Source organism: Chelon labrosus (assembly GCF_963514085.1).
Source record: "Chelon labrosus genome assembly, chromosome: 19".
NCBI classification, from domain to species: Eukaryota; Metazoa; Chordata; class Actinopteri; order Mugiliformes; family Mugilidae; genus Chelon; species Chelon labrosus.
In genome coordinates this window covers 11,392,784-11,535,894 of record NC_140352.1, presented here as the reverse complement: position 1 = coordinate 11,535,894, position 143,111 = coordinate 11,392,784, and the positions used below count along the sequence as shown (strand labels likewise).

General features: G+C 44.0%; 7 protein-coding genes across 8 annotated transcripts; 5 read left to right on the top strand and 2 right to left on the bottom strand.

Moving 5' to 3' along the window:
• Positions 1-38,673: 38,673 nt before the first annotated feature.
• tanc2b (tetratricopeptide repeat, ankyrin repeat and coiled-coil containing 2b) lies at positions 38,674-107,771 on the top strand. 2 transcript variants are annotated; one of them, XM_084566872.1, is made up of 26 exons: positions 38,674-38,840; positions 61,720-61,836; positions 67,841-67,989; positions 71,838-72,021; positions 72,546-72,794; positions 78,668-78,799; positions 85,936-86,217; positions 86,437-86,561; positions 89,210-89,441; positions 90,154-90,323; positions 90,738-91,016; positions 91,699-91,866; positions 93,049-93,209; positions 93,765-93,873; positions 93,979-94,101; positions 94,260-94,496; positions 94,589-94,801; positions 95,470-95,563; positions 96,631-96,764; positions 97,062-97,185; positions 97,743-97,918; positions 98,043-98,175; positions 100,850-100,941; positions 101,282-101,428; positions 101,553-101,653; positions 101,751-107,771. In XM_084566872.1, the coding sequence occupies exons 1-26, from the start codon at positions 38,720-38,722 to the stop codon at positions 103,834-103,836; spliced, it is 6,138 nt and encodes a 2,045-aa protein (XP_084422998.1). In that variant the 5' UTR covers positions 38,674-38,719; the 3' UTR covers positions 103,837-107,771. The 2 variants fall into 2 exon arrangements, with proteins under 2 accessions (XP_084422998.1, XP_084422999.1); XM_084566873.1 differs by lacking the exons at positions 38,674-38,840; positions 61,720-61,836 and adding an exon at positions 67,451-67,587.
• Positions 107,772-107,781: 10 nt separating this feature from the next.
• Positions 107,782-110,685, bottom strand: g6pc3 (glucose-6-phosphatase catalytic subunit 3). The gene is made up of 6 exons (XM_084566874.1): positions 110,410-110,685; positions 109,390-109,496; positions 109,196-109,286; positions 108,997-109,115; positions 108,610-108,751; positions 107,782-108,526 (listed from the first exon to the last, which is right to left on the bottom strand). Exons 1-6 carry the CDS (start codon positions 110,637-110,639, stop codon positions 108,184-108,186), a joined length of 1,032 nt encoding a protein of 343 aa, XP_084423000.1. The 5' UTR covers positions 110,640-110,685; the 3' UTR covers positions 107,782-108,183.
• Positions 110,686-110,996: 311 nt separating this feature from the next.
• lsm12b (LSM12 homolog b) lies at positions 110,997-117,180 on the top strand. The gene is made up of 5 exons (XM_084567360.1): positions 110,997-111,155; positions 113,291-113,424; positions 114,077-114,186; positions 114,584-114,710; positions 116,530-117,180. Exons 1-5 carry the CDS (start codon positions 111,029-111,031, stop codon positions 116,620-116,622), a joined length of 591 nt encoding a protein of 196 aa, XP_084423486.1. The 5' UTR covers positions 110,997-111,028; the 3' UTR covers positions 116,623-117,180.
• A 1,159-nt stretch (positions 117,181-118,339) lies between these two features.
• On the top strand, positions 118,340-120,554 carry LOC311504693 (uncharacterized protein; the record flags this gene model as incomplete). Its single annotated transcript, XM_084567928.1, has 2 exons — positions 118,340-118,627; positions 118,901-120,554. 2 exons carry the CDS (start codon positions 118,340-118,342, stop codon positions 119,669-119,671), a joined length of 1,059 nt encoding a protein of 352 aa, XP_084424054.1. The 3' UTR covers positions 119,672-120,554.
• Positions 120,555-120,626: 72 nt separating this feature from the next.
• On the bottom strand, positions 120,627-124,504 carry tmem101 (transmembrane protein 101). The gene is made up of 4 exons (XM_084567929.1): positions 124,358-124,504; positions 123,035-123,215; positions 122,094-122,240; positions 120,627-121,675 (listed from the first exon to the last, which is right to left on the bottom strand). Exons 1-4 carry the CDS (start codon positions 124,486-124,488, stop codon positions 121,367-121,369), a joined length of 768 nt encoding a protein of 255 aa, XP_084424055.1. The 5' UTR covers positions 124,489-124,504; the 3' UTR covers positions 120,627-121,366.
• Positions 124,505-127,718: 3,214 nt separating this feature from the next.
• gngt2b (guanine nucleotide binding protein (G protein), gamma transducing activity polypeptide 2b) lies at positions 127,719-128,217 on the top strand (the record flags this gene model as incomplete). Its single annotated transcript, XM_084567014.1, has 2 exons — positions 127,719-127,802; positions 127,923-128,217. The coding sequence occupies 2 exons, from the start codon at positions 127,719-127,721 to the stop codon at positions 128,049-128,051; spliced, it is 213 nt and encodes a 70-aa protein (XP_084423140.1). The 3' UTR covers positions 128,052-128,217.
• A 2,311-nt stretch (positions 128,218-130,528) lies between these two features.
• LOC311503914 (inactive all-trans-retinol 13,14-reductase) lies at positions 130,529-136,667 on the top strand (the record flags this gene model as incomplete). Its single annotated transcript, XM_084566824.1, has 11 exons — positions 130,529-130,685; positions 131,764-131,946; positions 132,481-132,722; positions 132,803-132,998; positions 133,554-133,751; positions 133,843-133,962; positions 134,042-134,180; positions 134,570-134,679; positions 134,860-135,026; positions 135,321-135,480; positions 135,823-136,667. The coding sequence occupies 11 exons, from the start codon at positions 130,529-130,531 to the stop codon at positions 135,990-135,992; spliced, it is 1,842 nt and encodes a 613-aa protein (XP_084422950.1). The 3' UTR covers positions 135,993-136,667.
• Positions 136,668-143,111: the final 6,444 nt, after the last annotated feature.

The window sequence follows — 143,111 nt, the reverse complement described above, 5'->3', positions numbered from 1 at the left end:
CGTGTCAGAATTATATTTTTCTCTCACGTAGTTTGACTTCATCTAAACATACTGTTTTATAAGCCCGCAGCAGACGACGCTCTGCCAAGTTACAGAAAGAAATCATGAATCTTTCTCCTCGTTCCTTCAGCTAAGTTTTGGGAAAAAGTGTGCAGCTGCAGAAGATAACTGCCTTTAAAATCAATATTTAAAAAAGAAAAAAAAATATTCACACATTTGGTTAGGGTATCTGCGATCACGTTCTTTTCAAATCAAACAACAAACACAGCTGGAGATGTCTCTGGAAAGCATCTGAAGTGATTTGATGTTGGGCATGTTCTCATTTTGGCAGCTACAGTTGCTCCCCTCAATTTCCCCCTTGGTATATTTGTTGTTGTTCAAATCAACTTCTTCTTCTTTTTTTTTTATTTTCCCAGCTCATTCTCTCTTTTTTTTCTCCTTTCTCACTTGAGCTAAACTCAAAATTGGCAACTGACAGAGCCGCACTCAGTTTTCAATCTTCTTGAGACGTACTCTGAACGACTTCAGTCTGCAATAAGCAAGATGGAGTTGAGATGAAATCAAACTTTTCAGAGACATTTTCCTGATATGGGGTTCTTCAGGTTGCTCAGAATCATCCGCAATATACGGTGACTTACATGTGTTCGTAGCTGACAAAAACCAGAGGTTCATTTGAGCTGAAATGGTTAATTAAATCAGTCATATTTAGGATACACATAGTGTGAGACAGTGCATTAATTTTTACAAAAAGTTTGATTAAGCCAGTCAATGCTAGGTAAATCTTTGTGTATTCTGCAATGTAGTTTTAAGCTGGTGTCTGTGGAGACATTCCCACTTTGGTGCACCGGTAATGGAATACTGGAACACCCATAATGATCCCACAGAAACTTGGAGTATTAGAAAAGGAGTTTATACCTCTGCAGGACGTAGACGCCCTAACCCATGCCGGTGTGAGTCATTTATATTTGTGCACTCGTAAATCTGGCTCGCTCTGTAACAACACCTCCCAAACTATAGTTGGCGCTGTGTCTTTTCGTTTTTGTTTCTACTTCCTGCTTCACTTTCAACAATGGCGACTGAAACTTTTGCTGAAATTTCGCAAAAGACGAGTCATACGAACGTTTGTGTCACTGAACCTCCTCAGTTAATCTTTCCTCGATGTGTTCCATCTTTATTGATCCAAAACAATCAATTCCAAAATTGCGGAGATGGAGAAGCAGCCGGAAATACTAAAGCGTAAATATGCTACTACCAGGAGGACCAATCACGTCATGTAGTTACATTTCTGGGGAGGTGTACGTCAGCTATGCCTCTAGGGTCTGTGTAAGATCTGCTCTGTCGCCGTAGCCTCTGCGCCTACGTAACGCAGAAGTCTAGACTGCTTATAAGGGACTGATTCGGAAGTCATTTTCCCAACTGTCAGACTGGGGAGACAAATGTTGTAGTTTTAATTATTAAAGTCAAAGAAGTGTGGTTGAATTTCATCCCACTTGACTATATCATCTGTTGCCTCTCTGTCATTGCCATTTCCCTGATGTCCCTCAGTAGCATGATGATCTTTTGACTTCCTTCTTAAGATCACTGGGGGATTGTGGAGAAAAAAAAAAATGGCTTAAGCCTGGTTGGCAGAGGCTTTCTGAAAGCTTTTTCATTTGTCTTCTTTTGTTTTGGTCCACAGCCGGCTCCTCAGCTGGAGCTTGTCTGTTGGGCTTTGCTGAGTCACTCTCATCTAATGGAGAACATCTGCTGCCATGCTTTTTAGTCAGAGGTATCTGCTCTGATGTCTGTTTGGGGGGGAGGGGTTGGGTTGGTTGGGGTGGGGAGACAGAGGGGGGAATTAGGGGGATAGAGCAGGCCAGGTGTGCTTACAGCCCATTGAGTAATACAGCACATATATTTCCCCTGTTGTTGGATTAGTTTTAAGGAAAGATCAGGGTTTGGGTTAAAACAGAAGAGTGGTTACAATATTAAGTGAAGCTTGTGGAGCGGCCTTTGCTGAAACGAATCAACGCAATTGAACGTAACTATAGGTGGCTACTTGCAGTCTACATGCAAGAAGATAAAGATGGACGAATCCTCTGCAACATCTCCCATTGGCTTCTTGGCGAGCAGGTTTTGAAGCTCAGTGCGGTGGCTCCGGTCGTCACCATCTCGGCAGTGCCTGACTCCAGCTAACTTCCAGCTAATTCAAAAATGAGAAAGGAGGTGGCGTGTGAGCGGAAAGGCTTTTAGATGATGCCTAGACGAGACAAGTCGAGACTTGCGAGGACACCCACCCTGACATTCAAAGTGGCCACACACCTTACTTATATACCTCTTTAAGCCTCAATACAATTTAAATGAATGCGTTTTATAAAGATTTCGCCCCTTGTACAGACCTTAATGTATTCATACTGGCAGTAAACATGTTTATTTCTGCTGCAAGTGTTTCACTTTTGGAGCCTGCTTTAAGTGTTCATTGGAGGAACTGCTGTTTTTGGCTTAATTTTTTCAGATCGCTTGAAATCTGCTTTTTGTTCAGTTTGTTTTTTAATGGCAGGACAATTTCTGTAATGGATGTTTTTGTCCTGACACCCAGGTCTGCTGTTACGTAACTGCCTGACTGCTATTATTTGAGCTGACTTCGATCATTTTGCATAATCATTACATCGTTTCCATTCACATGTATAAATAATGATGAAACGCACAGAAATGTCATGTTTCCGTCAATATATCCACATTGTTTAGCAGCTTGAGAACCTCTCGTTCTGCCATCCTCTTCCTCTGCTTTAATATAATTGCGCCATAGAAGGAATTTAGGCCCACCGTTTGTTTGTCTCAAGGTCCCTTATCTTTTAATATTGTGATGATATATAGCCAAAAGAATGTAGCTAAAGAAAGTTGTCTAGTACTGTTGGAAAAACAAGCATTTTACGGAAATCTGCAAAAGTTTCAGGCAGTTAATTAACTAATATTTCCACCTGTAGTCCTAAAATGACAGTAGATGCAAATACATTTTCAAATCTGATCAAATTTGACTTAATTTCGCCACCTCAACCACAATGTCTGAATGAAAACATATTCGGGAAGTGTAGTAAAACCATTGGCACTTCCTTCTATTCTTCCCTAATTACAAGGAAGTATTTGATCCCCCACTTTGAAGACGTAGATAAGATTGAGCTTACATGAATGGGATTTCCTCCCCTGCAGTTTTCTGACACATAATACCCATTAACTTCTTTTGAAGCTCCTTTTTTTTTCTTCTCCTGTCTTGAGGATTTTGTGTTATTGCTCGGATATCCCAGATAAGGTTTTTAAGCTAATGAATTCCGTCGCTAACTGGGTCGGCTGGATCTCACGGCGGACAGCTGGTCATGCTGCAAGTGCCCTCGAAAATATTAATACGCCTTGTCTTTTCTTTCTCCAACAGATCTTTCTGTAGTCGAGTCCACGGCATCTGCTGCAGTCATGTTTAGGAACAGCTTGAAGATGCTGCTGACGGGGGGGAAGGCCAACCGCAAGAGCCGCAGCAGTGGTGAGTCTGTCTCTTCATGCCGGCCACAAACAATGACGCGTCTGCCTGTCAACACACAGAAGGTGTTGGCTGGTTTTCAGAGTGTATTTCAATAAGCAGGACACAGTTTTCTGTATGTATTTCTTATACTACAGGAAGAACACTCTTTCCCTAAAAATGGACTAATTCTCTTCAACTTGTGCAAAGTTTGTCAAGGAACTGAGGTTGTTCCTAACATCTAGGAGAACTTGCTACAGTTCTTTGTTTTGTGTTTAATCTGTATCTTCTGAGTCTTCATGTAATCCAAGACTGACTCCACGATTTTAGAAACCGGGTCCTGTGATCTGTTGCGGGATGTTCTCTTCGTTCTTCTTGTCCCCGAAGACGATCTTTCAAGACTCTGGCTGCATTGTATGTCCAGAGTCTGAGCTAGTTCTGCATAGATCAGACCCGCTCCTTAATAGTATTCCATAATGATTAATAAATCAACCATCTAATGATGTGTTCAGAGTACAGAGAAGGTTACAGGTCAAATTTGACCAGCTACATTGGTGGCGTGTCACTATCATTGATGTTAGACTTATAGGCGGTTTAGACTTCTGCGTTAAGTTGACGCAGAAGCTACGGTGACAACGCAGACACCTGCGCAGACCCTAGCACTGTAACTGACCTCCCCAGATACGTAACGACGCAGACCGCAAGAGCTGTGATTGGTCCGCTTGGATGACGCTTGTTTCCTCTTTAGTATTTCCAGCTGCTTCTCCATCTCCGGAATTTTCGAATTGATTGTTTTGGATCAATAAAGATGGAACACAACGAGGATATGTTAACCGGGGAGGTTCGGAGATACAAACATTTGCATGACTCATGTTCGGTGAAGGTTTCAGTCGCCATTGTTGAAAGTGAAGCAGGAAGTAGAAACAAAAATGAACCCAATTGGCAAAAAAGACACAGCGCAGACTAGAGTTGGGGTGGCGTTGTTATGGAGAAAGCCAGACTGACGAGCACACAAGTATAAATTGGATTGGTTGACAATTTATAGCATCATTTAAGCCAACTGAACGCCGGTTTCCATTGAAAATGACTCGTACCCAGTTGCATTTAGGCGTTTTCCTTAGTCTGAACACATAATAATTGTATTATTTACCTCCAGCTTGGTGTAGTTTTCACCATTATGTTGTCACTGCAGGTTTGTTTCACTACGCCGCCGCTCCTTCCCCCGTCAAACAGATAGAAACCCTGCTGTTTAATGATCGCTCCCTGCACTGCACCATCAGAGCCGTAGCAAAGGCGCCGCGTTAATTTACCCGCGCTGCAAACTCAACACATCCTGCAGCTGTTTTGCCGCGAGAGTTTCCGCTGGGACACTTTGAGCAGCCAGCGTGAACCTCGAACGTCTCCAGCACATCACGTTTCCACACACGAGCATGTCATGTTTATGGTTTTATCGTTCATGGTAGGGTGCTGGCATCATGCGCAGGGAATCTGCAGGGCTTAAAGAGTCTTACTTTAAAGAGCCTTAAAAGGTATTAAATTTCAGTCATGATTTAATTAATGATTTTCTTCTTCTTTTCTGCTGTAACATTAGTTATCTTTTTTTTTTTCTGCAACTCTTCGAGGCACCGTTGCTTTGGCGGATAATCGCAGCCAAAAGCAACACTTTGGATAACCTGGACCGCTCATTTTGTAAGAGAACAGTCTTATTTGAATCTAATGAGTTTCAGGTTATTGCCGGGGCAGTGTAACAACTCCGCTTTCTTAAGAGTCTCCCCAGGATAGGGTCTTTATTGCGATGTGAGAATTTGCCTTCTAAGGGCCTTTTGTCCAGTCGCCCACTTCACTTGAACACATGAATTAATTTTGTAAAGCGTGTAATATCCCGCAGTATTTTATTTTAGCACCTTTTCCCTCAACTTTAATGCAGGACTTCTGATTTACTATTACTGTACGCTGGAATTTTTCTCCAAAAACTGCCCAAATTCTTTTCACTTGGCGCTTGTCTGATAATTCACACACAGTACGTGCACTTTGCATGCGTCAGTTCTCTCATTCACACTGTTGCGTTCTTCCCTGCAAGGCTTCAGTCCTCAAGTACACCTGCTCCCGACAAACACGCCTCCTCTCTGCGCTCGGTGTGTTTGTGTATTTACGTGCGAAAGTGGTGCGCAGGCCGAGCAGTTGGGCATGACTGGAGTACCCTCCAGTGTTTTGATATCTGCCGCTGTCGCTTTGCGGGGAACCCACTCATCCCGGCAGAGGAGTGCTGCTCTTACAATCTGTCACCTCCACTGCAACATCTGTATCCTGCAGCTTCCTGCGGCATGTGACACACACCGTATGTACGTACCAATAGACACATGGCCGCACTGACGCCGCTGCCACTTAAAATGTATTTAAGCGTCATTTGAATCAAAATAATGTTTTAAATAAGTCATTACTTTCAAGGACGTAAAGAGGACGGATTCAAGCAACCCTGACTTATCAGCACACAACAGACAGGGAGCGCTGCAAACCCACATCCCACTCCTGCTGCTGCTGCTGCTGCGGGAGGAGCACTCAAAGGAAAGACTTGTCACTCTATGAGCCCGTATGTGGATGCGCTGGCTGCTGAAAATGGTCTTGGTTCAAAGGGGAGATGGCCGAGATAAAACGATCGTCCTCTGTGTTTGATGCAGTTACAACGCAGCTTCTGGCTTCAGGAGTGCCTGAGCTCAGAGGGGGGAATAGACCCGCTAATCTGAAGACAACAGATGAGCCGGCTGTCCCTTGATCTGCGCTGGAGAAATTGTTTGAGCCCCAAGTTTCTAAGCTGTTGAATGGCATTTTTTAAATTGAATAACACAGATAAGCTTCTCTGATTGCGATGGGGCTGAATTTTACAAATCTGCGCCGAGACTCACACGGGGGGGATAGGATATTATCTCTCAGGGAAACGGCATTGTGCCGCCTGTTTTGTCTTCAGACGCTATCGTTAAGGGTTGAGCCTGCCTCACTCTTCCCAGTCCAGGCATATTGTGAGTGATGCAATTCCAAGATCTGAAGGGAATGCTCACTTGAGAACACACGCACACAATCTCACGCCCTGAGATCGGGGCTGTTTAAACAAAAAAAACGACAAATGTCTTGCAGTTACCGCAGCAGCAGTGTTTAGATATCGGGAGTCTTTTCGTTAAGACGCACAGCAGACTTGTGTGTTCGCAAGGCTTTCTTTATGAGCGGCGCGCTGCTACTGTTGCCGGCGGCGGTTTCACATACGCCCCCCGTCTGGAAACCCAAAAATTTAATCAGAGAAAAAAAATAAAAAAAGTCCCCTCATGGTCTTGCATTTTATATGATTCTTTTAAACTTTGTAGCTGCCACATAAATAAAAAATGGAGGAGCGGGTTTCATTTTTGGGCCATTATGAGTAACATTTTGACTGCCCTTCAGGAGGGACGGAGTCGTGGGTCTAGACTTGAAACAAAGTCAACAGCCTGACAGCGCAAATTCAGTTCATGGCACTGGATAATTAGAAAATGAGAAATGGGGTTGAAAGGTTGGGGTTGTCCGGCCAGTGAGCTCTTGCATGACTAATAAGCACAGAGAGAGATGGACGTAATGTAACCTTAATGTTTATAGTTTTGCCAGTATGAGACACACTTTCCCAGATGGGTCTTCGGTTCGTGCGATCCGAAAGAAGAATAAACTAGATACATTTGTTAGCTGTGGTCCACTTCATGTTCACACTGGCTTTATGAAGACATGCGGACTGACAGCTCACTGAACAGACAGTTTTAGTGATTGTCATCCTGCATCATCATCATCATCATCATCATCGTCGCCGTCGTCGCTGGGCTCATGTGTTGAAATTAAATTGCAGACACTGACATCAACCTATGCTGCACATTTTGTGCTCCCAGAGAAATAACTGACTAAGTGCATTAATGTGCAATATGTGCTTTTATTTGTAATGCTCTGATGCTCTTAAGTATTTATTTATGCATTGATGTATGGGTGTGTGCGTGTATGTGATGTGGGCGTTAATGTGTGAATGTGGGTATTGTTTTAATGGCTGCACAAGAACATTCTGTTATACTGTTTCGACTGTGCATTGACAATAGAGGTAATTCCAGTTCTGGTTTTAGTTCCAGTTCTAGTTCTAGTTCTAATTCAAATTCTAGTTGTCAAGACACCACTTACTCCTTATATGTCATAAATATTGACAAACATGACTTTTTGTCCCAGTATGTGGTAATCAATGTGTTGTTCCTACTTTGAGAAGGGAAGGAACAGGACACGTGCTCACATAGCACAGCATTGTATTGACCTAGCGGCACCTTCCAGTGCCGTGAATGAAGCCAACTGCAAAAACTGCAGTTCCTTGAATGGCCACTTGACGCAGACGCCAAAAGTGAGTGAATCCTCATTGACGTCTCTCTTAAAAATGTCAAAAATGTGCTCAGAAATAAACATTTACAGCCCGAGACAAGCTTATTTTTGTATAAGTCTTCTGTTTTAATTATCTAAAGGCTTTAAGTTGACAAGTCTGTGCCCTCGTAGGTTGCTAGCCCCACTCGGAGGTCTTTGCCCGCTTTTGTATAAACCACCGAACTGCCAAAACAGCGACGGCTGCTGACACCACACTAAGCTTAAGCACTGCTCATCCGTAATCCTGTAGCTGACCATCCATGGTGTTGATCAAAAGTAGCAAATACACAGCCTGTCCAAAAACAAAAGTTGCCACCTGGATTTAACTCAGCAAATAGGTACGAGCCTCCTATTGGATAATTACTGCAATTATCTTTCAGCTGGCAACAGTTTATTTAACCCCAACTGATGCAATGAGTAGCTTCTCATTTCTTAAACAACCATGTCTAAAGACACATCCCGTGGTCTTGGAAAAGATGTTAGTCTGTTTGTGAAGGGTCAAATCATTGGCATGCATCAAACAGAGAAAACATCTAAGGAGATTGAAGAAACTACTAAAACTGGGTTAAGAACTGTCCAATGCATTATTAAAAACTGGAAGGATAGTGGGGAACCTGCACATCAGTGTAAGAAGAGAGGCAGATGAAGTGATGCACCCATCATGCCTAGTGTCTACTGTACAAGCCTGTGGGGGCAGTGCTATGATCTGGGGTTGCTGCAGTTGGTCAGGTCTAGGTTCAGCAACATTATGTGCTCAAAGAATGAGGTCAGCTGACTACCTGAATATACTGAATGACCAGGTCATTCCATCAATGGATTTCTTCTTCTCTGATGTTCACGGGCATATTCCAAGATGACAATGCCAGGATTCATGGGGCTCAAATTGTGAAAGAGTAGTTCAGGGAGAATGAGGCATCATTTTCAGACATGGATTGGCCACCACAGAGTCCAGACCTTAACCCCATTGAGAATCTTTGGGATGTGCTGGAGAAGGCTTTGCGCAGTGGTCAGACTCTCCCATCATCAATACAAGATCTTGGTGAAAAATTAATGCAACACTGGATGGAAATAAATCTGGTGACACTGCAGAAGCTTATCAAAACAATGCCACAGCGAATGTGTGCTGTAATCAAAGATAAAGGCGGTCCAACGAAATATTAGAGTGTGTGACCTTTTTTTTTTTTGGTGGCAACTTTTTTTTTTTTGTGTCCAGGCAGTGTATATAGAAGAAAGAGTCTTTCATAGCAGTTTGCAGATAGATTTAATAGTTCATCATCATCATCTCCTTACATCATCCTGCAGCTTGCATGCTGTGCTTTCAAAACACAAATAAAGCAAACTAATGAGGCGAATGAATGTGATTGAACCCAAGATAAAGTGGTTCTACATCTCACTTTTCAATCTGGTCTCTGTAAACAGGAGCCTACACTCTTAGCAACCTTAGCTGTTAGTAAAGGATATATAAAGATGAATAGACTCACCAGATAAGAAGAAATTCTAATAAAATCTGCTATTCTATGTAAAACTTCCCTTTCATTTCGTCTCACTGCCGAGACGCAGCCGTGCCCCTCTCCAGTTCCAGTAGCTCGACAAGTCTGAAGGCAGCAGGTGCTTGACAGGAATCAAATCGGTCCCCCTAATTACGGCACTCTAATTGATGGCTCATTTTCCACAGTGAGTTGAGAAATCTAATTAGAGATCATCAGATCAGCAAACATGCTTTGAGCTCTCAGGCACAAGAAAGGAGTGACACAACAGCCCGGCCTAATGCAGTGTAAATGCAGTTATTGTCAGGCTTAAACTGCAGATAAAGCCCGCCTGCGCTTGGTAATTCCAGCAAAGTCAAGCGGTAAGCTTCATCTCGTCGCCGACTTGTTTTCGTATCCCGTGTAAGTTCATTTAAAGCGTCATGCCTGTGGGATATGTACTTTTTAGACTGTTGAGCTTGTTTGAAGAAGCTTCCGTGTTGATTTTATTTATTTACTTTGTGTTTCATTATGATTTCTGGGCCATTTAAACTACCCTACATGTAAAAATGCTCTGATTTTGTTCTTTAAGTATTCCTCTGCCCGCTATAGCCAGCTCTTAATTACTGCACTCGAGCTGTGGGATGTTGAAAAGATAAATGTCCTGTATTTTGATAATCATCTGATTTGTTTTTGTGAATAAAATGAAAGGTAAGAGTTTCGAGGACTTGAGCAATTCCTCAGTCGACTGATCGGAAAATCAATTACGTTCTGATCTGGTTAGCGGGTCATTAGCATATGACTTCATTTATTATTTAGCAGATTTTTGTATTTGCTTACGCATTTATGATCTTATCTGCTGAATAGTCTGTGCTTTGGGTGGGAATGCATATGCACATGTTGCACATTTACATATATATTGCTACTTACATGGAAAGCAAGCTATGGGATATCCATTAAACATTAGTGACTGCACACGAATAAATCATTCCACCCGGTAGAATATTATCTGATAGGCGTAAGAGGCTGCAGGAAGAGGAGGAGGAGGAGGAGGAGGAGGAGGAGGAGAAGCAGCTTAACATGAGCTGATTCTGGCTGATCTCCACGGAGCGACAGATTGGCACCTACTGCTCCACAGAACGTCCGCTTCCTTCCTGTATTAATGAACCCAGGGAAAAAAAAAAATGAATGGACGGATTTCAGTGAACCAGGTCCCGTGAACATGCGGGAGCGCCGTGCTCCCGTGGAGAGATATCACATGTAGCACATTATTTGCCCCATTCAGGTAGCTTGTAGGCTGTAGACTCGGATAATACACATATTTTTGTCTTGAAAAACGTTTTTCTTTTCTATACAGATACTTAATTTTAACTATGCCAGATCTATCAGTGAGGGCAGTTGTTGCTGTGATAGCTGTAGTGACCCATTCAATGAGTGTAATAAGAGGGCTAAGCAGACACTGTCACATTACATTGAACAATTGTTTTTTTGCTGTTGAGCTCACTGCGATTCCACCAGCAACCACAACTCATTTAGTATTAATAAAAAATAAACTCACTCACCTGATTCGGTTCATCCAGTACATTTAATTTTAAAGAGAAGTGGTTGTGGGGTTGATGATGTGCAGCGAATTCAGACATTTACCATTTAACCATTGCACTCATAATACAATAAGGGCTGTCATGTAGCTCACTACGTTGCTCACCTATTCTGAAGATGTGCTACCTTTTCCAAAGCTGTGAAATGATCAGTTATAAAGCACACAGTGTTTGAAACAGAAGTTTAGAGCAAGCCCTCCTGGAAGTCTTTCAGATTGTATTGCAGCCATATTGAAATTGCCCCAAAGGGACCGGTCAGCAGTCCTCCATGAAACATGGCTTGATGCTGAATGGACTATATTCAGTGGCAGTCACTGACTGATAGCCAAGCACTGTGGCTTAATGTGGCAGAAAAAAAAATCCCTTTCCTTCACCCAGTGGAGGAAACCGCCCATGCGTACTTCGTGTCCTGCAGCTCTCTGTAGTCTCACACTGTCTCATACTCGCCTCTGTATGTTTAAATGTGAACATTAGGACGCAGCTTAAGCGCAGGCTGCGAGCGACCAAAGCAGACAATGAATCTGTGCGTCAATATGGCGCGCAGCTGCTGAGGGGAGCTTTGACCTTTGCTTACTAAGAACAACAGTCTGGTGTCTGCGGCCTCCTTGAGCTTCGCTGCAACGCGTCATTTAGCTTTCTTCCTTCAGCTGTTAACATTCGGAGGTGCCTATGTGCAGTGTTGACTGAGCAACTGTGCACCACTACAGACTGTCTGCCAGAGTGAATATGCTGTGTGAGGAGTCTGATCCAGCGTCGATATGCCTCTGTGGATACAAGCATCGGCGTAATCTGTTTTTCCTCATCGGGGGCCGCCGGAAAGTGCTCCTCTTCTCTCAAGAAAACTCATTATCATTTATAAAGTCTGTTAGAAAACTCCGGTCTCCGAAGGTTTAATGAGTGTCAACATGAATAGCCCTCACTTCAGCCTTCAGCCTTCTCCAGAAAAAACAGCAAGGAACAGGCGACGTTGCTCCTCGCGCGGGGTCAGAGGCAATATAACCAGCCCAGATCAGGTGGGCGACGCGGGCCCCCGGAGCGGCCGACCCCATCAGCGGGCACCTGTGGCCTCATCACTGGGTAACCATGGCGACAAAGCTGAGGCAAAACGGAAAGTGTGCTGAAGGTCAGAGGCAATTCAGACTGCAGACAGTCCGTGGAGAGGGTGGTGGGCTGAGAGACGGCGGTGCCCGAAGTGTCACGCTGTGGCACTCAACTATCTTGTGGAGTGTGGGAGGCACTTACGGGCCCCCGTCATTATGGTTCAGTGGAGCCACTTGATGCACACACCGCCCTTGTCACGGCCACCCGTGCGCCTTTACTGAATGACCTCCTTTAAGCGCGTCAAGCTCAAGAATGTGACCGCATGAAACCTCTTCTGCAGTCCTTTCGTCGGAGTCATGGTCAGGGCAGGAAGTCATATTAAATCCTGCTTCAGCTTAACTCTAAATCCACTTTTAGAGTAGGTAAATTATATGTACATAGGATTTTCCCAGAGAAAACGAAACGGCTCCGACCTCTGCACATCCACTCCATCGTAGCACAAAGCGTATCCACCCTCAACAAGACGCACAGTGACGGAAATAGACTCACAAGTTCATATGCATTGTTGATTTAATCAGGTATAGTAAGAAGAAACCTTTTAATAAAAAGGTTTTCCTTTTAGTCATTCTATATGAACACCACAGATGGTGGAGAAAAACAAAACAGATGTTAGATGCCACATCTGCTATAATTAAGAATTCAACCGCGCACGCTATACATCTTGACTGGAGTAATTAGAAGTTAAATTAAGAGAATGCAACAAGTGCTACATGTGAGTGAAATGTAAGCTTTAGGTGCATCTCCATCTGGTTTTATAACTTAAAATAGCAAAGTAGTTTCGTGTATTGATGGCGTAATTCAGTGGAAACAGACATGACGTGCATACATTAGATAAGTGCGGGGATTTCATATCATCATAACCTTCCAAACAAACATAAATGACATATTTTCATCATATATATTTATTTATTTATTTTACATTCATTTAGTTGCACCATCTTCTTTTAATGGCGTCTGACTGGAGAGTTAGCCGCTGCAAGCTGCTTCTCTTAAAGACTCCATCATTCTCAATATGGATGCATTATCAAGCACATTTCTTTTTCTTATTTTCCCCCAAATATGGTTAAAACTTACATTTAAGTTTGGATGCCTGTCAGGTTTCGATCACGGCTTTTTCTGGGATGCTTAATAAAATCCATCATAAATGCCTCTTTATTCAGTTTTCCCTCTACTTGCCTTGCCTGCTTTGAAGGATGCTATAGAGACAGTTATCTCTACCTGCCGAATAAAATAACAATACTGCCAAGTGCATTCTTTGCTGCAATAAGCGGTACTCACTGCTGCTGATGGTACTCAGCTGCACATTGTTCCCTTTGTATAACCATCGTCGCAATAATCACAGTGAAGCACATCCTCTTATGGCTTTTTGCTTTAGTGCACTCTGGTGTGTAGAATCATCCGTCTGTTTGTCGAGCCACCAGCCTGCCTTCCGTGCGCAGCGGCTCCTGCTTGATTGCCGTCATAAGTCTTTATAAAAGGGCCCGATGCATGTCTGAAATGGGTCTCGTGTGAGACTTGTTCCATCAGCTCTGAGACTGCCCTCAGCGGGGCCTTGAATGTCCCACTGACGGTGACATTGCTGGGAGTTTGACGGCTGTTCGCACAGTGTTCTTTGAGTAATTTCGCTCGCTGCGCTGAAGTACGGTGACATTTAAATGGAGGCCGGTACAAGAGAGTCCGCGACTGAGTCTGCCTCATGCAGCTCTTTTGTAAAAGGGAGCGCTGCGTTCCAGTTCTAGCCACAGGGAGTGGGCAGAATGATGCGTGGGTAAAGGAGCCTGGCCTAACCTCTCCTCCTTCTCTGATCACAACGTCAATATAGTGGTAACTCGATGTGTCCTTTTCTCTTCCTTTACCTCATGCTCCTTTCACTTTCCAGCTATCCCTCTGTGGCCTTTTCTTATTTTTCACTTTCAGCTCGGCACGAGAAGTTGACTTTAATGTAATACAAGAGTGATTGTTGCGTCTTTCAGTCTCGTACTTCCATGTCAGTTCCCTTCACCTGCGTTCAGGTTGATAGCGTCATTAAGGGGACGTGTTAATGGCTGATTCGTGACTGATATTTGGCAGTTGGTTACTGTGACCTACATATCCCTTCTTCGGAAGTGGCGTCCAAATAGGAATCATGTTGGCAGTGTTCTATGGTAGTGGTAACTGATAGGACATGTAAACTCTGGTGTGATCGTTCATGCATGGGTTTGCTGTTTGTATCTGAAAAATGCTTTGTCGTATAGGAGCAGGAAACACAACTTTTCTTGTGTGTATCTTTTTTATTCTGACAGATCAGTTGAGGACTGCAACTTCTAACCATCCAACCTGTGGTTAAAAGCCCAAATTGAATATAGTTGAATATAGTATAGAATATAATTGTACAGAGAAAAAGGGACAATCATGCTGCAGTCACATAAGGCAGGTTTGAAGGCGCCACCATAGAGTAGTAAAATGCCATTACCATTACCCAGAATCCCCTTCTCTGTGCCCAGTGCCCGAGAACATTTTATAAATGTCCACAGAAGCTTGTTTCATCCATCACTCCCTTATTGACACTGAGCACCCTGGTGTATTGTGTCTCTGTGATATCGGAGCTTTTAAGACGCCCCTGTATCGATGCCGTTTGTTTTTTTTCTACTTGTAAACTCAAAGTAGTGTCTTCTGGGCGACTAAAGTATAAGAAAGAGAAGACGCAATTTGAGACTTGTAATACGTTTGTAATACCTTGCTGTTATTGTGTGATACAGATACAGATACAGATACAGACAAAGCCTACTGCAGCATTCAAGGCACTGCTAAAGCATGAATTATGGCTGCATTTCAAAAAACAAGTTTTTTCTGGCTAATATTGGAATTTTATTGTGATCATTTCATGTAAAATAAGCATTTTCTACCTGAATAATTTGGCAACACCTGCATTTAATGGTGTTAACAGAATTCCGGTAAGGAGCACGGCATGATCTCAGTAGAGAAGCCAGGCGATAATTTTGCTTTTTCAGTCATTCTGTAAGTAAATGTAATCTGATTATAAGCTGCATATGCCGTGAGTCAGCAAACAACAGGACACTGCGAAAGGGGTTGGTTACCACCTGCAGCTCTTCGTCTAACAGCTCACTATGGCTGCCCCCCGTTGTTTGTAGACCCAAAATCAACGATAGCTGTAGGTTTGAAGTTCACTGACAAAGCAGCTGTAGGATAATATACAAATATATAATTATTACCATACTTTCATCCATGGGGCATCGGCTCAGTCACTACTGTGTTACAGAATTGCGATGCCACTCTAAACCAAAATACACTTTTACGTACAGTATATCAAACACAGTAGCCAATTTATTGTAAACAATATAGTCAAAAACACTAACTTTTAAACCCGTGAGCCGAGTCATTGCCAGGCAACTTTAGCATTGTGGTTGACTCTCACGGCTCTCATAGCACGGCCAAGAAGCCCTGATAAACACTATTCATTCATTCATTAATTTTTCTGTAACCACTTGTCCTCTGGAGGGTCGTTGGAGGGCTGGAGCCTATCCCAGCTGTGATTGGGCGAAGGGCGGGGTACGTCCTGGACAGGTCGCCAGTCTATCGCAGGGCTAGCACAGAGAGACACTAACTCTTGTAAAAAGAAAATAAACTGCAGACAGAAAGCGTTAGTGATGGATTTGCTAAAATGTTGTCGAATTTAGCAGCTAGAGTCAGATATTTCCCTCAGGAGCTCGTGGAAACGTGACGCATTAATAGGCAGCTGTTTGCCAACGTTTTTGCCACATCAACTTTGTCTTTACAGACTGTTTACTGCCCCCTAGTGGCCAAACAAGTGTTTACGCATGTTTCGAATTGCAATACAGTCGAGACGTACTGCTGCTAATGGCATTAATTAATCATTTAGCGAAAGGCAGTTGGTTTTGGAGATGACTGGCTTCGAAGGAGTTAAGGAATTCTACAGTGGAGGATGAGAGAGAGAGTTATTGCTGCCAGAGAGCGAGAGGAGGAGGAGGAGGAGGAGGATGAGGAGAAGGAGGAGGAGGGGAGAGAAGGAGAGCGAGAGAGAGTTGCCTGTCTGCTTGGGTTTGTGTGTGTGTGTGAGTGTGTGTGTGCATGCGCGGCTCAGTGAGTGTATGCGTACTGACACCTGGCGCTCGCTCTCCCTCGCTGTTCACATCGTGGAGAGCTCTCTGCCTGTCTGGGCTGTTCTTTACCTCTCTCTCTATCTGTCTCTCTCTCTACCTCTTTTCCTTTTTATTCCCTCCCTCTAGCTTTTGTCCTCACCTCTCTGCCTCTTTCCCCCGCGTTGTTGTTTTTTATTTTATTTTTTCTTCTCCTCTCCGTGCCCCTACGATCACCTCTTTTGGTTCAGGATCTCTCTTACTATGGTGCAGGATTTTTATTGCCTAGGCAGACGGGCGCTCGACTGACAAAGGTGAGCCGGACGAATCGGGGCGGGAGGATGGGTGGATTGCAAAGATGTGGGGATTTCTCAGTTCAGTTTTGAATGTGGGGAGTGGTGGAAAGGAGCCTTAGGAAAGAGGTATTTCTCACGAGCTGTCAATTGTTTCTCCGGATTCTCGTTGTTTGGCTGTGCAAGTCTGAGCAGCTCGTGATCTCTCAGAGACACCGTGTGGGCGTCTCGGTGTATACTTTGAGAGGTGAAGGGTTCAAGTGTGTGATTTAAGAGCAGTGTGGAGTGTCTGTTTTTTCTTTCTTTCTTTCTTTTTTTTTTTTTTTTTGACTGGTGTCAGCAGCAAGTGTCAGACCCACACTGCAACTGATTTGTTTGCTCTTGCTGTGCGGCTACTGTGCTTCGTGTCACCTTGACCCTTGGCTTTCACAGCAATCAGTATCTTGGGCCAGCGCCGCACCACACCTTAAGTGTGTTGCCGTAGTCGGATGAAAAATAAATGTGGAGCGGGAGAAGTGAAGAGGCCGTGGAGTCTGATGGATGGCCATTAGGAGAGTGAATTGCGGGAGAGGCAGAAACGGATGATCAAGTGGGTCTTAATGTGTTTTTCAGTTCCTATTTGTCACCCTTTATGTCTTTGAGTTTATTAATAACACCAAACATCTCTGCCTGCTGTTTAGTTGTGGAGTGGTGACCTCAAATTCACGTTACCTCCCTCTGTTTTCACCCACACATCTTTCCTCTTTAGGAACTGGGAGTTATTCGACACAGACCTAATTCTTCTTTGTGGAATTAATCATTCATTTGATGGATATTTGTGCTTAGACTGCATTTGAAACTGAGGGTCTTTGACTCCATGTATTAAGAAATTCTGTTTAAAAAAACATGGTATTTTATAAAAAAGCATAGCGTGTATTAATACAGTTTCAGTGCTGACGGTGAAGTGGGGATACACAGATGAACTAGTGGAAACGAATGCATTCTAATATAACATCACTAAATCCACTAAATCCCCTCTTAATGATGTTAGGTTTATGTTGAAACTGGCGTGAGAAAGGTGGTAATCTGGCTGCATGATCATTTTGGAGGATGTATTTTGTGGTGCCGTTAAACCGGATTGAGTTAAAGTATTTTTGCAATTCATCCGAGACCGCTGACTAAAAACTACAGCCTCCAAAATGAAAACGCGGTTGAATGAACAGCTCTCTCAGTTATTTTAAGGCGAATGCTGAACACCGCAACCTACATGGGGCTAAGATTTAGTGCAGGACTCTTAGAATGTTTTCACTAGTGTACCTAATGAACTGGCAAGTGGGTTCCTCTCCCATGTTTTTGGCCTCACTGTAAGCGCATCGCGACATTTGTCTTCACGGATCCCGCTTTAATCATTTTGCACCAGATGTCTTCAGTTGATTACAGCCTCCGTGCTTTTTTTTTGTTTTTTTTTGTAGGTTTGACCACGAATTCAATCAGTTATGTTGACATTGCAATCATCAAGTTAGTCATGCTCATTAGGGGTAACAGTGAGACCATCAGTCAGGTCGCAAACAAGCCAAAAGTTTAATCATGTGATCCTGTTTGCTTCGCGTCGAGGTAAAACTGAATGTGAGCCCGCTGCTCTTGTTAATGGGAACATCTGATTGAAGTTGGACCTTGAAGATGCAAGTATAGATTGGTTGCACATTAAGCTGATTCATTCATTTGATCTGTCTTTAAAATGTCAGAAAATATGTTTTTCAGGAGAAATGCTTTTATGTTTTTTGTCTGGCCAGAAGTGGTAAAAAAAAACAAAAAAAAAAAACTAATATCTCATAAGACGCCGGAAAAAACAAAAGATCAGATCTTCACAAATAAGATGCCGGGCTTGGGCGCGTTTGAGAAATGTCTCGGCAATTAAATTCCTCTAAATCAATAAGTCGGCTTGTCAATTAATCTCTACCATGATGGATGTTTACGCTGGACACTTTGGGTAATAATTGCCCAGTTCCTGGCGACTGTACCTTTAAAAACCGGCGACGGTTAAACTGTCCTCTCTCTCATTAAATACGTGACCTTTGCCGTGCGATTTAGCGCCACGGCTCGTTTTCCTCTGAATCTTAATTGGCCGAACGTTTCGGCGAAACTGTTTTGATTCCTTCTGTCGTCGGGCGGAAGATTTCTCCTGTAGAATGCCACGCGGGGAAAAGAGGACCGGTTGATTGTGATTGTTCTATTTAGAAATATCTGTTTTCCTTTAAGCACTGTGGGCATCGTATTGAACATTTGAAATGATACTAGCCCCGCACGCTAGTCGCCGACTTCCTCTGTCACTCTCGTTCCTTTTCTCTCCCCCTCACTCTGTCATCACTTCACTTACTGGAACTCTCTCCTCCTTTCTCACACACTCTGTTACTCTCTCTCTCTCTCTCTTGCTTGCTCTCTCCCACCCACTCAGATATTTCTGGAGAACAAAAGGAGAGAGAAGAGAGGGAGATAAAAGAGTAGAGCAAGGCAAGAAGACTTGATGTAGCAGCCCTGCGTAGGCTAATGAGTCTCCGCCACTCCATCCCTCTCTTCCACCCACCGCCCTCCTTTTTCCTTCTGTCTCCATTTATCCACATCATCTCATAACCAAACGCGTCCACCTCGCGCCTTAAAGGTGCTCACGCCTCAAAGTAATTTCCCTCTCCATCATTGTCCTCTCCGTTCGTCGCCACAACTCTTGTTCCTTCCTTCTTCATCCCTTTTCATCAAACCAACATTTTCATCAGAGCTCCTTTTTACATCCTACCGTCCTTTTCATTCCTTCAGGAGTGGTTATTTTCTTGCTCCCCCTCACCTTCCCTTTTTATCAAGTCCCACTCATTCTACCTATTCATCGACCGTTTAATATGCATATTACTACAGGTGCTAACATTTGCCATCTTTGATCCTTCTTCCGTCTTTTTTCCTTACCACACGACACATTATAATCCTCCATGAACAGAACAGCCTGCTGGATTGTGCATAATTTGGTCGTGTGAAATATAGAATAACACTGTGGTGGCCCATTTAAATTTTTGATGCAACACAGGACTTATCATGTCCCCCCCCTTTCTGCCGCGGCATCCTGTTGTTTTTGCTAGTTGGGAAACTGGGCTTTCATTGTGCCCCTTGATGTGGATGGGCTCATTATTGCCGCTCAACGGCATGTGCCTTTGAATAGCAGGAAGTACCCTCGCTAGCTGGGCATACTGAGGGATATTGTGTTGCTTTGCAGCACAACGATAAGGAACAGCAAGAACACAATATTGCATAAGCAAACGGCAGCATCGCTTCTCTTCACAAGAGCTGAGTTTCGCGGGGAACACCACAACGGGGCGCGGAGTGGACCGACGCCAGCTGCGTGTCCATATGCGCGTCGCCGGCCGTCTCTGGCGCTTATCGGGGCCGAATTCAAATCTACAGTCTGTCTGTGTCTGTGCTTGTATGTCTCACTGGCTGGTCCATCTCTCCCCATCTTTCCTCTCTGGTCTGTGGCAGCCATGTTTGCCACTCTCAATAGCTGTAACTCCTCTTGACACTTGCTGGAAGGGCAGAATTTATCAGGCCTGCAGATGAATTCATCAGGTTTGACAGTATGATTGTGCCACGCATATGCAGCCGCACACGTTGCACTTTCATCCCCACTAGGGGTGATAACCGAATTATTTTGTTAGTGCCGACAGTTTTGTTTATGAAGCTATTTATTAAACAGAAATTCCAATAGTTTCTGCTTCCAGCTACTCAGATGTTGCTAAATCAAGCGTAGCATCTTGGAGTTTTTGCCACTTGGTCAGACAGATCAAAGTACTCGAAGATGCAATAATTAATTGATTATCCAAAAAGAATACAGAGATTAAATGATACCAACATGTCTCCTGCTTTATAGCTTCCTTCGCATCCATGTGAATTTATCAATAATCAGATAGTTAAGCTTGTTACATTTGTTCGTTTTCTCGAGGTGGCAAGAACAAGAACAAAGTTCGTTCTGGCCTTCTTTATGGCCTACTTTACGAGAAACGCAAGTGCAGAACTCCTGGGATGCAATCATAGCGCAAATTATTAGCCATTTGTATGTCTTTGTATTCCTTACAACATGGGTGCCCACTTTTTTGCGGGTTATTGTTACAATGGCCAAGTCAGAATGATCTGCCTTCATGTAATAAATAAATATATATCCTATCCTAAGTCATATTAATTGTTGCTGCAGTGTTAAAAGCTCTATCCATCTTTGTTTTTATTATTCTAAGTATAAAAATTGTTGCACAGCACCTTTAGAAAAATAGCGCTGTCCCTTTAAGAAGGACGGCAGTCTCGAGTTGTTGTTGATGTTGTGCACGGCTGTGGAAGATGAAAGTTTGTCTTGCTGTTCGTTCTGGAGGTGCAACAGATAAATGATAGACTAACATCTAAAACATTTTTTTCAATAGCACACAACCTTCACGATCTACCAGTCAATCGCGAAGGCAGTGCAGACGTATTGACGTATTGAGCAGCCCTGCCTTACAAGATGTGTGATACAGGTTCTCGTATTTTCTTCACCACCTTGGCCAGCTGATCTTTAAAACTATCCACTGCACAACCAGAAAAGTAAAGGCGGGAATGATAACACGTTCACTTTTCTTCATTAGCCACGCCCACTTCACCATTTCTGGCCAATCGCAGAATAGTTGTCAGACACCACACGAGAAGAAAGTTCTCCGGAACATGTGGCAAGAACTCCCAAACGAAAGAGAACAAATTTCTCTGTTCTTGCAGAGTGTGTAGCATGTCGAGAAGATCGAATTAAACCCTCGCATACTTTTGACTCTCAGATCATTTTTACCAGCAACGACAAGCCATGATAATCCATTATTTGTTCACTTATTTTTCAAACTATACCACAAAATGTCAACTTCCAGCTCCTTAACTGTTAAGATTTGCAGCATTTGTCTGTTTTTATATCACCGTTTGATAATTTGCATTTGAATCTAGGAAACTGTGATCAAATTGTAAAGACAAACTGGGTTAGGAGCGAATGATAATGACATTCTGCTGGAGCAAAATAATCCAAACCTCCTATTCAAATCCACCTCAAAAACACCCAGCCTTTATAGTGCCAGATTAGTGCCGAGCAATGAGACCCGCACCCAAACAGTATCAGGTGCCCCGGCTAAAAGCAGCGCATAAAAAATTGATGTCTTACCAGCACTCTGATTCTGTCAAAAACAATACTTGTCTCTCCCTCACGCGCAGACGCACCCTGACCCAAATCCTGGAGTTTGTGGCATTATTTTGTTTTCTTTTGTTTCTATTCATTTTGCAGCAAAAAACACTCACATGCGAATCTCTATATGAAACAGTATAACTTTAAACTCTTAAAATATAACATTTTAGTTGTTTAGTTTCGTTTAATATCACTTAATGGGACGAGCAAAGCCGGGCAGGATGTGAGCATATGTTTTAGCACTTCTAAATATAGCACACATGCTGTATTATAGGTTGTAGCTGTCATGGTAATGATAAAAGACCCCCAGCCACATACAGTAGCCTACTTTCTCCTCAGCCACGTGTAAGTGTTGGTGTCAGCTACAGCTACGGCAGACTCTACAATCCCCCGGTCTGTTTTATATTTAATGCGTATTTCATTATTCAGGCCTGCTTGTTTCCAGTTGTACACCCGTCTCCGTTGCAGTCGAGGGCGGTGTTTGGGTTTAATCTGCGTGTGTAGTTTTTTTTTTTTTTTGCTTCCCCCCCCCCCTCCTCCGTCGCGACAATGACACGGAGAGCACAGTGAATTATTGCATCGCTGTGGGCAAGCGTGAGAGTAACGATGAAAGAGGGCACAGGCAGCGGCAAGGACGGGCTCTGTCTTCTTTCTTCTTCACCTCTCTCCATCCATCCGTCCGTCCTCCATGCTTCAGCCGCTGCTTCCGTTTCTCCCTCTCTTTCACTTCCTCTACCTAATTGTTGGACCCCCTTGCAGGTCTGAAAGCTTTTCGCTCCACTAGGACGGAGGAGAGATGATAATTAACTCGTCCTTTTTTTTTTCTGTCCATCATCAAACAACCTCTTAACCATCGTATGTTTTTTTTTTTTTTAATTGTTGTTTGTTTGGCATGTAGCTGGTGTACAGAGAGGTGCACTGCACATAGGGTACCAAGCATTAAATCATTATATAAATAGAAACATGTGGCATTCTGTTGTTTGGAGTGGTTTCCATTCCATAAGAGGGATTTTGATGTTTATTCTTCTTATATTTTCAGAAGCGCTTTTTGTGTCGGCAGCATACAGTGTCCTTGAATTAGATGGAATTCTATTAGAGCGTGACTCATTTCAGGGTTACGGCTCTTCAAAATGAATATCGCCAAATGTCCACTCAACAAAGTGATGAGTCACGCAGCCTGTGGACAGTCCATGCAAAGTGACTTCTTGCATGACTCCGCGAGAAAGGATTTGTTTGTCTGAATTTCATTAAGCTTGTTAATCCTTGTTGTGTGTTTAACCGAAGTCATGTCACATTCGCATTTTGAAGCGGTGTGGGATTTTTGAGGTACCCCATTTGTATTTGTGACGCGACGGCCTGTTTCTTGTTAAAATCTAATTTTTTTTTCTTTATGAAAGGCAGAGGGAAATAATTGAAGCTCGGGGCAAACTAATGCTTCACTATGTATGGATACAGTTCCTCCATTGCATTTTTTCAAGGCAGAGTCACTGAAGCAAACATTCCTTGAATCCCTTGAGTATCACTCCTGTACCATTCTCGATTGTACCTGATCGTCTAAGAAGTACTTTATCCTCCGTGGAGCTGGCGAAGTTGAGATTACGGTGCGTTACAAACTTCTCTCTGCACATCTCTGGTTTCGCTGTGAAGCTTACAAATCCCCTCACTACTACACAGAGGCTCCCTAAGCAACAAGAATGTGCATCAAATTTAGCAGTATCCCTCTTTAAGCTGCTGCATGGTAATGTCTCCAACTGTCATTCACCGAGGAAGTAATTTGAAAGGCAGTAAATATCTTCCACCGTAATGAACAAGCACTGACTGCGGCAGGAGCTCCTCTCCTCAGCCGCTCTGTGTGAACTCATCAGGATCCCGAGATTTTCTCATTAAACACTCTTCGTCGCTGCAGAGTGGCATCTGCAGCCTTAGCAGGAGTCGCGCACACTCCTCGTGTCACTGCAGACAAAGGTCAAAAGGAACATGAGGTGATGCTGCTTAACACAACACTGCAGTGAAACAATTCAACAAGTCAGGTTTCTAAAACAGGTGCAGTTTGATGGTCCGCGCATATTTATTTAACTTGTAAGTAAAGTTATTGATCCATCAGCTCTCCGCTTGCTAAACAGTGTTTTTGCAGAGCAGTCAACAATAGCAGCTCCCGTTTAATACTGGTTAAGGTGTCACTGTTTTCCCCGAAACAGTAAATAGCTAAAGAGTGGCTAAAATTAGCATAAATGCTAATGGCATCCCAGACAACTGCTGTAAGCTAGTTAGCTGGACACGCTAATGTTTACAGCTTATCTTACAGTAGATTCTCTTGTGTTTTAGATTTTTAAAATTAGCTTGAAAGAACAAAACCATTCTCACAAACACTTCTACTTCACAACGATGGTGCGTCACAAGCTGCGCTAATGGCTGGCAAAGGACTGTGAATATGTTCTTTTGCTCCCCTATTCACAGCCGTATTTTGCATTAAGAAAACTAAAACTTGAGTCCTGTCTTTAGTTTGGTGGCAAAGAGGCGAAAGAATCCATCCCAGTGGCGGTGCAGTGGAGAAACCAGTTGGCGCTATGCTACGGTCATGCTACGTTCGCACTACTAGCAACGTTGACATTGTTAACTCTTGAAACAAGACGCAACACCAGCTCAGCTTTGATTTGTGGCGTGTCATGTCCGTCAGGCAACGCCAAGTTTCACCTCGTAGCTTCATATTGTTGCCTTCCGTTGAACTTGTTTTATTTTCACCAGTGGTGTGAGCCTGCTTGTTTCTGAACTGTTTCTCAGTTCGAAGACATTGCTTTGGGCATTGCATTGCTAATGACGATTTAGTTTTTTGTTTTTTTGTTGCAAACTGAGTGGTTGCCCTGAAAAATAAATGTCCTCAACCTGTTATTGTTCAAATACAGTTAAAATTTAAAAAGGAAACAAGAGATTGATCAAGTTTTCTTAATGTAGTATTAGTAGTGGTAGAGAGACCACACAGGAAACGGCAGATGGTTCAGGTGGGATACCTGCTTTTCACATTTCTGTGCTCCCTCCGTGTGTGATTGTCAGGGATTAAAAATGAATCGAAACCAAAGCATCATTTTTGACTGTAACGCCTCAAGGCAGACCAGGAGCCATTCCTTGCTTTTCATTTCTCTGCTCATCCCCCTTCTCTCCCTCTGAGCCTCAAAACAGCCAAAGCAAAAAAAAATCCTCATAACACTTCCATTTCCGTTTGGTTATTTTTGCTGCTTGCTTTTCTCTTCTGCACTCTGTGATGTAACCCCTGTGGTGTGTCAGACTGAAGGTAGGAGATGCTTGATGCGGCCTCTCTCTCTCTTTTTTTCCCAGACTCTTATTCACTAGCTTTTATTTTTATTTTATTTTTTTCTAAATGAAGCCCACCCACTCAGTGCTGCGACACAGCTTTTCTCAGCATCGAATGGCAGTGTGGGAGTCGGGCCATATCACTCTTTTCTTTTCTTTTTTTTTTTTAAATACCCTCTCAGTTACACTCATGCACATTCTCTATCTCTCCCTGCTTCCTCCATCATAACACCTCCATCCATCCAGGACACTGCTGAGTCGTGGTTGCTGTCAGCCTGAGCCTGACGCACTCAGCCACTCACATATGCGTCACCTCTCTGGCCGAGCGCCACCACCGTGCTGTTTGCTGTCCTCCAGATATACCTCAGTGGCCAGGGTCACAGGCTCTGGGCTTTTCTGCGGGGTGGGAGGAGGTTGAGCATTGTTTTAAGCCAAGGAAACACTTTCTTCTTTGTTGGAGTGGATTACAGGTCACACTCGGGCCAAGCATAGCACCATAGGGGTTTATTTTCAAGATGCGCTGGCGAAACGCACTAGCTTGTACATCCCCACAGTCTGATGACGATTTCTTTAACATTTTGATATAAAATAAACCTTAAGATTAACATTTTTTCCTAATAATAATTTTCCTAATGATAGGAATATTGATTTGCAAGGCATTTTACAGTTAAAAAAATAAACCTAAACTAATTAAAAGAGACATTATTAAATATATTGTAATATTGTTTTCTTATCTGTAATTACCCTTTTATGGCAGCTATGCGCTAAATGACAATCTGCAGCCGCCTTCAGCTTCATGGCATGTTCCAGCTGATTGATTAGCTGTCTGGCCCTCAACCTTTCTGTTTCTGTTCCTTATCGTAGCATTGCTTTCGGCCTCAGGCGCTGTACAATCTTTGCTTGCCACTAAATGACTGATTCACAACCCAATGTTGCCCTAAGCAGTTGGTGGAGACCAAAAACAGAGCTAAAAGTGAGTGAATAATGGACTTAAATCACCATGTGGTCAACAACACCACTCTAAAAGAAGAATATTCATTCTGCTGGATGTGTGAATTAGCAACTGTTTGCTGAGAAATACATGAACTCAAAACTTATCATATGTTGTGTTCTTAGCCAGTCTCCACTAGCATCGCGCTACCCTGATGGGGAACTACTGTTTTTTTACAGCCTGGACCTTCTTTCTGGCATAAAATACAATCGTTTACTTTAGATCTGCGTATATCCATATAGTGGGAGTGACTGGGGCACCGAAACGCAGCCTCTAAATAACGAATAACACATTATCTGCCAAAAAACTCGTTCATTTCACCAATATTTTGTTATGATGCTAGTTTTTTGCAACATGGCTGAACGTTTTTCCGATTCTGAGATTGTGGACGACGACTTTGTTTATGATGAGCCAGAGTATACGGATGAGGAGCTTGTTGAAAGGAGGATGCGGAGGCAGACAGAGGAACAGTAGGCCAAAGAACAACAAACCGCTGCACGTCCGCAAATAGATAACAGGTAACTCTGGACTCAACGGGGAATAGCACTAGCGTATCATAAGAAAATATTGGTGAAATGAACGAGTTTCGCGGCAGATAATGCGTTATTTAGAGGCTGCGTTGCGGTGCCCCAGTCACTCCCACTATATGGATATACACGGATCTAAATATCGTCCGAATGACATCAAATGACACCAAAGTTATATGGGTGAGGAAACGATCATATTTTATGCCAGAAATAAGGTCCAGGTTGTAAAAAACGGCAATCGGAATATCGATGTTCTTCAGTGTTTTTACACCCAATGAAAATATTTTAGCCTTTAACTGGCTCAGATTAAATGCTAAATAAATTTCCCAAAAGTGTTATTAAATGTATGTGGGTTTTTTTGTATTTATTGTAATTTATACTGATTGATTTTTGTGTAAGGATCTCAGAAACAACTGCCTTACCACCACTGATGAAGTCGAAATAGCTAAAAATGTTAGTGCACTAGAGTTGTGTAGATTGATATTGATGAACATTTTGGACATTTGAGTACAGTATTAGCTTATTTTATTTGTCGTATAAATGTTGTGTAATCCATATAACACTGTAGCTTGGTGTCGTTTTAGAAAAAGCACAGCACCTGCAGTAGTAAAGCTAAAAAAAGACGTGTAGGATTTGTCGTAGCCCCCGGGTAATCAACAGTTCTGTAACATCAGGACAAAGCGAGATACCCCTGTAGTGCTTTGGGCATGACTGGAATGTAAGGACATTTCTTGGTAAACTGGAAGACGCCTCTGATTTACAGTTGGCTCTGGGCAAGTAAACCAATACACGGGAACAACGAATGGGTCAGGTATACAACAACAAAAATCTACATTATCTACAGTGCTGTTATCTGAGAGATTAAATACTCTGTGTTTCGGCTTTGCCGCTTTAGACAGGTATGTTGTCCTTTTATCAGTAAAACAAATACTTTCCCAGCTTATGTAAGACTCATGAAAATATGATAAAATATACATTTGTTTATTTAGTGTGTCCCTTCTTCTTAGTGCTGCCTCCCCAGCACACCACAGCGTAAAAGAGGACACTGGCAACGATAGTCTGGTGAACATGTCCAGCAGCTTCTGGCAGATGTTAAACAACCTTAGCCTCCTGAAGAAATGGAGACGGCTCTGACCTTTTTTGTATACTGAGTCTATGTTAGCCGACCAGTCCAGTTTGTGGTCCAGCTGTAGACCCAGGTACTTATAAGTCTGAACCACCTCTACACAGTACCCGTTGATGGTTACGGTCTGCATGTTTGGCCTAGACCTCCAGAAGTCCACCACCATCCCCTTGGCTTTTGCTGTATTGATCAGATGGTGGTTCGCTCCGCACCATAAGACAAAGTTCACCAGATTCTTGTACTCTTGCGCCCATCCGTCCCTGATACACCCCACATTATAGCTGCAGATTATTTCACATAGTCACATCTAGCAAAACTGTCACTCCTATGCTGTATTGTACACTATATTCTCCTTTCCATGTAACCCGTACGGTCAAAATGAGTCCTTCAATATAAATGAAAACAGAAAGAAAGAAAATGTGTGTGGAGCCCAGTATGAAAAATGTGTCTCTCCTGAAATACATTTTGTGCTCCTAGGATCGAGACTGTGTCACTGGTGCGTTTTAAAATTCAGTTTTTGCTGCAATATTCTCTTCGGCAGGCAGTCGGCATTAGCAACATTCAGAAGTGTCTGCTACCCACACAGTACACCAGTTTCTGTGCTCACATGCTGGCTGACTTGTTTTATTTTTTTTTTTCTTGCTGCTTGAAAAAGAAAAAAAAAAAAGAGTAGGATGCACACACATTAAATCAGAGCTGATATGGGCATCGTCCTGAACAGTTATAATGGCTTGTGAAACTGCTCCTCTCCCTTTCTCCTCCTTCCTGCTCCACTCACCACACCTGCATTATACAGTCCCTGCAGACTCACAACAGCAAAGGTCCGTAATGGTATCTTCTCTCTACTGGGAGTCTTCATAACTGGTGCAGTTTGTTCTCTCGCAATATAAGACTGCTTAAGGGTTGACAGGATTGTCTTTTGCCCTGTCACTGCAGGTAATACGGCCGGTGACAAAGAGCTCCGTGCAGCTCCCTCTCAGCCCTCCATTTGTATGGCTGGTTGAGATGTTGAGCAGCAGTCGCGTTTACGTCCATCACAGCCTTCTGCTGTTTAAACTAGAGATTTGTGCTAACGTTCATGAAGATATGGGGATGTGTACCTGCTTACAGTTAAACATGTTGACCTTTATGAGCCATATGGCCGTAATAATCTCAAATTTAAGATTCATTTCTTGATTCAATGACTCGTTGCTTTGTGTACCGTGTCACAAATTGAAAAAAACAAATGTACTTTTAAGAATTTACAATGAAATCTTCATAGATAATAGAGAAAGTCTGCGATTTTTTCTTTGTTATTTTTCCCAAACAGCTTGTACTGCCTGCAGTCTTGACCAAATTTGATCTAACTGCACCTATGCAGACCTGGTAGAGCTGATTATTTGAGTTTCTGACTTTCCTAAACTCCTTCTTTTTGTACAGAGGTATATTTTAAAGCCGTATTGGCAAAACTTCTTTCCAACAAGCTGTGAAACTAATTGAAAAAGAGACATTGTTAAATGTAAAATCTAAAAACATGTATTTCTCTCGTCTATAATCTGTCATTTTATGGCAGCTACGCACTGCCCTCGGCTTTACACGGCTTTATAGCGCGTTTCAGCTGATTTGTTGTACATTTATTAATGAGTATTACTCACATAGAAATAGACAGAAGTCCAAAAGTGCCACAGTATCTGCTGCTCTTGTATTATTTGTGGATTTTTGTTTTTCTCTTTCTCTGGCTTTGTGGTCCTGCTGTGTTTCCATCACCGCCACCCTGTTTTCATCTATGATTCGCCAAGACAAATGTCTGAATAGCTGATTCCAGACCAGCAGTGGGCTTTCACCCTTGTTCATGTTACAGACCAAACGCGGCTCATGTTACACCACAGACCTCTCATGGGCTTTTTCAGGTATGGAATTTGTGGTTAGATATGCAATTCATACATTATTTTTGCAGAGGGTTTAAACACACAACACATGAGTTGCTCATTGTTGAATCCAATGCAAGGAATATTTTAGTTTTAATCTCAGTATAACACCCTGGCTATATGGATGTACAGTAAGTGTGTGTGTGTGTGTGTGTATGCTGTGGTTTGGATGAAGGTGGTTCCCTATTGTTTTACACTGGCAGGATTTCAGGACTCTCCACTTCCTGTGGTAGACCAGGATTGGCTCGATGCATCGGTGGAGAGGAGGCACTTGACAGGCTCTCTTACAGAAGATGTGTGTGTGTGTTTATCCATTGCATCCTGTGCATGATTTTTTTTTTGCATTAGCTTGCATTGAGGTTGATGCTAATGAAGATGTCTGCCAACTTTGCTACTGAGCAGATGTCTGTGCACTCACACGGCTCGGTGCAGCACACGGTGGTATTGTGATTCATTAGGATGCTCGACTTTGTTGTGTATCTGATTAAATCCCGTTTAAATGAAAGTCAAACCTGAGGAGAGTTCGTCTCAGATCCGCACACCTTTCTTTGTATTTGGCTTGAAATAATTTGATACTTAATTGATTAGTTTAATTAAATAACCGACAACATGAACAGTATGGAAATGACGGCGCTGTCCAAAATGAATGCCTGCCAACGAAATGTTTCCTACTTCTGCTGCTTGAGACTAAAAAAAAAACAAAAACATTAATTATGTTTTGTTGATCGGCGCGAACCTAATATGCAGCAATTTTAATAACCACTCAAGTAATTTATCCAGCAAAAATCCCAAAGTGTTGGCGCAGTCTGTTGGCGTCTGTGGCTCGGTAGGTGGAGCGGTTTGTCCACAAAACAGAGCGTTAGTGTCCTTGAGCAAGACCCTGCGTCCCAGCGCTAAGCGCCAGTGTGTGCGTATGAGTGAGCAGATGTGTTATAGTGGCTGTGGAGCACTTTGAATACCAATAGGCAGATGGGTGCTACAGTTTAAATACAAAGCAAATATAAGACCATTTATTTTGTTTAAAGTGGCAATCTCATGCATTTCAGTCCTGATTGGTTTGACTGCGTCTGTAGTTACCGGCGTCGAGGTGCTGAGATGTACAATACGAGGGCAATAAAATGAACAATTCTTGGACAAGTCGGACAACAAATGGCTTTTTTTTTTTCCATCATTCTGTGGCAAACCGTGCTCTGATTTATGTGAGTCTGCGCATCGAAATGAGTTGGTTACTTCTATGAGAAGCCAAAGTCGCTCTGCAGCTGTTCACCTAACAGCTCATCATGGATGCTCCCTCTTGTTCCTTTACTTCCTGCGATATTTCGCTAATCTGCTTGTCTTGTTTTGCGTGCAAATTGTTGATTTACATTAGCTGATTAATAAGTGCAAAGCTCACTTGTGACTACTTCGTAATAAAAGATGCTTTTAAGGTGAAACTTCAGCAGCAGGAAGTGTTCGGTCACACAGACACAGTTCTTTATCATGCAAGTATGTTAATATTGCAATACTTTCATCAGTAGGCCTTTGGCTCAGTCACTATTGTGTTAACTCGTTTTAACGATAGAAAGCGGCTTAACTGGCATTTACTGTAAAGGAAAAATCTTTGAGATTGCCACTCTAAGTGCTCTGCTGCTCCAAGGCACATCCCGGCATCTTCTCTGGTGACATCAACAGTTTTAGTTTGGCAGAAAGGATTATTGCTCTCTACAGGAAACATCGCACGGCGCTGAATCACCGCTTGGCATTTACCGAGTTTTCTGAACTTTTCTTTTTAACACTCTTTAAGTCTATTTTGGAAAATTACCCGTAGTACGTCTTCTCACACGGAGATAGCTCCATGTGATATATGGCAAACACAATGGGTTTTATTTGTGTGTGGGCTGCTGTGTGCTAAATAGATGTCAGGATGTTTTATTATCCTAGCTCGCACACGATCCCTCTGTTTCTGCATCAGATTTATAGGGGTTTTGTACGGTTTAACATTTCACTCCCGAGAAAGAAGTGATTCCGGGATGTTAGAAGGCGTGCATTTAATTTAATTGCTTCAAACTCGCACAATTATTTTTAATGCCGAATGCTGGATGGATGCTTCGTGCATTAAAAGTAGCAGTTACGGGTAAACAGGTTGGAGTACCTGCTGAACAAGATTTTACGACCCTTGTGTTTTTTATTTTCTTGAAAAAAAAGTGCTGTGACACGATGAGTAACTGTGGTTTAATTAGTGCGCCGCTCGCTTCCTGGTGAGAAACTTGGGATTGACAACGAGTTGGCCGCGCGGTAACATTAGGGCCCCACAGAGCCAATAAGCAAAGACAAGACGTAAGGCGGAAAGGAACTGAACCACACACAATTACTGCGCTGTCCCTGATTGAAGTCATTGAGCCGAAGGATGCAATTCTTGGGGCTCCTAATATCCGGGCGTGTTTCTTCAGTTACACGGCTCACTTGCAATTTCGCCCTCTCTTCCCTTGTCGTTGCCTATTGTTATTTTTATGATCCCTCAAGTGAAAGACAGGCATTGATTTTGCTTTCGGGGCAGGTCTGTTGGTTGCTTTTGTGTGTGTGTGTGTGATGTGATTGATCAGCCACAGACAAATAACCAAATCCATTTCAAATTTGTTCCAGCTGCTCTCGTGTGGAGTTTGTGGACATCCAAGGTGCCCAAAATGCATCTCTCTGTCACTTAATACTCTCTTTTAAACACTTGCCAAAGGTGAACTCAAAAGACCACAGTTTATAGTCATCACCCACTAGCAGTACCTAGCGAAAGAAGCCTCATTTTTGGAGCAGAGGTCACGCTGAACCACAAACACCGGCGGGTTCATCAAAGCCAGCCTGAACAGTAATGATAGCCGAGTTGTCCGCCATGCCCCGTGGGATCGCTATCAGATGTCACGCCGACTTCTCATATAATGACTCTTTGTCCAAGTGCAAATTGGCTCGCTTCTTTGACACCCGAACACAGAACCGTGGCGTTACAGCAGCAAAGAATCGCCAACAAAGTGAGTGTGCCATTATTTCCATTCTTTAGGAGGTGATCTTTTACCTTCAGAGAGAGCAAAGCTTTGATTTTGAGTGGAACGGAGCAGAGATTCTCGGGTCTTGCTCCGCCAGGTTGAAATCTCGTGAGCCGCTGACAGATATCCTGTAAGGAACCAGAATGATGTCCACTGTCCACTGTCTCTGCGGTCGGCTGGGATGAAAACATGTCTCCTTCTTCTGTCAGCGATGGGTCCTCCCATTCCATGTTCCCTGCTTAATAGGCCATTGATCTGTGTGGCAGGACATTGTGCTGTGATCACTGGTAACAAGAGAGCAATCTGCAAAGAGGAATAAAAGCTTTTTGTGTTTGCCATGGCTAAAAAGAAGTGGTAGCGGAGAGAAAGGAGGCTGCAGGAAAGAGGCAAAGCAGCATTTGTTTGCGTTACACCAAGTTCTTCCGCAACCGCAGGAACAAAGTATTTTTAAATTGAAGGTTTGACATAGATTTGTCGTACAACGGGTGAACTTAATTGAACCGGAATAAAAGTGGTTTAATTTCCACTGGAGCCGTCAGCCCGGGGAAGGATAACATTAGAAAGACAACATAAGAACAGCATCACTTCCAGTCCTCGCCGGTGAAATCAGGTTCATGTCAGGCCAGGTCCAGAAGTCTGTTGCTGTTGAGTAAAACACAACCTCTCCGCCCGCACCGCAGTCTTTACTTGTGTTTCACTGTACAAACATGTAATAGTACCTCTGCAAAATATTTGCAGCATGACGGTTCAGACTTGCGAACTCTTGTTTTTCCGACCTCTTCGCAAACCCAGGCATTTTGATCCTGTAAATGAGTTCCATGACTTTACTGATATAAAATACCAGCACTTGTTAAGTTTCCTTCTCTGTGTTGTCATACGGGGTGACATTGAAAAATGAGGCGTCTAATGTCTGCTACTTTTCCCTTGCTGGCTTTGCAACTGGATCATGAGCAGCGTATTGCTTCTATTCCACCGCATGCTTTTGTGTCAGGTGCTGCTACAAGGCTGTCGTGCTGATGCATTTATGTTTCGCTCTCACTACGAGCAACAAAAGGTACGATACGGTACAGTACGACCAAGTGTGGCCAGCTCTGCCGCGGTAAAAGTTAACTTGGCAGCTCGAGTGTCAGGTGTCGAATTGCAGCTGTTAATATATGAATTGTGGCCGACCACACTTTCGCCACTAGCGTGAACACAGCTCTAGTTTTAATAAACTTTTTACAGACTCAAACAGCACATCGGTCTGTTTGTTGTTGGACAGATGAACACTTAACAGTCAGACTGAGACAATTCCCTTCAAACAGCAAATCACCTACACGCTATTAAACTCATATTTATATTACGGTTTAATTGCACTGGTCCAGGCTTTTTAAACTATAGAAAATACCTCATTACACATTAGCTCTTAATGTAAATACTCCTATATGGACTAGTTTATTTTGCTTTATTATCTATAAAACTTTATCTTGTATATAAGAGTCTTGTTCACACCATCTCTATATATCCTCCTTATTGTTTTTTTAAAAAAAACTAAGTACACTGAGAGCAAAAAATTCTTGTATATGCATGTGTGTGCATACACCGATCAGGCATAACATTATGACCACCTTCCTAATATTGTCTAGGTCTCCCTTGTGCCTCCAAAACAGTTGTGACTCATCAAAGAATGGACATGGGCCTTCTGAGGGTGTCCTGTGGCGTCTGGCAACAGGATGTTGTTAGTGGGGGCCTTTGGGTTCTGTGGGTTGAGGGGAGGGACCTCTGTGGATCTGGCTTGTTCCAGTGCATCCCACAGATACTTGATCGGTTTGAGATCTAGAGAATTTGGAGGCCAGGTCAACACCTTGTTGTTCCTTAACCGTTTTTGTGTGTGTGTCTGTGTCAGGCTGCATCCTGCTAGGGATGGCTGCTGCCATCAAGGAGTGTCATTGCTATGGGGTGGGGGGTGCCTGGTCTGGTCTAGGTGGGTGGTACATGTCTAAGTAACATTCACACGAATGCCAGGTCCAAAAGTTTCCCAGCAGAACATTGAATTGTCACAAGATGGTCAATGTTACTTGCTTCTGATTCTGATTCTCCTGTCAGTGGTCATAATGTTGTGGCTGATCGATGTACATGGCCATGTAAAGCTGATTCAGATTAGCTGATTCTGACATTGCTAGACCAAACCGTGTGACTTATTTGACGTGATTATCTTTATTCTGTATTATTTTGTCGTCTTCAACGGCTGCAGCTGCCATCGCAGAAGCTAAATACACAATAAACCCCACATCTAATGTAGTCATTAGATATTTTAATGTTGTTGTTTACTAACCCATCAGTTAAAACTTTGTCCGATGACGGATAGGTTGTTAAAAGAAAATCTCTTACCGTACCTCATCGAGCCTTCCGCACACATCGTACCGCATTTTAAACACGCTTGCATGTGCATGCCTGTTTTCACGCCTCACTGTGCAAGCAGTGCTCATTGCCTCGTGCACGTCATCTTCAAGGCCTGCATTGATTTTCACAGCATTGATTTCACTAGGCGATACGGCTCATCGGGTATACAAGGTGAGAAGCTATTTTCGCTGGCTTTGTCGAACATGGAGGTGTGAGCGGCATGATGTATGTTCTTGCCTGCGCACGCCAAATGGAGAAATGATGTAATCTTTTTTAAATTTGATTTCATGTCACTTCCAAAACGACGTGCTTTGATTGGACGACATTTCACAGTTTGGCGGTGCAGCTATTGGTTTGACACATCCTGTTGTCGGTGGCTCAGGTCAGGAAGCGAACTCTGCAAAATCCTCTGCAGAGGACTCCTACCCACAATCAGTGTCAATCTCAGGCTGGCCCAGTTCTCACACAATCATGCCCCACGGCTTATTCTATCCGTGCATCGACAAGCTTGATCTTTCCACCAGCGAGCCGATCCCGCCTGCTGTGTGGCTACTGGCGTGCAGTGTGTGAATCTGCGATGGGAGAGATAATGCTTGAGTATTTGTTTGGGTTTTCCGGGCTGATGGGGAGCTCTGTGATTGAAACGCAGTGTGGGGCTTGCCAAAATATACAATCCTTTTGTGATAAAGGGCCCTCGTGCCTTTCTGCCTAATGCAGTAATCTTAGATCTATCTGCACGCTGATAATCCATTGGCTTTGGCTAGTTTTTATACAAGTTGCTCAGACTTTATTAATAGCGCAGTTAATTCTTCTGGGCTTGAGTATAAATCATTTGTTCTGCTCCTCCTCTGTTGGCCCGTCGTCGTGCCTTACAGTAGATCCATTTGCACTTGAACAGGATTATGAAACAATCCCCTGGTGACACTGACTGTGCTGTCCACTGACGCTGCCACCCCCCCCCCCCCTTTATTCGCTGTGGCTAATTCTGCTTGCCTTCTCCCTTGGGCGTAATTGAACCTCGTATCATTAGCCGTATGTGGATCTATCCTGGGAAACGCCCACTGCTTTACTGCTAGTCCTGCTAGCTCGCTGAACCAAAGAGCTCTTTGATCGTGGCTCCATCACAGGACTGCATGCAGCAATGGCTTTAATGTAAAGGCTCGCTGACTGAGTCCAAAAAAATATGGGGGGGCGGAAGAAGTGGAGCTTGGTAGCGCGGTCGCCCTTCGCCACTATAAGGGGCCGCTTAGGCCACAGGAGCAAGGGTGTTGAGGGTTTGTGCGTGAGCAGCCTGCTGGGGGTCCTCCGATCTCACACCTGGATGATTGGAGAGGAAGAGGTGGCCGTGCTGCTGGCTCACACCTCCTTCCAGCACCGCCGAGCTCACTCCCTGTCTTTCTCTTTCTGCTCCTCGTCCGCAGATGGCGGGAGCGAGGACTTGGCAGACCCGCGCTCGCCCAGTCTAGACCCTCACCTGAGCCACATCGGCCAAGGTAAGCACCTACAACTACTTCTTTGAGTAAATGACGTTACCTTTCGAAGCATCGCGAGATATAGTTTAACACCAGTCTGACCACTCCGGCTCCAGCTGCTCATATGGAGCTGCTCGGGGTGTGAACGCGTATTGTGTGAGGGCTGAAAACAAGCTTGTGAGTTCTTCTCACACCTTCACCTTCTCATTTCCTGTAATACCTCTCTCTTGGCTCTTTCCAGACTCCATTTCTGCTTCCTTAATGTTTTGCAGAAAGAACCCTTGGAGGCGTCGTTTGCCGAGCTGTATTTTATTCGAATTTACAGCAGAAAAGTTTATGACTCGCTGGAAATGAAGTTGTATTTACAGCCGGAGAATTTTACACTCTTGTAATTTTGTCTGTAAATCTGAGTTGCTTCTAGTGGGAAATAGGCTGTATACGACAATAGATATTTATGAACAATGGGTATGGCAGCGCTTGGGAGGGAATGCCTTTGCCGGTGATTATTTTATGTCACTTTCCTCGTGCGTGTTTCGAAACGAACACCTTGACGAGTAGGTGTTTGTGTTTATTTCGAGGCGTGGAGCGGCCCTTGCCCGCGGCTTTTATCACAGCCTAAAGTAAAACGCAGTGATTTCCCAGTCAAGGCTTTTGTTCTCTGGATTTCACCACTGAAGTGGGGCTGGCGCTCCCTCTCCTCTCGTCTAATCTTTGCCCAGAATCACGCCTTTCTTCCGCGTGTAATATTTTTATGTGCACATAAATTGAAATTTTACTAATGGGTTGTGTATAAAAATCCAGCTGCATCATATTTCTTGACTTTTATAGAGAGTCATTGCTTGATAATAGTATAATTGTGTGTTTTGGTCAAAACTGGAACGCATCAAAATTGAGTTGGATCTTGAATGCACATAATTGCAGCCAGAATAACACGTTCCCCTTCGGTATTCACACCAAAGTCTGCATACATGTGGATAATTTCCATGCTGGCTGTTGTTGTTGTTTTTGCTTTTGCAGTGACATTCCCCAGTGAATGGATGGACCGACTCCAGCATGGAGCCGCTGAAATATGTGTGTGTTTTTCCACGTGTGCTCCATACTCATGATTTTCCTAACCATCATACACGCTTCCTCTGGGAATTGTCACAGACCGGTATCTGATAATGGCTCTGTGTCTCACCGTCGCGGCTGCTGTCTGATGCGAGACTCTTGCTCGACCAGTTGAGCTCTTGCAGCTCAGTCTGCTGGGAAACGGGACGTCTGAGCCAGAACCAATTTCGCAAAATGGATGTTGTGTTTACAGACAGCTGGCTGTTATTCCTTTTTTTTTTTTGTTCACCAGTGTGTGTGAAAAAAAAAAAATCCCTAAGTTGTCATAATTTGTGGTTTTTGAAGCAAGAGAGGAAAAGAGGCTAGATGAGTGATTGTGAGTGGCTGTTTACTCCCCGTCTGTAATTACTCCTCATTGTGAAAGACTTTTCTTTTTTTTTTTTGTAAATAAAATACCCTCTCTTGGTCATGACTGTGAACTTTTTTAGGGGAGGTTTGTTTAAACACATTACAGATGCTTCAGAAACTCTTAAATGATATATAAAAACTGTGGCGTATTGAGTTACTGTTGGTTTAGAGAGGTCAGACAGGCTGTAGTTTGTAGTCTGTGAATGTAAATGGCATGTGTTGCCTTCAGGGTGTCCTCTCTTCTGGGTCACACCAGTGTTGTTGCACTCAATACTTGCCGTTGCGCTGGTATCAGAGATCCAGGCTGTTGGTGAGGTAATATCCCCTCTGTGAATGCGGTGCAGCTTCCAAAGCAGGTGAACAAACAGAAATGTAACACTATATCCAGCTAAGAAACCCTGCAAGTGCTAAAATGATCCGTCATTCAACAAAAAAATAGCCTCAGTAAATTATTTGTTCTGCTTTTCTGCTTTTTTAAACATTAAAAAAATGTTTAAAAAAGCAGCTGGATGCAACAGATGTTAAACTTTCATTGTAAGAAAGATATCTGCACACACCTCTGGGATCTTGTGAAATGACTGAACAGTTTGTAAAAGAATATAAAATCAATAGATTAACTGATATTAAATATATCAAATTGATGTTAGCTGAAGCCCAAAGCAGCCGCATCCACAGTCAGAATATCATTCTCATGTAACTGGAGTTCATTGATTAATATATCAGCGACTCAAATGTTATTTTTATCGGTTAAGCGTCGTCTGCAGAGAAAAGCGTGCGTCTCACACAACGTTGTTTTTTTCCCCTCCCATCCTGCAGGTGGCAGTATAGACAGCGACTGTGCCTTTGAAGGAGACTACGCCGTGCCCCCGCTCTCCATGACCGAGGGCATGCAGCACATTCGCATAATGGAGGGCGTGTCGCGCTCGCTGCCCTCCTCCCCGCTGCTCACCCACCAGACCATCAGTGTCAGGCTGCAGCCGGTGAAGAAGCTCACAGGTAAACGACACTGACCGTGACAGGGGGATCCACTCTGCAGTGCAAGATTTGAATTACTGCTGTCACTTTGTTAAAACCTGGCTTTTGGGAAGAAAAACCCGAGCCAACGGAGATGTGGGCTAAATCTGGTTCAGATTTGTCTTGTATGCACATCCTTGCCTGCGGCTGTCCTCCCCCATAGACCCATTGTACTAATACAGCCTCCCTTAACCCTTCACTGTATCACTGTAGGCAGGGTGCTTAATCAGAGATTTAAAACACGTTTTATGACACACAGTGAAAAGCGTTGGAATGATGTTTCCCCCTGATTCAAACTGATACACAATAGTTGTTTACTTATCCACTAATTCTGAATGGGAAACATGGAGCATGGTCAAGCTCTGGCCCTGAGCAAAGACTGCAATTTCCACTTCTTGTAATCACTAAAGTCCTACCTAATTGACAGTGTCAAGGACAGCTGATGGACTGTGAGCTGTGGTCGGCTCTGCCCTCCTTTATTGGCTTTTTATCTCCCACCGCTAATCATTTCCTTCCACACTCATCCCTGACATTCAGAGAATGTGGAAAATTGCCTCCCTCTCCCCGTCTCCCCATTTACCGGATTATGAGCCTGTGTCATGTTGCCTCCGCTCTTATTATGGGGAAGCTGTGGTTTTGGTACACAAGGCAGTGTGGACATCCAACGCTTTCTGCTGCATTGGATTTCAAAAATGAGGACTGAAATACTGGCACTGCAGCTCCATCCAGCATCAGTGCAGCCTCCACACGGCACAGTGGAGTGGGTGTGAAGGACTTTAAAGCCTGTTTTTGGAGCCACCACTAGGGTGCACCAGCCTCTCAGCTACCTCAGATCATTAACCGTTTCTGGTATGCCGAGAGGGATCATGATTTTTACATCATACAGAATGATTTATGGTCTCTTTCAGGTCATCCAAACTGTGGGTTTTGAATGGGGAACACACCACATCATTTTCTCTCATTTTAAATGGGCGTGCCACATTGCTGCAGAGGGCTCTGTGGGGATGACTGAGGCTGGGTTTTTTTGGCTTGAGAATTAGATTTCAGAGCAAGGCAATCATATCAGACCAAATCACAGTTTTTCTCTTTGCTTCTCTCTCTCTCACCGCTTGGGGAGCCTTCACTGCACGTGTAACGCCTCTTTTGTTTTTTCTTTTTCGTGGTGGATTCAGTCTGATTTGATGGCCACACTTTCATCCATGTGAATCAAAGGGAATCTGTTTGAATACAGCTCTGTAAATACATATATATATATGTGTGTGTGTGTGTGTGTGTGTCGTCTTGACAGCCAAGAATAGATTGATTAATGATGTACAATGCTGTCTCATTTGTACTATTCTTATTCCGTGGCTGACGTAGGGAGAGGTCTCTGTGCGGTATTGTCGCACATGCCATCATTTGGCTTGATATATTGTACCAGTCTAGTACTGCTTGTTCTGAATCACTGCTTTTGTATTTTTAGATTTTAAATGAAGATTTAGGTTGCTCTCCTTTTTTCTTTTTTTAATGTGCATTGTGTCTCAGCTGTCTAGATACTGTATTCCAGCTTAGTGGGATTTCTTGTACCTTTGTATGATTATAGCTTTGTTTGCACGATGGTGAAAGATGTAACTTTTGGCAGGATTAGCCCGTCACTGTGTTAATCCTGGCAGATTTACGTCTCTGTCACAACATTGTAGTGCATTGTCTTTTGAAGAATGTGACTAAGTGTGACTCTTTCGGAAGCCTTTCCATTAAGGGCCTTGTTTGTTGGTACTGAGCAAGTCGGTGAGCTTCTGTGCGTCTATTTCTGGAGGTGCGTCCTACACCAGTGACTAGCTGACTCTGTGGTGGGCCGACGCTGTAAAAGTGACATGAAAAGACATCATGTAGACCAGTTGATCAACACAATTCAAGAGAGCCCAGCTCTGTATGACAGGTTGTAGCTGTTCCTAGCTTCTTAGCCTCCCAGCTAATAGTAGCTTTCCCTTAGCCAGGAAGCCAGACCACCTACCCCACCCGCAAAGTTTTAGTGGCTTAAAGTTGATCTGGAGTCTCTAAGTTGGGGACTGATTATGCTTCTGCAGACATTTGCACAATGCATCTTTATGTGTTGATGGAGAGATTAGCTACGTAATCATACATGTCATCTGAGCGCCGTGGAACAAAATGGTTCTGATTGGTTGTAGGACTATCCAACTGGGTGTAGAGTTTTTTTTTTTCTGTATTGATTGAAACATTTGAAACCCAAACGCCGTGTTACAAGATTCATATTCCGATAAGAATTGAGTGTGGTTATGTCAGGCTAGCTCTTCCTAGCTTCTGAGTTAGACTTCCCCTTTCGAACAACAAATATTCACTACTGCCACCTGCTGGTAGGAATAATTATTTCCTCTCACACGTGTGCTGAACTTATGTTCTACTGGAATCTTTGCGTGTGTTCAAGTGAAACTTTTTGGGTCAAACACAGAACTGCCTTTTGTTGCCGGTGGTTCTTTGATGTCAGTTTGCCGTGTCCGGGCCTTGAGGATAATTCTTCGACCGTGTGACTTTACAGCCATTATAGGAGCTAAAGCACTCTTGCCAGCCAGCACATCGGACCAAATGACAATATGCACAGAAGCCTTCAAGTGCTCAAAAAAAAAAAAAACTGTGTCTGCTCTCAAGTGGCATCAAGCACCAGATTGTACTTGGGCTCATCCGCCCAGGCTTTCTCACCCTTTAATTAATTCCTCTCCGTCCTGCACAGCTTGACGGTACCGAGCTTGCGTGTGTGTGGCGTTGCAGTCACAGGCCAGAACCCCTCCGATGCCGGAGAAGGCAGAGGTGAGGGAAAAAGTGGCGGCAGAGGAGTGCATTAGAGAGCAAACAGCAGCAGGTCTGGAGGCTGCAGCACTTTGATCCCCCCCGGTGGCCACCACCGACTGCAGCCTCTCTCTTCGCCCTCCTGTGTAGCTCCTGATTGGCCGTAGGGAGGCAGAGTGGTGATGTTGGTAGGGACTTGAGTTATTCAAGCTCAAGGCTCTGATAGAATGAAAACGCAGGGAAAGCGTTGACCTTTTTAGAGAATCATTGAGTTTCTGATTTAATCCCCTCTGCTTGCATGAAGACTCTCAAGGGGGCCTTTGGATGCTCGGAGGGTCAACTTTTGAAACTGATTCGTAAGGCAGGCAGGAGACATACTTCATAACCACAGTGTTTAATGCCGCTGGTTATGAACCGTAAAACATGTGTTTAGCTATAATTTGTTCCGTCCGATGAAATAGTCTAGAAGTATTTCAGCATTGTTTCATTTAGGGCTTGGCGATATATCGAATTAATTGGATTCATTTGAGCTTGTGTTTTTGAAGGATGTGAACAATGCCAAAACTGCAAAACTGAGGTTAGCGCTCCCAAATACTGGTCAGTTCTCCCTAGTCTTGAAGTCTCCTTTAAGTCTCGGCAACCACAACCATCCAGCTGAGAATATTTTGCAGAGATCCCACGGAAGAAAAAAAAGATTGTGGTGCAGTTGGCACAGATCTCCGGATCAGCTGAAACCTTGATTCATCCAGACTGTTCATTTTGCTGATGAGGGCTGCTGTAAGACATTGTGGTGAATTTTTTGTAATATTTCTGTTTTGATCGTTTTTCCATTCATTGACTTAAACTCTTTTTTTTTAAAAATGTCATTTAAGGCTATACACCAGCAGTGCACATTAGAATTAATTTTTATTAGCTACTGACAGATTGGGAAAGAAAGAAGCAATAAAAATTGAATTAAAAATTATAAATAATCCACATTGACACCCTCGTAAGTGCTACCTTTTTCTTATTGCTCCTGTTTGTTGATATTAAATACAATAAATTCAATAGTTTTTATGAAGAAATAATTGTTGAACCACTTCAAATCTAGAATATACCAAAAAATAATCAAGATTTTATGATTTAAACATATTACCCAGTCTTTATTACATTATACGTTTTGCACGGAAAAATCTTGGTAAAGTTAGTAGTAACTGCTAGGGATGCACCGGAAAGATTTCGACCAAAAATGCACTTTTGGGCCATTTTCGGCCAAAAATTGCTGCGGTTGTTGCTTGCATCATCACAACATCCTGTTTTGGCCGTGTTGTTTTGGCCGTGTTGTTTCGGCACTAAATTTTTGGCCGAAAATGGCCCAAAAGTGCATTTTCGTTTTTTCGGAAGAAAATTTTCGGACTTTTGGCGCCGAAAAACAACACGTGCAAGCAACAACCGCAGCAAAATTTTTGGCCGAAAATGCCCCAAAAGTGCATTTTCGGTTTTCGTCCGGAAATTTTCGGTGCATCCCTAGTAACTGCAGCTGTCAAATTAGTTTCACTTATGAAAGATATGAAAGTAAATTCACCTAGTAACATCTGTTGGGACCTGTTTCAAATATCCAACATTCCTTCATCCTTATGCATCTTTCACAGATTCAACAATTGTCCTTACGTTGTCTATTCTTAGCCCGCTCTTGTCTAAGAATACGAGTGGCGATGATTGCTCGTTCTCGCCGTGATATCGCAGTGGCTGGCTGTTATGAGCGGCGCTCGCTGATTGCTTATTTGTTCTTTAACAACCACCTCGCTCAAGTGTCGGGCTCACCAGAGACGTCACCCCAGCTGATTGATCGGCCGCCGCTCCACTCTGAAACATTTAAAGGGAATTATTTCAACATCTCTCTCCAGATTACGCTGCTTTCCCCTAATTAATGGCTGCAATCAATACAATTACAGACTCCCCATGGATTGCCACATAAAGGTAGAAAATTGCATTTGGCCCCAAAACCTGAGAAAAAAAAAAGTCTTGATGTAATTACACCGCCTAATTTTTCTCCCACTCTTGCCGCAATTATCACAGTAATATGAGTATATCTAAAATCTATTGTCTCTCTGGTGCTTACAGTAATAGAGTAATGTTTGAACAAGTGGCAATGCAGTGCATTAAGCTTGCCACTAAATGATGTAGACATGAGAAATGTTCACCAGTGGCGTGGACGGTCGGGATTAACAAGGTACAGTTTGCAGAACTGCTTAGTCAGGTTTTACAGCTCTCGATGTGGGCGGCTTTAAAGAATCCATATACGTCCGGCTAAATTAGCCGTGTATGTGATGCGTTTTCTGAGTCCGTTTCATTGTTTGTTATGCGACATACAAAAGGAGGTGACAGGTTCACTTGTTGCTCTTTTTTTTCTGGCACAGATTCCATTTTGCCTCGTCGGTTTTATTGAAGCAAATTATTTCACAATAAGGGCGCCAGTGATCTAGATTATCGCTGACGTATGACACTGGAATATAGGAATGGAAATGCCTCGAACATGTAGAGGCATTGTTGCAGCTTAAAGCTTCTAGTTTGCTTTAAGCATAAGTTGATTAACGAATAAGTTAATTGAGAAAAGTACCTTTCCAATTTTAAATTTTAAAGTTTTGCTGCCTTTCTTTTACTTTTTGACTATTTCGATTATTAAGTGGAGTTTCCTCATGCCAATATGTATCCAGCTGTCATCGGGCGAGAGGTGGAGTACACCCTGGACAGGTTGCCGGTCTATCACAGGGCTAACGCAGAGAGACAGACAACCATGCACACCTACGGCCAATTTAGAATCACCAATGAACCTAACCAGCATGTCTTTGGACGGTGGGAGGAAGCCGGAGTACCCGGAGAGAACCCATGCAGACACAGGGAGAACATACAAACTCAACACAGAAAGGCCCAGTCGGCCCATGGATTCGCACCCGGGGCCTTCTTGCTGTGAGGCATCAGTGCCCCACTAAGAATTGACATCCTAGTCCCAGGTGAAGGTAGTGGACTGGGACAGGACCCACCTGAGATGCCCCAGACAGCCAAGATGAGACGAAAGCACGTCAGACGACCTGAAAGGCAGAGTGGCTTCGGACTGATCGGCTCAGAGAATGCGGGGGAAAAAAAGATCATTGGACTTGTGTGGGGATGTTGAAATCAAGAAAGAGGTGACTTTGACAGCGTGGGAAAGAGGGAGTGATGAAGAGAAAGGAGCAGCCCCAAAAATATAGCCAAAACCTTTCGCCTGGGCTTTATTAGTTTAAATAAAGTTCTCTGAAATGTAAAAGCAAAAGGTGCCAATCGAGCAAATTTGACTTCACCTTGGGCTTCAAGACATTGTGATGAAGATTAATAATTCAAGTACTTGTCAGATTAATTGACAAGGAAATAATTGATATTTTGACCTAAAATGATCATCAAACAGCAGCAAATGAATAACAAATTAATTAAACATCAACTCCATCTCAATATCATATAGACAAATTGTTTGAAAATGCTCCTTTTTGGAGTAATTTTACGGTATTTAGCGGGAGAATTACTTATTCAGCGGATCTCCATGTTTCTATACGGAGCAAATTTTGCTGTCACCTGCAGTACACCACGCTTTTATCCGTTTTATGATATCCTGTCTCTTCCAGTGTATTTTTGAAACAAAGAGTGACACATCAGACAGCCTCATATTTCATGCGGCGTCTGATATCTTGTGAATTATTTAATTTTTTTTTTTAAAAACGAACACTGACATTTGAGACGTCTCAGCCTCCACGCCTCCTTACTCGGTGTCGCACCTCCAGTAAATCGTTCCTCGGTTATTGTCATTATTTCTTCCCCCGGCTGTCCCAGCCGCCGCCGCCGCCGACCCGCCACGTCATTCATTCCGCTGCAAGGAAATGTGACATTTTCGGTTCCGTTGTCACAGGTGAAAAATAAAGAGTGAAGGTTAAGAGCAGAAAGGAGTAACTGAAATGTAAGTGCGATGGCCCTTGGGACGCGCGCCGAAGAAGCAGATGGATTAAGTGCTGTGACTTTACTCGTGATATTTCAGTCATCAGCCCAAATAGTCTGGATGTTTTATCGTTAAGTGCAAGCATCGGTTCTTTTACAGAGTGTGTTACAGGATGCCACTTAAAAGTTATTTGAGGGGATTAATGTATTTCTGTATCTGCCATTTGTTACACATTGAGTTCTGCTTATTGGTGGATTTCTCTGCTCTATTCTGAATCCAGAATAGTAAAATGAGGATGGGAAAAAAATGGTTGAGAGATCAAATAACAAATGCATTAGCTGTTCACAACAAATATAGGGAAACGTGTCAGTCTCACTGAGATCCCCAGACACAAACAATAGAGTTTGCGGTTCCTCTAAAAGACAAACACTGGGGTGTTTAAAGGGGAACTACAGTTTTTTACAACCTGGACCTTATTCCTGGCATAAAATACGATCGTTTACTCACCCATATAATTTTGGTCTAATTTGGAGTCGTTCGGATGATATTTAGATCCGCATATATCCGTATAGTGGGAGTGACTGGGGCACCAAAACGCAGCCTCTAAATAACGCATTATCTGCAGCGAAACTCGTTCATTTCACCAATATGTTGTTATGATACGCTAGTAACTCTGGACTCAACAGGGAATAGCACTAGCGTATCATAACAAAATATTGGTGAAGCGAACGGGTTCCGCAGTAGATAATGCGTTATTTAGAGGCTGCGTTTCGGTGCCCCAGTCACTCCCACTATATGGATATACGCGGATCTATATATCGTTCGAACGACTCCAAATTACACCAAAGTCATATGGGTGAGTAAATGATCGTATTTTATGCCAGAAATGAGGTCCAGGTTGTAAGAAACGGTAGGCATTTAGCTTAGTCCAGCTGAGAATAAACCCTGGAAAATGGAGGGGGGCCTAGCACTGTCACGAAAGCTCGCTTCTTAACTGCGATTAGCCACCGCTTTGTGCCAGGGAAACCAATTCAGTGTGCAGCACAAACATGAAATGAACCACTGAACTGTCATCGTCTCTCAGCTCTTTGTCAAAATAATTAAGAACGGGAACAAATTTGGTCAATCGCGTTTACGAAACAATCTTTAATGTCACATGACAAAGGTTCAGCAGTTTCTTTTGCTTTTTTACATTTATTTTTGTGAAGCATACTTAAATGTAACTCTAAAAGCAATAAAATGTATATATACGAACGTACACTGATCAGGCATAACATTATGACCACCTGCCTAATATTGTGTAGGTCTCCCTTGTGCCCCCAAAACAGCTGTGACTCATCAGAGAATGGACATGGGGCCTTCTGAGGGTGTCCTGAATGTTGATAGTGGGGGGCCTTTGGGTCCTATGGGTGGAGGGGAGGGGCCTCATCCCACCAGATACTTGATCAGTTTGGAATCTAGTGAGTTTGGAGGCCAGGTCAACACCTTGTGCTGTTTTTCATGTTTTTTTGAGTTGGTCCTAAACCGTTTTCGTCAGGCTGCATCCTGCTGAGGATGGCGTATCTAGAGTTGACCCGGTGAGATGCACATAAGGAATACAACAAAACTGATCACAGCAGATAAACATCTGCCATCGCCAGTGTTGGAAGTCAAAGAGAATATTGGCCGATACCAATGAAGTAGAGGATTTTGTTTGCAGAGGAGTCAGAAGAGGAGCCATTTCCCTGCATCTGTGTTAAGCTGACGTTGCTGAAACTTGATAAACCTGGACACCTGGAGACTACTTTACATTTTTCAGTATTACTTAAATATCAAAGCTTAGACGTTAGATTTCAAGATCAATTATTTTGATTTATGGATGGTGTTTCAGTTTAGGGATGTAAAAGACTTATTAAAAGTATAAATAATGATTAGGAATGCAAAGAACAGCACAGTGTTATTAAAAGAAGGAATAACGTCAATAGGCATTAGCAAGGAGTCGAATTAAATAGGTAACAAAAACAGATTTTGACAGTTAACGTTTCCAAAATTACTGTAAAATAATTTACCACAACAATGCTTTGGAAAGAACTTCCAAATTAGCTTATAAATTGGTATAATAATTGATGAATTCTGCCTATTAAAAGGAATTTCTTGAGCATGAAGCAGCCAGGAGCTTTGCAAAGGATAATATTAAGATGACATGCATTTGCGCAAGATGTTCAAACGCTCCAAACACACAACTGATTACAAGCCTTTAGAAAACAACAAAGTCTAGGGTATACATGTTTCCTGATGCTTCCGTTTCTCACACTTATCCTCTTGCTGGATTATGTCGCGTAAAAAGTTTGACATTAGCCGTCGTAGTCGCTGACTGTCCAGGAGCCCTGGGTTGTGATGACTGAGACGACCGGCGGTGGGGTTGTAAAAGTTTGACCTGTAACCGTGGCACATTTTTTTTTTAGGCTTGTTGGAAGGAGGTCGGAGGCGTCGCTCTGGGGAAATAAGCGCAACTGGAAGAGATTAATAAAAATCATTTAGTACAGCAGGCGAACGGATGTGAACCCACGATAAACTCTTGTTCGTTTTAACCTCTAAATAGCCGTAAAACATGGCTGCAGCTGTGCAAATAGAGTTTCAAGGGTAAAACAAGGACAGACGGGGATGCCTGAGCGTGATTGTAATGTGCCATGTATATATTTTCTCTATCAAATAATACCTCTCTCTTTCCCCACTTGCGCTCTTGCGTGTCCCCAAAGCTCCGTCCACGAACAGCAAAACTGTGTCCCTTTAATAATACCCTCCCTATCTCCCTCCCTCCTGTTTTTTTTTTTTTTATGCCATTTTCTTTCCTGCCTCAATACCCACCCTTTTCCTCCCCCTCCTTTTGCTCTGCGGTTGCTATGACAACAGCAGCACTGCACCATTCATCTGCTGGAGACCTGGGCTCCTGTTCCTGTAGAGAGAGCGTGTGCGCCTCTCACATCTATACATAACACGCTAAGCGCTAATGCAGTCACGGAGGCGACTGAGGAGCTCGCCTCCATCTGATCTGTGCGCGCGGGAGAAGCTCCCTGCGCTGTTTGCTTCGTTTCGCCGTTTCTCTGGGAGGTCTCGGTCACCTGTCAGCCTCGGGTGCGTGCTGCCGCCGCCACCGCCACCGCCGCCGCGCAGGTGTCACCTCTGTGTCCCCCTCTTTCCCCAGTGACACAGTGACTCCTGCGTTCTTCCTTCCTCCTTCCCTTATCCTCCCTCTCTTTCCTCCTCCTCCTCCTCTTCTCGCTCCTCCCGTCCCTGCCATATCTGCCTGGCTCTGTATCATTTACTGCGACTGAATCGAGCGGGGCAGCAGCAGCAGCAGCAGCAGCATCGCCGCCGCCACTGAAACCTGTGGAGATTTCTTCAGAGAGGAAACAAGGGGGAAGACAAGAGGGAGAGCTTCCTCTGCAGTTATCCTCCCCTGCTTTGCCGCAGGTGTTTTTCTTTTTTTTTTCCTTTCTTTCTACTTTCTTGTTTTCTTTCTTCATTTCTCTGCCCTTATTTTTGATGAACTGGTCATCGCTCAGGGAGGAAGGACTGCTTGTGTCGCTGGAAGGGGAAGGAGGGGAGCTGGTGCCTTACTCCAGCCTTCAGGAATGCGCGATCTGGTTTGAGAATGGTGAGCCCAACCACACCCTCTTTTGCTTGTTTCATTCCCCCCCCCCGTCTGCGCCTCGCAAAACCGCCTTCGCCCCCCTTTCACCTGCTGCTCCACCTCTGCTCGACCGGCGCTCGCCGCCCCGGTCTGGTCTCGCGGGCGGCTGCGTCGGCCGCTGGTTCGAGTGACGTTTGCTCAGACATGGTGCTTGATGGGAGGAGCGCAGGAAAGTAATGTCTCTCCATGAAATGATGCATTTTTCAAAGGGTTGAACTCTAATGACAGTGTAGGCTCGAGGACCTGTGAATCAACCAGAGTGTGATAATGTAAGTGTTTTTTGTGGCGAGCTGGTCTGTTTCATGCGTCAGCGTGGGTGAGCCTTCAATTGTCTTTGAGTGCGCGTGTGTCTGTTGGAGTGTGCGTGTGTCTAAGCACAAGCTGTGGGCGGCTAATGGTGCTTGTTCTTGTTGTTGTGTGTCTCACTTTTCCTTCCAGAGCACAGCATCATATGTAGCATATGCTTGCGTAAACGAGCTGAAGTTGGTGAGGGGTTTTTTTTCACCCCTCCTCACCGTGCAGTCCGCAGCAGCAGCAGCAGCAGCTTGTTGTTGTTGTCTACCAGAATCACCTTGTCATGTGCTGGGACGCGGTTCCTCCTTTCAGTTCCAGTGCTGCAGGCTGACTGCCTCCCTGGCTTTTCCCGGGGGACTGCTAAAGCTGGTGTGCGAACGGAACAAAATGTCTCAATAACACTGTCTGCCAGCGAAACACAAGCCCCTCATCAGCAGCTGCTATTGCTCGTCTCAGGTGAATGGTTTTTGATGAGGCGCCCACAGCCGGTTTTCACACCACTTAGTATCACCACCTGGAGAGCGCTTTGATGAGCTTACCTTGTCAGCTGTCAGTCAGGATGCGTCGGGCAGTGGCATAGAGAACTTCTATTTTAGGGTCGCTAAATAGCCGTGTTTATTGTCTCCTCGGTGGAGATATGTTTCCTGGGTTTTAGGATCCCTCATGGGGTTATTTGAAGTTGATAGAGCAGAGGGAATCTGGTCTCATCCACAATAATGGAGCACATACTTCCATGGCGATGACATTGTATTATTTCTCTCTCTCGCTGGACATTTTAGCAGATTTCCTGATTCCTTTCAAGTTTCTTGTAGGTTGGTGGCCGTACTTTTACGGTCTGAATTGTGGGCTTATCAATAGATGTGGCCCACGTACTTGTGCACAAACCTCATACACCCTCTTCTGCAGTGGTTCAGAGTGATATTGATTTATATAATTGCTCAATTTCCCTCCAGTGCAATCCCTTGAGCGTGTGTCAGACAAATGGCTTGTAAGCCTAATATGAGTTTTGAAATAAATATGTCAGACCGCCTAAAATCCAACCTCCTTGGATCAGTTTACTGGCATCATTTAGCCTGATATACATCCTATATGAAATGTAGCCGGGCAGAACTAATATTAACTCCCCCTGAAAATGGTTGTGATGTTAACTTGCTTATTTGATTAGCGGCTTCATTCGGTATTTAGTGTCAGAATGGCATTTGGATTTCCGGTAGCAGCTCTAGGCCTGTTTCACCACTCAGTCTTGATTACAAAAGCAGCCCGCTGAGTGACTCTATAGAGCAGGTGGGCACAGTATGCGCTGTGCATGACACCCCGGTCATAAATCAAACATTGACGACACTGCTGGCCTTTAAAATCCCTCTCTTTATTTCTCAGCCCAAAAGTTTAGAAGAGGGAATTCAATCACGAGCTGCATACTAAGCGTGCGCTGTTGTCCCCTCCTCTCACACTTTTGCCTTCCAGTTTCTACCTCAAATAAAAGTGCTCTCCCGTTCGTGTCATACAGCAGTTATCGAATCTGAATTAGTCATCCTGTGAGCCGGCGTTGCCTCTTCTGTAACAACTCCCTGGAATCTAGAATTACAATCTTTTATTATGATGAGAGAAGATGCAGCCATTAGCGAGATGAAGTCATCCTCCTGATCCCCCCTCCTTAAAGTCAGCTTCCAGTGTCTATACCAGGTAACAACCTACAATTAGAAATATCCCCTAAAAGCTTTCTAAACAGTTGAAGAAACAGTCTATTGAAGAAATGCAACCTAGACAGCGCCGACTTTAGCAATTACAGGCCTGTCTGTAATCTTACTTTCCTCTGTAAACTTCTAATTGTCCGAAGTTGAGGCGTAGTGGTAGTGGGACCAAAGATTCCCAACACCTAACCCCCAAATGGCTCCCCGGGCACTACACAAGTAGCAACCTACAGTTTCAAGTGTCACACACGTCATATGTCTGGAGGTTCTCAGTCATCCAGGTCATGGTACATCCAAAAAAGGTTCAAAAAAGGCACTGGACTTGTAGAGTTTTTTTGAGAAGACGTTTCACCACTCATCCGAGTAGCTTCTTCAGTTCTAGGGGACTGGTAGGAAGTTTGAAGTTTGAATAGGAACTCCCTACTGAAACTTGCTCGTTGTGTTAACGACCAGAAACCGGTGCAGCAAATTTCCATTAACGGTTGGGTACTTACCTGTCGTTGGGGGGTGGGGGACCCGACTGTACAGGTCATATGCAGAAAAATAATTTCTCCATGTGGTATCAATACAGTGTAAATTAATAGCGGATCTACATAAGCAGCTAAATGACAGTGGTTATTAAAAATAGCACTTATGGGCACCAAGGTGTTCCACAAAGAGCTGCTCTCGGCACCTTTCAGTTCTCCACGTCATTCCATTTGATAATGTCATTGCTATGCTGTTGACCCCCGTTACGTTGATAATATACCGTTATACGCCTCTGTTTTACAGGATGAAAAGGTAATACAGGAAGTAAAGATGTGATAGTTGGTGCTCACAGAGTGGCTGTCCTTGGTCTGGTGCTATTATTAAGTGTGTCTATTTGGTTTGCTTCATGCTCAACACAACCTTTTTTTGTGACTCCGACCGTGGCGTTCCACAAAGAACTATTTTTGGCACCTTTTCATTTTCTTTCCGCACTCCTCTTGGTAATGTTATTGCTATATAGTTGACCCCTGTTATGCTGATGATATATTAGTTTCCCAAGCAGAAAATTCAATACAAGAATTGTCCTTTGTTGGTTTGGCTGTCTTTGATAGTGTGCTTTTGTGGTTTTCATAAATGTCAACCCGCCTATCTTTTGTAACCTTGTCTGTAGTGTTCCACAAATGACTATTCTCTGCACCATTCAAATTTTTGTCCATGCCATCCCACTTTGCACTGGAATATCATCGCTGTATAGTTGACCCTTGTTATGCGGATGATATACAGTTTTATATATCAGTTTTCCAACATCTATTCAGTCAAAGAAAACTTTCTTAAATGAAATGATAAAAGAAAAAAAGTAGATGGATAGAAATTTGTGTTTGCAAATTTAGAATAATGACTTTTACCGCATCTGGAAATTTAACAAATTGATTAAACTGTGCGTGGTAAACACATTTTAGAGTTTTTACTTGTTTTTGTAAAGCTAAGAATGCTGTAACCCCTTCTTTTATCAAACATTACCAGACCGCTTTCTTGTATTTTCTTTTCTTTTTTTTTTTTTTTACCAAGGCCTTGATGTTTCTTTTGGTTTTACTCTTTAATCCCTCAATGTTTCATTAATTTCTGTTAACATATTTGACTTGTTTTATTGGCACCAAACATGGAATTGGTATTCACCGTTTATCGTTCTTAATTTTAATCCTCTCGTGTGCAGCAAAGCAAAAAGCTGCATCTTTGCGTGAGGAACAAATGAAGTTACTACTACCAGCTCACATTCATCTGGCTATTTAGTCGTACCTTCTGGAAAAAAAAAAAGGCTGTAGAGTGGAAAAGAGAAACCCGCAGTGTGCTATTAATAGCGATGATAATGATTTGCTTACAAAACAGAGCAGTGGGTTACATCTACCACCTCACTGCTTTCTGCGAATGGCGCTGGTGGAGAGCTGAGCAAACATTTCTCAGCGAGATACTCGCACTAACGCACAGAGGCCTAAAGAAGTGTGTTATTGTACGTGTACACGTGCCGATGCACATCCAAAGCCGTGCGCACTATTGCACAGCGCTGCACAATGACACCAGCCTCGGTATTAAGATTCGCCACTTGTCTGTCTGCTGTTAACTTATTTGCTCAGTCATTTCAGGCTGCTGAACCGCTATGAGCCATTTGTCTGGATCACAGCGCCGACTTTGTGCAGCTACAGTCGGTTTGCTAACTATGTCTACGGGATTACATAAAACCGACAATTGATTGCAGCTTTTTTTTTTATCCGTCTTGAAAGAAATTTGGAGGGCTTTGATGTTCATTTTTTTTTAGATTATCAGAAACATCTTAATCAGAACAGCTTTAAAACCAGCAGTGTTTTGCCCCCATTTATTGTCTTGTGTTTGAGTGTACTCAGTTGCTTAATTAAATAAGAGCAGAGGAACATCCAGCTCAATGACAAGGGCGTGGTTCTGAAGCATATCTTGGAGGTTATAAATATCCCCACTAGGCCCCGAACTCCTGCTGGGACAAAGGTCAAGGCGGCCAGGCTATTATTAGCCCGACCTTGGCGATTATGCGACTCACTTTCTCAAAGTGGTATCATATTTACCTTTACATCTTTTATCCTCAGGAGACCAGGCCTCCCTTGTCTCCCGTAGATGAAGGGTATGTGAAAAGTTCACAGTCGCTCCTCTGTGTCACCTCGACACCGAAGCCGCAAAGCCACAAGAAAAGTAAGTTAAGTGTCAGAATAGCTCAGTGTTAACAGTAGCCGCTGTGCTTCTACAGCTGAGTCATGAAGGGTTTGTATTCTAGAGCAGACCGCTGCCCAGAAAGCCTGCAGTATGGACATAATGGAAGATGTACACAAGGAGGGTTTTAGACCACAGATGGTATGAGAGCAAATAAATGGTCCAGTGTGCTAAACGTCAATAAAGCAGTATCCTACTGACGTCTTTAAAGTAACATCAAGACGGAAGACAGTTGGTTAGATGAGAAAGTGACATATGAACCATGACATGATGCAGCATAAGGATCAGAGCAGTAGCTATGCCAACACCTCCCCAGAAGCGTAACTACGCACTGCTGGCCACGCAGGCCGCAAGAGCTGGTCTGCTTGGTAGTACCGTGTCTCCGCTTTAATATTTTTCGGCTGATTGTCCATTTCCGCAATTTTCGAATTGATTGTTTTGGATCAATAAAGATGGAACACATCGAGGAAAGGTTAACTGAGGAAGTTCAGAGATACAAACATTTGTACGACTCGATTTCGGCAAAATTTCGGCAAACGTTTCAGTCGCCATTGTGGAAAGTGAAGCAGGAAGTAGAAACGGAAATTAACCCTGCTGCCAAAAAAGACACAGTGCCTACTAGCGATTGGGTGGGTTTTTACAGAGCGAGCCAGACTGACGAGTGGACAAGTTACATATAGCCAAGGCCGGTAAATGAGCCTTGAGTGTTCAGACATAATGTTACTCAGCACTGTGGGCTCAGATGGGAAAAAGCCACGTCATGTCTGGTCACTCGGTCTCAGTCTTACCCCCTTTGGGTCAGGATTAACAGCTATGTCCCTCCGTCAGGTTGTTTTCCAACACTTTCAAAGGCCAGCCCAATTTCAGATCATTACTCTTCTTTCAAGGCCGGGCTGCTGCTGCAAAAAAAGAATAAGTATGTAAGTAATATTTTGAACACTTCGATGGATACACGACTCAGAAAACCTTCAGCAGACACTTTGATTTAGGTTAACCCTTTGCTTTTTGTGCTATCCGTCTAATCCAGTTCCCAATAAGGTTACGTGAAACGTTGAATGAGCAGATTTCTGGACGAGTGAGAGCTCGGCTGATGAGGGATCTTTAGAAAATCAGTCCCTCCTTTTCCCCTCTTAAAATTCTGCCCGCGCCTCACCTTACTCGGCTTATCCTCCCAAGGCTGTAATGATAGATACACATGTGCTTGTGCGCAGACACTCTCTCACGCATACATAAAAGAGGGAGAGGCAGTCTGGCTAATGGACTTGCACTTGCTGCTGGCTGTCGGCGGCCTCTGTGTTGCACGGCAACATCTGGTCCGCATTGTTTTGTTTGACAAGTCAACAAGAGAAGCACACAAAATCATCAGCGGTCTCCCTGCCGAACGGCTGCGTGCACGCTGGGAACAGCTCTCCGGGTCTTCCGTAAAGACAGGTGAAATTAATGTAAGACAACATGTCTGCTCAATTCCCACACTGATTTTGAGGCACATCTGTGTTTTATTGCATGTATTAAATTAGTTGCAAAATACGAAAAGATTTCATTTAGAATTTAGTTCTCGTAAGATCTTGTGTTGATGATGGAAGAGTCTGACCACTGCACAAAGCCTTCTCCAGCACATGCTCCCTGAACCACAATTTCCCAATTTGATGAATCCTGGCATTGTCACCTTGGAATATGCCCGTGCCATCACGGAAGAAAAAAATCCACTGATGGAATAACCTGGTCATTCAGTATATTCAGGTAGTCAGCTGACACATAATGTTGCTGAACCCAGACCTGAGCAACTGCAGCAACCCCAGATCATAGCACCGCCTCCACAGGCTTGTACAGTAGACACTAGGCATGATGGGTGCATCACTTCATCTGCCTCTCTTCTTACCCTGATGCCCCCATCACTCTGGAACAGGGTAAATCTGGACTCATCAGACCACATGACCCTCTTCCATTGCTCCAGAGTCTAATCTTTATGCTACCTAGCAAATTGAAGCCTTTTTATTTATTTATTTTTGCGGTTAGCCTCACTGATTAGTGGTTTTCTTAAGGCTACACAGCTGTTCAGTCCCAATCCCTTGAGTTCACATGTGGAAATGCTCCCGAGTTCTACTGTTGTTTTTCTTCAATTTGATTTCACCAAACCTTTAAGTGATCGCCGATCAAGATCAATCAGGATTTTTTTCCAACCACATTTCTTCCTGGAAGACGATGGTTCCCCACTATCCTTCCAGTTTTTAATAATGCTTTGGTCAGTTCTTAACCCTGCAATCTCCTTAGATGTCTTCTCTGCTTGATGCATGTAAATGATTTGACCCTTCTCAAACAGACTAACATCTTTTCCACGACCACGGGATGTATCTGTAGACATGGTTGTTTAAGAAATGAAAAGCTACTCATTGCATCAGTTGCATCAGTCCTCTTCATCATCTCTTTTTGGGTCACAGCAGACAAGCAGCTTGGGTTATTCGATAGTTAAATTCGTTAAACTGAGGTGACGGAGGAAGGGTTTGATTCCGTGAAGGAGCTGAGATTTGTTAATGCGAAGAGGCCGTTTGATTACATTTCAACAACAGTGTTTAGCGTCTGTGAAGTCGGCCTCTCTCGGTGTTAACCAGAAAGGTGGACAACTCTTTGTTTCCCCGTGCCCCGCTGTTGCCATAGTGACCAGGGCCGCGTGCTCAGCTTCTGTGAAGCTCAGCTTAGGTTGCAGACAGCTGGGCAATGTATGTCCTCTCCCACGTTGCCGGTCTAGTGTATGTGTTAACGCGTGCATGTGTGGGCGCCTACTGCGTGTCTTTGTCTGAGTGGGTGCCTGAGGTTGTATGTAACCGAGACGGCGGTAGAGACAATGCTTCATCGCTATAGAAATGTCTCCTTTCACTTGCTTATCGTTCACTTATCTGCAGCAAATGGGGAGATGTGCGCCGCATATTTGAGCTTCCAATTCATATTCAGATCTTGTCATTTATTTGATGAAAGCCCAGGTTGTGTCTGAGGGGACTGCCATGTTGAAAAGAAGCTTTCCTCTTTCATATGCACAGCACAGTGTGAATTTGAATCACAATACTGACTTTTTTTTTTTTTTGGTTGATAACTTCACCAAAGGCTGCGTGTCTGGGCGAACAGTCTTGGGAATAGATTTGAAATTTTTACGTTGTCCTTTAGCTCATTTGCGGTGGCGAAGTCTTCCTGCTCCCCCTCCCCGTTCTCACTCTAATCGCACATGTACACTTGCATACATGTCGCATGCATATTCATGTTCACACCCTCACATCCAGAGCATGTAACGGATATCTATTTCACGGCCACGTGCATTTGCACATGCAGACAAGATATATTTATTCATAAGCTCATTAGAGGAGTGGATTTGCCCGCTGCCATCCATCACACTGTCACCCATCCTCAGCCTGGCACACGCTGACAACAGAACTGCAGGAGAGAAGTCCATGGGATTTAGTCTCCTGGAACCGGTGCTATAGAGGGGATTTACTCCAATACACAGTTAGAGTTTCCCTTCGCCATTTTGCAGAGGTGAGATCAGGGTGACCAGGAACAAAAGAAACGGTAATCTCCTAATTACTGGCGTTTATGCAAAAATGCTTTTAGTGTCTCAGTACAGTCGTCCCCTGCAGCATGATACCTTTGCACAGGTGTGCTCTAAAATATTTACAAAAGTCTTGACATGAGCAACTTTTTGTTCTTGCTCTGTCGCACGAAAACCGCAGACCGTCACACTCTCCTTGTAGCTTGTTACATGTCAGCGCAAGCAGTTGCAAGCTTGTCAGCGCAGGTGTAAGAGCAGCAAAATGAGACAGGACTGCGGGTTGAAAGAGACATGTGTCCGCCATGTGTCGCTTCTCTTTTAAGCACGTGACTACTCTTAAACAAACAAAAAAAAAAGCTTTTAAATAGGTTTGTAAAACTCTTCTTCTCAGCATAAACTGTGGAGGACACTTTTCTAACGCTTTCTGCTGAAGGTCAAGAGTTCTTAACTAATCCCAGTTTACATCCACTGGCTGGTATGAGCCTGCTTTCCCCACTTGTTTAATTCCCCGCGATGCACAACAGACTGCTCAAGTGTGCAGACGAGCACCCTTTAGATGAATGAGCAAAGCCACCGCACCAGATGTGACCAGCGCCTTGTAACAAAAGATGCCGTGGAAGTCAAACTGTGCCATAGTCGCCTAATAAATAATAATCAACTGATTGAGACGGGAGGATAGGAAACATATTCATGGTACGTGTTGATATCTGTTAATGCAGCTAAAACCAAATACTGCCAAATGAATGTTTGTTTCAGAGTTGCAGTTGAGCCAGTCGTTGATGACTCTGGGCCCTTCTTATTCTGGCTGTTAGTTGTAGTTTCTCACTGTGGCATCTGTGCTGGCTCTCTTCCTAGTTTGGTCAATTAGCAGAGAGTCCTCTCCAGTTCCATGCTAACACAGCGTTAACACTGCGACGAGTGAATGCTCCTGCTTTATACACGTGCACGTAGCGCTGAAGCAGATCTTTATTTCCTCTTCCAAGGGGAACTTGTTTTTTGTTTCGTTGACTTTGTCGTCGAGCGGAATAACTAAAATCTCGACAGCAGATCGCAGCGAACTGGTGCAAAGTTAGACACGGAACAAGTAATTATTTTTCAGGTGCAGATCCGGATCAAGGATCAAGGCGCAGAATGTTCTTGTATTTTTAAAATGAGGCCGTTTTTATACAGAACTTCATGGCTTTTTTATGAATTGTTGCACATGTAAGAAAAACACCTGACATTTAAATGTATTATTTGTCAGGATATTGCCACCGTCTCTTGTTTGGTGATCTTTCCAGGGTTGGAAATATATTTTGTTTGATCTTTTTGCTTTGTCACTTTGATCCTGACTGAAATGTCTCGGCAACTTTTGAATGGATCATCGTGACATTTGCTTGTGACATTTGTGCTGAAATAACTTTTCATCCGAAACTTCGGTTTGTCTAGTGTTGTTGATTTAAGACCAAAACCAGGCCAAACCTTCTTGTGTTGTTACTGTGATAAACTAAGACTAAGTGTCACTGGTCAACATTTTACCAGGTAAACATCACAGCACTGGGATTGTGAGCATGTTTGCATGTTTGCTTGCCGTTGTTGTCACAGCATACAGTTCTGTGTGTGAGATTTAAAGTACTGTGGGACATAGACGCCGTAGCCGTAACCTACGCATGTAGCCTATGCCGGTGCGAGCCATTTATACTTGTCAGTCTGGCTCGCTCTGTAAAGTTGCCACCCCAACGCTAGTCGGTGCTGTGTCCTGTGCCAGTCAGGTAACCTTTCCTCGATGTGTTCCATCTTTAATGATCCAAAACAATCAATTCAAAAACTGCGGAAATGGAGAAGCAGCCGGAAATACTAAAGTGGAAATACGCTACTACCAAGCAGACCAATCACAGCTCTTGAGGTCTCCGTCGTCGTGACGTGTAATTACATTTCTGGGGAGGCGCACGTCAGGCTATGGCGTTAGGGTCTTCCCAGAGTCTGGGCTGTCAAATTGACTCAGAAGCCTAAACCGCCTATCAGTCTTGTTCCTGATTAAATGAAGGATTAAAGAATTGGACTACAGGCGTTATGGCACGATTTATTCACCCCTTCCAACGATCCACACTGGCCCTTACCCATAGTGAGGTTGAGCCCAGATTATCTGGTAATGTGAGATGTTTACAGATCCACTCTGTGGATACTAAACTGCTTGCAGACTCATCAGGGCTGCCCTGATCGATATCAAGCAAGTTTCGAGTTTAGGATTTAAAATCTGTATAAATACGGCGTTACTTTTAAGCAACCGTAAACATTCGAGCCCTCTTTGCTAACATTTGCTAGCATACCACTATAAATAGTTAACATAAACCCCCGTGTTGACCTAATCTCCCCGACCATTATCCCATCCACGCTTGTCAAGCCTCCTGCTAGCCTTCTAAACTTCCTCTTTGCGATCTTTTGGTTTGATTAGCGGTTGGCAAAACAGCTTGCAGGCGTAACCCAAATGGAGTCTGGATCAGTAGATTTACAAGTTGTTTTCGTATTATTTGCATCCATTACCCTGTAAGATCACGTAATCTTGTGTTGTGCATGTTGTGCTATCGTGTTCAAATGTTTTACTTTGTCCAAGTTTAAGATTACAAGGAGAATATCTGGTTTGTTCTTAAGTTTGTTCTTAAGCATGCAATGCAACCTGATTTCAAAATAAGGCAGGAAGTCATGATTTTCTGCCAACCTTTAGATGGTTTCTATTATACATGTTATGTGTTTTACATCGACCAAAACTCTGCCCTGCTGCGGCATATGCTGTAGCCGGAGAGAAAACTCTTCTCTCCGCCCATTACACACGCACACACTGCCATTAGTTGTAACACGAACCATGAACAAAAGTGCTAAGGAGCCTATTCTTCTTCTGCAGTTATTGTTGCTCGAACACATGTTTCATCCGCCGCTCGTGACTTCCCGTTCACCGTTGCTGCGCCGGATAGCTTTGGACATGTGCACTCGCCCATAGTAAGAATGCCTAACAGTCGCGGCATACAGAACATAATCTATTTTAAACTCTTATTCAACCAGATTAGTCAATTAAGCGTAAACGGTGCCCATCCCAAAGCCCCACAAGTACAAAAAAGCAAATGGATTAAACAAATGAGCCCTGCACGCGGTTTAGTTGATATCAGCTGAATTTTCTTTTCACCGCTGGGCCTGTGTCCAACCGTATAGGGGGGGGCTTTTGTTCCCGTCAGAGCAAAACAAATCTTAGTTATATGTTGTTGTTTCTTTCTGTATGATTTAGAAGGTCACTCCTGTATAGAAAGATGTATTTTCTTTGTCTCCATTCCTTTTTCTGCATTTGCCAGACATTTATTGTAGACAAGCTTATTTTTTTTTGCCGCTGAGAAAATATTAAAAAGCCTGCAAGAAGCGTAATGATCTCGTTGTTATTCCTGTAGAGCTGCACCTCTGCGTAACATCCATATGAATGGACGGTGAAGGTTTCGCATCTCCTCCCGTGTGTTTGACATATGTTCGCCACTGCAAAGGCTCCTCTTCGCGGTGAATGGGCGTCCCTTTGTGCGCCTTGCAGACATGCTGTTGTTGTTGCATGCGCTCTTGAAGCCGTAAGCTGGCCTGGCGTGCAGTACAGTGCCTGCAATCCGTGTGCTGTAACCAAGAACCCAGAACCCGCTCTTTCTTGCGGAAGGGACTCAGGCGCGAGGATCTTCCCTAAGATGGATCTCCTTGGTGTGATTATGACACCGGATCAGCAAACTTATGTTTTGCACTCCTCCTTCTGTTTCAGTTAATATGTGCATATTGCTCGCTTCCTTGTGAGTGTTGCAAGTAAAAAAAAAAAAAAAGAAAAAGAAAGTAGGCAAAGGAAGGAAGGGTGGGAATATTTTCACATACTAGTGGTAGACTGCCGGTGTATTGGTCCGCACTGGCCCAGTACCTGATTGCCCACGCTGCTTGTTTACTCGTGCTTCAGCTTTTTCTGACCCAAGGCGAACCGCGAACCCTGCCTAAGAAAGCCTTCAGGATGTTTTCATTTTATCAGTGTGCTGCTCCAAGTTCATAAGCTCTCTGTCTTCCTCCCTCCCTGTCCTCTCCCTGTCCACTCCTCTTTTCCTTGTCTTCTTCCATCTCCCTGATCTCTGTGTGTGTTTCTGTGTGTGTGTGCACGTGTTGTCTCCTTCTCTATATGTTTGTGTGTGTGTGTGTGTGTGTGTGTGTGTGTCTGTGTGTGTGTGTGTGCTTTCTGCTCCCAGCCCCTCTGCGGAAAGCAAAGTTTGTGGAGAGCCCTCGCATTCCACAATCAGAGCTTGGCTCCCCTACACACACCTCCACCACTGCCAAGAATCCAGACCTGGACACATACTGCCCTGGTAAGTTTTTTTGGCCAGCTCATCCCTCACTTCGTTGTGTAATTCTTTTTTTTTTTTTTTTTTATGCATGTTGGTTCCCGTTGCTGAACGCAGTAAAGAGAGAGTGAGAGAGAGAGAGAGAGAGAGATGGGTGGAATTGATCAGTTTTCCAGTATTTCTGCAGGCTGTTGTTAGACAGAAAAACATTGCTAAGGTCGTTAATGGAGTAGCTCTGCTGGTGGCCACTGTGTCCATCCTCATTGCCTCCTCCCGCTCCGTCTCCCTAATCCTCCCTTGCTGCTTTCTCACTCCGCGCTTACTCGCGGACGCTGGGCTTGTTTCGGCGTCGCCGCAGTTTTCTCTTAACTTCCCAGCCGGCTTTTACTCTGTAATCCTGCGGACCCTCTCCCCTCCCATCTCTCCCCCTGTCAAACCCGCCCCCTCCTCCCTCGCCTCTCCCCGCTTCTCCCAGCTCGGAGAGGACTTTAAAGCGGGTCACGCGAGGATAACTGCCGTGATTTGCTTCTGCTGTATCTGCTTTCTCATCTCGCCTCTCCTTTTCCTGTCGCCGCTGAGAAACGCAGTGTTCGTTTCCTGCTCTGTCTTGATGGCTCGGCTCGATTGGCGGTTATGGGGACTCCTCAGCAGGGCAAGACAGTGCTGCAGCATGACTTGGGTGGATGAAGACATGGGGGAAATAGGGATCGGGGGCCTCAAGGCTTAACTGGTGTCACTTAGAAGGAAAATGGTTGAGAGAGTGCTCCCAGCCTTCACCGTCTGTCGGCCTCTTCTGCTGAGTTTCTGCTCTGTGGAGGTTCTAAGTAGGTGATATACACTTGAATATTTTTTCATTTCTGTATAAGCCTGAGTAGTGTGTGGTGCTTTAGAACAGACTGTAGTTCCCCAGTGCACCCAGTTTGCTCTTGAATGTCGTGGATGAGAAACAGTTGACCCTTCATTTTGCATCAATCCCGTGGAATAGACCGCAGTATATCAGTTATTATGAGCTGCCGAAAGCTCTCGCACATATGACATTTCGGGGATGAAATGGTAATCTCTGCTGCCACTGAGGCAGGAAAACAGTTGATTACAAACAGTGATCCTCTGCCTGTGCAATAACAACTTGCGCTGGAGGGGAAGCTGCGGGGCTGAGATGAATTTTCCGGCGTGACGACTCGCAACCTCCCAGGTGGACGGATGGACATCTCAGCTCTTAACAAGGGCTCCCTGGCACGTGTAGCAGCTGGACGCCGACTTAAACATCCGATCGCATGCCAGTCCACACTCGGCTGCTGACGCTCGCCTGGAGGACGTCAGGTATCAGCTGATGTTTATGGCCACACAAAGAAGTTTGTGGTCTCATAAATATGGTTTGTGAATATTTTGCGGGATGGCTAGTAAAGTTCACCACCAGCCAGCCTTCATATATCATGGAGTGAAAGCTTTTCTAATGGCGTTAGAGCTCTGCCTTCTTAAGCAGTTCCCCAGGCGTTACAGATAAAATCCTCTAATGTAGTAAATGTAGTTCTACATCATATCTATGATAGAGCTACTCTGAGTTGAGTTGAAGCCCAACTGAAATCATATTTAGTCATCCCTCACACAAATAACAGTTTTTATTAATAAGGTAAAAGAAATGTATATTTACATGCAGAATTACACTGATCAGCCACAACATTATGACCACTGACAGGTGACGTAAATAACATTATGACCATCTTGTGACAATGCAATGTTCTGCTGGGAAACGTTACGACCTGGCATTCGTGTCGATGTTACTTAGACATGTAGCACCCACCTAGACCAGACCAGGCACCCCCACCCCATAGCAATGACACTCCTTGATGGCAGCAGCCATTCCCAGCAGGATGCAGCCTGACACAGACACACACACACAAAAAAAACATGAAGAACAGCACAAGGTGTTGACTTGGCCTCCAAATTCACTAGATCTCAAACTGATCAAGTGTCTGTGGGATGATCAGCAGAGGACCCTTCCCTCAACCCATAGGACCCGAAGGCCCCCACTAACAACATTCAGTCTCCAGACACCACAGGACACCCTCAGAAGGCCCATGTCCATTCTCTGATGAGTCACAACTGTTTTGGAGGCACAAGGGAGACCTACACAATATTAGGAAGATGGTCATAATGTTATGCTTAATCAGTGTATGTTCATATCTGTAAATTATTCACATTTTATTTCACCACTTTTACAGTTCCATTTAAGCATGCTTCACAAAAATAAATGCAAGTACTGAAAAAAGAAAAAGAAACTGCTGTCATAAAGTGGTCTTAATGTTATGCCTGATCGCTGTATCTTCCTTAAAGCAGCCAGTGTTCCCATTTCAAAAACTAAATAATTTAAACACAGATAATTACAATGAAAACAAAGCTAAACAGGCCTCAAGGTGGCAAAGTATTACCAGTGAGTAAGGCGTTTTTTGTTTGTTTTTATTAACAAATGAAAGACCACCAACCATAAAACAGAACATGATACCAGGACGTATAAATGGTATAGTCAGATCACTGACATTGGTCTTACGCTTTACGCATAACCAGGTGTCCTGAGTCGTGTACATAAATATATATATGTGGTCCCACTTTGAGGTACACAACCTCGAAGTGTTGCGTAGATAAGATCACTGCTGCACATCAGGAATGTGAAATTCACTTTATCTTATGATCAGGCTGCCGTTACCTGGTTCCTAGATGCCTGTACGTATCTGCGCTCGCATCTGCAGCGTGCTTTATTTTTACCCTAAAATATGTGCAACACCTTTAGACCCTTTAGTTAAGAGCTGGTTTAACTTCTGATCCATATGCACAGCATGCCGCCTCCTTTTCTTCTTCACTTGGGGTGTTGCATATTTTAAACATGTGGGGTTCACTTTTGGGGCTTCTGATCATTAAGGTATCTGTGCCCGGGTACACACATGAAATAAGAGCCACCGAATCATACAGTATGTGTTACCTTACCTGCTGGCCGGGCCTATTAATACCATCTCCTGTCCTGTCCAGTCCCCTGCTTGCAGCACACATGCTTCTCTCTCTCTCTCCCTCTCTCCCTCTCCCCCTCTCCCCCTCTCTCCCTCTCTCTCTCTCTCTCTCTCCCTCTCTCCCTACTATCCATCTCTCGCCCCACTCTCTTGGTGCGCGAGGGCAGATCTGTGGACGGCCAGGGAGAAACAGATGCGCTTGCACAGAAACACATTCCTAGCTGCGCGCAAAGATAGTTGCTATGGCAACCATCTGTCTCCTTCTCAGCTCAGGAATCCAATGGAGAGGAGCTCGTGTGTGTGTGTGTGTGTTGTATGTGTTTAGATGTTGTGTGAGTGTGTGTGTGTGTGTGTGTGTGTGTGTGTGTGGGGACCGGGAGGAGGGCGGGGGGGTCTGTGTTTTAGTCCTGATATATTTTTTCCCTATTCAGATTTTTATCGTTAAGGATCTCGTGCTGTCGCCGTGATGAGACACGACTGGTGTTCCTTAAGGCGCGTGTTCTGTCCTCAGTGCTGTCATCTTGCTTTGAACTGATCTAGAAGCTTGTGTTTTGCTTTTTTTTCTTCCCCCCGTTGGCTTCAGCATGTATGACTGTCATAATCTGTATTTAAAGAACAAAAAGGACGGGCTCTAAATAGAGACAAGAATCAAGAAATACCCACACAACCCCGACGTAGTTTGCGTTAATGAATGCTGAGACCAATAAAATGTTTAGACTTTGATGGTGGATTCTCACAAATTTGGGGTCATGTGACCATGTGTTTGAGTTTTTTTGTTTTTTTTTAAGAGCATGACAGTTGTGCAGCTGTACAAAGGGATTGCCTATGTTTAGCTAAAGGGAGTTACTGCGGGCTCGGGCGCCCGGGATTAGAGATTCTGCTCCCACATCAAAAGAAACCTAGACAAACTGTTGGCTAACAGCTGGCTGCGACCGAGATGTCGGAGTAAGATGGAGAGGAAAAAGGGGAGCTGTGACAGAGAGAGAGAGAGACAAATGAAATGAGTGATAGAACACAGAGGCGGACGTAGCCCCTGTTTGATCTCGGTCATGTCCGCTGCAAACCCCCGCCTCCACCGGAGCAGTTGACTAATCCCTGCTAATGTATTCGCTGCTTACTACTACCAGTCTGTCAACCAGGAAGCCTCCACTGCCTCCATGTCCAGACGCTGCAGCTAACGATTCAGAATGACCCGGCGGACGCGTTTTGTGCAATTTTCACATCCATTGATGACTGTGCATCTCTGCCGTCCCCTGTGACGTTAGCTGTAAGGAGGCAGAACTGTCCCCTCCAGGGACACCCAGGGTTTCACTGACCTTGGAGGCCCTTGTGAATGTATCCTGCTCCATGTAAAGTGTATCCAGACACACCACCAAGCAGCAATATCCATCTCATCAAGGCTCGCACGTAATTAGCTTGTTTTGGACCTAATGTGCGCTGTGATTACCTTATTATAAGTTGCTGCTGTGTGTTTTCAGTGAAGCTCTGCAGCATGTCAATTCCGTTTGATTTCAAGTTTTCTTTTTTCCCCCTTCCCCTCAGAAAGTGCTCAGAGGGACTTGGAGTCAACCTAATGAGGATATCTTGACGGTGCTCTACGTTTCCGTACGCGAGGTGAAAAGAGAGGGGAGCCCGGGCTTTTCGTTGCCTGTCTTTGTGTACGTCTTTTTGAAGCGACGAGTGAGAGGCCACAGGCTTTTAGACAAGCTGTCTGTCTTCAGAGGAGGCGCTGTGGCGGCTGGGACTGTCTAATGGTTGTCAGTCAGGACTTAGCGCAGCTACCTGCCAGTCCGGTTCGACCTGCCCTGCAGAATAACTGTGAGAAAACCGGTCCTGCCACTGGCTGTCTCCGTCTCTCACCGCTGTTGATTTAAGCCGCAGCCTTCTCGTGGTGTTGGCTTCAGTGCCATCAATGTCTCGGCCAGTTCGCAGCCTTACACACCCAGTTACAGCTGTTTGCGTCCAAACGGCTGTTTTTTTTGCAACCGGGAGGGCGAGTAAGTAGCAAAAACCTTTAGCTCTGAGGGCGGCACTCTAGTGGGTAATACAAAATTGAAATTAAGTTGATATAGCGGACACCTCTTGGGCACCGTGGCCAGGTGTTATTGAAAAAAAACATGATATCACCGATGAGGGTTTGTCACGGGGCGGAGTGTATCCCGGGCAACCGAGCAACGGGATGAGGTCATTAAGGGATTTTTCTTCTGGATCCTGTTGCAGAGTTGGCAACGGAAACCCTTCGGCTTTGTTTGTGTGTGTGTGTGGTTGTGGATCATCTGATCATCATGCAGGCTCACCCTGGTGTTTTCTTTGCCGGGAGTAATCAGGATAGAGGCGCACACACACACACACACATTTTGCCTTGAAAGCTCACACACCTCCCTCTCTCTCTCTCTCTCTCTCTCTCTCTCTCTCTCTCTCTCTCTCTCTCTCTCTCTCTCTCTCTCTCTCTCTCTCTCTCTCTCTCTCTCTCTCTCTCTCTCTCTCTCTCTCTCTCTCTCTCTCTCACACACACTCAAACTCACACACAGGCAGGTGAAGGGCGTATCTCATTACGTCACACGAGCTGCAGCGGTGATGAGTGTTGTGCGGAAGGAGCTGTCGTCAGTGTGGAAGGCTTAAGCTATTCACTGTGGAAACAGTTGAGCAGCTCTTGTTGTGGCTGAGGGGATTTCGGAGTTTATGTAAGAGGATACCTCAACCAAAATACGACCAGCTGTTGAGGAATGTGTGTGTGTAATGCGCAGCTCTGAAAACTCACAGGAAAACTCAGGTAGGGTGTTTTATCATTTAGCTCCTCCTGAGCTCAGGTGCCGTTGTTCGTTGCGTTGCCTCTGCCGCGGTTTAAGCAAACCAAGTGTGTGTTTTTGCCGTTTTCAGGGAAAGAAAGCTGCTGTTCGGTTTCTCTGCCCACCACTGACACACATTCTTCCTTTCCTCTCTCCTTTCTGCCTCCCCCTCTCTTTCTCTCTCTCTTCTCTCTTCTCTCACCCCTCCTTCCTCCTTCCGTCTCACTGCCTCTGCAGGGGAGTCAAGCCAGGAGCTGGGCCCCCCTCCGTCGGTGGATGAGGCAGCCAACACATTGATGACGCGCCTGGGTTTCCTTCTGGGCGACAAAGTGAGCGAGGGGCCACCCGGTACCCAGTACAGCATGGAGGAACCCGAGGCGAGACAGGTAACGGCCTCGCTGATGACATTTGGATGATTTCAGACTCTTACATAGGAAAAATCGATCCATTTCTATATTTTTACACCACTGTATGGCATGAAAAGGAAATATCTGGTATTTGGACTTTGGGTTTGACAGAAAGAGACATTTGAACACCTTTTCAACAGATTTTGTTGATGCTTTATGGACCAAATCATCAATCAGTCGCGATTATACACTTGAATATACAGCATTCAGACTTTGGATTAGACCAAAGCAAAACATATCTCTCTTTAAACATTATCAAGAAGACAAGAATCTACAGATAACGTTGCTTTGACTCTGAATTTGCAGGCTCTGGCATTGCGTTCAAATATCCGATGATTCCGTTTTGAGGAGAAGCTGGGTTTGTTTTAGACCAGCTCTCATTTGTTTTCCTGCCGCCGATACGTTCCATCCTAATTTAATTGTCTTCACATTGACACATTTCTATTACGAGGCATTGGGAACTTAAACAAACACGCAGATGGATCCGTTTTGACATTTATCTTGATAATACTCTTGTTTACATTCAGTTTTGACAGGTCTTTGAAGCCGGGATTTCCCCGATCAAAAGACTTCTCAGTAAATAGCCCTGAGTTGCCACAGTGCTTCAGATTAATCAGATAACTCTCCATTCAATCAGCTTTTCACATGACAAATAATCCTAATCATTTTAATTCCTAGTGTACTTTTAAACTTTGCTTATTGAAAGCAGGCGTCTTGCATGACATGCAGCGGCTTAGGCTTAACGTTTCTTTCCCGCGCCGTAACCTTTCTATTCCTGAATTTGGCAGTTGTGCAACAAACAGCTCTTGGCACAACAGGCCTGCTCTAAGCTCTGCAGCAGATTGCCCCGGTTTCTCTACCTAAACCTGATTTGACAGGTATGAATTTTCCAAAGCGTGGAAGCAAAGGAAAAACAGTAGCAGCAGCGGAGAGAGACAGAGGAACGGGGAAGGGGGAGAAAAGTGGGGGAGGCGAAGAAGGGGGCTAACCTGTTGCCGGAGCATTCAAAGCGGGGTTTGCACTAAAGCAGTGTGGATAAGCGATTAGACTGATGGACTGCCTGCTCTTGATGCGAGCGCTGCTGTGGCTGGTGGGGTTGTGTAAATTGAGAGAGGTTTATTCAAGCGGCTCTTTTTTAGAGACGTGACTCATGCTAGCGCCCCGCTGCATCGTGCGCACAGTACAGACTTATTATTTTAAGATATCTGCCCCGAATACTGTTCTCTGGAATGCGGTTTTGTTTGATTCATTAGGCACCAAAAAATGACACGGATTGCCTCGAGACACCATCTATTAGCAGATAAAGGAGTGGGCTTTTGTTGTAATTGTGCTAATTTGCATTTCAGTTGACGCAGTGACACAAGTCTGAAACTGTGCCCCCCCCCCCCCCAAGACAAAAACGCTGAATTAGTTGTTCTTGTTTGCAATGTAACCATGAATTTCTACCATAATACTGTGACACTACGAGTTGGAGAAGTTATATAGGCTTTTTTTCTATTATTTCAAAGTAAATATATTGATTTTTGTTCATTAATTTCTTTTGAATTCACCTTTTATTCGTATCTCGTTTATATACTATACTGTACTTAAACCCGGCACATATCCACCTGCTTAAAAGAAGAATCCATGACTGTGAGACAAGAATCAGTTCCATTAAATGTGTATTTGGATTATAAAACATCTATCCGCCATCCTCCATCCGGCGCGCTTAAATTCCTACAATATCTGGTGTCTCTGCTGCAAGACCTCACCAGCTGACGGAACAAGGTGACCTCAACTCGCAAGGAGCGCAGTTAATTGCCTCTCATGCTCTCGTTGCTCCTGCTCCCTGAATAGATGCAACGCTCCCAAGTTCAAACCGATCCTCGTGCGTCTGACGTTTAAGGTCAGACCCACACTAGCCCGGCGGATGGATGGAGCCGCCGCGTTTGAAGGGATTCACCCGTCCGCGCGTGCGTCCCCTTACAACCGGGGTCAGGCTCACGTAAAAAACGCGACGCTTGAGCGGCCCGGTCCGTGAAGGCGGCAGAGGGTGGCAGTGACTTAGATTGTGTCTGACAAAGATAACCGCTGAGGGCTGGAGGCCATGCATGCTGTAATGGAAGTGTGTAGACCTGTTTACAGATGTCACACTTGTCCCACTAAGCAGTTAAAACTGTGTGACATACTGTAAGATACCGTACTATAAGATTATCTAGTTGTTGGTTCCAGGTTTCTCAAGTATGAGGATTTGCTGCATGTCTCAGCCGTGCATAGAGCTGCAATCAATGAATTTTGGCACTTATTCTTCAAATTCACTTGTAATTTCTTTTAAGTGATATAGTCCAGCCTCTCAAATAGGAAGACATGCTTTTTTTATATAGTTTATGTCATTGTAAACTCAATATAGTTTCAGTTTAGACTTTTGATTTTAAAGTCAAATAAATAAATGACGCTTTGCTTATGATTATTTATATATATTTAGATTTTTGATTAGATGTCTCCTTTGCAATTCTGGGAAATTGCATTGTCTGATTTCAGTTATTAATTAATTGATCTCAAAAACCAACAGAACACCTCCTCATTCACCCGATAAAACACGGGGGGTGATGGCTCGGCAATCGGGTGCGATCAAGGATCGGTGTCTCACCCAAGGACGCTTCAAACAACCAACCCCCAGATTAATCAACAACACTTTCTAATCGGCGCAGCTGCAGTCTCAGGAGACGTTTATAATTGACTGATTAATAAATGATTAAAATAATAGTAGCTTAGTAGGTTCGCCTTGAGCACCACTCCACCTCTCCTGTTATCTCCGCGTTCATTCCAGTGTTGACCTGAACTCATCGACAGCTGTTAAGAAGAGACCTCCGTTACGAATGCTTAATTACTCCCCCCACCCCCCCCAACACCGTATGTGTGGACATGCTGCATGCATCTGGCTTTCATGTCCTGTATGTGCATCTGTGGATGTTCGCAGCAGCGGATTAGAAGCAGTAAGAGTTTTTATTTCATCCCTTCTGGTCGCCTTGTCTCCTAACTTGAGCTGACGTAGAATAAAGTCACTGCAGGGCACCCAGAACGGGACTAAAAGTAAAATTCTGTTTCATTTTTTGTTAAAGCTGAATTTTAGTCACAGCATGGAAGAGGAAATTATGCATAAAAATAAGTCTGTCAGTGAGATCGAGGCTGCTACGTTCTGTTCGTGGCACAGTTGTTTTCATAAAAATGTAGGTCTTTAGTTGAGTTTAAAAGGCGTTTCAAGTTGTATTAGTCACTTAACTTGAAGTGAGGAAATTCTCACGCAGCTCCTATGATTCTTATACTTGTTCAGAAAGATTTATACAACTTCAGATGCACCGTCTGAATGTCTGTGTCAAACATTCATTCATGCGTTCTCACTTAGCCCCAGTAAATTGTGTTGTAATATACATTCATAAAGTGATAGCAGGGGTCGCGGGTGGTTTAATTAGCATTATTGGAAAGAAAATAACTTGTTTGTGTATATAATCATACCAGACATTTATATTTTCCGTGTTCTTGTTGAATTGGCGAAGCTTCTTCTATCATATATTTTAGATAAATGCTACAAATAATTACTTATCGTGATATGTGTTTGTGTACGTGTGGGAGAGAAAGTCCAAATATGGATTGATTTCACGTCGCGAAGACAGCAGGAGGGTTGAGCTTTTTAAAAACTGCGACATTGAAGTGACATTTTCTTTTGTATGAGTCAGTTATTAAAGGTTCAAACATTGGGCTTTGCCGTGTTTATCTACGTGCGCTAATGGAGCCGAACAAAGCTTTAAAAACATTGTGTGTCTCTGTGTGTGTCTGTCTGTTTCCAGGGCCAGAACCAGAGGATCAGCCCGTGCTCCACCCTGACCAGCAGCACCGCCTCCCCACCTGCAGGCAGCCCCTGCTCCACCCTCCCCCCAGCCATGCCCGGCCAGGCTGGCAACAAGGACTGCGCCTACGGCTCTGTCACCAGTCCCACCTCGACACTGGAGAGCAGGGACAGCGGGATCATTGGTGAGATCCGCAAGTTTAAAAAAAAACATGAACGTGTTTGTAATGCGATGCTCCAACCTGCTACTAGTGCTAATGTAGGCTAAAAACCGGTCCAATGACTGCACCTGCCACCACCTGGTCTGTGATCGGTTTCCAGTAAAGCGGTGGTACCTTTCTCTGCACAGCAGGAAGCGGCCTGTATTCCCATTAGAGCACAATTCGGGTACCTTATCATGTTGACATCAACTGTGGCAAATGTGCATTAGGAAGAAAAAAACAGGAGAGCTCAAATGTTGCCTGACATGAAGTGTTTTGCGGATGTCAAAACAGGTGCCGTCATTGTTTCCTGGCAACAATGGTGGTAAACACCTGCAGCTCGATGGGGGAAAATTTTACATCAACATATCGCCGTCGACTGAGAACAACAGCAAATACATGTGAAAGCAGATGGGCTGGGTGGGTCAAATGGAGGCCAGTGAAAACAACCGAGCAGTGGGAGAAAAAAAATTTAAAAAATGGCCTAAAGGATGGTGTTTGTGTTGCAGCCACTCTGACCAGCTATTCCGAGAACATGGAGCGAGGGGGAAAGTACGGCGAGGGATCGCGGGGAAACCTGAAGCTGTGGCAGTCCCAGAAATCAGGCATGGACTCGTTCCTGTACAGGGTGGACGAAAACATGACCGCCTCCACCTACAGCCTCAACAAAATCCCCGAGCGCAACCTGGAGAGCATGTCCTCCCACTCTGCCCACTCCATCCCTCTGTACCTCATGCCCCGCCCCAACTCTGTGGCCGGTGAGTCCCTTCCCTTTCCTCTCCTGTGAGAAACGGTGAAACGACGAGTCAAAAGTAAGGTTGTTTAAAGGTGAATGCAAATTTAGCCAGGGTGAAGTTGTTTTCTGGCTAGCACCTTATTTCTGACTCTTCACTCCTTTCAACCTTTCTCGTCTTGCTTGTTTGATGAACCGTGGTCCTCTCCTTTGAATTCATTCATGTCCGTTGGTGCTGGTGTCCACCTGTGATCACAACTATGACAATGAAACGCAAATATTCATATTATTTTTGAATATTTTGTGGCTTTTTATCATGCCACGTGTTTCAGTCTCGTCTCATTGGCTGTTAATAGCAATGCAAACGTCCAGATTGTCACCTACGAATGTGAATCCTTGGCATCTCAACCCACAGCACACTTGTGAACGTTTTAATCTGATATTTTATCAACTAATCCTGAGTCTCCAGACCACATTTCCTGTGCAAATCTGTGATAAATTTCCTAAAATCCCTGCTTGTTTTAAGAGGAGCTCAGTCATGGTTTGACTTGATTCAATTTATAGTGTTTTTATAATAACCTAGGAAGGAAAGAGATCTTGTTTTCATGCTTTCACGGAGTTGTGTTGAAATTTCGGGGCGCTGCAAATCCGCAGTGGTATTTTGTTAAACTCTCTCAGCCCTCTGGTGTAGATTGAAACCACAGAGCAGAATAATACAACAACATATTCTGCAGAGTAACACACTGCGGCTGGAAGAGCCCCACATAGGAAAACTGACATTTGTTTTGCTAGCTGAGGTCTCATTGATGTGTGTTTCTTATTGTAGGCCGTGGACGCCTCAAAAGGCTCCCAAAAGTAACAGTAAAATAAATCAGGGAAAATGTCGGGTTTCATAACGCCGAGGCGGTCCTAATGAGTCCGATCGTGTTATTGTTCTCATCATCGGAGAGGATGAGCGCTAATGTTCACTCCTACTGGGAAACAACTGAGCACGCACGCAGGCCCCCGCTTATGTATTTCGCTAAACACTGTAATATGCCTGACAAGGGCCCGTCACTGCAGCTATGACCCTCTCTTTATGCCGGTCATGTTCTGCTGTTTGACACCGCTGTCTGGCAGCGCAGCCACTCTGCCGGGTTTTAGAGGTTCATCCTCGATCTCATCTCCGCCCCTCAACGCCCGGATCTTCAAAAGAGACTTGTGAGTGAGGTTGGAGGCAGCTTAAAAGACATGCAGCAGATGATGAAAAAAAAAAAAAACATAAAGAGAGAACGAAAGGGAGTGAGACTCGGAGAGGGAAAAAAAATTAAAAAAAGAGAGAGACATGATTTTTTTCTGAAGGCATTTGTATTTGTCAGGAACAGCAATTCCATATAGAGGAGAGGGATGCATGCAGAAGAGGAGTGAAAGAGTTTCATAATCTCTGTTTCTCACTGTGTCTCTCCTCCACAAAGAATTATTAGATGGTGTAGGGATGGGAGGCGAACGCAGGCTGAGGATTGGCTGGGCTCGCGCAGCAGTGGAACATCAAAGCCCCAGGCATTAACCGTTTCTATCCCCCAGAGTGACAGAGAGACTCGCTTTGAAGTGTGGGGAGAGGGAGAAAGAGAGAGGGGAAGGGAGAGAGAGAGAGATGTGGAGCGAGAGCAGAAGGCAAGAGGGGAGGAAAAACGAGGAGGGAGGGGGACACTATCACCTAATGAAGGCAGTGCGTTGGTAGAACTTGATATGGAGGAAAGAGGAGACAGAACTATTCTGTGGTGCTGATGCAGCTCATCTGGGAGGAGTAGATTTGACCAGAATTGAAAGATTAGCCTTTTATTGATTTCTTTCTCGCAGTGAAACAATTTTAAACACAGATTTCAAAAGAGTGGTGGTCAAAATGGATGCAGGAGAGGTTGAAAAATCCTGACGAGCTCCAAAAATAGTGGATCCTACATTTCCCATACTACAACAAGGTGATGATTCACCAAAACATCCTGAAGTGTTTGTAGATGTAGGCTCAAATACCATGCAGTAACTGATTACAGCACTACATTCCTTTACCTTAAAGGGGAACTACTGTTTTTTTACAACCTGGACCTTATTTCTGGCATAAAATACGATCGTTTACTCACCCATATAACTTCTGTGTAATCTGTACTCGTTCGGGAGATATTTACATCCGCGAATATCCATATAGTGGGAGTGACTGGGGCACCGAAACGCAGCCTCTAAATAACACATTATCTGCCGCAAACTCATTAATTTCACCAATATTTTGTTATGCTATGCTGTGCTTCGCCCACAACCTCAGAATTGGAAAAATATTCAGCCATGTTGTAAAAAACTAGCAGTAGCAAATTACAGGTAAACAAGCAGACCGGCGCTCAGAGATGACATCATCCAGGTCAGAAGACATCATCCAGGGTCTGTAGGTCAATCTACAGACTCCGGATGATGATAACAGGTAATTCCGGACTCAACAGGGAATAGCACTAGGGTACGATAACAACATATTGGTGAAATGAATGAGTTTCGCGGCAGATAATGCGTTATTTAGAGGCTGCGTTTCGGTGCCCCAGTCACTCCCACTATATGGATATACGCAGATGTAAATATCTCCCGAACGACTACAAATTACACAAAAGTTATATGGGTGAGTAAACGATTGTACTAATAAGGTCCAGGTTGAAAAAAAACAGTAGTTCCCCTTTAAACAACACACTATGGCTGACATGACGCATTCATGCTCCAGGGACTGTTAAGCGTAAACATGTTACAGCTGAGTTTTCCCAGTCGTAATTATGACGAGATTGCCATCTACGAGTTGGAGACGTACGATAACATCAAGATGGGAAGAGCATGGCGTAATATCTGCTGCGACGCCATCTCCGTGTCATAAATTCTTGGCAGTGCGTCGAGAAGTCTCTGCTTGTTTTCTCGGGCGTTTATTACCATAAAGGTCCTTCAGAGCGACAGCAGACATTATGCGGCTGTTTCCACGGGCTGAGTATATAACGGTGAAGGACCCTCTTTTTGTGAGAGGGTTTCTTTTTTCCGAGCTCCAGTGGTTTGAGGAGCCAAAGGCCGCGACTAAAGTGTAAAAATAAAACCAATTCGAGACAATGGAGAAGTACAAAAAGAGGCATGTGAAAAATTTAATTAAAACTTGAACTGTACGGACTTGTAAACTGAGAAAAACACTCATGGGTTTATTTGTCCGGTTTAAAGACTTTTGTCTTGCACTTTGTCAACAACAGAAGTGCAATCCAGTCGGTTTATTGCACCCGTGCTGACGGAAAAAAAACATCAAGAACGTGTCTTTCCAGAAAGGATCCATCTGTTAGATGCTTTCGCATTATAAATATCTATCACGTGGGCTCTTTATCCTGCTGAGACTAGACGAGACGTTCACCTGCACTGAATTGTGACGGGAGCACAAATCTCCGAAAATTACATCTCCTGCAAATCAAACCAAAATGGGTGTAATTACCCTTTAAGATATATACACCACCTTACGTAACTGCTCTGGGATGGTGAAATCCCTTCTCACACAAAGACTAAAGGGGTTTTAAAGGCACTCACAGATTCACCTAACTCACTGTTCAGTCTCTAAATTAAGGTAGAGGCTCACTTGAGATAACATTTTTTCAATTGATTTCCTTTCCCTTCATTTTTCCTGATTACCTTCTTCTTCTCCCCGGTCCCACCTCCGCTCAAATGCGCTCTTCCATTAGCCAGAAGTATTGTATAAATACCTCTGCCTCCATTTATTTATCATCTCAAGTCATCTCTCTGGGAGCTGAGAGGAGAACAGGGAGGCATATAGAGCAGAAGCAGCAGCTACCTCATATCTGAGATAACTACCTGGCCTCCTGGCTGAGTCTGTGACTGTCTCTGGACGGCAGCCCAGCTGGTCTCTGAGTGTGTGTGAATATGTGTGTGTGTGTGTGTGTGTGTGTGTGTGTGTGTGTGTGTGTGTGTGTGTGTGTGTGTGTGTGTGTGTGTGTGTGTGTGTGTGTGTGTGTGTGTGTGTGTGTGTGTGTGTGTGTGTGTGCATGCGTCCGTTCTATCAGTCCCTCTTCAAAGCAGGAAGTGTCTGACGATGCGTGCATGACATTGTCCTGCACCTTCTTGCAGTCTCCACCGGTTCGATACTGTTATTTTATTTTTTTTCTTTCCTCTTGATTTATTTCCACTATGTGTGTAGTTTTAGCGCATTGGCACAGGAACTGTGAATGCGATCCCCAGCAGCCTGCTGCATTGCAGATAGAGATGATGAGCACACAGATTTGAGTCCTCACATTCAAACACAGTTGAAAGAGATAGAGTTTTCTCAGCCCCGTAGCCCTGAGTCATTCCTCCTTGGTTTAGAAGCAGATTAATGCGTCGTCTGTCTTCTGCTTTTAGCCCAGTTAGATGACCAGCACCCCCATTCCCATCAGGGCCAAGCCTCCAGCATTCTCAGCTGCCATTTTCCCTCCATTTTGGGAAACCCATGTGGCTCATTTTTTGGGTCCATGGCTGTGGTGGCTCAACGCACACATACAGACGTACACATGCTCAGAACGTAGCTCTCTTTGAGCAAGGACAGGACGAGGATCAGTGTTGGGGTGGCGAGCTCTGAGGTCTGCTCCTTGGGGGATTACTGTGCTGTATTTTTTAAGAGTAACTGCAGAGAGAGAGAGAGAGACAGGATATCACAGAGGAGAGGCATGAACTTCCAGTCACACCTACCTCCAACTGGTTAAATTTCACTTTGGATCTTAGAACCTCCCAACTCCTACAGGTACAGTGTGAGAGAAAAATGACTTCCAGCTCTGATTCGATTCGTCTCACTGCGAGAAATACATGTCGGACTTTTCTTAGCCTTTTATGAATCTGTCTTGTTACAACTTTAATTTTATTTTTGTAGCTTTGTCCGTCCGTTCTGTCGCAACGTAATTGTTGGGATTTGGGGACACAGATGGAGCAAAAAAATGCAAGCTGTCAGAAGATTTGCAACAACCCCCCTCCAAGCAAACCGAACTTATTTGGGAGAGAAAACTCTAAAATCATTACCCAGACTGTTTTATTCACGGTTTAGAGACTAACTTCTTGGTTTTCTGCACCGTGGGGGATTATGATTGACATTTTGGTACACTTGCTTTAGGTTGTACTTCCACAAGCATGTTTGATTTTATGTTTCTCAGCCCTTCAGGCTATACTGCTGTAGTGGTGTTTCCAGGTATTCGTTTATGGATACAGCGATGAAAATCAAACCTAAAACTGAAGAAATTTGCAGATTACAAAATAAAAATAGGTGATTTTCTTGTCTGGATGTGGTGACTTATAATCTTGGCCCTCACTTCTTTAGGAACCGCCAACCTTTGCATGGTTTAGTTCCTTAATCCCACCTGGATTTGTTGTTAGAGTGTGTTGTCTCTGTCTTCTCTCTAACTGAACCGCAGGGCTCAGGTGTGACGGAGAATCGGGGCCCGTCGCTCGCTCACGCTGCCGGCGTCTAATCTCATTTAACATTCAGCGGTTCCGAGTGTTGGCCCCGAAGACACAGTGTGGTGTGAACAATCATCAGCCAGCGTCAGACAGGCGCTCACTCCATGAATAAGACATTTGTCTGCTGAGCTAATTAATCCTGAGAGGGGCCGGATGGCATCTGCCTCCGTGCCGCGTGACAGACACGGAGAGGAGGGAAACTTAGATCGGAGCCACGCGGGGCCGGCTTTCTCTTTCCTGTAGGAGTTAGCAAGTTTGAGAGCAGGAGGCTGACAACTGCCTCAGGACACTGGCATGAACCTTTGCCACCTTTTTTTTTTTTTTTTTTAAGTGTGTGTGTGTGTTTGTTTACTGTATGAGATTCTCGGTGTACACAAGCGCTGACAATGGCATCTATTTCTGTCTAACGCACAAATGCAGCCACCAGTTCGGCCCACCTGGAGGACCTGGCGTACCTGGATGAGCAGAGGCACACTCCGTTACGCACCTCGCTGCGCATGCCCAGGCAGAGCACCACCTGCGGGCCGGGTCGCTCCGGGCAGGACCTGAGAGGTGAGCACGAACTCAGTCCCTCTTAACCCTTCGTGTGTAAACAAAGCTGTTCAAGTCTGTGAGGTTTTATTCAGTGTCTTAACGCTGGCTGTGTGAGCTACACACGTTATGGATGTATTATAGTAATATAACGCAATAATAATAGCAAGAGTTGGTGGTTAAGACGCCAAATAAGTTCACTAAAACTGGTGGATGGACTTATGGGTGGTTGCACGACCTGAAACAAAGCAAGCTGTACGTCGGTATCTTGACACCTTAAGCCACCAGGATACCCCAACTAAGGAAATCAGTACTGAGGAAGTATTAAACAACAAACGTAAAGGAAAGGCAGAAGTGCTGAATGTAAATACAGGAACTGCAATGTGACCCAAAGTGCAGATATTTGCTGTTGAAAGCATTCAACATTCAAAGCATTTATCCATCGCTGTGCTGTGCTGTGCTGTGCTGTCTCGTCTTGTCTCAGGTCTGGCTGTGATTAAACCGGTTGCTTCACATCAGATGCAGCAAACAATAGGACACTGTTCTGTTCTGTCTCTGGTCCGCGTGCAACTCAAAGCAGCTGAGAATTGCATGAATAGGCGAAGCTGCGCGACGAGAGCCGCCGTTAAAATTAACAAACAAAATCTGTGACTGTTAGTTCGCAGTTTTCACTCAGTGCGTCGATGTGCTCCCACATATCTGATCTGTGACTTAGTCGCTGGTGGCGGACGTTGGATGTCGCCAGCTGTTGTGTGCTTTCAGAGGAGTGTGTGTGTGTGCGCGAGAGAGAGAGAGAGAGAGGCTGAGGGAGTACACAAAGAGCATTTTGTCAGCCTGTGTCACCGCTAAGCTAAAATTTGTCTCCGTGCTTAACATTCACATTCAGCCTGCGCTTCGCTGCACACTGCTCAACACACAGCGAGCGCCCCTGCCATCGTGCAAATCTCCTCAGCCCTCTTACCAAACAGCCAAATGGCCTTATGTCACAATATTGCGCGTCCCCCCTCGCCCTTCTTCATCCGTCACTTAGCCGGTAATGAGCGCTGTAATGGCGCTCCTGCCATCCGAGCGGACACAAATATGCGTCCCCGCGTGTCTTAAACACCTGTTAAGACCTTGAGAGCGCGCTCGGGCTGAGGTGCGGCGTGACCGCCCTGCCCGAGGGCAAGCTGGCTGCAGACAAATTCAGAGTGAAGGAGTGTTAGATGGAGAGGCAGGGGGAGATGGAGATGGACACGGAGGGAGAGAAAAGAGGACAGAAGACGGTAGGCAAGGGCTAGCTCCTCACAAAGCGTCAGTCTCGCTGCCACAGTCACTTGTTTCAACCTTCCCCCTCTAAGGGCAGCCAAGTGTGTTTACAAGCCAAACGACTGCGTCCTAGCATGCCCCCTGCCTCCTTGGATCAATGTCAGAGCCTCTCCCAGTGCACTCCTTCTGCGCTTTCGCCGGGAGAGACAGAGACAGGGACGCGGGGAGACAGGACGCGGGAGGCATTGCGATAAAATGAGGACAAATTCCAGGTCCGTTACCTCAAGTCGGTCTTGAAATTTGACTTTACATGCAGTATAAACAGTCGGGGAAACATGCATAAAGGATTAGTTGGTGCTCGATTTGTTGCACGTCAACATTGCAAGCTGATTTTTTTTTTTCTTGTGGCCTAAAAGGATGGCAGTGTCCTTGATCTGTGTCCAGATTGCCCATGAAATAAGTCATAAATATTCAGGGTCCCAGCAGGATGAATCACGTCTCTGTGACCTCCTCTGATCTTTTGTCTACTTAAAACTCTCTAACAAAACTTGGAGCTCTTAACGGCAAACTCGGTCAAATATGTTGGCAGACTGCAGCTCACTGACAAAATGTCCTAATTTGCATGAGGGACTGCCGGATTGGGACTTAGAGATGAGTGAGATGAGACGAGGGCTGCCGGTTATGTGTCGGTCAGGTGGCAACCAGCTCGCAGATGCAGCCCTCTCTGCACTTGATTTTTGATTTTTTTTTTTTTGCTGAAGCTTCTTTTGATGCCAGCCGTCAGGGGCCCGAGCTGTGCTGCTGTTTTGAGGAGAGTGAGTCAGACTGCAAATGGACCTTCTTGTGCTCCTGCCTGCCTGCCTACCTCTAAGATTCACCACCCACCTTATCTATTCACCGCAAACTCTCTCGCATTAACCGTACACACATTTTCTCCCTCATTTGTCTTTTACTTTCCCTCTATTTGTCTTCTGCTCCCTCCTCTGCTGTCTTTCAACCTTTGCCCACATGCACCAAACAGCCTTTGTGTTGTGACTGATGGTTGCAGCTTTCGGCTAGAATATATATATATATATATATATTCAGCTCTGGAGGGTTTTATGGCTCTGAGAAACAAGTGGAAAATAAATAATAACTCCTCGAAATTCAGGTGAGCAGTAATTGATTGGCCGTGTAAAGAATAGGGCTTATGATATGCAGTATTTTTCTTACTGTCAACCATTAGAATACCAAAAAGAAATTGATCCTGCTACTAGAAAGTAAGTATGCGATTAATTCATCTGTGCCAGAGTGCTCCATTTTTTGTTGATTAATCAAGGGACTGTGATTTATTTCAATGGTCCCAAATGCGGCGTACTGCTGCTGTAAACACGTATACCTTCATTCTGGCTTTTAAAAAGTAAATAAAAAAATATATTGTTCACATCTTAAGGGCCGGGACTAACCAAGGCGCTTCTCAGCCATTTTGCCGGTCTCAGTCCGTCGCTGAGAGTCAATGGCCCTTGTGTGTCCCGCTCCGTTGGCACTAGTTGAACCTGTGTCGGCAGCTTTTCAGCTGATCTAATGCCTTGATATGACTCTGATCGGCTGAGAAGCAGCTAATCTTTTCTCTAACATCTAACGTTAGTGAGAAGGACAGACAGAGGCTGAGCTCATTTTACATCTTCATCCAGTCAGAACATTCAAATGCATGAATATTAACCCAGCAGCATGATCATGTAGAATAAATAAACTGTATTCTAACTCATCAGACTCAGGAAAGGTGAACTCTGTACAACGGTTTGTAGTGTAGCTCTGCGCCAATTTGACGCCATAGCTATGGCAACAGCCCAAACCTGACGCAGACCCTAACGCCGTAGCCTAACATGCACCTCCCCAGAAATCTAATTACACGTCTCGGCTCCATCAAATTGATTGTTTTGGACCAATAAAGATGGAACTGAGAATTTTCAAAGGTACAAACATTTGTACAACTTGTATGCCTTCAACGATATTTCAGTGAAAGTTTCAGTCGCCATTGTTGAAAGTGAAGCAGGAAGTAGAAATAAAAATTAACCCAACTGGCAAAAAAGACACAGTGCCGACTAGTGCAGACTGACAAGCGCACAAGTATAAATGGCTCACACCGGCGTAGGCTACGTGCCTAGCTTACGGCGTCCCACAGTACCTTAAATGAGCCTTTAGCTTCTTGGGCTCCTAGCTAATAGCAGCTCTTCTAGTAGTCTACACCCTGCTGACTACATAATACAGACCTCCGGTCGAAGTGTGTCTCAATGGCCCTGGAGATACTCAAAACCAAGCAGTAAACTCAGAAAGTATTGAACGACTGTACGACTTTTTAATTAGACTTCTTTGCAGTGAGAGAAAATACAGTATAAACCCATCATTTAAGTCTGAGGCTGAGAGTAGCTCCAGGTTGGCACTGCTTATAGTAAACCTTTATTTACAGAAAACACAGATCAAGAAGGCTTCTGTTTCTGGGTTAGTGGAGGGGGTTAGATAACAGCCTAGATTTGATGACAGTGCACCACCAGCATGTTTGAACCCAAACAACTGACAAGGTTCAGATGATTATCTGCTCTCCAGCTACTGTTAAGCCAAGTGCCTTAATCTTGTTTCTCCCGTAATCTTCATCTGATAAATACTTTTTGTCACTGAAACTATCTTGCCTTGGTGTATTTATTGTAGCTTGGCCAAAGACTTAGTATATGTTAAATGACATGGTTAGAGTATATTTTCTGAAGACGAACATTTGCCGTTCAAGCCTGATACGTTGCTCTGAGCCTACTCTGCAAATTACATAAGATAAGAAAAAAAAAAAACAGGTGTTATATAAGATCTTGTTGTTGTGGTCGTGCATTTGCGAGCTGCATCCACCTGCTACAAGACTGGAATTGCAACTTTATGTCTGGAAAAGCATACGGCAGGAAATCAATCCCTGGATAAACTCTTTCGTGCGCAAACTCCCACATCGACCGTCGGTCTTTCACCTGTCCTAAGATAACCCACCCCCACTCTCCCTCGACCCTCCTAGATCCTCCTCACTGCTTTTCCTCCTCCTTTCCGTTCCCCTCTTCCTGTATCTCGGTGCCAATTCCACTTTCCTCCTCCTCTTCTTCCCTCTCGTCTCTTCCCTTTCCACCACTTCCCATCCTCTGCTTCTCATCCTACCCCCTCCTCCTCCTCCTCCTCCTCCTCTTCTCCCTCCTTCTCAAGGCTGTTCAGCCACCGTGAGTCATCCTCACCTGGTGAATAATTAAAAAGTCTGAGTCTCTCACTCCGTCTGGCCACGGAGGGTTGGCGGAGGAGGAGGTGGAAGAGGAGGAGGAGGAGGGGGAGGTGGAGTGATACCTTGCTCAACGCCGCCTGAGGGGGAGTGTTATGGGCAGGATTATGAGCCATCCATCCGTCCCTCGCGCGCGCACATTTGCTTCCGCCGTCCTGGAAACAACTCCCTCAGCCCCCGTTCGCAACATGGCCGCCATGTTTTCCTAGAGTACTCAGTGGAGCAGCAGTGGCGGCACGACTTTAACCCGCCTGAATCCACCGTAGTGCCGTTTGGAGGACGGTGCTTGATAGTGCGTGGTTGTGTTTAGTAATTCCTTGAGGAAGGAACGAAGGAGCTTTGCAGGCACGTTTGGCATTCAGTCACCCTCAAGATAATTGGCTTAGCACGACTTAAAACAGAGTAGCTGTGCATATTTAGCTCCCTGCCTACTTCAGTGACCTGTAGTATCGAGCAGCTTTTGCATTTCCCGTCGCCGGTGTTGCATCAGGTCACCCCTTTCACGCCGTGACACCCCCCCGGAAGAACATTACATCAGCGCACAGCCTCTCTCGGCCTGTTTGCGCGTCTGTTTGTCGAGTTAGCACCAAAATAATCTGACCGGGGGAATATGGATGAAGTGTCTTTTATTACACCGAGCTGCAGCTGGCGCGCGGCTCGGAGCGGTGAAACGCAGCGCTGGCCGTGCACACGGAGCAGCTTTTCACCCGCTTCCAGATATATCTGTCGGTGCCTTTTTTTGCTGATTGTATAAGAAGTCCGAAAACTCTCTGCAGGATCATCGCATTTCTGTTCACCCCGCGATGTATAATTACCATTCCTGGACAGGAGTCACGCTTGCAACAGCACTTTGGAAGCGTCGCGTGATCCGCCGACGACATTAACAGCGATATCAGCTCATTATGTTATGAAGCCATTCTCTCAATCAGCACGTTGGAGTCACTTTCGAAAGACATACAGCTCTAACACAACGCTCACGTCCTCCCTGCCTCCCCCCTGATATATTCTGCAGTGTCTGCACACAGTATAGAGACGTCTGCACAAACACTCTGCACACTCTCACCATCTGATCCTGCCAGTCTAATGTATGGTACATATTTTCCTCTGCTCTGACTCACAGTGTGCCTATTGCTTGTATGCTGCAGAGTGTGAAATGAACCACTGCGCTAGCTATCATCTGACCAGCAGCCATTTCTCACTGCACACTGAACGAATCTGATTAAGCCTCAGCTCAGAACCAAAAGAAAAGAAAGGCCGTGGTAGAAATCTGATTTCAGTTTCTTTACGGCTTTCTGTAACGATTCCAAATTTGGGATTTGTCTCATGCTGAGGTTGATTACTTGTATATGTTAAAATGTGGCTAACTTTAGCAGCCTTCAGTATGCACACAGTTGAGGTTTGGAGTCTGCCATGCCGGGGTCGAATTACTACTAGAACTGGATTCAATTACTTTTATGGGGATTGATTGATCTCGCCCAGCGCAATGGAACCAATTAGATTCTCCCAAAAGTGCAAACCTTCCCCAACCCTCCCTCCAGACATGCTGAGAAATGCGCTCGATGTAATTCAGAGGATTTCAATTAGTAATCGACCCTGGTCTGGTGGTTCCCCATATTTCTGGCATCATGATGTGCTGATGCTATTTGCCGCTTCCTGTTTGTTTTGTCCCCCCACTGAGGTGCACCTTGCCCTGTGCTCTAACTCACTGCGCCCTGCCGCCTGTCCTCACTGCCTGTTCTTTCTTTGTCATTGCTCTCTCTGCCTTTCTCTCGCCGCTCGTCTCAGCTTCCGCAAATAATGCCCATGCCTGGCAATCCCAGTCACGTAAGTTACTTTTCAACTTTCATTTGTTGCATCAGGCAGCCGTGTTCTCCCTGCAGTCGCCCTGCTCGCTTTTGTAACGCTTCACGTGCCGTAGCGCTCCCGTCGAGCGGCGGAAGCGCTCTTGCTGGTGTTTGGGTTATTCCCTCGCAACTCACATCCCAAATCAGACGTAGTTATTTAAAGAAATGACACATCCAATAGAAGAGAGGGTGTTTTTTATTTATTTTTTATTCTCAAAGCTCAAATCGTTTTAAAAGACGAGGCCCAGGAGATGACACCCCGACTAAATTTTGCACTGATTTTATCACACAGCCTCAGAAGTTCTTACCAGATTCATTTTACCCTCATTAGTCTTTAATGGTCCATATGTTGTGGTGGAAAGATGCCCAACCTCTGGAGGACTTTAGTTTAATGACTCCCTCTAGTGAGTGAAGCCGACAAGTCGGCAGTGGCTGGTAAAAGCAGTCGCTCCCTTGACTTTTATGAAAAACTTCCTTTGCAGCAGAAGGCGAAGGCAAAGATATCATTTGCGATTTATTAGATTTATGTAGATTTAGATTTTTAGCCCTAAGAATCTGCATAAACACAAAGGTAGCTGCACACGAGGTTAAATCAGTGGCACAATTGCAGCCATATAGAGAAGCAGGCAGTCAAATAATGTTGATTGTAGGTGTGTTTGCATCCAAATTGAATACATAACATGTTCAAGTACAGGTGGGACTGTAATTGCGAACCACGAGCGTGAGTACATAAATGTGTAATACCTCTAACCAGTTCTCTGTTTTCCTGACCCCGGCAGTGCGCTTTGCACCCTATCGGCCTCAAGACATCGCCCTCAAACCTCTGCTGTTCGAGGTGCCCAGCATCACCATGGACTCCGTGTTCACGGGCCGCGAGTGGCTCTTCCAGGAGATCGACGCGCACCTCAACAGCCCCAATTCCGGCACCAACCAGGGCGTCGTGGTGGTGGGCAACATCGGCTTCGGCAAGACGGCGATCATCTCTCGCCTCGTGGCGCTCAGTTGCCACGGCACCCGCATGAGGCAGATTGCCTCCGACAGCCCCCAGGCCTCACCCAAACGTAGGCCATCCATTAATTTTAAACACCAAGCCTGGTTTTACTTGTGCAGTCTGTTTGATCACCAGAGAGGCTGCCGGGCTCGTGAGGATTTTTATTCCTGTTTAGAAGTATTTTAGAGCTGCTTGAATCTCGCTTGCTTCGAGAATATCCGTGTAAAAAAAAGGTTTTGTGAATGTGACACAAGCTTTCTCTGAGCGTGTCTTGCTGTCTTGTGTCCAGATGGAGAGGGGCTTCCTCTCACACAGCCACAGCCCACGCACGGCACCCTAGGAGGAGGCAGCTGTCCCGGGACCCCTGAGATGAGGCGACGTCAAGAGGAAGCCATGAGGAGGCTGGCGTCTCAGGTACTAGATGCACCTGTGATGCACACACACACATTTACATTTTACATTCCTCTAATTTTCAGACAGAAGAATCCAAGTTGAACACCTGTTCCTAAATACCTAAGCGCTATGGTTGATTTTTCACTTCTTCTCCTTCTAATACCCACTTTTACAAATGCAAATTATCTATTTTTCAACCATTTACTTCATAAATAAGTGTACTTGTAGCAATCATTATATGAGATTTTCAGCTCTTGTTTGATTGCCCTGTATTAAGGGAGGATAAGTGCACGAGCCTAAAACCACTTCTACCTCGCCGCACCTCCATTACCCCCTTTCTTTTTCACAGCTGTGTGAAAAAGACAAATCAATTGCCAAATACTGAGTCAAGGGAATTTGCATACTACTGTTTTGCTGTTCCTTTCTCTCATTCATTTTTTTAAATTTTTTGGGGGGAAAGGAATCCATCTGTGTCTTTTAATGTCTTAATTTTACAATTGGTGGCGACATAGGTGGTAGGTTAGCCAGCGATATGCTCTTTTGAAAAGCCCTTTCAGACAGTCATGCTCAGATATGTTTTGAGTTCTGTCAGAAATGTTTTTTGAAAGACACTTTCATGCCACCTGTAAGCACTCCACATGGGTCCTGAGTTCAATACAATTTTATTTATGCGCTGTCGTGTCGAGAATAATCCAAATTCTCTGCATGCTTTAGTTTAGAGAACCCAGAGTCGGAAACCATCAGAGCAAGCTATGCATCGATCAGACATAACATTATGACCACCTTCCTAATATTGTGCAGGTCTCCTTTGTGTCCTCAAAACAGTTGTGACTCATCAGAAAATGGACATTGGCCTTCTGAGGGGGGTCCTGTGGTGTCTGGCAGCAGAATATTGTTAGTGGGGGGCCTTTGGGTCCTGTGGGTTGAGGGAAGGGGCCTCTGTGAGCCTCATTTTGGGATCTAGTGCATTTGGAGGCCAGGTCAACACCTTGTGCTGTTTTTTAATGTTCTTTTTTAGTTGTTCCTAAACTGTTTTTGTGTGTGTGCCTGTGTCAGGCTGCATCCTGCTGGGGGTGGCTGTTGCCATCAATGAGTGTCATTGCTATGGGGGTGGGGGCACCTGTTCTGGTTTAGGTGGGTGGTACATGACTAAGTAACATCCACATGAATGCCAGATACCAAATGTTATTTACTTCTCCTGTCGGTGGTTTTAATGTTGTGGCTGATCGATGTATATTATGCCTTTCAGAACCCAGCTCATATGGGGGGGAGGGTCAAAGTGGTATAAAACTTACTGGGTATTCAGTGTACTCATAAAGTTACTGTTATAACCAGGTATTATCTGCATAGGAATTTAAGTTTATCAGTGTTTTCTGAATATCTTCCAGAACAGTGTATAACATAAAGAAAAATGAAAAAATATTGGGCCTAGCACAGAACCCTGTGGAACTCCACGATTAACTTTTGCATATGTAGAAGAATCAGCGTTGATAAACTGGAATTTATCTGATAAATGTGGTTAATTTTATCCCAGTGACACATTCCAGTCTCTGCAGGACAAGCACTGAGACAAGATAAAATTCGACACAAGCAGAGATCCAGTTGCTTTGCGAAACATTCAAAATTATCTGCAGGCTCTTTGTTGCATTCAATATGTGGAATAATCAGCTCCTTCTCACCTGCCTGCAATGTAAACCTATATGTGACGTGTGAAGCCGGCTCCTCTACCCGCTCCTCTTCCTGTCTGCTGTTGCGCCCCTGCTGCTTAGCCATCTGCATCCCCAGTCCCAGCCTGATGCATTATGCAGATGTGTTTAAAAAAGAAAAAACAACTTTGCCAGGGAGCCTTATGAAATATTTATACCTGCAGAAAGCCATTTCCCAGCCAAGCTATTAGATCTTGTTAACTCTGTGCATTAATAATTGAGCTCACTCCCTTTTTCACCCCTTTTGTTTTAAACCCCTTTATTCCGCTGTGACCAAAAATTAGCATTCTATTTTGATTAGCCTTTTTTTTTTTTCTTTCATCCCCCTTTTTTTTTCCCCGCTGCCCTCTGATCGAAGCCTCTGAAAATTCAAACTCTTTGTGATCTCTTAGTCCCCTGTAGCGCCTGGTCACACCTGCTGCTATTGTTCAGTTGGCTAAGCTGTAAAAACCTCTACCGTTTTCTGTTCATGTCCATGCAACTTTTTCCTTCTTTCATTCATTCGTTTGCTCGTTTAATCATTCATTTGAACATGCTGCAAGTGCGTAGCTGTGAAATGTGACAGTTTAACACTTGACTCCTTCGTGCCACAGTCATCTCACACATGAGCATGCATGAGCTCCCCCCGAATCAGTCGCTCTCTCCTGGCAGCCGGAAGTGATGAATTATTAATAGCTAAAACCGTGCAGCGAAACAAGAAGTATTATGTTTCATTATACTGCGATCATCCACCATGAAGTTGGCTCAATCCCAAATGAGTTGTAGCTGGAGTCGGCACTTGGAAAACTGGCTGTGCCCTGACGTATCCCTGGGAAATATAAAAAAAAAAAATGTTATATATCCCCCGGCGCCCCTTGACACACAAGATTAGGAGCGCCAGTGGGGAGTGGAAGAGTTCACCTTTATCTTTCTCAAAGTGACCCGCCTGCAATGTTCTATCTACCACTTCTCTGTCGCCCCCAGGTGGTGGCGTACCACTACTGCCAGGCAGATAACGCCTACACCTGCCTGGTGCCGGAGTTTGTGCACAACGTGGCGGCTCTGTTGTGCCGCTCGCCGCACCTCGTCGCCTACAGGGAGCAGCTGCTGAGGGAGCCGCACCTGCAGAGCGTCTTGAGCCTGCGATCCTGCGTGCAGGACCCCCTGGCCTCCTTCAGGAGGGGGGTCCTGGAGCCCCTGGACGCACTTTACAAAGGTGTGGAGGAATGTAACTAAAGACATTTACCCATGCACTCTACTAATAGATACTTCTATTTGAATATGTCAGTTTGACGCCCTGTTGCAGTTTGGAGCTTTTTACTTTTTGCTATGCTACATTTATTTGACAGCAATGCATCATCAAAGATTAAATCGGTAATTCCTAGCCGACTTCTCACAAGACTTGCATATGAGCTCTCCCCTCTAAACTCCTCCTTTAAGCGATTTCCTTTAAGCGACAGTTTGAGGACCAAAAAAAGGCAAAGATTAGAGAAATGTCCTCAGTTTGTTGTTGTTTTTTTCCGCCTTCCGCCCGATTAATCATCTCAAGGTTATCCTGCCTCTTGTTTTGTCGGATAACCTTGATTTATTTGCTCTAATGCTCCGACTGCCCTCACAATTTTAATGATAAAGTGGAAGTTTCTAACGATTCAGAAGTGCTCTTTTTAATCGATTCCTCTTCAGACATCGGTGTCTAATTTATTTTTTGACCTCGGCTCACGATTTGTATAATGTATAGTGTATTCATTACGAGTGTTTCTCATCTTGAATTGCATTATTAAACCAAAACACCGCGTGTAGTTAGTTATCCACAGTTTTTATTCTGAATAGAGATGAAAACCAAAACACTGTGATCATTAATGTATGCGGCTCAGACAGATATTTCTTGTTCATTGTTAATTTCATTTACGACGCGTCTGTTTTTTCAGAGAGGAAGATCAACTCCGAGGAGGACCTCATCATCCTCATAGACGGCCTCAACGAGGCGGAGTTCCACAAGCCGGACTACGGAGACACCATCGTGTCCTTCCTCACCAAAACCATCAACAAGTTCCCTCCCTGGCTCAAACTGGTGGTCACAGTCAGAACCACGTTGCAGGTTAGAGGACGGGCACTGATTTCTCTTCCCCGCAGTTTCAGATTTGATTCAGCTAAAGGTTTTAGTTTAAAAATTCCGCATGAAAGATCTTTAACACCATCTAATTGTGTTGGCACTGCCGGGGAGAGCGTTTCACTTTATTTTTTGCTCGCTATATTTACTTCAACCGGAGACCACTGAGTGAAATATTGAATTCGTCTTGAGTACAGTTCTACCCTCTTTGCCTCTGACCTTTTCATTTTTCCTCTGTGTATATTACACAGAATAGAAATAGAGCTAGCACTTTTGATTCATAAAATAGATTCAGACTAAATCACATTTATTTTATTTAATTTTGGACTCTGTATTAGTTCTTCTTGTTGCTAGCACAAATATCACCAAAGACAAGTTCCTGACTGAAATCACTCTCCTCAGGAGATCACCAACGCGCTGCCGTTCCACCGCATCTCCCTGGACGGCCTGGAGGAGAACGACGCCATAGACCAGGACCTGCAGGGCTACATCCTGCACCGCATCCACAGCAGCCCGGAGATCCAGAACAACATCTCGCTCAACGGCAAGATGGACAACACCACCTTCGGCAAGCTCAGCGCCCACCTCAAGGCCCTGAGCCAGGGATCCTATCTGTACCTCAAACTCACCTTTGACCTCATTGAGAAGGGCTACCTTGTCCTCAAAAGCTCCAGCTATAAGGTGCGGATTTAGACTGCTTAGTTTGCAATGTGTGCTGCTGCGGGGTGAGGCAGGAGGTTTAAGTTTAGCCACTAATTTGTCCTATTTTCCGACACCGTCAGCAGTCGTGCCTCGGAGCCGTCACTCACATTTTTAGATAACTCCAGAGTTCGCCTCGGAAACAAGTGTTTAAGTCTCCTGCAAACTGCAAAGCTTCTAAAAGTAAAAGTAATTGTGTTTTAATTTAAGTTTGCATACGTTTTTTTTTTACCTCATATAAAATATATAACTCGGTGCTTATAATTTGAAATGGCAGTGCTGGAGAGGTGTTTTTATTTACCTGCACTCTGGCAGGTTTTCTGTACAAGTAGTTCAATAAAACTCCCTCTCTTTGACAGTCAGAACCCTCCTCCATAAATTATGCATTTGAAATGTTTTAGTGTGCATTTCATCCTGAAATATTTTATCTCACACCCCCGGATTCATTTAATTTCATGTATTCAGACGTGCGCCCAGACTCCGTAAAAATAAAAAATGACAACTGATGAATTCACGTTCTCCTCTCTAAGGAAGACCACGTGCAATAGCCGAGGCCGCGCCGTACAAACACGATGCATTATTCATATTGTCTGCAGCTGATACAAAGGAAATCAGCCTTACGAGTCTTTCCCTGCCTTCCTTCCTTCCTTCCTTCCTTCCTCAGGTGGTTCCAGTCAACCTGGCGGAGGTATACCTGCTGCAGTGCAACATGCGCTTCCCCACGCAGTCGTCGTTCGAGCGGGCGCTTCCCCTGCTCAACGTGGCCGTGGCCTCGCTCCATCCGCTGAACGACGAGCAGATTTACCAGGCCATCAACGCTGGGTCGCTGCAGGTAGCATTCCCAACATACGCAACAACTAAGAGTTAATGATACCTTGATCCCTACGTACCGTGAGACAACCTCTGTGATTCAGTCGGTATCTCTTGCGGATCTGTGGCTTTACTCTAAAACTCATAGTCAAATGTTTATTTTAAAATCAAATCTCTTGAGGCTTTTTGTTTTTAAGCTTCTACATAAGCATGGTTTTGAATTAGGAGTGGAACTTGTTGATTGTTGCTCATTTAGTCATGAATATTTAAAGCCCCCCCTCTGCTCCGAAATCTGTTTTACATACTGCGATTTCACTCGGATTGTTCACCTTTTTCTGTGAGTCTCCTCGAGTTTGCTCCGTGCTAGATCTGAAAATGAACTGGAGACATACACTGAAGTACACCGATCAGGCATAACATTATGACCACCTTCCTAATATTGTGTAGGTCTCCCTTGTGCTTTGAAAACAGTTATGACTCGTCAGAGAATGGACATAGGCCTTCTGACAGGATGTTGTTAGAGGGGGACTTTGGGTCCTATGGGTTGAGGGGCCTCTGTGGATCATCCCACAGATACTTGGTCAGTTTAAGATCTAGTGAATTTGGAGACCAGGTCAACACCTTGTGCTGTTTTTGATGTTTTTTTGAGTTTTTCCTGCGCCTGTGTCAGGCTGCATCCTGCTGAGGATGGCTGCTGCCATCAAGGAGTGTCATTGCTATGGGGTGGGGGTGCCTGGTCTGGTCTAGGTGGGTGGTACATGTCTAAGGAACTTCCACACGAATGCCAGGTCCAAAAGTTTCCCGGCAGAACATTGTATTGTCACAAGATGGTCCATGTTATGTACCTGTCAGTGGTCATAATGTTATGCCTGATCAGTGTAAATGTGTCTGCAAGGTTTTGTGGTGTCAAAGCCACAGGAAGCTAGCCATTGTCAAGTATGCAGGACTTATCAGTAGAGAAGGAGACGCTGAATTCTTGCAGATATATTCTGAATTATTCAATATTATTCACTGTTTTTTCTTTTATATTGAAAACCATTGACTAAATTATTAATTAAAGCTCATTTTTAATTGCCTTAAAACTCGTCTGCGGGGGATCTCTTATGTTTGAGAAACAGAAGTTTAAAGTTTTCAGAGGCTTTAAAAGAGAATAAGCGCGTATTATTAACTGGTGCTGACGTCGAGTCCTTGTCTGTGGTTGCAGGGCACACTGGACTGGGAGGACTTCCAGCAACGCGTAGATAATCTGTCGGTCTTCCTCGTGAAGAGGAGGGACGGAACGAGGATGTTTGTTCACCCATCCTTCAGGGAGTGGCTGATCTGGAGGGAAGAAGGAGAGAAGACAAAGTTCCTCTGCGACCCCAGGTGAGAACGGGCAGGAAAAAGGCATAAAATGAGAAAAGGGGCTCTGTCTGTGTGATGTTTACATGTTTATAGATACTAATTTAGGAGGGGTTAATTAAAAACCTGCTTCAAAATGTTTAGCTTGGCCATCTGAAAAGGGGCGCAGGACTTTACTCGCCGTTAAAGAAGGACGTTAAAACCAACATTCGAGCCCATTTGGAAGTTGTGAAGTTGCAGGTTTTATAAGGTTGTTTAAAATGTTTATGTACATCCACTGCGGCACCAACTCGCAGCCGCTCTCCGTGCTGCAGAATTAACGAGATTCTTATTAAAAAGAAGACAAGATATGAGAAAGGAAGTCAGCGGTTATTGTATAACGAGCTGGAATGTGCCACAGCCACATGGTGTGAATAGACGTCTCTCTGTTTATCGCAGGTACATTATGATTATCTGGCCGAGAGGGAACATTTTATTTCCTGTAATATAATTAAAACCACTTCCACCAACTGTGCATGTAACACAGTCTGATGACCTGATGACTCAGGCACTAAAACACTCTGTTGATCCTCTCCCCAGGAGTGGACACACCCTACTGGCCTTCTGGTTCTCTCGGCAGGAGAACAAGCTGAACAGACAGCAGACTATCGAGCTGGGCCATCACATCCTCAAAGCACATATCTTCAAGGTATGCCGTTATTTGTCGCCGCGCTCGTCTGTACACGCCCCCGCACAGCTGTGGTCTCGATCCGCTGATGAATATTTACGCTCTGTCTCTCTCTCTCCCTTCAAGGGTCTCAGCAAGAAAGTCGGAGTTTCCTCATCCATCTTGCAAGGCCTGTGGGTATCCTACAGCACAGAGGGTCTTTCAGCTGCACTTTCTTCACTCCGAAACCTCTACACTCCCAACATCAAGGTACACAGCTAAGAGGAACTTGCTTGAAGAACGTCCTAATTTGCTCTGGATGCCAAATCAGGAATATGCTAATAGAAATCTGCCTCTCTCTGGAACGGGATGTTCGAATGTTACAAGCAATCTGTAGATTTTTAATTTCTTTGTGCGTGTTTGTTCAGGTGAGCCGGCTGCTGATGCTGGGCGGCGCCAATGTCAACTACCGCACAGAGGTGCTAAACAACGCCCCCGTCCTGTGCGTGCACTCCCACCTGGGCTACATGGACATGGTGGCTCTGCTGCTCGAGTTCGGCGCCTCCGTCGACGCCCAGTCCGAAAGTGGCCTCTCGCCGCTCGGCTACGCCGCCGCCGGAGGACACATGGCCATCGTGACTGCGCTGTGCCGCAGAAGAGCCAAGGTTTGTGATAAGGGGGAAAAAAAAAAACGTCTTTAAAGGGCAATCATCTTCAACGTTTGTGTTCCTGATCGAATCCGTGTTCCCCTCGCCAGGTGGACCACCTCGACAAGAACGGCCAGTGCGCCCTGGTTCATGCGGCCCTCAGGGGCCACATGGAGGTGGTGAAGTTCCTCATCCAGTGCGACTGGAGTATGGGGCTGCAGCAGCAACAGCAGTCACCCCAGACCCAACAACAGGCGGCGTTCACCAAGAGCCACGCGGTCCAGCAGGCTCTCATTGCTGCAGCCAGTATGGGATACACAGAGGTATGACAGGGGTACATGGATGGGGTTGAAATAGGTGCAATGAGTCTGATTATTATAATTCATTCTTCATCCCAAATTTGCTACTGTTGCATAGTTTAAAAGAAAAATGATCTTTAAAAGACATTTTGCACCTTCGATTGCGTTTAAAAAGCTGCAATAAAAAGTAGTAATAATTTCTTGTAAAGACAGATTTACACATTCAGCGTTACCCTCCAAAATGCATTAGATGCTTCGGCTCTTGCAAATGTACCAAATGCGTTTCCTTTCTCCTAAAACATTCGTAAAGTCGATTTTTAATGTGCATTAAATCCAGCACATCCTGCCCCTTTACCACCGCCTGCAGGTCAGATGATGGCAAATGAGAAAATAGTGTAGATGGTTAAAAGGTTAAAAGCATTTTGGAAACGCAGAAGATCTCTTTGCAAGCCAGTGAACGGATCTGATGATAGAAGAGACAAGGAGTTACAGGAACAGAGAGCCGTGTATGCATCCTAACAATCATAAAAAATGCTCAGCGGCCTGATTGATCGGTCTGGGGGGGGCGGTCGACGTAGCGGCTAATGACAACTGTCGGCCGTCTACAGGTCGGCCTTTTAGATCAGATTGCGAGAGGTTTGAAGTAAACCCGGACATTTATCTGTGTCGTCTTGAATCTTTCTCCCCGTCAGATTGTGTCCTACCTGCTGGACCTGCCAGAGAAAGATGAAGAGGAGGTGGAGCGGGCTCAAATCAATAACTTTGACACCCTGTGGGGAGAAACAGGTGGGAGTTCCTGCTGAAACCAGACATTACGTATGTGAAATACTGCCTGTGAATGTTTCATCTGCTCCCTGGACAAAACAAAATATATATGTACACCGTAGTTGGTGTCTATGTATTTCAGATAAGGAGGGTTTTTTTTTTTTTTTGCGAGAGAGTTTTTTTTTTATATTTTCCTGCGTAACGTTGCGAGGCGGAGCGCTGCAGTGCGGATGTGTGTCTGCTGCTTGCTGCTGCTGCTGCTGCTGCTGCTGCGTCAGATGCTGATGACAGTGCAGTGGTGTCACTGGAGCATAGACGGGGCTGGGCTCGCACGGGGGAGGGGGAAGGGAGGGGAGGGTGGGCGTCCTCTGGGGTGCTAAGAAACGACTTGTCTGGCAGAGGGTGCTGAGAAATGTTATGCGTCGTTATAACCTGAAGCCGTAAAAAACCTCACTGGGATCCTTGTTCCTGCTGCTTCAGTGTCCAGACTGAAGAGAGGGGACTCAGTCTTGCCCTTGCTGTCATTGTTTATAAGCCGTTCTGGAAGGTGCTTCCTAATCCCGGTGTTAGAAGATAGGTCAATGTGTCATTCGGCCGCCAGAGGGAGAGTATGTATACTGGTAATTACACATGCTGAATAAATAGCAGAACATATAGATTGAAGGTTAGCACTTAGGATAAATGTGTTCACTCTACAAAAATTAGTCTTTTCAAAAGGCCTTTGCTCCCAAAAAGTCTCCTGTGTGTCTTGTCTTTTCCTTCTTCTTCTTCTTCTCTTCTTTTCTCTGAGAGCCAGACTTTAATATTAACATAAATCCCAGGCGTGCTGTTTATTTATTCTTTTACAATTAACTTTAAAGCAGCTATTTTTTTTATTTGGTTCACTCTTTAACCACAGCTGTTAAATTTAAATCTGCACCTAAAAGGTAATGATATCCCACTCTCCTTGCCGGGCTTAGTCAACAGGTGCCTCCTCGCTCCTCCAAAGAATAATCATTTCCCTTTTAAAACCATTGCGCTCTTCTTCTTCTTATTTTTCTGTCTAATAAATGCATGCCACTTACCCTCCTTGCATTGTGTGCCTCCAGCTCTGACTGCGGCCTCCGGTCGGGGGAAGCTGGAGGTTTGCCGCCTGCTGCTGGAGCAGGGCGCGGCCGTGGCCCAGCCCAACAGACGGGGCATCGTGCCGCTGTTCAGCGCCGTCCGACAGGGACACTGGCAGGTCAGCGAGAACGAAACTGTGTTAGATCATCGAGAGAAGCTGTAATTTTGCAAAAATGCAGTGAATGCATGTTGTGTATGTTTTTGATCAGTATTCTTTTATGCCAACGTTTAACTTCGCCTTTATAATTTTAAATCTTTTGGACTAATAGTCAGACAAATCAACACATTATCCTTATTGTGATCGGGTATTTTAATTGTCCCGATGTTTTATAGATAGATTCATTGTGAAAATAAGTGTTAGCTGTAGTTTTGTTCTTATTTTGCTGTTATATATATATATATCCTGTATTTGCAGATCGTGGACCTCCTGCTCACACACGGAGCAGATGTCAACCTGGCTGACAAGCAGGGTCGTACTCCTCTAATGATGGCCGCCTCAGAGGGACATTTAGGGACTGTTGAGTTTTTATTAGCTCAAGGTAAGTTGTCTAAAAACAAAAAAAAAAAAATGTTAGAGCTTCAAGTATTTGCCTGAAGAGTATTTGTGTCACAACAGAAACCAATAGAAAACAAATAGAGCCTTGTAAACACATAAATCTAGGTACGTGTCAGAGTCAGACCTGGCAGATGTAAGTAGAACCTGATCTGATCTGACAAGTCAGTGGAGCCACTGAGGAAAAGTCTTCTTGTGGAAACTGAAAGATAGACAGATTGAAATAAACAAGTTTATTTGACTGAAGAATGCTTAGGTGTAGCAGGATGTTTCCTCTTTCTCTCTCCTTTCCGAACCTGAGGGTCTTTATACGAAACTCCACACAGCGGCTGCACAAATAAAGACGAGCGTAACTGAAGCTTTAAAATTAGGTTTTGCAATAATTGCAGCCAAACGATGTCAGCAGCAAATTCAAAAAGAAATTCAAACAAAATGAACTAAGCAATTATTAGTCATGCAGCAGCGAGAATTACAAGGTGCAGCGTGTTCACATTCACCGTATGAAAGCTGCGTCTGAGTGCTGCCGTTTCTTTTCCCTCCCAGGAGCCTCTCTGTCTCTAATGGATAAGGAAGGTCTGACTGCTCTGAGCTGGGCGTGTCTGAAAGGACATTTACCCGTCGTCCGGTGCCTGGTGGAGAGCGGAGCCGCCACCGACCACGCCGACAAGAACGGGCGCACTCCCCTCGACCTGGCCGCCTTCTACGGAGACTCTGAAGTGGTCAGTGAGCTACCATGAGAGGAACAGGCTGCCTTTTGAGCCTCCATGCTGGCATCAAATGTCTCATCGTAATTATAGTCTCAGACTGAAAGACGTTATTCAAGACGTTTCTTTGTCCGTCTAGGTCCAGTTCTTGGTCGACCACGGGGCCATGATAGAGCATGTAGACTACAGCGGGATGCGTCCTCTCGACAGGGCGGTGGGCTGCAGGAACACGTCGGTGGTGGTCGCCCTGCTCAAGAAAGGCGCCAAGATAGGTAAGAGCAGGCTGACGGGCTGAAGAGCCAACCACTTAGCGCACAAAGGAACTCCAAACGCGGCATCTAGCGACGCAGCGAAAGGTCATTTGCCTGCTGTGCAAGGAGATACAATTTGCGATTGTGTTTTGGCGGAGAAGGTCACGCGCTGGAGTTCAAGCATGAGCTGCATGAAAGACAACGGAGATCCAAAGAGTGCACATTTTAAGTACACACTTCCTGCCGGCCATTGTAGAGCGCTGTGGCATTTTATTGCAATAAGCCATGGATTCAGGTTTGTGTCTCCATGTAGCATAAGCCACTTCCTGCTACTGTATGTCATCCGCCCCCTTACTGCTGCACCGTGCCGCTTCTCCTCAGCTATTTATGGCTCTGATGTGTGTTTCTTTTTATTGTACTACTGTTGCCGCTGTGTTGCTTTGCTCTCTCTCCTTCTCTCTCTCTCTCTCTCTCTCTCCGTCATGTTCTCTCAGTGCCTCTGTTTGTCTCTATCGCTCACGCTATCTCCTGGTTTCTCCTCTCAATCACGTCTCCTATCTCTATTCCTCTGCGGTTGCTCAGAGACAGGTTGTTATTAGCGCTTGCGGTGTTTCTTTTCAGTATTTTTTCGTGTTGGTTTTCCTTTTTTTTTTTTTTGCCGAGGCACTTATCTGCGCTTCTCACTGCTGCTTGTGTTCCTTTTCTCACTTCTCCTCCTCCTCCACCATCACCACCTCTCTTTCTCTTTCACCCTCCTGCTGTTTCCGTCTCTTTCTTTCCTCTCGCTCCTACGCACTCCCACACCCCTGTTTTCTCCGGCAACTCTGCCCCCTCCGCTTCGCTCTGCCCTCCTACTTACACTCCTTCCCTTGCTCATGACCTCCTCCTTTTGCCTACCTTCACCCTATCCCCCCCCCCCTCCCCCCCCTTGCCCCCTGTCCCCCGCCTCTCTCTCCGGCCCCAGGATGTCAGACGCTGCCCAGTCGGCCCCGAGGTAAAGCCAAGGCTGTCGACTTCTCACCCTACCAGGCATTTTGACAGCTCTATCTCCTCTCTCTGTGTTGTCTGTGTCGCCCTAAGTGTCGGCAGGCGAGCTTAGCTTCCAAAAACCTTCTCAAACTGACAAATAATAACATGCAAAGGTATTGGCACCGACAGTGATGCAGTCGGGATTGCCTAGAGGTAGATGCTAACGTCCAAGTGGTTAATGACAGCATGCCCAGCCTCCAAGCCTGTGACGTCGTATTGAGGTGTTGACCTTCCATCCCACAGATGCATGACGGAAGCCCACTGTAACACTTGACTTAGCGGAACTGCATGTATTTGTAACTCCTCTGTACCACCGCCAACGCAGATTTGCAGTGATAAACCACTGTGCCGTGCATCGTTCATCCTCCTGACGTTTCCTCTGTGTCAGCTAGGCCCAGTCAGCAGCATTCCTCCCACCGCCCGGCTCAGAGGACAGCTAACGCCTTGCAGAGCCCCGTTATTTGCCTCCTGCTTGCCTCTTTTGTTTATTGTACCTGCCCCGTGTCTCCTCGTGCAAGACCCCCCCCTCCTTTTCCATCACTGTGCTGTGTGTACATGTGTGTCAAGGATTGCTGTTGCGCAGACACAACAAAGGCACCTCCGTTTCGGTCGAAGGGATTGTGTTTGATTTTTTCAGTCACACGCTAGCCTACAGGGATCTAGTTTAGTCGTGCTTCTCTGCTTTCCCTCGAATTAGCAACACAAAGAAATACTGTACATCCGCACTTCTTGACCGGACAGAAAAATGTGTGTCGGCAGAGAGATATGACCGTGTGATTTCATTTAAAGTCCCCATGAAATTGCTAGGAGAGCGCTAGAGATGGCGTCCCCTCCCCGAAAAAGCCCACGGTGCGCTGCGGTCGGTCGGCTCCAGTGGCCTGAACTGGCACCGCGCTTAGATATTCGAGCCAAAAGTCGAAGCTGCAGGTGAAGCAGAGATGTGGGAAGAAGGGAGGGACTTGAAAATTTGGGAAAGAGTTTAATTGGGCACAAAATTGGCAAACGCACCCCTTGTGCAGGATGGGTTACTAACATTTTTAACATTTCGTAGGTAATGAGAAACCCTAAAATGCCATTACAGATTACCTACAACTGTTTTTTCAGTTGGTGTAAAGGTTCATTACAAAAACACAGGACAACATTTAATGATTTCATGGAGACTTTAAGTTTTCTTTCTTTTCTTTTTTTTGTACTATGCATCTATACTAGGTTTGCCTGGGTCAAAACATATTTGCAGATATTTGGTCACAAACTCTTCAAGAGCAATTCAAATGCTGATTTTTAAACTACGGTTCAGCAAAATTCTCAACCCCCTGCAACTCCTGGTGGGAATATTTAAAAAAAAAAAACAATATTGGCAAGTAGCATTTGACCCAGGCCTGATGTCCCATAGCGACGTCACAACGTTCTCGAGGTGTCAGAGCAGATTTTTGTAATCTTTTCTCTGCAGTGGATTGCCTGTCTTCTCTCTTCCATTCCCCATTTTTGGCTGTTGTCCTCATTCCTGTTATTAATGTCGTGTGTAGTGCAACTCCCAGTCGATCCTTCCTTCCTTCCTCCTCCTCCTCCTCCTCCTCCTCCTCCCTGCCTACTACAGTGTGTCTTTCTCACTGTTTTTTCATTATTTTTTTTATTTTTTTCATCTGCTCCTTCCTGTGTTACGCAGGTCCAGCCACATGGGCCATGGCCACCTCCAAACCCGACATCATGATCATCTTACTCAGCAAACTCATCGAGGAGGGGGACAGCTTTTACAAGGTCAGCGAGCCCCGCCGTGCACTCCACGGCTCAGATTTCATACTGTCAATTAAATATGAATCTTCGGCCCGATAAATAGCCTTTAAATATACATTTTAAAGACGCTTGTTCAGCAAAACCTCTGAACTATTGATTGAATAAAAGAATTACGGTTTGAGTCACCGTCCTTCAGACAATCCTTTCAGACCATTATCTTTTTTATTTTTTGAATATCCTATTCAATGTGTTTAAGGCTTTACCATGCAAGCCACAGTACAAATAATCCTCACATCTCACTGAGATTGAGCTCGATACGAGAACGGACTATGAAAAGATCTCTTTTTGCATTTGTTTTCGACAGAAGGGGAAGGTGAAGGAGGCTGCTCAACGTTATCAGTACGCTCTCAAAAAGTTTCCACGCGAAGGCTTCAGCGAGGACCTCAAGACATTCAGGGAACTCAAAGTATCGCTTTTCCTCAACCTGTCCCGGTGTCGGAGGAAAATGAATGTAAGTTAGTCTGGGACCAAAAGTTTAAGGTTAATTAATCACGTGTATTGTTATTATACACGCGTTTGGAGATTCTTTTGGGTGTTGTTTAGTAGTCGTGTTCTCCTCTGTTCAATCTCTCCAGGACTTTGGGATGGCTGAGGAATTTGCTACGAAGGCACTTGAACTGAAACCAAAATCATACGAGGCATACTATGCCAGGGCACGCGCCAAGCGTAGCAGCAGGTACGCTCCTTGTCCGATCTGCAGATCAGTGCAGCACAGTAATCCTCTACTCCTATGCATATATTTTAAATTGTCTTATCCGTACTTTTATTTCCAGACAATTTCCTGAAGCCTTAGAGGACCTGAATGAAGCCATAAAGCAGTGCCCCAATAACAGAGAAATCCAGCGGCTGCTCCAGAGGGTGGAAGAGGAGTGTCATCAGCTCAGCCAGGAGGAGCGCCAGCAGCAGGAGCTGGAGCTGGAGCCTCCGCCCTCCCCTCCTCCTACCCCACCGCCAGAAGAGGAGGAGTCCCTGTCCCTGTCCATGTCCATGCCTCTTCCCCCTCCCCCAGAGCCACGTCTGGAGGACATGGAGCCCGTCCAGGACCTGTTTGAGGATGAGGACTACCTGGCGCAGGAGTTGGAGGCCATGTCGATGGGTCTGCCTCCACCTGAGTCCCACAGCAATCCTTCGAGCCTCCCCATCATTCAGAGCCCGCCACTCTCCCCCACACATCCAGATCAGATTTATTTAACCGGAGGTTCACCGATGGGCCAGCCCTATGAATATCACCCCACCTCCTCCTCCATGTCCTCCCCAACTCGAGGCACGTACCAGCCCACGTCGCCCTCCCTCTCCCCGACACATCAGAACTCCCACTACCGACACAGCCCGCCTCACACCTCCCCAGTGCACCAGCCGTCCTACCGTTTCAGCCCGCCCCCCATGGGCACTGGGGGTCAGGGGATGGATCACCAAAGCCCGCCGCCTTCCCCTCTACGACGGGCCGCTCAGTACAGAGCCAGTCCACCAGTAGAAAGCGTGTGTCTGTACAGGTCCCAGTCTGGGTCGCCTGTGCGCTACCAGACAGAGCAGCTCCCCGGCCGACCCAAATCCCCCCTGTCTAAGATGACCAGCCAGCGTTCATTCCAGCTGAGTTCACAGCCCTCTCTGTCCTCCCAGCACCACCAAGCCCAAGGCCTTCGGCTCCAGCCTTCTATAGCCCAAATAGTCCGCACAAACCAGCCCAGCAATGTGATGGGGAACAGCAGCTACGGTGGCCAGTTGAGCCAGATGGGCCACTCCATGGGTGGCCGCTACCAAGGGGGTTCAGTGGACGTGGAGAGCCGCCTGGTATACCAGCCCTCCCTGGATGGACGGTCCATGCCCCAGGTCCAGGCCAGCCTCAGCTCTGGGGCCCTCTGTCAGCACGGCGGCCGAGGAGGGGTTATGGAGTCGAACCTGTTGAAGGATGACTTGCCCCAGCGCCCCTCCTCTGCCTACCGCGCCAGCAGCGGGGGCCCGGGGGGCATCCGTTACAGCCAGACACCTCAAATAAGCCGCAGCCAGTCAGCCGCCTATTACCCAGTGTCTGAACATGTACTGGAGCGTGCCAATGCTATGCCCCCCTGCCAGCTGGGCTCTCCTGAGATCCCCCATATGGTGAGACGCCCCGTGAGTGCCAATACTACTGAGATGAAGCAGCATGTGCCCACCCCCAGGCCTCTCATCCATTCTCAAAGCGTAGGTCTACGATTCTCCCCCTCTAGCAACAACATCTCAACCGGATCCACAACAAATTTAGCACCAGGCTTCAGGCCTTCCTCTTCCATTCAGCAGATGGAGATACCCTTGCAACCAACATATGAGCGCAGCTGTGACGACATCTCCCCCATCTCTCCCTCTCAGGGTGGCGGGGGACTGTATCAGGGCGAGACCACCCGCTCTCGGAATACTCCCTTCATGGGCATCATAGACAAGACGGCACGGACTCAGCAGTACCTGCATCAGCCCACTAGGTCCAGGGCCATGACATCTATGGATTCCGCTATCAGCCCCACCTCACCTGGCCAGCTGGTCCAACAAGGATCCACCTACAGTCCCCCCGCCTCACTGGGTAACATCGCCTACTACAATAAGACCAACAACGCCCAAAACGGACACTTGTTGGAGGAGGACTACTACTCCCAGACCCAGCCCCCCTCACTCGGCAAACTGGCCAACGGCTCTCGCGGCAGTGGGGACATTCTGGAGCGGGTCAGCCAGGTGCCCACATACCCGGACGTGAAGGTGGCGAGAACTCTGCCAGTGGCGCAAGCCTACCAGGACAACATGTACCGCCAGCTCTCACGTGACTCCCGGACCCAAGGCCCCACTTCCCCCATCAAACCAAAGAGACCATTTGTGGAGTCAAATGTGTGATGGCCTGTCTGTGAGTGGATGGTTGAACTGGGCTTGTTTGTGGAAGTGAGAGGGAAAAAAAAAAATATTTATCTCAACAGCAGACGTGTGACCTGTGTATGTGACATGGACAAACTCATCTGGAAGAAAGAGACGAATGGAGTCAGAGAGGAAACTACACAACCGACACACAAACACACGCAAACACGCACACACACTTAGGGTTAATAGACATTATCGTGTATGAAAAACATGACTAACGGTGAGAAGTGATCATTTCATTAACATATTCTGCACACAGGTAGGATAACAGGAGGGTTCTGAGTTCGGATCTCGTTCCAAATCAAAGACCAGTACACTTCCAAAATGTTGTGTGGCACAAGTGACCACAACAGGTGGGACTGACTGTAAGGGTGAAAGTACTTACTCATTGGACTCTACTCGTGGACTCGTATCCATCTTCTGTTCTTTCAAAGTGTGCTCTTAACCAAGGTTGCTAGTAGGCTCTATTCTATGTAACACAATATTATATGTTCAATACTGTACATTGCTCAGAAAATACAAAAAGGCTCAACAACTCAGTACTTAGAGAAAAATGACAATATTTATAATTAAGTTATATATTGTACATAGGAATAAAACATAGTTTGCATTTTGAATTTTTATTTTCCGTTAACCCTGCCGATGTCTCACACTGCTTTGTTGTATGGACGTGGAGGAAGGAAGGAGGGACACAGGCTGACTTTGTCATGCAATGCAGTGTCATAAATTAATCTACATATTAGTTTTTGATGGGATAGCCCCGTAAAATGTCATTCTAACGTCTTGATATGTCTCTTTTTGTGATCTGCAAGGACATAAAACCAGAAAACAAGTATTCCTCGCACAGGAAAAGCTGGAACCAGAGAGTGTTTGTCATGTATGCTTGAAAAATCAGTTATCACTACCACTAGATAGATTATATTTTGTTAAATAATTGTTTTAGCTAAAAGCACATAGGTTAAGCTTAACCAGAATATCAAAAAGTGCATTTTATAGTCTCGTCACAACAAAAATCCAACGATTTGGTCCCTGCGTATATTTTTGAATATATATTTTTTTTAATTTAACCCTTTTTGCAACCCTCTCACGAGTAAATGATGATTTCCTGCATTTCTTTTACACTCAATAATATTCCATATTATATTAAATTAAACTAAATAAACTGTCAAGGCCTTTAACCTTTCTGTCAGGAATCATAATACTTTATGGCAAAGTACTTTTTCACAACACAGATTTTCGGATATCGGAAGATTGAATCGTCTCCAAGAGGATGATCGGTGATATTTATTATATGACACACAAGCATCAGAGTTTGCCTTTGTCCCTCCTTCCTGCTACTGATGGGTTAAAGATAGTGCTCACCGACTAAAAGCAAGCAAATGCACACAGCGCCACTGTTACGGACCCTTTCTTCTGCTTTCTTTTCTCCCCCCCCCCCCATAATGCATTTTTATTCAGCCACTTCTGCACTAAAAATGCCTGTTAATTTCTTAACTAAGGGTGCACTTTATGTATTTTACTCACTTTGTTGTTATGATTGTTGAATTTGGAGAAAATGGGTGCGTGTAGGCCGGTCGGGCATTTGACCGGCGATAATCAGACTATCATAGACACTACTACTATTATTATTATTATTAATTATTATTATATGATTTGCAACGCAGTGATGAATGACGATGTGAAGAGCAATGTTTTTAAACCGGTGAGGATGTATAGACTTTCTAGCACAAGTTGTATATACTGGCTCAGATATTCCGCTCCGTCCAGCTCGGGTTCGTTACTTACGCAAGTCTGTTTCAAGAGGTCGCTCATAGTCATAGAAAATTATCCATTAAAAGTCCTCAAACTCTATAAGTCGGCCAGTCTAGTCCACTGGTCTTGCACACATCTTGAAAATAAGTGGAATCTACTGCAACAAGAACAGATTTTAGTATCCAGAAACTCCATATTTGGAGTTTGGGTCATAGAGATAGTGGAATAGTGAGAAGTTATTTGTATATGTGGGAAAGGTTATAGACCATTTGTCTGTAACATTTTATTTTGGATGTCTGATAAAGAATATCTAAAGGGACACGGATCCTCCCGACTGTCTCCTGTTCATCCTCAGTTTCACCTGCTACCAGAGAGATGCCCTACTTATCTTTAAAGAAATGAAGGTATAAACTGTATTATACTTAATTTACTTTTCAAGTTGAGGATATGTGAGGGTGTATGGTTTCAAGCTGTATGTGTATATTAGTTTGCTGTAAATAGTCCGATGCATGTTCTATTCTTTCCAAGCAGAAACATGTATAGCGGTGTCTCCGGTGTGTGGTACAGTGTCGGGATTTCCGATAAGGAGACTGCTGTCCCTGAACTGTCCTTATCATTTCCCGTCGGCCTCACCAGACAAAAGCGAAAGGTTCTTTTTATTTTATTTTAACGTATTTGCTTGCTGAGCAGAGTTCTCTTGTCTGTAAATGTGAGCTTTCAGATCGCTGTGATAAAAAGTTTAATTAAAAACAATAAAAAAGAATGTGTTTTTATCTCATGATAACTGATTGTAATCTGTACAGTCAAACCTATGTATTGGAGAAAAAAAAGAACATATTTATAAATGGTTACCAACTGAAACACACCCTGCATGTCAAGTCATTTATTTTTACTGATTCGTCTTTAACATGCAAAGGTAAATTTTTTATTCTTTTTGGTCCACCTAAAACCGTAAGCGCTAAAGTCTCTGCACAATGTAAATCAAGAACTCTGCATAACGCGGACCACTGACTTTATTAACAATGTTCTAGTTCTCAGACTTTAATTAAAAGCCTGAAACATTGTCAATAAAGTGACTACAAATGATCAGCAACCTGTTTCCAGCATATCACATGGCTTTCTGATTGGTCTGCTGACCTTTGTCATGTTCCCACATCCTATGTTAAGCTTGTTACATAATCCGCGAGAAGCAAGACATTTTTTCTCTGTCCTAGAGCGACGGGAACAAGAAAAAAGTTAGTTTTAGCCAGGTAATTTAGAAACTCTAGTTCCGAACTCCGGCAAAGTCCTCGTAGCATTGGTGGAGATGCGGGAGACGTACGACGAGAGGCACTTTTCTTATTATTTTCGGATGTCGGCTGGTCGTTTTAGACGGCCGCGACTGTCCAATCGTACCGTTCTTTCAGCATGCACCCACAACCAGTATGCTGATCTCTACCCAGCAGAGATTAGCGGGCGCACTGCAAATAATAGGAGCTCACAGAGCAGCCGCTAGCATTTGCGCTTTTCCGCATTAACCACGCCCACTCCAATTTCTGACCAATCACAGAATAGTTGCTGGACACGACACGAGAAAAAAGTTCTGCCCGGTTGATGTGTCGAGAACAAACTTCTTGCTTCTCACGGACAATGTAAGAACCTTTACTGTTGAAAGGTTAGACAAACAATAACCATGTGGGGGTTTATTCCCATTGAAAACCTATTGCAATAGAGATCTATTACATGGAGGCGAGACAGCTAACATTAGCAACCATACCAACATTGGAAATATTACTTGTCTTTTCACCAGCTTTCACTTTATGGTTGTAAATGTGAAGAATCACAATGCTAACTAAAGCTGAGGACACACTACAAGACTTTTTGAATCTGCAAGTGTGTGAGGGGAACAGACCCAACCCGACCTCAGTTGCAGTCAATCAAAGACGTTTGAACTTTTTGATCCATCTGGACTCTGGTACTGTGAACTGATCACCGACCCCACTGTAAACATCAAAGAGACAATGAAATAGAGAGGGTGGGACACAGGAAATAGTGCCGAAAGACGACGGGAAGTAGCGGGAATATCAAAACAACAATGGTGAACAGCGAATGGGAATGAACCCCCGCACTAATATTGTTTGTGTAACACAGCAACAGTAACATAGGAAGTCGGGGCTTGACAAAGGGATAGGAAGTCAGGGCTTGACAAAGGGATGGAGCACTCCGGTTGGTAGACCAATCAAAGCCAGCAAAGGGTCAGCTGTACAAAAATACTGCTGAAGTTACAACACTTTTAACGACTGCATTATAATTAACACAGATGTGCGGTAGAATGAAATTTTGTCACAATACCAACACTAAAAGCGAACATGTGCTCATCAAAAGAAAAAAAACATGGAGTCATTTACTGAACAAAAGGCTCATTTCAAGTGAAATGTGAGACGAGAAAAATCAACTTGGAGTGCAAACTTTACCAACAAGAGGAACCCAGAAACACATTAAACAGATGCTTAAGACTGTTTAAAGAAACTCAGAAGGAAGCTAGAGGTGTCTTCAGTAGTGTGACAAACACCTGCAACGTGTAGGAATTAATCTCTAGTCCTTCTTCTTTTTGTGAGTGACAAGGTGTACCAGCCCGGGGACAAGCACCATGACAATCTGAGGCACGATGACAAATTTGACAAAGAACAGGGCATAGTAGAGGCCCTGTGGTTGGATAGGGAGCGGCAGACGATTCACATGGTACAATCCCATGGATGAAATGGCCAGAGACAAAGCCCTCGGAGCCCAAGGCAGGGAAAATCCTCCGGGCTTCCAGTACTGGGCCAACCCCAAACCCAGGAGGGCCCCGCAGTCTCGAGTCAGAGAGGAGAACGGGACTGTATCCATGCGGATCCACTCTGCGCGGCTGCACCATTTCTTAGCCAAAGAAATAGACCTGTGGAATAAACAAAATAGGCACAGTTAAGGCAGGAAATTGTTCTTCATATCACAGAGTTTACTACTCGCCTAAACACTCACCAGGAGAGGTCTATTCCCAGCTGCTGTAATCCAGCATGGAGCGCCAGAGCACCGAGCAAGAGACCAATGCTGAGGCAAAAAAAGAACAGCAGGGGGCGGCCTTGTGGTACTCTGCGGTTCAGAAGAATCCCCAGGATGAACCCTGGAAATAAAAAATATAATGAATATTCTTGATTTCATTACATGACGATAAATACAACAATATAGACGACAGAGATTATTAAGAGGTGTTTATATTGTGGTTAACATCTCTAAGCTACAGTGAGAAATGCTGCAAATGATTCGACTCATACGATCATATGCAGCCGTTTCAAGATGTGCTTGTCATATGAAAACGGTAGAAGAGATTATCTATTCTCCAGCTTGTGCAGGATATTGTGTTCATACCTGTAATGGAGCCAGCGACAACCTGGTGAGGAAAGTGGGCGAGGATGAAGATCCTGGACAGTCCAATTGCAACCAGCATGGCCACATACAGCACGTAGGGAGTAGCTGATAACACCACACTGAATGCACATAGTGGGAAAGAAGAAGATAAAGTTTCTGTGTGTTTTTAAAGACATTTGTTTATTTTACGTGGACATACCTGTGAGTACGGGAGTATATAAATTTCCCCAGTGAGGACACCACCACCCACCAGACTGCGCCCGTCACCATCCCGTGTCCCGACGGACTCCCTGAGAGACAGACGCCAACTTTGGAGCTCTGACTGTACGATGAATTATGTGCACTGTCTATGACTCACACATGTTTTAATATTGTCCTTTGAGCACTTCTCACCTGGGCCAGTTTCACAGGTAGATGAAAACTGGAGAACATTGGGCTCTTTGTTGAGGAACAAACGTGATTCACCTATCCACCAGAACGGCCTCTCTCCAAACAGCATCCTGGGAAAACACAAAAATAATGGAACCATAAAATAACATAAATACATTTATAGTCACAGTAAGGAAGGTCCAGCAATCATGTTGCACCCCTTTAACATTTCTACTATGCTGTTCCTAAAATTCTCCTGCTCAAACATTTCTTTAGTTATAGAAATCACATTTATCTTATTTCTACACCTAAATACAAAGGTGACCCTATAATATTCCCCATATTTATCATCTTTAACACACATTATCTACCAAGGTTTCATTACTTCACGGTCTCTGAACGGTTTTGCTTCCATTTCTTTTTGTTTTATTAATATTATTATTAAGCTTGTTTTTCTAAATTTACCAGGAACCTTGTCCCCATTTACTGACATATTCTCTGGCTACCGGAAACAAATAAAGTTCTGTTTTAAGCTTACTTTTCATGTATGATTGAGTTGTAACCTTATCCATTTATTCTGATCGAATCACTGGTTGATAGTTAATTTATTAGTATTGTTCATTATTTGAGTTAAATATACATTCGATTATGATTTTAATCTAAATGTTTTGTAATAGGTAAGCAGAGTTATCCACTTTTCTTTATGACACATGGCCACTGCTAATAACGGCTACATTGAACTGTAAATAAAGGGTTCCGCTACTGCCTGTTTCACCTCGGACAGTATTTAGGGTCGCACTGCACTGCTATCCCGGAAGTTACAACGTGCCAGGAATAAAATATAAGATTTTGTCTCATTTTACCGTTGTAAATAATAATTTTGATAAATGAACACGAATATGTGTTATAGTTATTAGCAACACTGACTTGGTTTAATGTTAAAAATAAAGACTTATTTAGCTACATGCTAAAGTGTGGAGGAGTCCGGATGCAAAAGTTCCCAGTCCTGTTTAAAAACACGCCAGCTGCATCTGTCGGCCTTACCACTTAAACACCAGGTTCAACCACTCCGATATAGCAGACACCCAAAGCACCGCCACTCCGGCTCGTTTGCTGATGAAATAGGTGAAAGGAAAGACGAGCAGGAAGGCGGCTTTGGGATCACCAATGTGAGTGACAACGAGCCAAAACTTTTCGTAACTCATCGTCCTCTGCTGGAGACGTTCGGCCATCCAGATGCCTTGGGTGTAAATCGCCTCCATTCCTGCGTCCATTGTGTATATTTAGATTATATATAAAAAATAAAATTGCAATCCTTGATGGTTAGTTAGTGCACCAGGATGTGTTACAGTGAACCCCGCAGTACCTCCATCTCACCAGCAGGGGGAGCACTTTCTATTGAATCGGTTGAACGTGAAACAAAGCCACGTTTTACAAAATGGATAAATTAAATTTTATCAACTGTTGAATTTATAATTAAAATATCTAATTTGGCGATTTATTGATTTAATGTGTGGTCAAATAGATTTAATTGTGCGTATTAATTCCTTGCATCAGAACAAACGACCATAAGACGACGTACTTGGACACGCCCAGGCTTCGTCGCCATACGACATCGCGTCGCTTTACGTAAGGCAGGCGCTCCGGTTTCCTGGCGGAGAAGATGGCGGCTCCTGGACCGGGGGAGTATTTCAGCGTCGGGAGCCATGTCTCTTGCCTCACCTGCTTGGGCCAACGTGTGCAAGGAGAAGTGGTCGCGTTTGACTACCAGTCCAAGATGTTGACTCTGAGTATCCTTTGTTTGTTTGGAGCTGCGGATGGCTTGCTGGCCTGCCTGGCTGCAAGGGCCTGTAGGGTAACCGAAAATATGTCAAATAGTGATCCGCGCAGGCGTAATTGGTGGTGGCTGAGTTACATATCTTTGTCCGTTTTAAATATTTCCATTCGGGAGTTAACTGCCCATCCTTCTTCCATCGATGGAAGACGTTATTGGTGATGCGCGGTCAATTTCATGCCTCCAAGTTATCTGCTGGGAGGGCGCATGTGTTTTGAATCCACTCATTGTATTGCCGGACCTCAACATGGATCACTATCTGGCAACGAATCCCAGTAAGGCATCATGGCTGTGCTCTCAACAGGCACAAACCGTTGCTAGTTAGCGAGCTAACTGACATTCAGCGCATCTTGCCCCCCAGCTCGCGCGCACAGATTTACCCCGCGCGTGGTTCGCGATGCCAGTACATGTGGATGTTATCGGCCATTTTTTTTAAAAAAAGAAAAAAAGTTCGGTATGAATGGACACCGAGTACCCTTCCACGCTACAATCAAGTTGCTGTTAGCTCGGCTAGCATGCTAACTTTCGGTCAACCCCACACTGCCGCTGCTAGCTAGCTCAATAAACGGTATTAGCATTCCCGAGCTTATCAGCTGGGCTTTCTCCCGTTTCACTCGGGTGACATTGTAATTCTTGGCCGGTTACGAGGTCAATTGCGGCGCACTTCGGTTCGATTTCAACACGATTCAAGCCGGGGTAGCATCATGGGTTCAGTTCATCCAACCTTAGCTTGCTGGGGAACTAGCCTACACCCATTCATGGGAGCGTGTGTGGAGATGCATATTTAATTTATATGGTCATCTCATGGCTGTCTTACACAGACCTAAACCTTTAAGTTGTCGTTAACTTAAACATGGCTAACCCCCAGGTATGAGGCATTAAATGAATGAAGTTTATGAATTGAGGGAGGGTTTGACAGTTGGCAGTACAGGCCTCTTGGTTTGTTTTAAGGTGTTTAATAGTTTAGCCCACCTGCTATGTTTCTTAAGTTACTTTATACATTTTAACTTGATTTGTCTGGACACTAGAAAAGCGTGGCCATTTTTTGAAGCTTTAATGTAGAGGACTTGGGTGTAGTTTTATTATAAAGAGCTCGTGCGATACTAAGATCAGGCTTTTTGCATTCACCTGACATTTGAAAGTAACCGGTTTATTTTAGGTCAAACTTTTCTCAAACTGACTTTTCCAAGGGACCAATAAAACGAGGAGCTGTTGTGCTTAAAAAAAAAAAAATGTTACACACAAGTCTGACAAGCCATTCAGGTCTAGTGGGATGAACCGAGACACTGTCCTGTAATTTATTGATAGGCTCTTGATGAAATACGGATTTATTGAGATGGATACAACGTTGGGAAAGCTCAAAAGACATTTGATTTAGCGGAGGTTTCAGCTGAGAAAATGATTCACACAACCACAAAAAAAAAAAAAAAATGCTTCACTTGTGCCGGTATACACTCGCTTTCCAGTTCATTAGGTACACTAGTGAAGACGGATGACATCTCGGGATAGCAGCCTTGCACTTCGTGATCGTTATATTATTCAGTCGATGCTAAAAGCGTTTAAGAGAGGAGGTCATTTAACTCTGCGATCATTTTGGAGGTTGTTGTTTGTGGAGCTGTTAAACTGGATTGAATTAACCACTGAAGTGTTTCTGTTATTTTGCCCTGCCCAGTAATAGACAAAGGTGTCTGTACCAAACAATACAATTCAATTGTCTTCAAACTACGGCCTCCAGAATGAAAACTCAGCTCTCTGTTATTTTAAACAAGTTCTGAATACAATAACCTTTGTGAATAATTAGCGCCAGGCTGTTATAATACGTGTTTCGCTAGTGTACCTAAAGAAATGGCACGTGAGTGTATCTATGTGTGATTTTAGCGAGCCTCCATTCATTCATTCATTCACGGCTACTATAGGCGCACTCCCCTCTTACGCTGTAACAGGCACGACCTTCCACTGCCAGCGCTCTCTGTATCATAAGCTCCTCTGTGCAGCTGAATGGGTGGCGTACAGGGGTCAGAGGTCACGTTCATCCCTGTTCTGTGATGCACTGTCATAAAGTTGTCCGCCTTGACCCGAGTTCCTCCGAAGAATGTGCTTCCACCAGTGGTAAGGCGAACCTCAACGACGTCATCCTGATCAACTTAGCCTATGTTTCCGATGTGGACATAATAAATGACCGCACCGAGACTCCACCCCCACTAGCATCACTGAATGTTAGCAAGGTAAGCCCCTTCGAATGCGTTTCTTTTATTTTTCCTCCACACGCCGGGTCAGGGTGGAAATTCTTTGTCACATGAACGAGAATAACACGGTGACTGAAAATGAAACTTAGCTAGTCTGGGCTATGATTCAGTCCTTTGGCGTCCTCGAGATGTGGCTCGCATTGTGATTGTTGGCCAGCGACGGCTCTGCACGGGGCAAAGGTGCTTTCAGGTGCTTCCAGTCATCTTAAAAAAATTCCAAATGTAAACCAACCAGTTTTTGTTTTGTTTTTAAATGACCAGCAGAATGTAAATGTTCTCCTCGGCAGTCACTGGAAAACTTGTAAATCTAGAACATAGATACCTGGTGGATACAGAGATATGTGATACTTCTCGACTCAGTTTAAGGGCGCTTTAATGCCGGGAGAAACTCTGCATCCGATCTTATGTGGGAATAAGCATCAAAGTAAATGATTGTAACTGTGAAATGTCCGTATATACAGTGGAGTCATTGTTCTGTTATCCATGTGTGGAAATTAAGTTAAGATAATGCGATCAAGTCTATTTCCGCAGGTTTAATTGGAGTAAAATGTCGAGTAAAAACAGTCCCTTAAAAAAAATCTGATGCATATTTGATAAGGATGTCTTTTGTTGTGTCCAAATCTTTTCACAGCTTGCCAATCGAGCACGGACAGAAAAGGAGGACAAGCTGTCCCAAGCCTATGCAATCAGTGCTGGGGTTTCTGTGGAGGGCCAACAGCTATTCCAGACTATTCACAAAACGTAAGGACTTTGTTTTGTCGGTGTTGACTTAACACAAAGGTTGCGCAAAGTATTTCGTGCCGTCGAGTGCTTACTGGCTTCCCTCACCTTAAAGCTCTTCACAATCAAAGAGAGATCTGAAGGAGACTTGGAGGTGTTGACGCATGGTCTGAAATAGATACAGGAATATTTAGACCTGGTCCGAACGCGTAAACACAGTTAAAGAAGGGTCTGCACTAAAGCATCACCAAACTATATAAAGTATATATATGTAAATCGTAACCTGGGTTCAAACATCTTCAGAAACTATGGATTCATGTGACATGTCAAAACATTGTGTTCCAGATTTCTAACTAGATTAAATGAGAAACTGCAATAAACTGATTGATTGATGGGGGGTGTTCACTTGTCCTCGCAGCATCAAAGACTGTAAATGGCAGGAGAAGAACATTATTGTGATGGACGACGTCGTAATCTCACCGCCTTACCAGGTCGAGAACTGCAAAGGCAAAGAGGGAAGCGCTTTAAGTCATGTACGCAAAATAGTAAGTATGCTTCTTCTTTTTTATCTACGTAGACTAACAACGCTGTGTGTTGTGTCATTGTCGATACTAGTTTGCAGATTTAGTTCAGTCTGTAAAAGGTTATATTTTCCTAACTCTGAGTTTGGGAGTGCAAGTTTGGATTAGATCTGATAAATCTCTAAATCCGTCGACCTCTGCGACCTCACCTGTTCCCATGTTGAAGGCCAGATAGGTTCTAAAAGTTTTTGGGAGTTGATTGCAAACGCGGACGATACACGTGTCTTGTAATCGCACTCGTGTGAGGGGTTCTCACCCAAAAATAACTGTAGAAATCTGTTCTTTTTTGCACATTCTACATAAAGTGCTTCATTTATCTGTTCCCACTGGAAGACATTAGCATTTTAAAAGTGCATTCTCCTCTTAGAATAAGTCCGATTTCACTTCCGGCGTCTTCCTGGAGTATTAAATGTCTTTTCTGTGATTAAGAAAAACATCTAACACTGATGTAATTGCCAAATCCCTAACCTCCTTTCATCTAATCATTAGTCAGTTTAAACCTTAAAAAAGAAAAAAGAAAATGTTAAAAGATAAATGCTGACATTTACATACAAGTAGGTGTTAAGTGCCTGTTCCTGAACGGTGTTAATGTCTCTCTGGACGTAGAAATGTGTGAGTGTGAATCTCCCTCGCTCTCAGTTTTATGCACCAGTTAGGTCTGTTTCCAATACACAAAACAAAGCCCAGAGCCGATATGTGCCATTTAGTAAGGTTTAGATGCAGTTCAACAACACGTGACGACTCTAAAGTCATCGTGGATTGAACTTTAGATTTAGATTTGATGTTGTTTCAGTTTGATTCGCACGTTTACTCTACGCTCACAGGTCTCTGAGGATGAACCAGAGGTGTATGCGATCTCATAACTAATTAAATATGTTTAAGAATAATCTGTAGATCTCATTCATTTGGTTTGCTACTCTTGATGTTCGCTGTACAGGTAGAACATCGTACTGTAAATGCTTTTAAAGTGCTTCCTGTATTGATCGCACACAAAACCATTACAAAATCGTTATTTATTTATTTATTCTCCACTGAAGCTCAGTCTTAACATCTGAGCATGCGTTTCGGTCATTCATTCAAGTGTCTCATGACTTCAGGTGTGTTTATCGTGCCAGTTTTTACCATAAAATAGCCTCTGCGGTTTTAGTCTAGGGCGCAGTGTGAATATGCAAAAGTTTCAAACTGGAACGGGTTCCTGATACACATTGACTTTCAGCAACAGGAAAACAAAAAGTTTATCTCCTGCTACGATTTGCCCACATCCAGTCTATAGTTTGTATATGTTCTTGTCTATTCAGCTTTAGACTGTCTGTTTAAATTCAACCATTTTAGAGCGTTACAGCTGTAGAAACTGGCGTCTTATTGAACCTGAATGTAGAATATTGCCGTTGAAATCCATTTAAATGTGTGTGCATTAGTGTTTTAGCTGATCGGTCACATTTATAGGAGGGTTAGGGAAGCTGCCATCGTAGAGGAGGAACGGAGAGATATGGAAAATGTCTCTCACTTTGAGTCCATCTCTCCTGGAAAGCGCTTAACAGAGGGTAATCGTGTGGGAAATAACAAAATTGATATGAGAAGTCGGTTCATTTTCTCACGTCCAGTGTTTGTATGCTTCATTTAGGTTTATAATATTTTGTCTCGGCAACACAGCCGTTTGTATTTTAAATAGAGGGCTGCTCAGGAGCTTCTTTTAATAGAAATGCGTGTTTTTACAGTTGTTTTTCCCTCCACATCGTCCAACAATATGTTTTTTTTTTTTTTTTTTGCTCTGCTCCCGCAGGTTGAGAAACATTTTAGAGACGTGGAAAGTCAGAAGTCCATGCAACGTTCACAAGCACAGCAAACACAGAAGGACTCCACTTTATCTTCTTGAGTTGGCAGTGTGGGTCGGCCGGGGGAAAGCGACGCGGGAGGTTTTGTTCCCACTGCCAGACTTAGTCGGCATTCCTTGTCCTCAGTCTGAGACCACAAGGAGGAGCGCTGAGGGCCCTGGATCCTGAAGATCAAAAATACCATTAAATGAAAAAGACAAAAAAGAAAGAAAGAGGAAAGATTAAATCTTAAATTAGACTTTATAAAGAATAATTTAAACATGAACCATAAAGCAACCATAGTTTCCTTAACTAACTTGTCTCATTCTGCCCCCCACCACTCCTCCCCTCCCTCCTGTCCCTGAAGCCTTTTTTCTTTTTTTTTCCGCCCTCCTTCCTTTTGCCTTCAGTTCCATTTCAAAAAGACAAAACTAGAGCAGTCAGAAAGGCTTGTTAGCTTTATTTTCTGTCATCGTTTCCTTTTTTTTTTTTTTTTTTTTTTTTTGCTGTATCCATGTTCTACTGTCTGTATTTTCTGTATTTTAAACAAAATGTGACTTGAAATGCCACACTTTAAAGGACATTTTCTAAAATAAAAGTAACAAAAATTCTGACTGTAATACTGTAATTTTCAAGAAGTTTTTGAGAGGCTTGTGATGAATGACTGTGACAAATGGGAAGTAATCGCTGAAGGCGCGGGGCGAATGTTTGGGGTTTGTTTGCTCTAAAATTCGGCGACCAACTGCGGTCGTCCTTCACCGTTATCCACGTCTTTTATCTCATCGGGATGTGTTCTGGGCAGGTGAGATTTGGTAGCCGTGTAATCCATGTAATTACAGGGATCTGACGCCAGGACACTTATCAGATTAATAATTTGAATGTTTTAAGCCTCTTGATTTCTCTGATGCTGCATGATGACATTTTGTTCCATCCTCTGGGCAACGAATATGAGAAAGTTGTGCATCCAGAAGAGCAGGGATTTATTTATTTATTTATTTATTGTGTGGTTTTGAGTTGAAGTGCAGCTGATTTCAGGTAGTCTGGCGTGGTTTTATGGATTGCTGATCGTTCACCGGTTGTTTTAAAGCTGCAGTTGTCGTCGTTATCTGTTAATCTGCGGGTTATTTCCCCGATTCATTGTCAGAAAAGTGGGAAAAATGCTGATGACAATTTCCCAGAAGTCAAGCTGACCTTGTTAAAACATGCCAGAGACTAGGATTAAAACAACATTCACATAAAAGAAGCTTGTACCAGAGGGTTTTTCATATTTAAAGATTAGAATGAATGATCCTGAGTGCTGCGAAGATTGCAAAGGTCGTCCTGTGATTTAATGATTAATCTATTTACTGTTAAATTATGAACAATAACATTTAGAGTTTCATTTTTCTTTGCATAACCTATCAATATCTGTGCCATCTTCACTGTGGCGTCTTGGCAAATTCATTTGCTCACCAGTCAAAGATTTATGAAAAATCCACTCTTGCGTAATACGCTGAAACGACAAGATGACTGCTGCCATGAAAAACGGCTTAAATCTGGTAGCAGATGTAAATCCTCATTTTAGGAAAGCCTCCAAAACAGAGCAGGTCTGCTCCCCCAGATATGGTTATGTTATGTGATCGTCTGTTTAAGCCCATAATCCCTCTCTGGTCGGGACAGTCCACGTCTGCCCGGAGAGAGTTTGCTCAAATGACCTCGCTGTCCCGCCGCCGTGAGGGAGCACGCGTCGGCAGCCATGCCTTTCAGCAGGAGTGAGCCCCGTTTGACGAGAGCAGGATCATGCCCGCCGCTGGCCGCGCGATGCTGGCTGTGATGCCTCTGCTCCTGAGCACGGCGCTGGGCTTCAGGCTGTGCCCCAGCTCCTGCCTGTGCTACGAGTCTTCCGACTTGGTGGACTGCAGGTCTCGCGGGCTGCCCCGGGTCCCCCCCGGCGTCCCTCACGGCGCCTGGCTGCTGGATCTCAGGGGGAACAAGCTGTCGGAGTTGCCCGCGGGATCCTTCGTGGGGCTGTGGTCGCTGAAGATCCTGATGATGGCCAACAACAGCATCCACACGCTGCAGCCGCAGGTACGACAGAGGGGACTGGGATGTGTCTTCTGCCCTTTGTTTTAGATTCATGTGAGAATACGTAAATACAAAATGCTTCGACCAAATGTAGAGGTCAGAATTAGTTTGACCTACATGGTGGCTTCTTATAAACCGCCTGGTAGTTTAAAACACCAGGTTTTATATTTTATCTGAGTGATCTAAGTAAGAATTAATGGGATTAAACATAGTCTATGAGGCCTGCGTAGTTGGAGCCCACCACCGTGTCACTTCTAATCACTGTCTTCGTTTCAGTCTCTGTCCTCACTGCAGTTTCTTGAGAAGCTGGACTTGAGTTTCAACCGTCTCCGCTGGCTCCCTAAGGACTTCTCCCAGAGTCTGACCTCCCTCCAGGAGCTCCGGCTGAACCACAACCTGCTGCAGCACCTGGACTCCGCCTCCCTGGGGGGCTCTGAAAACCTGAGGAAGCTGGACCTCGGCTACAACCGCATCCAAGCGCTGGACGTCAGGGCTTTCAACAGCCTGTCTCGCCTGAGCGTCCTCAACCTGGAGGGGAACAGGCTGAACGCGCTGAAGGACGGAGTCCTGAGCCGCCAGCAAAGCCTGGAGGTGCTGCTGCTCGGCCACAACAACATCTCCGCCATCGAGGCCGACGCTCTGGCTCCCCTGAGGAGTCTGGCCCTGCTGGGCCTCCAGGGGAACCAGCTGCAGCACATCCGGTTCAAGACCTTCCTGAAGCTCCAGACCACCGACACGCACCTACAGATGTCCTCCAACCCCTGGACGTGCGACTGCGAGATGGAGCGCGTCTTCGGCAAGATCCAGCGCGTTCGACATCTGCACGTGGAGGACTACAAGGAAATCGTCTGTCACGCTCCAGCGCAACAGGCCGGGGCCTCCCTGGCCTCTCTGGACAGCCAGCTGTGCGTAGCCGAGACCGCCTCCGTGCTCATCATCACCATCACCGTGATGCTGGCCGTGATCGGCGCCCTGGTCAAAGCCGAGTGCAACCAAAAGAACAAACAGTCCGCAAGCGACGCAGAGGCTCAGAAACAAGAACAGTAACCCGTGTTTTATTGATGAGCAGGGGGCAGCAAGCTTCTGGGACCGACGTGTGACTGCAAAATGTCACGTTTGGACGTCTTTGAAGCTTTTTGTATTTGTACGGCGGCCTTCGTTGTGAAACAGCAGGACAAGAAAGACGGCAAGTGCATAAATGTCCCTTTAGAAGCTGACACAGTTAGATTTACTGGTGTAGCTTTGTAGTAAATCAAATTATATGAAACTACACCTAAATATAACCGTGAAAACAGTGATTTTCACGCAGTTTCGTCCATAAACCTTTGGACACTTACACATTTGTTGGTATCTTAGCCGTTTACTAAATCTTAAATATTATACCCTAAAGAGTAGACTCTCAGCTTTCATTTGAGACTGTCCAGGTAGAAATTACAACAATTTTTATCCTTTTTTCTTTTATTCTCAGTGGCTCAGATTTAACTAGACATACGTGGAATATTCCTCCATTATTTCCTTGTGTATTAAGCAGATAAAATGCTCAGCTTTGTCCATAAACTGTCCAAAAAAATCTCTGTGTCCTTTGGTATGTGAAGAACTGGTTGCATTCTTATATCTAATCATTTAGGCATTGATCTCCTCACACCACATGCTAAACAGTTTCTATTTTGGCTGTGAAATAATGTAAAGTCAAGGTCGCACCGTCCCCGGTTCACCTTCTTAGTTGAACTAATATTATTGTGACACTCTGACAGGTATAATATAGTTCAGTGAGATTAACATCTTTATGCAAAGTCTAACTGTGCAACAGCTGAATAAATAAGCTGATTTTGTCTTGCTATTATTCGTGCACTGAACCCTTTACACAACAAGCCATTTTTAGCCTCAATGGAAAAATGAAAGGTGTCGCTTTTAGCAGCAAATCTATGATCGAGACGTAGACGGACGGATCACGGACGTCTGCTTTGATTCAGATTATAAAACACGGACACAATCCACGCTATAAAATGAAAACATCTGAAAGCCTTTAATGCATATTCCATCAGTCGTCCTGGTAATTATGCTCATTAAAAATACTTATGTGTAACGAATGCAGCGCTCGCATTCGTTCTGTTTAACACTTTGTCGGGCTGAGGCGGGCGGGTCAAAATGATACAAAAATTCTCAAAAATGGACAATAGTCATTTCACTTAATTTCATACAAAAAGAGCTGCACCAAATATACAAAATAGTGTTTATTAAATTTAATGCACAACATAAAAGCGACGCATCAGACAGTGTTTATTGCCAAATGGCCATAAGCATAGCCCTCCCACTTCCTAAGCAACACACTTTATCCCTTAATTTCTTTACTGGTAACATATTTGAACGGTGCACTGTAAAAAACGTTTAAGACTTCTGGAGTAACTGTTCCAAGCAGATTTATGCAATCAATTCTCAGTGTCATGATTCAGAGCATAACAAACAAAACTGTAAACATGAATACCAATAAATTATTAAAACTGCAAACAGGAGGAAGCTTGCGTGTTTCTTTATCTTGCAAAAGCAACGTTACCAACCATTAGGCGAGGACAACTGACGCACCTTACATCCAACCGTCTCAGCTTGGAGTGCCCAGATCCTGAGGTGTCGCTGAGCGACGGCAGCTTAAGAGTACAAAGTCAGACAGAGACGAAAAGGTAAACGATCTCATCCCGTGCAGACGCGTTGGTCTGCAAAAGCTGTCTGTGAGAGTCAGAGGCTTCAGCCGTCAGTGGCCAGGATGAGCACGGCGCCGAAGATGCCCACGTTGTGGCCTATCAGCTTCATCTGGTTCCAGAACTCCACCTTGCGAGTGGAGTGCCAGTAGCCGAAGTTGCCGTCGATGAGCAGGACCACCAGAGGGAGGACGGTGGCCAGGATCTGAGCGGCCAGGCGGACGTAGCAGCCGGAGAGGAAGGCCAGGGCGAGAACTCCGAACAGAACCTCCAGCAGCATCAGAGTGATCTCTCCCCCTGCTATGTGGTCCAGATAGGGCAGCCTGTCCTCTTTGCTGTGCTGCAGGGAGTACACCTAGTGGGGGCAGAGCGGTACTGCGCTTTTTAAAGTATCAAAAACAGGCTTTGGCTTTGGCTTTATGTTTAAAAAAAAAAAAAAAAGAATTTATTAATGCCTGGTTTGTACAGATAGGAGTAGCAGTCCATTTTCACTTTGCTAAATGAGGTTAAGAAGATTCAAACATAACGGTCTTGATCTAAATTCAAACATCTGACATCACAGTTTTTAAAATAAAAACATGTTCAGTTAAAAAAGACTCAAACTTTTGCATTTAAAAGGGATTAAGAGTTTTCCTGATTATCAAAATAAGTGCTGGCCAATATACTTGGCTAATGGTTGCAGTTCTAGTTGAGATCAAATGGTTCATAGCAGCACAGATAAGAGCCACTTAAAGATACAGATACACTACACCGGAGATGTTTGGTCCTCTTACCATGCAGATGAGGTAGACTCCCAGGAAAACCTGTCCAGTAGACTGCATGGACCTGCTGCGAGGTTTCTGTCTGTATACCTCCCCCGCCCCGCTGGCTAGAACCAGAAAGCCTCCAATAATGGCCAGCGCTCTGGAATACATTCGTACCTGCAGGGCGACAAGGTTCAGGCAATAACAATCAGTGTCACTGACAAAAAGGGTATAATTTTAGATGTGCAGTTTTGGCCCAGATCCAATTTGACATGCATGTGTGACACAGATCTCCATTAGTCTCATAGTTCAACACTGATTTAGCCCCGTATTATCTGCCCATAAATCTGCACATACCTTTTTTTATAAGAATAAATATATCTCAGTTGAATTTGAGACAATTAAAAGTCAAAACATGTATGTATGTGTCTTTTGTATCTTATTAAAAAAAGAAAAAAGATAATCTGAGAGGTATTGGTGAGGGGTTTATTAGCACAGGTGCTAAACAAAACAAAAAAAACAAACTTCTGTTACATTTGGTCTCATTCTTCATTCACTAAAAATGGTAATAGTTCCTACTTTTTTGACATAGCTACTTTTACATGTCCAGAGTAGTGCTGCAATCTGTTCTTAATATGCATCACTGTAAATCATTGTCTTGTGTTGGGAAACATCTTTATTTTGTGTACAATCTCAAATGATAAATTGTGATATTTGTTTTCCATTCAAGGAAATATTACAAGTAATCATTTACACCAGGGAGCCAGTTAATCGCTCGTCTAAACTTTTTAAAACCTTACTGTTGTCACAAAAAGACTTCACAATGATTTTAACCATTAAAAACCTTAGGAAAAGCATTCCTAACGTATCATACTTTAGAAAGCAGTAATCATCACCAAACGTGAAAGGCAGGTGATGATCCGTACGTACTGAACTACCCAAGAATACAGCTGTAACCGAGTTTCACTCACCTTCAGCCAGTCCCCGTAATACACCTGTTCTCCAACATACGACGCGTAAGTACTGATGGCGACCTGTATGGCGGAGGCCAGTGCAAACCACCTCCTCTTCACGCCAAAGGACATGAAGCTGGCGCAGAGCACTGCAGCCCCCATGTCTACATACAGGTATGGTATATGGATGTCTGGTTTCCTGAGGATGACAGTGATTAAAAAAAAAATAATTATGCACTGATTTACAGTTTGTTAGACATTGTTTGTCTCATATTTTGTTGTAAAATTGAGCAGCAGTACGTCTGATACTACATTTAAACTTAATTAATGCTACAGCTAGTTTTGATTTTTATAATTAAATCAGCTGTTTTTGTGATTACTCGTTTAGAACTTTATTAACAATAAGACAGCTAACAATAATTGCACCGTGCTGTCTATTACGCCCAAAAATCAACTGAATCAGTTAATAATATTTGTATAAAAATCTTCCTCAGTGTGAGTTTTCACGTCTTACGTAAGTGGAACAATGAACAACCGAACATTTCAAGAACAACCTGGCCCATTATCAGGAAGAGAGAGGAATCAAATGTAGCTGCAATAAAAAAAAAGTTTATATACTAATTACTGACCAGCAACTATAAACCCTGACAGAGGCTTTTGTGTGTAATGCTGCAGGATGGAGAACTACAAGCAAATACATGCAACACAGCTTTAACTCATGAGGCGGTAAGCAGTTAACATCTGTGCAATCACTGACATAAATTCAAATACACTTACTGTAAAATCAGGTACTTAAAGGTGCTTATTGTAAACTGAGCGGGCTAGGGTCAGGCAGGTATTATAAATGATTTGCACATTTTCCTTTGAGCTGCTCTAATTAAAGGATCCCTCAGAGGGGTGTGGCTGTGCGAGTTCACCACACGTTGAAACAACACAGACTCAAGTGTACATAAGAGATTGAAGCCACGATTAGACAAGACAAATTACAGCCTTTCTGCTGTCCGAATCCAAATTACAGACCAGGCAAAATATAACTTGCCATTTTAATTTAAACAATTCCACATGTCTACAACCTTTAGTCTGATGTTTGTGTTTAGTGTTTAGCTGGTGAACTAGAACTCCTATTACTTAGATGAGTTTTCACATTTGACAAAAAGAAAAATGCTAAACTAACTTTGTCGTTACTTAAATACACATGTGCCCCTATAACAATTCTGACAACTATCTTAGACATTAAAAAAATGTGTAAAAAATACGCTGAAGTTTGACTCAAAACTGCCGTTAGCTTGTTTGCTAACGCTAGCTAGCTGCTCCAAAGTGCGCTACTAGCTTAAACTTTACCTTTTTGAGTCCGCTCGTTCAGCGAACAGCATCAACATACAGAAGCAGTTCCAAAATCCAAACCGGGTCAGAATGAACGCCCCAAGTTGGCTGAGAAACCTCAACATCTGCTTCCTGCTGGGACCTGCCATGGTTGCTGCTCATCTGTCCGCCAACGACGCGCAAGATAACCAATGGACTTCCGGGCAAAAAAAAAAAAAAAACCTTCACGTGTCAAAATAAAAGTACGCGGTTGTTTCCATAGTTCAGTGAACGAGTCTTTAAATCGAAATACTACTCTGATACTCTTATTTTGAAATGACTTCCTGTTCTAGTTGAAAAGGCCTTTTATTATTGGCTAACGGGAGCGGACAGATTCACTCGTGGGAAAAGGGGATAATGTTAAGGTTCGACAGCGCCATCTACAGGACAAAGGAGGTAACTACAGGTACTTTTAGAGGTCATTAGATGAAAATGGGCCTGCTGAGAGATGACCTTATTTTCTGGGAAGCAGAGAAATAGATCAATAGTTTGTAGTAGTACTGATTGATTCTATTGATTGCACACTTTTGAATCACTCAAAACATGGAGTCGAGTTCAGAATCATTCGTCAAACCGAATTAGAAGAATAAAAAATAATGAATATCACTGATTATTATCATTGTTTACAGGCAATTAATTTAATTACTGTTGCCTGAATAAGAAAACAGAGAGAAGCTATGAGTGTGGAAAAACTGGGACAGTCCCACTAAATATATGTAAATATAAATAATACAATTTCCTTTAATTAGTTGATTAATGATTAACAATTAAATACAAATGAATACACAGCAAATTATATGCAATTATAACTGTGCAGTTAACTGAGTGGAAACACAATGAATATAATTACGAAGAAATACAAAAATATGGTGTTTTATTTAATTTGAAATTTCTATTGGTAATACGTATTAGTTAATTAATATTTAATTAAATAATTTAATACAGTTCAATTCAATTCAATTCAATTCAATTTTATTTATATAGCAATAACAATAACAATAACAATACAAATCGTCTCAAGATGCTTTACAAAAACCCGGCCTGAAACCCCCAGAGCAAGCCTGAAGGCGACGGTGGCAAGGAAAAACTCCCTTTTAACAGGAAGAAACCTCGAGCAGAACCCAGCTCATATGGAGGGACCCATCTGCCTAAGGCCAGCCGGGTACAGACAGAAGAAAGAGAGAAGAGAACAGCAAGATAAACATACATCTGTCATAGATACACATATCTGACTAAAGCGTACATGTGGAATCTTATGATACAAACTTATGATGTTACATGACAGTTTGAAAATGTAAGAGGAATCATAGGCAGGTTGGAGAATTGTTCATTCAGGTAGGAGTGGATAACTGCAGGATTCCATGAAGACTGGGCAGCCTGATGAGACCATGACAACAGATGTAGTATAGAGCTCCACAGGAAACACACCACTCCAGGCCAGAGATACTCACAAGAAGAAGGGGACACACACACACACACACACACACACACACAGCAGTAAACATTCTACATAGTATTAGCACAGAATTGCATGACTAGTAGTAGATAGGATATTAGAGGGCAAGAGCTCTGTGCCAGAGAAAAGAAAGTGGAGGATGCGAGAGAGGAGAGCGAAGAAAGGAGGACATGTGTTTGGTGCATCGTCCCCCAGCAGCCGAGGCCTATAGCAGCATAACTAAGAGATAACAGTGTATGCAGCCCTGCGATAGACTGCCGACCTGTCCAGGGTGTACCCCGCCTCTCGCTCGATGACAGCTGGGATAGGCTCCAGCACCCCCCCCCCCCCGCAACCCTTCACAGGAATAAGCGGTTACAAAAGATGAATGAATGAATGAATCAATACAGTGTATGTGTACCTGTACATGTTCTAGTGCCTTCATATTATGTTCCTTTGTTCAACCAACAGTGTAAAGATATTTAGTTTATAATAGTATTGTACATTAATACAAACATTTGGAGGGTGCAGAGAATGTTTGGCATTTCACTTGATGAATGATGTCTGCAAAAACAGTAAAAGGAGCCCTCATACGGATCAGAGACAACAACAAAAAAACTTGCTGTTAACTATTTTCACTTTGGCGCATTTGTTTTACAGTGAAAGGGAAGTCAAAGAGGGAGTCTACCCATCAGGTGCGCAGTGACACACCAGGCCTCCGTAATGACAAGGAGCAGCTCCACACTGCAGTTAATCCACAGTGACGTGACTGAGGTTAATCTTGAGCACTAACCCAGATCCTGAAAATGGCTTAGTGTGAGTCCCGCAGAAGGTTTTAGTTAAGGATCATGTCTCAGATGAAATGTCAAATGGAGGTGATGGACACGGAGCAGGGGGAGTGGATTCGTCTAGAATGTGCATGGAGAGCGTTGTGCGCTCCAGAGACTGAGCTTGGCTCTCAGTTCATATTCAATAAACAGAAGAGAAAAAAAAGATGCAGGTTGCACTGAAAACTAAACTAAAACTACAGAAATGCCTGAGTTAAAACTTAATCCTGGTTATAAACAAGAGCAAATGAGCATCTGCAAAAAGCCATAAAGGCCTGCTTTCATACTTTGCGCCACAATTTGTTGATTAGAATGACGTTGGAAGACTAAGACAATGATTGGACAGACATCAAAACTAAATAATCAAATTAGTAATCAAGACTGTCCTTGTGTCTTGCGCTGATGATGTATAGACAAGCAATGAACCCAGCTGCCACCACATATGTAAACCTTTATAGCTAATACTCTTCTACACTGAGTATATACTATTACGATGCCATATATCTGGAAAACAAACATGGTAACACTTCTTTAACTTAAATGTTTTACTTATTTAGTGCTAATGAAAAGGAACTGGAAACCAAATGTGGACAACACTGGAAACCAGAGTTTCCAGTTGCTGACAGACTTCTATTTCAGTGTCTCACTTGATTTAAAGGACCTGGCTTCCCGTCCTCCTTCCTGTTCAGGGGTCACGGCTCCTGATTGTTTAATCCCATCACGGGGGATTGGTGACATCAGGTCCAATCCTGTGCCGACGTCGCCCAAAAGCCAGCCCCGCCGGGGAGAAGAGTAGCGGGACGGATCACACAGATCAGTCAGTGTGAAGAAGCGACCGGACTCGAGGAAGGCACACAGTCGATGAGCTCTTAGGAGCCAACACATTTCTCTGATTGCTGGGGATCCCACCATTCAACAGGTAACGACTGCGCATTTGTTTCCATCTTTGAATTTGTCAAGGGAGAAAGAGAGGATTTAAAGAAAAGCGTGAATGTTAGAATGAAATTAAGAAATGACAATTTGCTGAGACGTTTGACATGATTTTAAACCGGGATCTTGATCTCTTCTCGCAGCCAGGATGGCTCGGGATATGTCAGATAAGGAAATCCTGAAAATGGAGCTGGAGCAGCTGAAGAAGGAAGTTAGCACGCCAAGGACACCAGTAAGTAAACAACCTCTCTTCTTTTAATCTTCAGTTTTAGCTGAGAATGCCTTTAAACAAAGTGAATTGGCATCTTCTCTTAAAAGATTTCCTTTGCTAAATTTGTTTCCATCTTTTCAGGTGAGCGCAAACTGTGCAGAAACAGTCTCATTTGTTGATGGACTGTTACCAAATGATCCGCTGATTAAGGGCGTTCCGGACGACAAGAACCCCTACAAGGGAGACAAGGGAGGCTGCATAATAACATAGCACAGGGACATCACGTGGTTTTTTATGAGAGCTGGTTCCGTTGCCGTGATGTCCCTGTAGAAGAAGACGTGTAGATAAAAAATGTACAGTAGAAAGAAGATCTGTGAAGATATCTCTGGATTACTGTATGTACCTGTTGATGTGGAAATGTTTCTTTGTCAATTTGTAATTAAACGCAAATAGTTGTACAAAGCTTGGACTCAACGTGGCTGCTGTGATTATTCATATTAGCATATGTCACTTTCACGGACAGGAGATGAAATGAGGCTGCTCTGACAGAAAATGAGCCAACCCGATGATCGCCTGTGCAAAGCAGGGTAAACTCACAGGAGCTGTGCACCTACTGCTTAGTCTAATTTGTAATAGGATTTCTTTGTCGGGCACCTGCAGGGGCCCTTTGACACAGAGCCGCTTCCTGTATCAGAGTCTTTAAGCTCATTCCGCGCCTCATCCCGGCTTCCTTTTCAAGCTCCCGATCCAATTTGTGTCGGTTTCAATCCGAGCATCAACAAGTGCCCCGTCATTTGCAACACAAGTATTGGTATGACTTTTGAAAGCACAGGTTTAATTTCAGGTTGGACATGAGTGTCTGAGTCCAACAATAATTTGTCTGAACTGTTTTTAGATAAAACTACACACGTTGGTGCAAAAACTGGTCCCGCATGATTTGTAAATTATAATTAGCTGCGCGCTTATAGATGTAGAAAGTAAGTATGTCTGTGAAGACTCCCAGTAACACAACGGCATAATAACCTATAAATAACGACAACTCCAGATTTTTTTCATTTGTTTTAGTGCAAAAAACAACAAGTGAGGAAAATGTTTAAAAATAATGAAATTTCTTAAGAAAAATAAGTGCAATTTGGGCACATTGCTGTCTGCTGTTTAGTCCTGGCTCTCAGTGTTGTGTTCTCTCCAATACTTTGACTAAAACAGTGGACAAATTAGGAATAGCAGTTATTTTCATTGAAAGACTGCTGTCTTCTATGTTTTTTTTGCACTTAGACTCAGAATAGACCCTCTGGCGAGCCGCATTTGGCCCGCGCACCATATGTTTGACACATGTTGTTTAACTAAAACAAAGCTAAAACAAAAGCAACTGTTTGAGTTTTTAGGACCACCTTACATCCAACTGGCTTTTGCAGTTATAAATGACTGGTAGGATGTAAAGTTTTAAGTTTTTATTGGTAACATACCCACCTTAAATAAAGGGGATGATGCTCAGATTAACCAGAGTGGTTAATCTTTTTTCTTTTTCTTTTCACAACACGTTAATGGACAGAAGATCTCCAGGTGTGAATGGGGGTGAAAGGTTTGATAAGAGATGTTATGACTGTTTCGTAAGTAGCTGATACCTGTTGTTGTGTCGTACGCCACTTACGGTGGTTTTATTTATTTTAAGTATTCATAAAACCCTAGCAGATCCAGTGCAATACATGTCTGACACTGAAACATAATTTAATTTTAAAAAAATGAATCACTACATCTGCATCGTGTTACAGCGAGACAAAACATCTCCTGCAGAAATGGAAAGTTGGAAAAGGGTGAGGTGAAATATGCCCAGTTTGGTATAACTTGGGGCCAACATAACAGCTCGCTGCTTTGTTGTGGTCCATGTTATCTGAGGCTGCAGATGAAATCTATAGCTCAAAGTCAACTTATTCAGTGCATAACTTGAGGGCAAAGTCCACGCATGGATCACATGAAACTACTGTGTTAGAGGAACACATGTGATCGTGTAAACTGGGCGACGTTGGAATAAAAGGCAGTAGTGCGGACACAGCAGTACTTTCTCACATTAAAATGATTTTTTCCGCAGTAAAATGTCTTGATTTTTTTCTCCAGTCTCCGAAAAAGTCTGGGACTTAATGTTTTCTCAAGGACGCCAACTCTGTCCTTATCAGACCTGAAACGGTGAAACTCAGTGATTTCTCTCAGCTGCACTGTTGTAAAGACATAAAACTGGACGCTATATGTATAAAGTCTAAGATGACTTGTCCATAGTGTGTTATCTTAATTGCCTTATCAGATATGAGCAATTATACATATCTCCAATTTATCTAGATTTCCTTTGGGCCCTTTAGAATGACTGAGTAAATGTGTTGCTACCTTTAAATTACACTTCTGTCGTTCACAATCAGTGGAGAGATTAAAAACAAACTAGCACAGATTAGCAGCATGCATTATATCCTTTATCTAAATGTAACTGTAAATGTGGCATATCATTATTGGGATGTGTGTCCTGTGAGCTGAAGTAAACTGGGTCTTTCAACACTTTATCTTTACTGCTTGTCGTAACACCGATAGCGTTACGTATGAAACCCCTGGTCCTCTTTTCCAGACCTTTGGCCCTCTGCACAATAAAAGGAGCCTTCTGAGGTGACCGGGCATTCAGAATAAACCCACAACTGCTGCTGCTGCTGCTGCCAAGAGACCGACATCCAAGTCAAGAAACAGCGATTTTGATTGTCTCCAAGATGTGGCTCTTGATTTTCTTAGCCTGGCTGGTTATATGGGTCGGCGGTACGTACTGGTACCTGTTTGGGAAACCGAGCCCGTTCTCCCTGGAGTCAGTGAGGCCTCCTGGACCTCGTGAGTTCGATCAGAAGAAGCGGGACAAAGTCATCAAGCAAGGTAAAGTTGCTGGAGAATAAAATGCGTGTACCATCTGAATACCTAGAATCAGCTACACCTGGTGATCTCTGTAAGAGTTTTTACGTCATCACCACTGTGCTAAAAAGGAACAGAAATCCAACAACTCAAAAAATTCAACTCAATACATCGACCTTTTTCACTGCAAACATTTGTCTTTACTAACATTAATTACTGATCCATTCATACGCCCCAGTGAACAAACAATGAAATCACTGAAACATTTATGTTATTGGTTGCGCTTTTCATTCTATGAGAGATGAATCAAAATGGCGGCTATGAAGAAAGTCCAATTTAGCCTTTAGGTTAGCCTATGTTTTGTTAAAATGACTAATAATTTTGTTATGTCTTCAGTATTTGGACAAATTCAACTATAAAAGTTGCGTTGTGAGTGTTTTAGTGGTGCCGTTTTTTTCTTTACATTTGGACTGAGGTGGGCTCATTCTTTATGCTAAGCTAATGTTAAGCTAACCAGCTGCCAGCTCTTCGCATTATACAGTATATACGTATATTCTTAGCAATTTTGCTTTTCAAACTCAGGTGGGTTTTTATACTTAAAGTCTGTCTAAAGATGGGCAATACACCTTCTGCCATATTTAAAACATTTCAAATGTAGGGCAACCTAGTACTACACAGTTTATAAAATAAAATTATAATTTTACAATGAATTTACTGTCAGCGGTGTCAGTATAACTCCTGAGTGGTGCTCCAGCAGTTATCTAAATGATCTGTCTGCCGTGCCATAATTCAGACTTTATTAGATTAGACCTAAATTATCAGAAATCCAGTAACTGTTTTTCACTGTGTGTGTTTTATCTTAATTAGATTATGATCAGGAGGTCATCCAAACTCGACTAATCTCTCCCATAATGCCAATAAAGATAGAGTTCAGTGTTATGACAGGAAAGGTGTGCAGTGCAACCTTCAGACTGTATTATATAACATATTTATGTAATGTGTGTTTATGTCTCAGGCCCAACACATGGTAACATTTATAATGCACCTTTATGGTAATATTTTACATCTTACTATGTAACTGACTTCTATGTATTCTGTCCAGGTTTCAACATTGACAAAGTGCCCCAGAACCTGGATGTCATTGTCATCGGCAGCGGCATTGGCGGGCTGACGGCCGGAGCCACTCTGGCCAAAGTGGGGAAGAAAGTGCTGGTGCTGGAGCAACATGACCAGGCTGGAGGCTGCTGCCACACCTACATCGAGAAGGGCTTTGAGTTTGACGTCGGTGAGAAGACACATTACATTTGCTAATTTTTAAGGAGAAGCACGCGTATTTTTCCAACCTTGAATCACGATAAAGTTCACGATTTTGATACCTAGATATAAATCCTACGTTGTGAACGTAAAACTTGATAGGCGATGGTCCTAAATTGCCAACTAGATAGTTGTCATACAATTTATGTAAAAAACATTTTAAATAATACATATGGGCAGCACCATAAACAGTAAAACAGATGTGGATTAGACATTTTAATAAGAGACATTTTGAGGTTCATGTAATGTCGTTGTGGAAGAAACAAAATCCAAATGAAGATTTGCTCGGAGGGGAGAAACTTGCCAAGAAAAATGCCAAGGTGACATCAGTATAGCTCTTATTTTGTCCAAAACAGTTGTCTAAAATCAAATGAATGGAATTAATGATGTGAAGACTTATTCCCTTGAGCTGCTTTACAAAAGCATTGATATTTACTACTACTACTACTACTCTACTTGAAATAACTGGACTCTCTGTTCCTGTTTGCCGCTCTTTCGTCTCCAGGGCTCCACTACATTGGTCAGGTCCACGAGAATAGCCTTTTACGCATTGCCTTCGACCAGATCTCTGAGGGCCAGCTGGAGTTTCAGGAGCTAAAGCAACATTTCGACACCATCCAGATCGGCCAGGGCGACAAGAAACGAGAGTACACCATCTTCTCCGGTAAAACCGAGATGAAAGCCCACCTGATGAAGCAGTTCCCCGATGACACAGAAGCCATTGAGACATTCTTTAAAATCATGAAGGCAAGGCTGTTTGCAAGTGGAGGTGAATTTCAGAAACTATGACTTGAACATCCTTAGGAACCTTCTCCATATTCCAACAGGTCTCAGCTAAGAAGACCCACTATCTGGCTACTCTGAAGCTGATCCCGCAGTGGGTGTCTTTATTCCTGCTAAAATCTGGCATTGGAAACCTCGTCAGCGAAGTCTTCCGCCTCTCTGGCACATGTGCAACAGACTTCGTGAATACTCTGACCAGCAACAAGGATCTCCACATCATCTTCTCCTACCTTTTCTATGGTGGGTTCCTCAAAAAGATTAATGCAATGGAAAACATACTCTGCATGATTTTTTTGTGTGTGCATACAAAGAAAGTAAACTGTATCGGATTAAAAGTCTGCATTATGTGTAATATTATGTGGATTATCGGCCAGCTTCACTACTAGATTCAGGGATTTTCTAACCACCTGGTACTAAAGTAATTTTCCCGACCTGTTGGTCTTTAGTTAAAGCCTTGTCCATCAAATCCAATGGGAACTCAAAACAAATCACTGCCATTGTACTCCCCAATATGTCCAAATATTCTTATTATACTGTGTAATTCAAATTAGATTTAAACTCATGAGAATCCCAGTGGTTTTAGCAATTTTGTCCAGGAACACTACCCTGAAGCATTACTGATTACTGAACAGCATCATAGAGCACAGTCCCAGATGAAGGTAGGTAGGGACAGGACCCAGGACAAGACCAGGACAGAACGAGGATGAGGTGGAGTTGGGGAGGACGAGATTTGCGCGACTTTTTGGATTTTTGGCTTTACTAAGCTTTATTAAACTCTCGGTTCTGTCTGTTTAGGTGTGCCTCCGAAGGATTCCAGTGTTCTGATCAATGCCCTGCTGATTCATCACTACAAACGAGGCGCCTACTACCCAAAAGGTGGCGCCAGCGAGATTGCCTTCCACATCATACGCACCATTCAGAAATATGGAGGTAACTGCATGGTCAGAGCGCCCGTCACCCAGATCCTGGTCAATGAAAACGGGGCAGCTTACGGTAAGAACCGAACCCAGCTCATGTTTCACCTGTAAGTGAAAACTGCGCACGAGGTGAGACTGAGTCGAGACCTTTGTGTGTCACGCCACAGGTGTAAAGGTGAGGAAAGGTCAGGAGGAAGTGGAGGTCCGTGCACCTGTGGTCGTTTCAAACTGTGGCATCTTCACCACCTTCCAGAAACTTCTCCCCCCAGAGATTCGGGTCAAACACGGTGAGCAAATAATCCTGAATTACATTATTCATTTTGACACAAGTGAAGACGTTTCAAGGTGAACTTTCCCACTTTGTAGATGTTCAGGAAAGACTGAACATGATGAAACCCGGCAGAGGATCATTCTTGGTCTTCTCTGGCTTTGATGGAACTGAGGAAGAGTTGGGCCTTGTGTCCACCAACTTCTGGCTGTTCAAGAACAACGATATGGACAAGTCGTAAGTATATGCAGAGCACTGACCCCACTGAACGCAGAGGTAGCATTTAGCAACCACAAAGGGGTGCTATTGTATAAGAAGTAGGAATGCAAGAAAAATCGAATCAAATTTAAGCCATACCCAGGAAGGTATACTTGTTTTTGTTGGTCTACTTTTAGGTCATCAAAAATAAAATAATAAACACTGAAAGAATCTAGATTTACTGAACATTACATACAAAGAAACATAATGTACTTTATGCTACTACATTTTCAGAGACAGACTTCTTTGCTCGTCCGCTAGATGGAGTAGAGGATCAGTTATGTTCCCACTCCAGGACTTTTATATGTGACCACACTCCTGAAAAAAGTTTAGGTCGCTCTGACTGGGAGGTGTTTTCTTATTTTTAGGATGGATGATTTCTTCGCATTGAGCAAAGAGGAAGCCCCTGATAACATCCCCATGATGTTCATCACAATGCCATCGTCCAAAGATCCCGAAGCGAAGAAAAGGCATCCTGGTACATGCAATCACTACTTCTCTACCGTTGCCAGAAATGATAGTAACTTGAATTTGTGCTAAAATTAAAAGTTAAAGACAGTATAACGTGTTTATCTTGATATATTTTATCTTTGTGTATTTGTACACAAAATACCAGAAAATGTCTCATCTGAGTGCCTGGTGTGTTTTGTGCTCACAGGGAAATCTTGCATGACAATACTGACCATGGTTAAGTATGAATGGTTTGAGGAATGGAAGGACACTACCGTGCGCAAAAGGGGTGATGAATACTACAACTACAAAATGAGATTTGCCAAGAACCTCTTTGACTGGGCCTGCACTTTGTTCCCTAAAATCAGAAACAAGGTCAGTCGTTTTCTGTCACACATTCACATCTACAGTATTTGCATGTTTAACTATGATTCAGTTGTCAAGTTTGCATGGACAATATTTCTTCAACCCAGTTGATCAGAGACTCAAACTTGTGTATTACATGCCCCAAGACATAAGACCTGTGCAACTTTATTGGCAACACTAAAGACCTAAAGACAGTTTTATTAGAGGAACACCTAAGTCCACGTAAATGTAGTAAATGATCATGTATTTTGTCCAAGCTCTTGTGGAAACTGCTTCATAATGTCAATCAATATGTTTTTACAGTTGGTTTTCCAGGATGTGGCGACCCCGCTGACCAACATGCACTACCTGGGTTCTCAGCGCGGAGCCATGTACTCGGCCGAACACAACTTGGAACGTTTCCATGCCGAGGCTGTTGCCAAGAACAGGTGCAACACCCCAGTCAAAAACCTCTACATCTCAGGTATGAAAAGTTTGATTTTATGTTAAAATGTTCTACAAGCACAGTCGATTATTTCTCTTCTGTGACTGAGTGAAGCTGTCACAGGGGCTGAAAAGCATTCAGATTGACTCCCACTTAAAGTGAAAGGGTAGATTAAGTATCTTATTGTGTGATACTTGCCCACCAACAGTCAGCTTTTGCCAGGTTACTGCATTGCTGCCGTTAAAAATGTAATTCTAAGACAGTCACAAAGCAGAAAAAGCTGTATTATTTTTGAAGCTCTAGAAGACATGAGTTAGATGATAATCTACAAGGTGAGTTCTGGGCCTCATTCAGCTCGTGATATGTGTCTGTGTGTTCCAGGCCAAGATGTGTTCAGCTGTGGGATAGCGGGCGCTCTACATGGAGGCCTCCTTTGCGCCTCAGCAGTGCTAGATCACATCGTCTACATCGACTTGCTTTTCCTCAAGAAGAAGCTTAAGAGGAGGAAAGCCAGGGAGCTTGCCCAGCTGGCTAAGAAGAAACTGCAGTGAGAGTGCTCTCTACTTCCCCTGCAGGGCTATGGTGTAATTGCACTTTGTGCAAAGGAACCCCTTGAGGGGCAGGAACATACCATCGTTGTGTCCTAATTCTGCCCTATACGACTCTTAACATTATAAAGTCTACACAAACTAATGCCCATAGTGCATTTTTCTGACAGTAACATGGATATTATGTCCTGTTTACTAATGAAAAGGAAAGAATCCAGATCTGACAGCCAAAAACATGTCTATGAACATTGTCTTAAGCAGTTAGCAAAATGAAGTACAGAGACTGAAGGTTCACTCACAAATGGCAAGTACTTTTGCACCAAATATCGTCACACTAAAGAACACATTTTACTGGTTATTTCAAGTTCTTAGTTGAGTTTACTTAAGATTGAGTTAGAAGAGTTAGAATGGTGCACCGAGGCCATAGGTGTTGATTTTGTATTTGGTTTTCATGCTTACTTCAAACATGACAGATAAACATTTAATTGGATTTTTAAAATGTACACAATTTCCACTGTTGTAGTATTTGGTATGATATTTCTTGGAGGGCTGGGGATTGTTTTAGTGCAAGTGATATGTCACTCATTTTCAGTATTTCAAACGTCTTACAAGTTGGTTTTGAGATGGTAGCCACAGGTGACCACATCTATGGGATATAATGTGCGTGTATATATATTCTTATTATGATTGTGTGCACACGAAGATAAATTATGATTTTTTTTGTCTTATTTACTGGTCTATGTTAAATGCTTTTGTTCTGTTTTTGTACTGACTGTAGATAGTGTCTTAATCTAAAACTAAGAAACTTCACTAAAAGTTTAATCATCAGTGCGATTACAAGATTTAAGAGCATCTGTTCTTGTAGTGTACAGATTTTTTCTTTTATGATATGGTGTATCTTTATGTTTTGGCAATATGAAATATGAAATACACGTTTCTGTACCTGCTAAATAAACTTGGTAAACCAAAGAATGATAACATGGTAAACTTTCTCAACAAATTTGTCTGGAAGTCAAGTGTATTTGTGAATTTCTTGTGAAATACTCCAGGAATGGAAGGAAGAATGCCAGCAATGTAAGAAATAATGGTGTGAAAGCATAAAAACCTCCTCAGGTAGAAGCACATCATCATATGAGTAAATCATTTCTCTGTTAAGTGTAGTCATTATATAGGATCAGGTGGAATGGGTGAGTATTTGTAGTGATTATTTAAATATCTCTTACAGGTCACCTGAGATTATAAGGCCCCTCTGGGTTTAGTTCCCACCTATGTTGTTCTGACCTGACTTGTAACCCCGGTGTTGTTTGGGTAACAGCTAAAATCAAACACATAGGGGGAAACCTCAGACTTCCTGCACTAAGTGAACATTTCCTGGGTAAACGGTGGGCAGATTGGCTGACAAACTGTGGTCTGTAGGTGACGACTGGGGGGATCCGAGGAGAAGAATGGCTCCTCTGTCCAGGCGGACGGTGGGATGCCAGCGCCTCTCTTGCTCCTCCATCCCTCTGCTGTGCAAACCCAAGGAAATCTCTCGCTGCAGCTAAAGCTCCGACGAACAGTGTCACTATGGTTCATCTCAATGTTTTAGAATAAAAAGGCCAAAGCTAAGGCAAGTTCAGGGATTGAGGAGCAAAAAACGTTAGGGAGGACTTAATTATACTGACTTTGCCTTGGTGGAAGTTCAGCAGACCATAACATATAATTACCACGGCATGGTAAAGCGCACTGCTTCACCATAAATAAACGTGACAGTAACTCTTACTTTCCTCCAACGTGCTCCGACTGACTAACTGATTCTTTTTTTTCTAGTGATGTGGCTCTAGGAGTCGCAGCTTGTTGGTTGGTCGGTTGGTTAGTCTCTCCACTAATGCTCTCCAGGCTGAAACATCTAAGCAACCACTGGATGGACTTCATTTCATGGTGCCATCAGGATGAAGCCTACCGAATCTAATGGTTTCCTGATCCATTCTCTAGTGTACATTTTTGTTTTTAATGACTGTTTCTAAATGGTTGGCTTTTAAATGCAGATTCAAGCTTCATGACGATCATTATGACTTAATGACTACTGTTGTTTGTGTTTAGTGCTAATAATGTTAAAAATATATTAATGAGAACATCGACATGGGCTCTGGAGCATCAAACCTGCTGGAAATAAAACTAAAGAAGAAGTTATTTTCTCCCAAACTTTGTTGGCAACTCTGACTTTATTCAATGGAAGAACATGACTAAGATGGACTGACGTATATTTGGCATTGCTGACCACATCAATTCCGGCTTCATGCATCGCTTCAAACACTGTTTCACTACCTCCATGTTTCTGTCCCTCCGGGAAACTTGTCATACGGCCTGATGTTTACCCCAAGTGGGGCAAACATGAGCAGAAACAACAGATTTATTCCGACCCAGAGAGAAACAATGTTCTGACTGAGGCGGAGGAATACTAGTGCTAGTGTAAATGTAGGAAGTGTGGCTCAGCACTTAGGTCACATTGAACCCGACAGGATGGCTGTAAACTTAATGAGCCTGAACAAGTTAATTTACTCAATATTTAATAAGATACAGCATCATACTGATGTTAGGAATATAAAAAATAAGTACTTAAATATACACTTTTCATTCATATATGCAGTCGTGTATATTGTAATTAATGGTGATATACACCGATCAGTCACAACATTATGACCACTGACAGGAGAAGTAAATAACACTGACCATCTGGTGACTATTGAGTGTTCTGCTGGGAAACATTTGGAAATGGCATTCATTCATGAGGACGTTACAGCACAAGGTGTTGACCTGGCCTCCAAATTCACTAGATCCCAAACTGATCAAGTATCTGTGGGATGATCCACAGAGGCCCCTCCCCTCAACCCATAGGAACCAAAGGCCCCCCACCAACAAAATCCTGGTTCCAGACACCAGAGGACACCCTCACAAGGCCTATGTCCATTCTCTGATGAGTCACAACTGTTTTGCAGGCACGAGGGAGACCTACACAATATTAGGAAGGTGGTCCTCTTCCATTTTGGTTCTGTGGTGAATTTAGACTTACAGAGAAATAAAGTCAACCGATGGCAGTTATGTTATTTTACCCTTGTAACCCACTTTGAAAATGTGAAACATTCAAATCTACACAGACATCAATATCTTCCAATGTAACTGGAGGTAGAAAGTACAAGAAACTGCTCTTACTGCGTCCAGATTCTCAATAGAAAATCAAAATGGGCAGAGAAGGAATTTTAAGTTCTTCTTGACCAGCACAAGGACTAACTCAACCCCCTTCCTCTTTTCCGCAGGCGGCTCCCACATGTTTAGACATGCTCTTACATTAGGAGAGGCCCAGAGGGTCGGGTCTCAACAAAAGCAGTCCACTCTTTCCACTGTCTCGGCTACTCCACCTTACCCCCTCTGCTTTGCAGATGCACACTGTTAAATGAAATTAACACTGCAGAAGCTGTGGTTCAGCACTGGTTCAGCAACACTTCATTTACATAGAGCAAACAGTAAACTCACGAACACTGTAGCAGCAGGATTGGCTCAGCGAGCATTCGTGTTGCTCTATTCTCTGTGCTTCAGCCAGCTTTCCTTCTTTTCCAGATGTTGGAGCTCCTCCCCGCTGGCCTGCCGCAGCCTCCCACAGCTCAAACGAAGCCAACAGCCACAGCTGCTACCAATCTGACGACTCGCATAAGAAAGTTTCAGACAACCCAGATGAGAGGAAGACCCAGTCTGAAGATAATGCCCAGGACCAGACCCGCCTTAAAGGCATTGGCAGGTGATAAAAGGCATTACCTGAACAGTTGAAGGTCCCTCATACGTAACTACCGCCTTTTAGAAATGTTCAATGCCACTGCTGGAGGAAAAATTTCCCACCAACTTTCAACTTTTCTAATAAGAGGATCTTAAGTCCTACCTACAACCCTATGTTTAAACAGGAAAGAAGAAAAACTGAAGTCTTCATGTCTGTTTCTTCTAAATCAGCCAAACTGGAGTTCAGATGGTTTTCCCGTCTGCACAGGCCAGACTTCTTCTCCGATGTCGACAAAAAGCTGCTGCTAGAGGCCAACTTTCTGTTGAGCTAAATGGAAAATCCAAGGAAAATGGCAGCTTCCCCAGTTCTCTTTCTTCTGCCTGAAAATCTTTCTTCAATCTGAAACAAGACTAGTCCACATGTCTTTATGCCGACCACTCAGACCAACAGTACACACACACTGTTTCCGTTAGCTCTGCATTCCAGGATACACACGCTTAGTTAGTCATGGCACTGCTTTAGGTACAAGCTGAGAATTAGTCAATTAATCGATTAGTCAAAAAACAACTGACATCTAATTCTGTTATTGATAAATCAATTTTCAAGCAAGCTGCAGCGTTTCACTGCTCCCTTTCTGGCTCATAAGATTATAAACAGAATATTTTTAGGTTCTGGACAAAGTTGCGAGAATACCTCTTTTGACATTGACATTTAAACTTATTACACATCTGGTGTCATTTCAGTTTAACCCCGTAACACCTATTACTCAAAATGTCTGCCTGGATTTTTTTGGGATTATTTAGACAATAAAAAGATCAGAAAATGTCATGTGAGTAAGTGCCTTTGCTCATTTTTCCAGAATATTTTGAATATCTGGCACTTATTTAAAATTTACTGCAGGTTATAAGAATGTAATTCGTTGGATTACGATAATCCAAAGTGCTCTTGCTGCCACTTCATCTACTTTAGGTCTATTTAGGTTTTTCTTTTTTATTATTGTGTGAGAAGAGAGAGAAACGTCTTTTCGATTTTTCTGTATGTTGTGAACATATTGAAAAATTGACAATAAAGAAATCTTGAATCTTGAATCTTGAATCTCAAACGTGCCAACAGTGACACGTTCAGTGCTGTTTCGGTGATGTACCAACCGTCCGCTGTAGCTGAAAACACCGCAATGAGAGGAGCGAGAATGAACCAATGTGTGAACTCAATGGTTGGATGGCTAGTCAATGAGCAGAAGGTTGCTATAGCGCTATAAAGCTGAGGTGAGCCACACAGATTTAGACTGAGAATGAAGCAGAGCCAGCGTTAATTGTTTTTCATTATCATTTGATATATAATGAAAAAAGAAAACTGCAATCATACTCTAAAATTAAACCGTAATCATCAGACTACATCAAGGAGATAAAAAAACAACACCATAATAATTGGTGATTGCAGCAAAATCAAACATATGCCACAAAAATCTTTCATGGTTGATCTTTTGGTTTGTCCATCATGTAGACTGGCATCCATCACAAGATCTACTTTACTGACACATTATTACCTACATCACATTTTCTTCTTGTCAGCCTATCATCTGAACATGATGCATGAATAGATGCTGGCAAACCTGGTCTATCTCTTTTCAGCTGCTCTACACATTTAAGTGTAATTTATGCTGCATGTTGTTGCCTGGGCAGGAGTTTGGAAGGCAGAGAGAGCAAGACAGAGAAAGAGAGAGAGAGAGAGAGAAGGGGCAGGCATACGGAGGCCCAGGGAAAGGAGAACTTTTGGAGCCACGTCTTTTCATAAATGAGTCAGGTTCACAGTCGACCTTCTGCTCCTTCACAAAGTATGAGTGGAACAATTTTAATCATGGCTGCACAGAGGAAATGCTCCACTTCTGCAATAAGCAGCAACAAACATCCGACTTTTCGCATCCTGTCCATCTTTACACCCAAATCGCATGAAGATCTCACTTCAGCATTTCTATGAAACAGCACAGTGAATGGGAGGGAGGCATTGTTTTAGAGAAAACAAAAGTAATCACCCCCTGCTAAACCACAAATGCACACACTATTATTTGATCATAGTTTTTCAACTTGAGGATAAGAATCTCTGGCTCTTATCCAGTACCAACAATGTTAGATGCTTCACAGCAAGAACCTGAACATGATAACACAGAAAGAACCGTGCTATCTTTACTACATTAGAAAGAATTTATCTCTTTGCTCCTTCACACCAATCTGCACAATGTGACTGCAGCTCCTCCTTCCAGCGGATGCTTCGGACGTGATCCAGAGTTTCATGTTTCACCGTTTATTCCTCTTCCCCCTGGAGTAAGACCAACCTCCGCCGATCCTCATCTTCCTAATGCATTCGTCATCGCCGCTCTCTCTGGCTTGTGTTTACACGGTGGGACAGCTTGTGAAGTCGGGGTGAGCCTGATGCTGCATTATGCACTAGAGGGGGCTCTTCTGTGGGTGTGATCCCAGTCAAGCTCCATATGGAGAAGACTCCATAACACATGGTCAAAATAAACATTGTGTACTATAGCATTTATCTGGTGTTTCTCCTTTTCTGATTCATATAGAAGGTGGTAAATGCTGCAGAACGCACAGTCCTCTGGAGCAAGCTGTGATTTGGGCTATGTAAATAAACTTGACTGAACCTGACAAGTTTTTTTTTATATAAAAAAAAAAGTTTTAAACAAAGAACTAGGACATGCAGCCTCAACTGCACACATTTATTCAGTAGAAGGAGAAGAAGACCCTCCCCTCAACCCCATAGGACCCACAGGACACCCTCAGAAGGCCCATGTCCATTCTCTACTAGGTTTTAATATTTGTTCCCACTTCTGTCACACACCTTCTCCACATTTTTGCAAAGTGTTGCAAAGTTTGCTGACACATGCTCAGGTCTTGATCTTTACACAAATCAAATGTTTACTTTTCCACTTAACACAGACATGCGTAACACTCAGCCAGAAGGTGGCATTCTCATATCCTTCATGCCCTGTAAGTTGCTTTTAACGCAGTTGGACATTTTCCATAGGTAATGTTAGAGGTTGCTCGGATCTGCATAAAGGTGAAGTGTTTCAACTTGAATACGAACATTAGATTTCCTTTTAGAGATGGACTGGACTGTGCTGACCGATTTTGTGGTCAAAGTAACACACAGCCATGGTTTAGGATCTGCTTCGGCCTCCAGCTGACTGACACTAATTCCTTAGACCTGATCTCCTGTGACGAGTAGATTCTGCTCTCTCATTGGGAGGGGATGTTTTCTCAGCTTCCTACTCATGCCCAGGTCTGAGGACAAGGCCTCCCAGCATGACAAATCCCAGAGGGGTCGTACCTACATGTTTTCTACTCCAGGACTGAGGAAAT

Bases quoted from the DNA above. Each gene is read 5' to 3' on its own strand.
- tanc2b (XM_084566872.1), top strand. From the start codon at position 38,720: ATGACCGAGGGCATGCAGCACATTCGCATAATGGAGGGCGTGTCGCGC. The intron at 94,102-94,259 runs GTACACAGCTAA...GTGTTTGTTCAG, and splicing joins TCTACACTCCCAACATCAAG to GTGAGCCGGCTGCTGATGCT. The intron at 94,802-95,469 runs GTATGACAGGGG...TCTCCCCGTCAG, and splicing joins CCAGTATGGGATACACAGAG to ATTGTGTCCTACCTGCTGGA.
- g6pc3 (XM_084566874.1), bottom strand. From the start codon at position 110,639: ATGGACGCAGGAATGGAGGCGATTTACACCCAAGGCATCTGGATGGCC. The intron at 109,287-109,389 runs GTGAGAAGTGCT...TCTGTCTCTCAG, and splicing joins TACCTGTGAAACTGGCCCAG to GGAGTCCGTCGGGACACGGG. The intron at 108,527-108,609 runs GTGAGTGTTTAG...TTTATTCCACAG, and splicing joins CTGGGAATAGACCTCTCCTG to GTCTATTTCTTTGGCTAAGA.
- lsm12b (XM_084567360.1), top strand. From the start codon at position 111,029: ATGGCGGCTCCTGGACCGGGGGAGTATTTCAGCGTCGGGAGCCATGTC. The intron at 113,425-114,076 runs GTAAGCCCCTTC...ATCTTTTCACAG, and splicing joins CATCACTGAATGTTAGCAAG to CTTGCCAATCGAGCACGGAC. The intron at 114,711-116,529 runs GTAAGTATGCTT...CTGCTCCCGCAG, and splicing joins TAAGTCATGTACGCAAAATA to GTTGAGAAACATTTTAGAGA.
- tmem101 (XM_084567929.1), bottom strand. From the start codon at position 124,488: ATGGCAGGTCCCAGCAGGAAGCAGATGTTGAGGTTTCTCAGCCAACTT. The intron at 123,216-124,357 runs GTAAAGTTTAAG...TGTCATCCTCAG, and splicing joins GAACGAGCGGACTCAAAAAG to GAAACCAGACATCCATATAC. The intron at 122,241-123,034 runs GTGAGTGAAACT...GTCGCCCTGCAG, and splicing joins ATTACGGGGACTGGCTGAAG to GTACGAATGTATTCCAGAGC.